At 39.6% G+C, this 144179-nt stretch overlaps 3 protein-coding genes across 5 annotated transcripts; all 3 read right to left on the minus strand.

Moving 5' to 3' along the window:
* Positions 1 to 374: 374 nt before the first annotated feature.
* LOC130558365 (F-actin-uncapping protein LRRC16A-like) lies at positions 375 to 66786 on the minus strand. Its single transcript, XM_057340735.1, has 22 exons — positions 66330 to 66786; positions 63271 to 63368; positions 34692 to 34742; positions 26651 to 26710; positions 25947 to 26068; positions 25602 to 25699; positions 25432 to 25502; positions 24801 to 24874; positions 24354 to 24429; positions 15591 to 15679; positions 15386 to 15480; positions 14306 to 14392; positions 10428 to 10531; positions 9165 to 9242; positions 7925 to 8001; positions 5721 to 5825; positions 5546 to 5615; positions 3702 to 3713; positions 3330 to 3411; positions 2425 to 2524; positions 2270 to 2324; positions 375 to 386 (listed from the first exon to the last, which is right to left on the minus strand). Exons 1-22 carry the CDS (start codon positions 66367 to 66369, stop codon positions 375 to 377), a joined length of 1656 nt encoding a protein of 551 aa, XP_057196718.1. The 5' UTR covers positions 66370 to 66786.
* A 26280-nt stretch (positions 66787 to 93066) lies between these two features.
* On the minus strand, positions 93067 to 96868 carry LOC130557681 (tumor necrosis factor receptor superfamily member 6B-like). Of its 3 annotated transcripts, none has more exons than XM_057339668.1 (4): positions 96065 to 96867; positions 95569 to 95950; positions 95301 to 95483; positions 93067 to 94760 (listed from the first exon to the last, which is right to left on the minus strand). In XM_057339668.1, exons 1-4 carry the CDS (start codon positions 96065 to 96067, stop codon positions 94459 to 94461), a joined length of 870 nt encoding a protein of 289 aa, XP_057195651.1. In that variant the 5' UTR covers positions 96068 to 96867; the 3' UTR covers positions 93067 to 94458. The 3 variants fall into 3 exon arrangements, with proteins under 3 accessions (XP_057195651.1, XP_057195652.1, XP_057195649.1); XM_057339669.1 differs by having other exon boundaries at positions 93068 to 94428; positions 94590 to 94760; positions 95569 to 96868; XM_057339666.1 differs by having other exon boundaries at positions 93068 to 94760; positions 95569 to 96866.
* A 5-nt stretch (positions 96869 to 96873) lies between these two features.
* LOC130557680 (tumor necrosis factor receptor superfamily member 11B-like) lies at positions 96874 to 117703 on the minus strand. Its single transcript, XM_057339665.1, has 5 exons — positions 117304 to 117703; positions 112768 to 113131; positions 107304 to 107513; positions 101568 to 101792; positions 96874 to 100112 (listed from the first exon to the last, which is right to left on the minus strand). Exons 1-5 carry the CDS (start codon positions 117370 to 117372, stop codon positions 99721 to 99723), a joined length of 1260 nt encoding a protein of 419 aa, XP_057195648.1. The 5' UTR covers positions 117373 to 117703; the 3' UTR covers positions 96874 to 99720.
* Between the last annotated feature and the right edge of the window lie 26476 nt (positions 117704 to 144179).

Consider the following 144179-nt stretch of genomic DNA (forward strand, 5'->3'; position numbering starts at 1 on the left):
TCTGTTTAATTTTGGAGAACGTCTCTGTGCAAATTTTTGAGCATGCAGGACTGCCTTTAAAGTCCAACAGGTGTGAACCCAGCATAAGTCATTCCGTTTAAATGCTATTGAAACGTGTATATTAATGTATAGCCTATGTAACTTTGGAGACGGTCCCTAAATTCACGACTATCCAACGTCAAACCAACATTATGCCAGTGGATAAATACTGAATTTGTACATCTGTGCAATGGACAGCAAATGTTTCAGATTCTCCACATCCCCAAAAAACTGCTCTCATAACCATGAATTACAAACAACATCACTGCTAAATTTCCAAGGGCGAGGTCTATGGGAGAGTTTAATCTACTTGCCTCACTGCTGTGGTCAGGCGCTCAGGGCTGTGACTGACACAAACACAGAGATAAGGGCAGATATGGCACGACTTTGTTAGTAATATTAGCATGCATTGATTGCTATGTCACACTGTTGGGTCACGCACAGCAGAGAGAACACAAATCACACATCATATCTGCAGACTACCTGCTAAGAGTCTGAACCACATTCATCCATTAACCTCTTGCAGACAAGTGCACTAATCTGGAGTCCAAGACTATCATGCACGCACACACTTTTATTCCCCCTGCAGACCCTGATAAACAGCTGCTCCTATAAAAGCAGCAACTCAATAAAGCCATTAATCTTTTCTGCACAAAACAGTCTCAACTACAGATACCGTTGATACATTTACTGACAAGACAGACCCCGTGGCCCCACTTGCTGAAAACATTCACCCACCCTTACCCAAGATATCAAATCATTGCAAACCCACGACAAACGCTAATGCTATAGTGTTCTATCTTATTTTATACTACATAATAAGTGTTTGGGAAAATGAACGACAATAAATTGTGCTTTCTAACAAACCATCTTTAGTTGCGATTCTTCTAAGAAAAATGTACTTCATTGTATTATGTTATGTTGATGTATTACATCATAATCAGGGTGGGGAAGGTTACTTTAAAAATGTATTCCGGTACAGTTATAAATTACTTCATCAAAAAGGTAATCAGTAATGTAATCCAAGTATCACAATATAAAAGTAATGTATTCCACTTTAGGATTACTTTAGGGTCACATATGTAAATAACATGATTTTAAGAAAGTATTTTCATTTACACAGAAGCAAGGCAGCATCAGAATTGTCTTGAGGTGGCTCAAAGCAGCATATCAGATGAAATAAATATAAAAACAGGAACTGAAATGAAATCATTATCGTTGATTTATTGACTTTGATATCGATTATTAATCAACGTCTTATTTTTATAGGCTATTGTAAATTGTATATAGAAATTGGTTGCACAGCTCAAAAACACCTTACCATTCCACATTTTAAAACAATTACTTTAGTTTTGAGTAATCTAAGTTTAGTTTTTAGTAATCTAATTTTTACTAATTGTAACTGTAATCTGATTAGTTTTATTTTTCATGTAACTGTAATGGATTACAGTTACCAAATTTTTGCATCCTGATTACTGTAATCCCATGTAAACAGTTAAGGGCCGTTCACATTATAACGATAACTATAAAGATAACTGTAACTATAACTATATTTGCGTCCACACCAGCGGACGTTAACAATAATGTTATGTTTATTTTAAACCTGCGTGCTGCAGTGTTCTCAGTCACTAAAATGAATGTAGATGACCTGCTGATGCTTTCGTTTTCATTCCCGAACGTCTTTTCTCCAAAATATGACAGCAAAGGCTGGATGCTCTGACTGAAGGCTGTGCACTCATGTCTGGGACGTAAAGCATATATTTTGCCAGCTTGCTGACTCATAAGCATTACATATATAACATCCCGCCGTAAACACACCGCTTTCCGACCACTAGTCTTTAATTCTGACATAAAAGCCACATTGCGATCACCAATAGTCAAACATTATCTGCCAGAAACTGTCTGACACTAAGTTTGATCATTCATCAGCTGGAAAAAAATTGTTCTGAAAGTGATCCCAACGATATCGTTCTCTGTATCTTTATTGTTATAGTTATGGTGTGAACCCCGCTATTCTCCTGAATTACGAACGATTTTTAAAAAACGTTATTTTTTATATTTATAGTTATCGTTATAATGTGAACGGCCCTTTACTTCCCAACCCTGATCATAATACCATGGTATTTACAAGCTACTCCAAACGTACTTCAAAAAAATACTGTATGACACTTTCATGGTACCAGGATGTATGGTAAGCTACTAGAGCAGTAAACAAATCAAATTTCGTTACCGATTCTTCATCTTGTATCATGTGCACCAGGTTATCCAGAACAGGAGCCAGATTTCTGAACATCAAGAGAACACAAATATCAAATGAATAAAAAAAGACTTTTGACCATAATCGTAGATGTTGACTGTTGGTCAGTAGTGTTCTCTGGCTCTTACTTTGATTTGATGTTGTTGAAGTTCTTCCCCAGGGACAGATGCCTTATGGAGCGGTTCTTGGCCAGCCATACTAACAGAGTGGCCATGTCAGAGTCCAGACCTGAGACCACAGAAATGGTTAGATTTCAAATCTATCTAAACTGAACCAAAGTCTTTCTAAAAAAGGCTGATCAGCTCTATTCCATGCAGACATACAGTAGATATGCATTAAACTGACACGCTCAGAAATGTAAAAATAATCTGAATTTGCCCTTTCACTCTCAAAGATTTAAGGTCAAAAAGTAAATTAACACTTTAATGAGGAGTAGATGAACCAGATCCAGTGTCGAAATAGGTTGACGCCTTTTGAAAAAGCCATTTTATATTTCCGCTCTTGCTTCCAGTCAAAACAGAGACAGTAATTATGTTTAGCCCTCAGGTTTTATTTCATTGCTAATTACAGATATGAAATGATATAGCGGCAAGACTGTTGTCAAGCTATTAACAAATTCCTAAAATGTGCTCATCAAAAGGTTATTTTAGAGTTCACCCAAATCATTTACTCACCCTCATGTCATTCCAAACCTTTATGACTTTCTTCTGCCAAGCACAAAAGAAGATATTTTGAAGAATGCCAAGCACAAAAGAAGATATTTTGAAGAATGTTGGTAACCAACCAACATTAGCTCCATTTACTTTCATTGTGTGAACATAAAATCATTTTTCAAAATATCTTCTTTTGTGTTCTATTTAAGAAAGAGTCATATACAGGTTTTAAACAACATGATAATGAATAAATTATTTTTGGTTGAAACCCTTAAGTAATGTATGTTGGTTTATAAAAGACTTTTGTGGAGAGCTGCAAATAGATTGGAGACGAATGCTTGTTGTGTCACACGATTCGGCATTCCTACTGGTTCACTGACCATTATCAGAAATGTCCAGGCAAGAGATGTTGGGAATTTCAGCAATGCAGCCCTCCAGGATCTGAGAGCCACCGGACCGCAGCTGAAAACCAGAGTGAAAACAAAACTGAACCATCAGAGATGCATCTTAAACAGATCAGATTCTACACAGCTTTGATATGTCAAATCTTTTTGGAGTCATACATTCTTTTTCACTAACACAAAAACACAGCATGTCACGAATGTGTACATGAAATACAATACATGAAACACAATACAGTATCTCTACTGAAAGTTGAGACATTAATATATAGGAAGATGTTGGAGTTATGGAAGAAGCTGTATGAAGACAGACAACTAATGATGAGAACCGTCAGCTACAGAGATACTTACACAGTGACCGAGCTTTAGAGAGCAGAAAGAAAAAGTGATGGGCATATGTTAGAACAGCCAACATTTACTAAAACACACGCACGCGCGCGCACGCACACACACACACACACGCACACACACCATTTGATATGAATATATCCAAATGCTTAGGATTACTTTTCCCAGAGGGGGTTTATGTTGTTTATTTGCAAACACTTCAGCACCGATTCATTAAATGAGTAATGTAAATAACAGCACAAACATGCCTAAAATGAACGCACTGAAGGCAATTATCATCTTGCCACTCCTTATCTTGTCTCTATCCCATGTCTAAATATAAATTAAATATTTAAATATTCTGGGACATATGCCGTCAGATAAAGAAAACATTTCAGTCAAATGACCCTATACATTTCAAACATCAATGTGCGCTATACACACGCATACACACACGGAGGTGATAAAGATGTTTAAAAATATCTCTATTCCGTCTAACACCTGCTTCCTCTGAGCAGTAACACCTAATTTGCAAAAGTGCCACAACAGTTTAGTGAATTCCGCCCCCAGTGTGATCTTTCAGCAACAATTAGGTATGGATAATATCGCTGGGATTTATCTAATCACTTTTCCACACATTAGCGTGTATTCATTATCTTAAGCACTTTGCAATAGAAAATCTCAGCATGTGTGTGTCTGTGTGCAGGCAGACACATTAAGCCACAGGCGACAAACGTGAAACTATGAATTTTAACACGCACACGCACGCACGCACACACACAGGGTTTCCATGTTTAATGGGGACTTTCCATAGATGTGTTTTTTTTATACTGAACAAACTGTATATTCTATGCCCTAATCCTCACACTACCACTATAACTGAACCTTTCTGCATTTTTACAGTTTCAAATAAACATCATTTAGTTTCATTTATAATCTGTTTTTCTCACAGGGACCAAAAATGTTCCCATAAGGTAAAAAAAATACATTTGGTCCCCACACTGTAGGGTTTACATGATCATACACACACACACACACGTCTGGATCATTATCTCCGTGGGGACAGTCCATAGGCGTAATTATTTGTTAGCATTATACGTTTCTGAGCTTGGTAAGCAGCACAATAATTTAAGAGGAAAGCTACAGATTTAGTCATCTAAACAGTTTTGGGTGATGCAGAATCACTGGAGATTTAATTGATCTAGCATAAAAAATAGTCGCAGTGATAAGCAAAAATGATACATTTATCAAACATCATCCAGCAAAAGATTATTTTAAATATTTTTTTTATCGGACCTTTCAAATGATTATATCCATTGATGCTTTACAGAGCACTGTCTTCCACAGGGTGTTCAGTAATTTAACCATTAGACTGAGACTTGCTTAGATCTACACAGTAAAAACCTGTCACGACGTTGCCTATGGGAAATCTCCACAGGGCTCTTTACATGCTCTTTAAAACACTCTGTTGTCATGGAAGTAAGATCTTGAATCTTGTCTTGAGGGTAAAATATCAGATCAGTAAACACCAATCCTGCATTTTGCATCAACACGCTTTCCATACCCTTTATACTTCATGTAACTGGGGACTGAACATCATCAGAAGCAGCTCTCTGCGTGAAAAAGAATAATATCTTAATATCTTTTCTAAACCGCAGGGGTTGAATTGGGAGACTCTTTCTTACAAGACTTTCAGACAAATATAAATGAATTAATTCCCATAAAGTGAGCTGAAAGGGTTCAATTTAATGAACATCTTAATTAAAATGAATGAATTGGCAAAATGCAAAGTATCCAAATATTATTGTGCTTTTTTTTGCACATTCTTAAACCGGCAAACTGGGTGTAGGCAAAATACTGTATGTTACCTCACAGCAGCTGAGATCCAGCGAGACATCTTTAACATTAGGATTACTGGCCAGACCCAGCAGAAGAGCTCTGTGAGAAGAGATGTCACCGTTATCGTCTTTATAGTGTACTTATTGGTATTGCACACGCACAGGTGAAAGGGACAGTAGGTGGTTTTCACGGTGTGTTTCTTACTTCAAGGCCTCTGGGGGTAATTTGGTTCCTGATATGTTGATGGTGTTGAGAACCATTGCACTGCTGAAGAAGTGTTTAAATGCAGGAGGTGCGTCTTTGCCTTTCCTGTTGACACATAACAACACTCACTCAGTTGGTAAAGCGACAGTGACATGTTTTTAGGATTTAATATCACTTATTACAATTGCAATAAACTGTAACTTCAGCTAGGCATACAATGGGCCTCTTCACAAGAGTCGTCAAGCAACATCCCTAGATTAAATCCCATTGTAATATAATGCGCTTGTGTCATTTGAAGCTACTTACATTTATCTGTACTGTCTTTTTTTGCAACATTAATATATATTAAACATAAAAAAATAATATCTGTTTATCTGTTTTTTTGCACTCAGACTGCTAATATTCATTTAAGTGTTTTGAGTTTATACACCCCAGCTCGTGTGTTATTTAAATGCGTCACTGTATTATAAGAAATTACTTTAAAATACTGGTAAACCGCTAAGGTAAGGTTTATTTTTTATTGTAATTAAAATACGATTCTTAGTTCATTCATAATACCAAATGTAAAATGTTAAAACTTGAATTGTGAAAACGTAATAAATGTAGAACTTTAAAATTAACCATATTATATCGCGCTGTAACCAATATTAATAAATTAGACCTTATTATAAAAGGCTTTCCATAAACAGCTGTATTGTCCTTCTCCAATCTTTTAATGGGTTGCTTTCAATACTGCACATAAGATTCTAATGTTCCTGAATAATCATGGTCTTCCGTTTATTTTAATATACTATATACATAAACAATTATTCACTCCACTATCACAGTAACACAGAGCAGACATAATAAATCACACAAACATAATGCGTGGCAATGATCCAATGCACCCGCGAGTAAAATGTCTGTAAAAATATTATATATTTTACATTATTAAAATATTTTTGATAATGCCAGAAGCACTTGCCAGAACAGACAACAGAAGGCATTTTTTTGTAATTTTCTGAAACAGAAAGTATGATGTCTGACGGAAGGGATTGGGTAATGTCTTTCCAGCACAATGCGCTGCCTTTACTGTAACGTAATCGATACAATACAGGACCAAACCAGACAGACATAAAGAATAAAATGAGACAAAGAACATCATCACTGGCTTTATTATATGCAGTTCAGTAGTTAAAATCAGTAAGTATCCTGCCTCAGGTTAATGTCCCATAAACAGTACACACCTTAGATTAAGATCAAAACAGCAGTACTTAGCTTAGCAGTGTTTTTAAATTAAGATCTTAACTTTAAACAGGCAGTAATAAGGTAGTAAGCTCATTTACATTATTTATACCAAGACATTTAATCCAGACACTCTTGACAGACTTGGATACTACTGTAACCGGAACATCGTTTACCCTGCGTCGAACAATGCGGAAGTCAAAAACCCGGAAGCGTGAAAAAGGCCTATTGTTATATTAATAACCACATTTGCAATTCAAATTCCGGCAAATGTTTCTGACTGATTAATAAAGGAATTGACTCATAAGAGTCAATGATTTGAGAATTGAATACATTGGCAGAGATTCGAGCCGTCTGTGAATGTTGATCTGAGATAATGTGCATGGTGTTGAGGGGGTCAGTGATAAATAGAGGGAGGATACTGAAAGCAGGTTGGAGCATTCTGACCCTTCACAGATGGCCTGCCCCTTGGGGAAAGAAGGCTAACATTACACCATAAACCTACAGAGAATTCCTCATGCTTCTCACTCTCTCTCTCCTACTTAACCTCCTTACTCACACAAACACATAGAAAGGCTGATAGAGATAGAGAGAACTAGACACCAATTCAATACATTGATGGAGACCCTTCAGGCAAGCTTAGTCTGGTGGTACCATGAGAGATGTGCGCCTAAAGTTGTGTGCTATATTAAATATCTTGCTCTTTCTACTCCGAAAGAGTAGCATATACACGTTCAAGGTCTGTATGTGACAAAATCCTCACAGCCAATAAAACGTTACTTTCTAACAAGCACTTGTATGTACTTGTAATGTATGTCTGTAAAAATATGTAGTAAATATATCATAATTTTCCGACGTTGAGTTCTGTCATGTAGTATATGTGCTGCTATGTCAACAACAGCAATGTTATTTAATGTGAGTAGAACAGTGCAACAGAATAGTTTTCATTGCTCTGGATGAAAATACAAATAGGTTTTTACCTGAGAGCAAAGATGCTTTTTGACACATTAAGGACGGTGAGGTGCTGGACGGACCCTCTGAGTAGTGCAGCACAAACCTAACACACACACACACACACACATGGACATACAGTCAATATCTCATATAGCCTGTGTTGAGTTTAACCCAATTGCTTTATACATATTAACAAAACCAAAACTCCAAATTCACAAACATATAACTTAGGAAAATAAATGATAAAACGCTGTTTAGTACTAATTTTGCAATTAAATAAATAAATAAACAAACAAATAAATAAATAAACAAACTAACAAATAAAATAAAATAAAATATTAGGGGCTGTCAACGTTACCGCGTTAATGCATGAGATTATTTTTTTTTAGATTAACGCGTTAAAAATATTTAATGCCATTAACGCAACATCAGTTTTTTCTGTCATTATTGTCTAGCATTACATTATATAATCACGCTCTTATTCATATAAAGGCCTTTAAACTATTTAGGTGCAATTTGAAATGGTTGTATTGACACGTCCAGTATAGATTGACAGCTTCTGGCTGTGGAACACGGCTCAACGCAACGCGACAGCGGTCCCGTCTGGTGTACACATGGGCTAAAGGCTGCGTCAGAATCTGTCAGACAGTGCACCAGTATTAACTTCTGTTTCGAGCTTGAATGAACAAAAACACACAAGATTATGCCAAAAAACACAATTCGTCTAGTATTTTCGCAAGCACAGTCTTCAACAAGTTAAATTAAGTCTTAAATGAATGCAAAGATTAGTGAAAATAGGAAGCGTGTTAGACCTGCTTAGAGCGGCAGCTCATAAAGGGGCTGCGTTCTTTAACGTGCTGCTGTGACTCCTGTCACTAATGTTAATCAAAGAACAAAAGAAATAAAGAAATCAATGTGATTTTATATTTAAAATCATAAAAGCTGTGTGTGATGAGGTAGTAAATCGTTTTAATCGATTGACAGCACTAAAATAAACATGTTAAGCAAAATAAATAATGTATGTTTAATTTCACTATACATGCGATTAATCGCAATTAAAAATTGTAATCCACTGACAGCCCTATTAAATATACATAAGTACCGAAAGCACAAAGTAATTACAAATATATAAAAGTGTGATATGTTAAAAATATGTTATTTAAATATGTTCTTTACAATTGAATGACCAAAATGCCACTACTTTCATTAATAATTTATCAAATGTAATCAATAGAATCAATGGAAAACTTTCCCCAAGCGACTCACCAGGTCAAGTGAGCAGTCTGTGTTGGACAGGTCCAGAGTATGCAGGCTGTTTGGTTGGCCAAGGAAATTGTAGAAACTCTAAGAAAGTGTTTGAAAGTAAGTTTAAAGAGTAATTGATAAAGGTTAAATGTTTGCAGAATGTGTTGTAAATACAAATATGGCCTAAATAAAATGGCTATGAAAATCAATCTGCAATAAAGATTGTCAGCTTAGTACTCCAGCTTTGTACTTTGTACTCCAGTGAAATCGCATGTAAAGTTGAACCAAAATCAGCTTCACACAGCTGTTTACAATTAAATATGACGAGATTGAAACAAGTTTTTCCTCTACATCACAAGGTTACGTTTCAAATCATAAGCAGATGTCATTGACACCTTAGGAGCTTTTTACTTATGACATACATTTTAGTCTGTGGCTTTGAGGTCACGGTTACATGCATGCAGATAAACGCCTGATCGACAACACACAACCCCACAAAGACACACACATCAATACTGTCCTTAGAACAGCCAATCAATAATGCATGAGAAGTTTAAGAAAGGAGAGATTGTCCAGAGACTCTGCAGACTGAAAGCAGATCAATCTCTGTGAGCGAAACACTTGTGCTGAACATTAAACAAGGCTGGTATAAGATACAGTATCAGACGTCAACACCTATCTGAGCTACCAAAAATTTTGGCTTCGGTAAATATCGACTGCTGTATTAATACCAAATCAATACCTTGCACTGTGTCTACACTGGACGCGACAGGCGGTTCGTCACGTCTCATCCAGTTTGGACAAAATGTAAAATTATAATGGGTTCTAATGCGTTTCTAATGTATTTTGTCGTGTAGCGCCAGTCGTGTCCAGTGTAGACATGGTGTTAGGCTACACATAAACATCTTTGGGTAACTGATGAAATGTCAGATTTAATATGACAATGTCACCACATGCATATTTCTCTCATACTTTATCCTATAAAAGTAGGATAATATGTGGAGAAGTGGTGGCTTCTAGAAAGTATTTGGATGACACAGACGGTTAAACAATCAAATCACGCATTTGTTTCAACAGTGTCAAATTGAGATGGGTTTGGTCTTTTGAAAATGTGTTATCAGAGAGTGTGGAGAAAGCTAACATCGCTGTTCAACAGGTTTCCTAAAAGGTTACAAAGAGCTGTCCATTCAGCTGTGAGGTCAAGAGCCGTTTTTTTTGCCTCAGGCTCAGGTGTGTCTGCACAGGAATGTGAAGTGTATTTCAAAAAGTGAATAGAAAACTCACCGTCAGGTCGTCCCCCCGCAGAACGTTTCCTGAGAGGTCGAGGTGGGTGAGGGTGTTGGGAATGGACTGGTTGGCACTCAGTGACTGAGCAAGGCTGTTCACCCCTACAAATCAACACGAACACAGCAATCACGTCACAGACTTATAAAATTACTGATTTTTTTTGACTGACCTGAAAACTAAAAGGACGTCATTAGAAATGTTTAGGGTTGAGCATTATGGTTATTTTACATAACTTGGTGCTTAAAAAAGTGTCTCCGTCCAACTGTCTGAATGAAAACAAAACATGTCCTGTGTAACTTGCCTCTAATCCTCTTTATAGTATTAAGTGCTCTTCTGGACTGAAAGTGACCAACAGTGTTTAATGAATTCATGTCTGATGAAACAAAATCAGGGTCAGATTTAAACCCATGTTGTCCATGTGAGCGCCACATCTATAAAGTTTAAAGACTGCTTGCAACCAACTTGCCTTGGCTTGGCGATCACTTTTTTCAAGTCTGCATGAATCAGCAGTGATCTAAAAAGCTGGGTTTACACAACACACAATGACTTTTCGGACTTTTAGCAAGTGGCATTTCCAATGATAAAAGACATCCTGCTGTTATTGACATTTCTGCTTAGTGGCTACCTATGGGCCTCTAATTGGGTTTTGAAAGATAGAGCAAACTAATAACGTGTCTTATGAACCATTTCTGAAAAAAAACAAGTCTCAAATATCTCCACACACATTACGCAGCAGCAATAACCAGTGAGACGACTGAAGCCTCCCTTCTGCTCCGACACGCTGATCATTTTGAGGCAATTAGCAGCTGTAAATGGCAGAAGTCTTGTTAAACGGCGGCTTTATTAACCGTGAAGCCCAGTGGAGAGGTGCAAATGAAAACAGCCAGCTGACTCAACTCTAAACCAATGGCTCAAGATATTCTACTGCAGAGAAAGCTTATAAAATATTTATTTGTGGTAACGAATGCGAACAAAAAACATAGTGACATTTGCATTCTTTATAGCAATCATGCTTCACAAACAAAGCATAAACACATCCAAGGCACCTGCTTCTGAAGCTCATGGATGGGTGGATGTATTGACAGAAATACAATATAATATACATAACTATGTCTTCAGGGGTGTATATAGATTATTTTAGAATGAGCTATTTATATCTAGATACACCGCGGGTCTCCTTGCATGGAATTCGCCATGTTGTCTACAGTAGATCTAAATGGACAAACTGCTCTACACAGTGCATTTCAAAAATATTGACTGATCTGACTCAAAGACAGGAAGCACTTCAGCCTGTAAAACGACAACGAGAAACTTTTTGACCTTAAAACAATGTCTCTAAAATTATTTTAGTGGTAGGTCAACTTTGGTGTTCGGGCCAGTACAAGCCCCGCCTATCCCCTGCTTTACGGCATACGTCACGTTTTACTCGTAGCCTGGGAGAAGTTAGCCAACAGCAGAGCTAACAGTAAGACGAAACGAACCAAAACATCACCATGGCAGAGCCAGCCAAAAAACCAAAGAGGGTTTTGTCGGAGGAAGCAAAGAAAAGAAAGCGAGAGAGTGATCTGACATGAGGCCGGTCACGAATTAATATCGGACAGCTTACACTCGGTGGCGCAAGGAGCAAGAGGCAACGGGTTGCAAAACGGATGGAGACCGGCTCCTGGATTTGTAAGTGTTATTTGTAAATTTTTTGTTATTGTCCTGTACTTTTGAACGTATTTGTTATTAGTCTGTGTCATTGGCGCACCACCGGTTCACACTTTATAACCGTAAGGTAGCTGAGAGATAATATTGTTATATGGTTGCCGGTGTCGATAGCTAGCATGTTGTCGTGTCATGAATGTGTGTAGTGCTTGTAAATGAAGACTAAAAACCCACAATAAACGTGTTGTGGTAAAAAGTAGCAGATTCTTTAGTTCAGACCAGTAAACCACGTAAATGTTGAACAGTTCAGTCATTGAGTAGGCTAATGTTGTCGTTTTATATATATATATATATACACATGCTATGCGCTGTTTTCATAGCGTATCTGGGTCCGTCGGCTTTGTAAACAAACTCACGTGTATTGAGCTGCCAGCGGGAAATCTTTGTGACAGTTTTTACGACACTGTAAACAGACAATTCCGCTTATCAACCACATGGGGCAACAGTGAGCAAAAGTTGCTCGTTGTCGCTTTAAACGTATTGTTCACCAAAAAAGGTGGCTGCTTTAACACAATGTCAGGTGACTAAATGAAGACAGATTTTCCATTTTTGAGTCAACTATTCCTTAAATGTTGTCCAATGCTTTTATCATAAATGTCAATCAATCTAAGGAAAACGCTCTGCTACAGTAAGTGCAGTAGGTCTACTAAATTCAGTTAGTATGTATGGCTACACCTCACAGTCTCCTGTGTAATATCATCACTTCCTGTGAGTTACTTCTCAAGAACAGACCATCAATCAATCTAACATGTACTGTGACCATTAAAATCACTGCCAATAATCCTCACATAAATTCTAGATATAATCCACCTTTTGCCCTGTGCTCATTAATCTACTGGCAGGTTTAAGAGTTGCAGTCTAGGAAATGACCGTGTAAATCTTTCAGTACTGATCTTACCTTGAATGGAAAACATCAATAAGACAAATACATTTTCAGCTAATAGATGTACATCCAGAAATGAAACATCCAATGAAAAGAAATGCCAATTTATGTGACAACCATCGTAACCACAAAGGCAAGTATACAGTATAGCCAACATAATAATCAATAAAACAGAATGAAAGTACGTTAATAATAATAATGACTGTTGCCAAGGGCAACACTAAAACATGTAATCCGGGAAACCCTTGTGTTATAGCTGTGCTCGAGTTTCATTATTCCTACAGGCAAATGAAATCATTTTAACTCATATGGATATTTATTTTATGTCCATGCCATGTGATAGGTTGGATAATGTACAGTCAATATTATCTCTTACATGGCAAATGAGCTTCTATTTGCACAGAACAAACGATACTTCAGAACAACTGTAATTACACAGAGCTAAATGTGTTGCCCAACCTGTTAATATAGAGAGCATTTAATGAGTGTGATGGACTAAAATAAATGACGCACAACTCAGTGTGCCTATATTACAACATGCTGTGAGTCATTTCAATCTCCCAGTTTGTAAAGAAACAAAAATAATGTTTGCAATAATGCGCTTCCAATTAAAGTCTACTGGGACAAGACATTTTAGAGCGGTTTAAAGCAGAAATCTATTATGTCTATATTATTACTCCAGATGTGTTATTGCAGTTGTACAGTTATTTAAATTGTCCTTTAGGAAGTGAGATTACTATTGTGGATAGATAAACTTCCAATTATTTGCTAGCAACATGTCTTTGAGGGCAGCTTAAAGAAATGTTTCACAAACAGGTTTAGCAAGCAATTCTAATCTTGTGTTACACATACAATGTTTAAGTCTTGCATCTATACTTATAACGAGGGCTGTGTGCTCTGTTACTTGCTGCCTGACCTGTACATAATTTATATTTAAGTTATATAAGTTATTTTTTTAAAGTATCCACATTGTTTTTGTGAGTTCACAGATAATTAACTAATGTACATTTTACTATAATGTGTCCAGTACAACAATATGTCTTTAAACCTCTATTTGGAGGCTTTTTTTGGCACATTTCAATCAAGTAATGAATATCAAGTAATGAACATATCAATACTTGGAGATACTGTAAAAATAATTTTTGCTTGCTGATTTTTACACTAGGGAACGACAAATAATTTTCTGTAGCAGTGGAAAGCAGTCACATTGACAGAGATTGACTTGCAATAAACCGAGACATTTTGTTAAAGCCTGTCATGTAGTGAAGGTGGTTCCTTGATGTACCTTTGGGTGACAATGAGGTTTTGGAGAAGTTCAGATGCTTGAGGCCCTTACGGAGTTTGGCAAACTGTGCACCCAAAGAGGCAATCCCTGAAAAACAAATCAAGAGGTTATCAACAAAAAAAGGCCATTGACAGACAGTTGCTAGTGAGTGTTGGGTGTTAGATAAGGTGTTGCTACCGCAGGATGCTCTGATGATAGCTGGGGTTATGCAGTCTGGTTGCTAGGGTGCCCTAGGTTTTAATTCATTACAAAGCAGACACTCTTTGTCCCAAGTAAAAAAAAAACTATTCTGGGGCCTATGACTTGAGTTCTAATACGGATTTTAAATCCTTAAAATGGTCCTATTAAAAGGAATGTCCAGCAGACAAACACTAAATGCTGTTAATGCTTGACATTAAGATGACTGTTAAAAAGTGTCCCAAGCTTCCTGAAATCAGCCTGTATTATTATATCACGAGTCCAGCTTGCCATCTTTTTGCTTATGCATTTTCTCTCCAGCATCACTCTTAGTAGTAATGTAAAGAGCTCAATGTCTGTATTAGACCCATCCTAAAAGAAAGACAAGTAAAACTGCACGCATAATATTTTCTCCTTCGTGGGAGAGACAGCTTCCCCTCCTGTTACATCTTACATGAGGTCAAGCACATCCACACACAGAGCTAAAGATCCACATCCATGTTTTATTCATAGTTTGAGAAAAAAGTGGTTTTAGTGGATGGTCTAAAATGTGACCATTACTACACAGACAGGGTTATTCTGGGTCACATCTGAAAGGCTTGAAAGACTATGAGCGCTTTTCCAGCATTGCGCCAAACCATTTTAAGCACGGTCTGGAACGGTTCCAGTTGTGTTTGCACGTGAGCCTGGTTCGACACGGCACAATTACAACAAACTATTCTCGGCTCGATTAAGCAACGAGAATATATATATACTGTATATATTGGCTGATCTGTTGGCAGATCTGCATAGATGACAGAATAAGCTTTAAAATGTTTGATCATGAGTGATAAAATTAAGGGTAGAGTAGAAAAGAAATGTGGGTAATAATGAGGCGATATTAATGCCTGGACAATAACTCACCCCTGTCCTCGAGAGGATTGTTGGCAAGGTTTATGGTGTGCAGTCCTGAGCTGGCATTGTGAGCGAGGGCATTTGCTAATTTCTGTGCGAAGTCCCTGCGAAATACAGAGAAAAAGCACTCTGCAGAAAACTAAATGGGTTTCATAAACAGTGAGCAGAATATGAGCTTTAAAAAAACAACGTGTCATGTTTCAGATGTCCTTACGTTTTCAATCCAGCATTGTCCAGAATTAATTCTTCCAGTCGGCTGGATCGGGCGACCACTCTCAGAATCTGCTCACACACGTCTGCAGACTAAACACACACAAACACACCAAACATGACTCATACACTGTGATAAAGACAAAACCTCTCAAGACAAATATCTTATACATGTCATGAATTTTTTGGTTTATAAGATTAGCGCACCCTAGAGAATAAAATTTATGATGTCAATGGGTAGTCTGACTAACTACATTTCTGGACAAATTTGTGCACTGTGTAAATAACACTTGGGTCTTTTCAACAAGTGATGGCAAATATACAGTATATAAAAAGAGTGGTATATTACTAAAAGTAATACACTACATGAGGCCATGCGTAAAATAAAATAGCAGCGTCTTCTTTATAAAACCTTTTATCTCTCAAGAAAAAAATCTCTTCGTAACCCACTAGAGTATAAAAACATGACTTCCCAATATTACATCTACTATAATATGCATTAAAATCAGCAAGTGACTGACTGACCAAAATGTAATCTTGGTGCACACACACACGCCCATTTACCTAGCTATGTAAACTGAGGCATTCCATAGACTACTATTGTTTTTATACACAGCTACAGTAGTTAAAGCCTAACAGGACCTAGAAGGAACTGCGTTTTACTTACTTGGATACAAATTTGTCATCAAAATATAGTTTAGTATAGGTTCATACATACACATTTTTACCCTTTCAATCTCCCTTTCTCTAGTTCGCTCAAACAGCCACTGGCAGTTTACTGAATCTGACATGAATATTTAGCATTTTTAACAGCTCATCATTTACTCACAGAAGAGTGGAATTTTTACCCAGTAAACGCTGTTATTAATGACCCACTCAAACCCAATCAAGCATCAGCAGATTAACGGACATGAGCCCTCTCAGAAACATTACATTACTGCAGCTTAAAAACACTGACAGATTCTGTTATGTACCTTACAAATAACGTGAATTTGCTTGAGGACTATGGTTTTCTTTTGCATGTTTTTTACTGAAAAAACAATTTGTGGATATTTAATGGCTTGTCCATCTATTAAAACGATTTAATTATTTGAAGGTATAGTTCACCCAAAAAAGAAAATTCTGTTCAACATTAAAAAATATACAATATTTTTTTCTACTCTGGTAGTGGATGATGTTCCAGAACTGAAAATTGCTAACATTCTTACAAATATCTTTCTTTGTGTTCATCAGAACAAAGAAATTATGCAGATTTGAAACAACCTGAGGGTGACAGAATTTTCATTTTTGGGTGAACTATCCCTTTAATACAGACCTATACAGCCTAGTAAAACCCCAACTGTCACTTGTACAGAGGATAAAATGTTTAATTGTAATTGCAAATTAAATACAGGTGGCACTTTTAATTTGAGAGTATATTTGACAGCATTTTATTATACAAAACAAAAAAATAAGTCATCAATATTGTTGGACCCCATTAGGCATATTAGCTTTTTGGACACATGTTCTGGAGCACACTAGCATATACATGGAATCAAAATAATGACAAACACTGATTAATAAAAACAAAGCATACATTTTGATAAACTATAAATTATGGGAAATTTCCAAAAGATAATGTATTTCTGTCTGAGATCTCCGAGTCCATCTTTGCATTGACTGGTGTTAGGGTTGCGCGGTAAACCGGTTCTGGAAATTTACGGTACATGTTAGATTTAAATCGGTTCATTACCAGAATTTTGCTTGTTTCGGTACTTGAAACACTGCTGTTCCAAAGTTCACCACTATGCGGCAGTATGCCACAGAACTGATGCAGAACCGGCAACATATAAGAACAAGATGAATCGCTCTACAAGCATTTTTGCGACCATTTAAACTGAGACTACAGCTGCGTCCCAAATCGCACACTTATGCACTATTCTACGCCATTTTGTAGTATAAATAGTGTGAGTAGTGCGTTCACATTGAAATCCTCAAAAAAGAAGTGCACTGTAAGTACCCGGATGATGCACTTTTTCGACCGAAAATATGAAGTGTGGAACTGTGGACACTTCACGCACTCAACGGTCGCAGTTTCGCTTACTATCAGACGCTGCTCAAGCAAAACTCCCCTGCAGAGTGATAACGCTTCAATCTGATGATGACTAAAGTAGTGCTGGGCAAAACAGAGGAAAACTACATTAAATGAACAATGCACAAGTATATTTTTATTCACACGCATTGTGGCTTGCGATTGACGTCATTGGCGCTTGTCTGGGAAACCGATATACTTCTAGTTAGTAAAAAAACATTTAGTATTCCATTCGGGACGATACTACTCTTCTGAAATTCATACTAGATGGTTGAGTGCATGTGCATAGTTTAAGTGCATAGTGTATAGTATGTCACTTGGGGGACAGCTACTGTGAGTGATCTTTAGATTGTTTTACAGTGTAACGTATACTCTACATGCTGCGATGCGTCTGTACATCCCCATTCAACGGCATACATAGCATATATAACGTTATCTCTGATCCAGACATCTCAGTTAGCCTACTAATCATCATGAACTTCTCTTTCGCATCTTGTATATGTTCTTATACTGTCAAATACACACGCTGTTATGTCAAAAACATAAATGGTTCACTTAAGCACAGTCCGTTGTGTTTTAAATGTATATCTGCATCAAAAAAATAATTAGCCTTAAAGTGACAGTAAGCTAATACATCTGTGTCACATATTAAAGAGAAAATGAAACTTGTAGCTTTATTTAGAGTCATTGCATATTTATTTTATACAGTGAAGACTGTGCAGTGTTTTATTTTTTATTGATCATTCAGTTTTCATCTTGAATGCTACTGTTAAATAGACCTACTTGAAACATTTAATTGTTGTTCAAAATTGAATTGTTCATATTTGTGGGATTATGACGATAAGTCTATATAACCAAAGCATTTTTCACTAATACAGTGTAAAAGTGTAAAAATAAAATGGTGTTATATAAAATATAAAAATAATATATAAAATATGCATTAAAGCAGTTACAGCAGTTTCATGCAGTCTTCTTAATATTTTTTCAAATAATTTATTTTGGGGGCTGGTTATTGATCACCTATGGTACCGATGTGATACCGATATTACCGGTATTAGATTCTGGTACCGTACTGAAGCCAAACTTTTGGTATTAAGCCAACACTAACTGGTGTGGTCACTGCTGAGTTTACTCAATTATGTACTCACTCCCTAAACCAAAACATTTATCTTGGACCATACTTAAATAAATATAAAAATATTTGTCTTAAATCTTATCTTCTAAACATCTACTCATACAAGAATGAAAACTGTGATGATTCAATGCAATTGTTATTTTCAACAATCTGCCCAAGTAAAAGCATAGGAGAGCCCTCCAAACAGTTAGGGAGTTATGACTGCCAAGAGACCATACTAAATTTGGACTAGATTAAAAATGTAAAGTCTCTGAGCTCTGACCCAGTTCTGACATCTAGTATCCAGTCTGCTGCAGTCTTGGGAGAGGAGTAAATCTGCTGAGGTAAATTATTCCTCAAATGTCTGTCAGCCAAATACCATGAACCCACAAGTTGTAAATAATTCTTATTTTATAATTTTGATCAAATAGTATTACTGACTGATGCTGAGGATCACATGCTGAGGCCGGTATATGAGAGAGGTCTTTCAGGGTTGTGAGATTTATGCATTGGTTGAATGATGTGAGAATCTAAGAGTACAGCGGCCACCAGCTGCTGTGAAAGCCATGAAACAGAGGACGGTCCTTCAGAGGGTCTAAGAACAAGACAGATGTGTCGTACAAAGCAAAAACAGCCACAGATGAGTGTATTCACTGTTTTTAATAATCATATTTTTAAATGAGGTACTATATATCTGTAGCTAAATAAGATCAACATATTTGAAATATTATATTAAATGTTATTTATTAATTATATTATTAAAAAGTATTTTATGTTATTTTTTCTCACACAAACGTATCATTTCATGTCAGAAGACATTCCCACATAACACACTGGAGTTATTGGGATTACTTTAAAGGCCCAGTGAAATAAAAAATTGCAAAACCCTTTTTTTTCATTAAATATTGTAGCGTTCATTTTAAATAACTTTCCAATGTAGGTCATTCTCTTTTTAAAATTCATGTGCAATCATAATCTTTAGTTAACATCTGAAAATGCCCTTCCATCTCAAATGACGGAAGTTAGACGGCTTGGGCGAAGCATCCGTTAACTCCTCCCCTTCAGCAGTCAGTCTGCTCCCTGTTCCATTTCAAAATGCGATGGCTGTTTTTATACATCTAACCAAATCGCAGTGAAAAAACAAGCCACGCACACAATTTTTTCTCATTTGAAATTCCATTTCACTCGGAAATGCATCAGAATACGGAAGAAAAACGATCCCTACTTCCGGTTCACAGGGACTTTAATAATGGATGCATGTGCTCTTTGATGCTTCATCATTTAAAAAGATACACATATATTATAAACGGTCACAGTATCTTTTTATAGGTCAAATGCATTTGGGACGGCATGAAATTGAGTAAATTAAGGGAGAATTTCAATGTGTGGGTGAACTATTTGTCACGGCAGAGCGTGGAAGAACCCAAGCGCAGGCAGAGATGAAGGGGTAACACTGAAGACTTTAATAAAACAAACTAAAAACCCACGAGGGGGTGTAACACACAAACACTATAACAAAAGACATTTCAAAGGTCAAAGAAAAACTTCCCGATATGGGGCAAAACAGAAATTAAGGCAAAACTAACATAACTCACTTTAAGATACAAACATAACGTAGAGACAAGGCAAAGACACGAGAACAAAAGGCAACACGAGCACAGGACCATGAGCACGAACATACACATGCAATCCACGAACACAAGACAAAGAAACAAGAGGGTATTTAAAGGGAAGACAAACGAAGGATAATTAACACAGGGCAGGTGTGGGTAATAAAACACTCAGGGAAAGATAACAAGGAAATGAGAGGGGCGGCCAATGACGAGACACTGGAGAGAACGTATATTATTGTCAAAAGGACAATAATATGTTTCTCTCCACACATAACCAAAGGCTCTGCCATGGCTCTGCTACAGGACCAAGAAAAACATGACTAAATGAAGCAGAGCCATGACACTATTGCTTTAACTTTTCTTTAAACTACACAAATACACAAGCGTTTCTGGCATGCTTGATAAAACCCTTTTTGTGTGTCTTCCTTTTATGTATTAGATATCAAAGTGGCTAAAAGCATGACATTTGTACAACCAAGACATTTAACCAAGAAGCCCAAGGTTATATTCGAAGTTGCTTTGCCCAACCATGTTCTGAAAGACCCCCACAGCCACAGAAATGAAAAACAAACACGTTCTCCTGTGTTCTCCGCACTGAATCATTTACTTCCCTTCCTGTTTATAAACTGTATTTTTATTCTCATCTCTGTTGTTCAGTACTCTTGCATGCTGACTGTACAGCGCATCGCTCAATCCCGGAAGCTCTCAGTCATATCTCTGAATGGCTCTTGTGGGGGAGCTTTTGAATTATGATGGCTCTTTTCACGCAGATTCATCAGCTGCACGAAACAATTCATACAGACCCAAGTGACAGCTCCTTATCTACAGAAACCCTGTCTAGCACTGCACTCATAACCCTGTCTGTACGCAGCTTTGCATTATGGATAAAAGCCATTGATTGTTGCCATGGACACCGTGTGTATAGACAAAAGAAACCCATCATTGCGCTTATGCTGTACATGCACCACGAAACAACTTTGGTCATACATGTCTAACCTCAAAGAATTGGGATTCAGAGAAACCAGCGGTTTATTTCATCTCTATATAACCTTTAATAAAAGTAATATGCAGTACTCGAGTTAAGGGGGGATGGCATCCCCCTTTGAATTAAAGATGATCAAAATCATCCCCCTTCTAAAACGGCCATCCCCCTTCCCATCCCCTGTTATTTTATCAATGAATGTGTAAATATTACCAGTGGTAATTTACTACTATTATTTTTGCGAATATTGAATAGGCTAAAATACTGCGGATGAGGGGAACGTGCACATAATAGGCTTGTTCGACTTCATGTGGCGCTGCAAGATCCGACAGGCGGATGACATCAAAGTACCGCGAGAGCCATTCGAAAAACCATAAAATGTTTGGTTTCGAATCGCTCTCGCGGTACTTTGATGTCATCCGCCTGTCGGATCTTGCGGCGCCGCATCAAGTCGAATAAGCCTAATGACACGATGATTTGTTTTAAATCGACGTCACATCAGTCAGCGACATAGCAGCGCAGGTGCTGGTGATTTCTGCATCATGGCCAAGCCCAGAGTCGGCGCCAGAGCAGATCTACTGGAGGGGCATTGGGTCATCGGCGGGGGGCACTGCCGTTTGAGAAATATTTTGATGCAGTGGCGACATCATAGTCAAGTCCAACACAGCAGAAATGCTATAAAAAACGAAACACGTTTTTTTATTATTAATTATTATTTGCTAATTTCGTTTATTCTTGTTGTTGTTCATTTCCATATCATGTCACTTAGTCGAGGCTATGTGGTAGCCCTATGCACACAGTTTACTCAGTCACACACACGAAGATGATAATAAAAGGCAGAAAGGGGTGGGGTAAAGTTATGCCCTCTCTCTACTCCAGCACAGTCACACACAGCGGAGGGCTGTAGTGGAGGCTAAACGCAAATAAATGCAGTTTACCCATCTCTGACATGTGTTACCTTTTTGTTAATCTGCCTCTCCGATCGCGGATAATGTTAGCTGTAACAGTTTGCTCTGGTCCATTTCTCACAATGATGAGCCGACAAAGTTATTACGAAGCATGTTGTTTAATCTCATCAGCGAAAGCTCCATCCATCACTATACCATTTGACAATCACTTGAACTCCCGGGTGGTTTCACGAACTTATAAAGAAAACAACAAAACCTCTAAAGCAGCTTACTCTCCTTTTCTCCGTCTGCTACTTTTCTCTCACATACGTGAATACCCCGCACCCGCACTACTTTTCCCATCATTCAGTACGGCCAGGACTACAAACCCCGGCCGGAGTGTCAGAGTCTGCTGATGGATGAGGCTGAGAAGGTCTAAACCATTTTCGTAAATCCATTTTTTGTCGATAATTAGGCTAACAGTTAGCCGCTAACTGTCGATGATATAGATGGACAAACTGTTCTTTTCGATTCAAACAACAACTTGAAATGGATTCTGCACGCTGCAAATCAAATGTAACAAGTTTACTCAGCGACCAATAAGCATTGACCAATGATGACCAAGCCTAGTAACGTCACGAACAACCAAAATTATGTTTTTTCCCCGTTCATTTCATTTTATTTCATTTAAGTTACAGTTTGCACATTTAATATTAAAAGAATAACTAAAAGGGATATTTTTTGGGCCACGCCATGGCCTGTGGAAGGAGGGGCATCAATGACCGCTGGGGGGGGGGCACGGCCCTCGAATGCCCCACCATAGCGCCGGCGCTGGCCAAGCCTAAGCGACATGGACAGCTTGACCTGAGGGACTTCGGCTTTAAGAGGGCAAGTAGTAGCACTGAAGGTAAATCAAGAGTCAGGAATACTTTTGATATGTCACCAAAGGTGGAATTTCTGGACAGAGGCGATAACAACACAGTTAACGATGTTAGTTAGTTTGGAGATTTTTTTCTTGTTAGCTAACGCCAGCTAGCTAGCTAATGTCAGGTTAGACTTTACATTCACAAACTTAATGTTAGATTTGGTTTCTGTTTCACCTGGAATATCTTACTGCAGGGTTTCCCACAGCACTTTACAGTGGCCGCCTAAGCAACACACGCCTGCCTCATTAACTAACCTAAGTAGAAAAAAAAAATCTTTTTTATCAGCGTTATCCGCAGTTACTCTGTCCTGTCCGATCAGCGGCATCTGGTGGAATGTCATCGCTCTATCTATCATCGTTCACCAAACATTCTACAACATATAAATGGCAAGTGCAAGGAAAGCCATTACTAGCCATTACTTTTCCTTACATGATTATGAAACTCTTTGGAAGCTTCTATGAGATACTTTAGGGGAGAATGGTGTAGGCAGCATTGCAGCATTGAACTGATCAGTTATTAATTTTGCTTCCCCTTTTTTGTCTTTTGTTTGGCCACCTCAAGTTTAAGAAATGTCAGGTGATGCTATGTATTTGTATTATATGTATTATTTTCAAGATTTTGTAAATTGCACATTTGTTTAATCCATTTGTTCTTGCACTTCAATTCAAATGGACTTGACTTGAGAGGATTCATGTTCATTTACAATGTTTTGTGAGGTTTTGTTTCAACATTTAATAGATGAATTCCCAGTAGATTTATAGGTATCATGAGTATGAAGTTGCACCTGCACCCAGTGGGAAAATTGGTCCTCTGTATTTACCCTAACTATGTAGGAGCAGTGGTAGCCATGCCAGCCTGGGGACCAACTCCAATTCTGAGGTGCCTTGGTCAAGATCAATGACAGGAGTATCTGATACGTAATATATCAATAGCATGCATGTTGTTTTAGAGTAATATAATATAATAATTATCTTTGTGCTTAAACAATAATCAAAAGGGTACACCGTTGGTCTCCCACCATATGCGCTGTCATCAGCACAAATGATCTGTCCCTAAACGTTAAATGCAATCCACCACCCCCCCTGATTTCTTTTTACAACTCGACTACTGGTAATATGACTGCAGATATGTTTAATGTGTCTTGTGTGTCCGTTGGGTAGAGAGTTTGACTCACCAGTTTATAATCCTTGGTGGAGAGTTTAGTGAACCACTGGTTGTATTCCAGCACTGCGATTATCGCCACCAAATCCCTGCACACATCCAGGCGCAAGATAAATCATTCACTTCCACTCTGAAGTAACTTAAATCTTGGGTTTACCCTCTTTAATTCAGATTAAGTCATTTCACAAACGTTGACATAATCCTTATCCAGATTTACATAATAATGTTGTACTCACACAAATCAGGGATTAAACAATCAGGATCTTTTAGATATTTTAAATGTTTAAATGAAAAATGTATATTTTGTCATTTATAAAGCACATAAATAAATAGCAAATAGTATAAAATAAATAGTAACTGCAAAGCCTAAATAGTTTTTGCAAGGCTTAACCTTGCTGCCGATAAGATTGTTTCAAAATGGTTTATTTATACATCTACAGATACTGTACATGTATGTTACCTGTTCTCCAGGTGACTGAAGTCCTGTAGGTTCAGCTCTCGTGTGTCCTGTGTCAGATAGATCGTGTCCACATCCTGATTGGTGAGAGGCAAACAATTTTAAATTGTTACTAAAGTACTAAGAAAGACACATTTTCAGGCTAAAACGAAATATACCAAAACTGAAAACAAATCCTGGGTCCAAATGAAGACTTTATTTGGAAAAACAGATGAACACCATTTTTTAAAGTGTTTGTTTATTATTTTATCATATTTTTTGTATATATAGTTCTTATTACTTAATCAAAATAAGCCAACTTCCAGTTAGATTGATATTAATTGGAATGCACAATAAAAACGGATTTTTGATTTCTTTTTAAGTTATCTGTTTTTGCAAATGAACTCTTCAAAGATTGATTTATTGTTTTAAAAAGATTTAGCTCAATTGAAGGATGGAAGGGCTTTTTACGACAATGTATTTTTGGCATAAATGCCAATTCAGATGATTCATGGGTAATGCTGAAAGCAGAAGGTGCGTTTATCTCTAAAAGTGGTCTCTCGAGGAATTCAAGCTGGCCAGAGGGAATCCTGAGTCAAATGCATTAGAGAACAGATCAATAGTGTTTGAATAAGAAATGTGTGTGTGTACTGACCCACTGAACCTCTTCTCGGTACGGAAGGCTTAACCAGTCACACACGCACCTGTACTGCTGTGAGAACCCCCCTGGAGAAACCAAGATCCGTATGAAACTCATGTCAATCTTATTCAGAAGCAGATACACAAAGAGATGTTCCACGACACAATGCATGATGGGAATTTTACCACAGGGTCCAGGTTCAGATCCACTCTGACTCTCCCAGAGTGCCTGCAAAGTGCTGATCCTCTCAGGAGGCTCCATGGACAACCTCTTCATCACCTTCCTGCAGAGATTAGAGAAGAAGAGCACAAAAAAGAGATTCAACAGGGCACTCCAACATATCAGAAGCAATGTCAATCTTCATGTATTCATTCATTCGAACTTTGATGTTCAGTATGCTATGGTGCCATTGCATTTACATGGTTTTCTAAGATAATTAATCACCATAATTCACGTCCTATACTGCACGTTTGCATGTTTCAGTTGTGTGTTCATTCAGTGTTGTTTGTAAAGCTGTCAAAAATACTCACAGAGGAGGCAGACCAGGCCAGATTCTCTGTAGGCAGCTGCCAATGTGAGCCACCACCTCATTCACCTCATCTGTAGATGCCATCTTAAGAGATATCTGACCCCGCTCATACTCCACTGCAAACTGACACACAACATCAACACCGCATGCTATAAATACTGGAATAATACAGCTCAACAGTCAATGTCTACAGGTATTACATGTATGCATTTGGCAAATAAATACGAATTTGGCATTATCCTGTATTCTTATCGCTATGTGCTCTTGTTATTTACAGTTTCTGACATGTATATTTTATGATTTAATTTACTTAATTGAAAAAAAAAGTATTGTTTCATGTTAATTTTAGCATTTATACTAATACATTTTTACATTCAAAAGTTGTATCTGTTCACATTAGTTAATGCACAGTGAATAGCTTTAACAATTGTATTGACACTTACAATGCTTATTTTAGTTAATGCATTTACTTACTTACTTAACTATTCTTTTTAATTAACCTTTTTGTACAGTGTTACCAAATTTTCTTATATTTATTATTTTTTTATTTTAATTGTATGAACAGTATATTTATTTATTATTTAATTAAATAGTTTTGCATTTCTGATTTTATTTTGCAAGTATGAGCTTATTTATTAATTCATTGCACTGGGTCAGGGCGTTTTGACACATCTTTAAGTTCCACGAACTATGATTTATTATTACCTGTGTGGGTTTGCTACAAGTGATGCCTTGAATCTCCAAATAATTGAAAGTCTGCTCCACCTAAAACAGAGAAACACTATGAATAAATCATGACCTCACACATTAAATGCATTCAATTTTTGTCCAAGCTCAAAATTTGAGCCCAAAATAGCAGCATTACAACCCAGAGGGTAAAATATGACTCAGTTCTACCACCGCTCTCTACGCGAGCACATATTTTCCAAATATAAACAAATAAACTGATTTTACAAATATAAACTAAAGACTTTATTGATCATTAATAATGAACTTTTACACAGTTAATATTCACACACACGTCCTAAGAGGAAACATGTACTGCGGGAACATACAACAGCACCCACACAAACCACAGTCACACACACCTTTTGCACACAAACACACATCATAAAGATTCTGAAGGGCTTGTCAGAGTGTGTGTTTCCCTATATTGCCACATACACTGCATGACTGGCTCCCTTGAGCTACGGTTCAACAGATTCAGCATCAAGATAAAGGTCTTTCTTTCCACACTGCACTAGCACACACAACACACACTCGCTCAAGGGCTGAACGCTTACATGACAAAGAGTGACAGGCCTTTCCAACATGACCACTGAACACACACACCAACACACATAAACTCCAACTATAGTATTTTGGTTGAGACTACTGATACGTAAGGGATAATGTACAGGCCGCCGGTTGTTATCGCAGAAATAAGCCGCGAAGTGGAGGGTCTTGTATCACACTGAAGGGGCTTATTTCGTGATAACAGCCGGCTGCATGTTCATTATCCCGCTTATTACATGGCTACTTGCCACATGAGAAAAAACAGACATGAAATGTGAATTTGAAATATTTTATTAGCTCATTTTTACCGAATGCAGACCTTCCGTGTGGAAAAGCTGTTTACTTTCGGTTTTAAGGTAAGAAACGACGTTAAATGGCACGAACAGGCAATTTGGTTTAATCATTTGTAAATATAATGTCATAAATGTTATCAAAAGACATATTTATATTTAATTTGTCAAAAAAACCTGTCAAAATGATTTGCTGCATCCGGGTTACCATGTGTTATTCGTTTTGAGAGGTTTTTATCTGGGAATAACGAACCTGCATTGATTCACTGGCCAATCAGAATCAAGCATTCCAACGAGCAGTGTAATAAAATCTACCAACAGTGCTGAAATATATATTTTAAAAACAAAACCTTCAGTTGGGGGTGTGTGCAACTCGGAGCCAGTTAAACCAGAACATACAAAATATATGTACTTCAGCAATATCAACCTTCATTGAAGAAGAGAGACCATCCCACTGAGTGTGATTACATGCACTTTAAAATAACATAAAAATAATTTTGATTTGATTTAAATTTCAAACCCTTTTGCTGCGACCCAATTCGCATACTATCCGTCCTAAATAGTGTTCGAAAATAGAATTAGTATGTCCCAAATCGTAGTATGTTGAAAAGAGTATTCCAAAGATTCCCGGATGGTCTACTACTTCCGGTAGAAATTCGAAGGGCAGAATGATGCACACTCTAATGGCTGATATTACCCACAACTCACCGCGAGTAGGCGGAGTTTAGTGACGCTACACTGCATTAATAAAATTAAATAACTGATGCGTCACTAAATTAATAATTATAACTTTTAACATTAGTTAAACATTACATATGAAACAATTAATAAAAAAATACTTAAATGGAAAGAAGAGTTCTGTTTTGATGTGATAGACAGTTAATGGGCACAATGTTGTCCAGGCAGGCAACAACGGCCACTTCTGTTTCCTGTTAGTATGTCCCAGTGCGTACATATTGTTTTGCAAAAATGTGTATTTTACATAACAAAAACAGTACATACTTTTAGTGCATAGTATAAGTAGGCAAACTGGGACGGAGCATTTGTCTGACTGAAACAATAGCAAGTTTTTTTTTTGCTAAGATTAACAGACTTAGATAACACAATTCCATGCAAAAGTCAACTTACCACTATAAAAATAAAGTTTTTACCCACGGTTTTCAAGTGACAGCTCAGATGTCAATATTTGGTGGTTTAAATACCCATGTTAAGTCTCAAGTTTTCAAAGCATGATTTTCCATAGTCAGATCCGCGTTCAGAAATGTCACATTCATAAAGTTCCATAGCAGTCATAAATGGGCACATAAAAATGATGTTCCATGAAGAGCCACCCCTTCTTCATCTGTTGGATATTATTGTTTTTGGTTTGTGCATCTCAATTCACAGAAATACAAAATCCTCATGGACTTAAAATAGAAAACATGTCCTTACACTGATATTTTTCTGATGCCTACTCTTTCAACAAGGGTTTAGCAAAATATAAACAGATGGTTCAACATTCTTCTACATTATGAGAATTTATATGTATTTCACGTTTTGACTGAAAATGACACATCCATATAGCTGGAATTGTCCATTTATAGCTCAGAGTCGTTTAATTACCTACAATTGGACGGCAAATTGTGCTCATGCTGTGAGAGACAGATGCCTGCTCTGAAACTCACAGGTAAGGTGAGATGTAAGTGTGTGTGTACATGTTCGATTACCCACCGTCTCATTTATACTTGGAAAAAGAGATTAGGCTCATACCCTGACTGAGCAAAAACCCACAGCCCCATATACAGTATAGCCCAATAAACTAACACACCCATTTAGACACTTCCCTGTGGGTACAAAACATATCCGCAAGAGATCTAGAAGGTAAATTAGTTGTAAATAATTACACAAGTGACAGCTAGGTGTGAGAATTGAGGAAGTAAAATGATTTTAAAAATCCCATGTTTTCTCTTTTACTGTCACTGAACTATCAGTCAGTTTCATACACTGATAAATGTTCAGTAACCTTCCCCCTAATAAACACTTTACCATGATTCTGGCATTCATATATAAACCATAATCATTAAACAACTGAAGCCATTGTGAAGATAAAGGAAGTAAAATACTGTAAGAGGAACTTCTGTCTTCTGTTCATATAATCATAGCAACCAACTTAAACCCCTAGCAACAGCATTTCCTTAAGAAAATTAACTATTGTTCGATTAATGTGTTGTTGTGAATTGAATACTATATACATTACCATTGTTTTACTAGAAATGTCATAATTAGACTATAGTCATTATAGTGAGACCATAGTAAATATGGTTACTATAATTTTACTACAAATAAAACAAAAAAACTATGGATAAAATAGTTAAACCATTGTTAATTGAGGAAAGCAATGTGCCGAAAACAATTTATCCAGTTTAAATCTCTCAAGATTCATATGTGCAAAATACATGAAAAGATGAGGGCAATTAATTCAGTTAATTTAGCAACTTTAATTAGCTCTGTGATACAGGTTTTATCACAATGATCTCAATAAGCCCCCCGCGCTGACACTAAATGAAGCTCAAGAGCTAATCTCAACTCATTCAGAATAGGGTGAAGTGTCAAGAGTTTCTTTAGGGCCAGTTTATGTGACAACCTTATCAACTTAAAACAGAATTTTTAAAATGCATTTTTGGCAGTTTGTTCACAAAACAACAACATTTTGGGGGACTGAAAACCCAAAGTTTTGAAAACAAACAAGTTTTTAACGTGCAAGACGCCTTTGTCGTCTCTGTGTAGACTGTGAAAATGCAAAATTGGGATGTCAAGCGTATGCAGATTGCGTGTTCAGTCTTTAGGCATGAACAAGAACACTCAAAACAACAATGGAGGCCTACAGGACTGTGTGTTTGTGCAACTTAATAACGTTTCTAAAGCAAAAAGTAGATAACATTATTTACGTTTGCCAAATTCTAAACACACAAAGGGTATTAAAAAGCACTTTTGGGTTAAACCTGGATATGCGTATGTGCGCTGGCTCATAGTGTTTCTTTACAAAGTGACATCACCAACTGGTCTGTCATGCATAATACACTGTTTTTACTCATTTTCGCAGATCCATTTAAATGCCGATTGTTTTGACAACGTTGTCGTGTGTATGTTAAACTTTTAAAAAATGCAAATGACAAACGTTTCCGTTATCTACTCCACCTTTCTCGTGTAAACATACTCTTGTTCTACATATCAAGAGGAACTAGGGATGGGCATTTTTGTCCGTATTTCATTTCAATTACTGGAAATGTTTGAAAAACGAGTACTCGATTAATAGGGGGCAGGGCTTGAGCGGGGTGCGAGACGTGTGCCTCGTGTCAATAATGTAAAGATTTTAATTACAACACTGATACAAAAATGTATGTTGATAAAACTATGACAAGATCGAGTAAATAATTAAATTAAAACAATGTTTTTGAAAATACAGTAAACATTTAGCAGAAATATCAGCATTAGCGTCATCGTCTCTGCAGTCACATTTCTATCTGTTGGTGTCTGACAGTAAAATGCTTATACGACTTCTGTCTTATACATCTGTCTGGTAGTGGTATCACCTAACATTTTGTGTTTAAATATAACGGTGCGTTTCTACTGGGGCGAGCGTTTGGCGCACGCTCCGTCTTCAATTCATTCCTAGGGAAGCTGAGTTTCAGGCTCGCGAGTGTGCACTTCCATTGGAATGGACTGAAAACAAAAGAACTAGAAACCAACATAAACAGAAATTCTGTCTCCACTGGATGCGGCGCGATGACACACAACAAATGCCTTTGGTTTCTATTGTGTTTTGCCGCATTGCATCGCACCGCTCGTGTGCGTCATAGAGGGTGTAAGATGATAACAAATCTAACTTGTTATAGACTGGTATGCCTGCTTGGCGCTGCACATCTTGGATTTGACTGTATTTTCGTCAAGTTCATCAAAGTGAAGCCAGGCATCACTGCATGCTTTTAAGGCCATATTCCCCTCTGTGTTCAGGTCTTGACTCTGGGCCGCAACCATCTCTCAATGATAACCAATCAAATCTCAGGGTACCTCCCGAATTGCCAGCATAACCAACCAGAAAGAAAAAAATTGATATAAAAATGTATTTTATTTTAAGACCTCTTTAAGCAGTCTGCAGATGTCAGGCTAATTGACCTTTAATTGCAAGTGCCACCTTATGAATTTGTTTGGCTGTAGAAATATTTCATATATATACATTTACTTCAATGGATTAGTACTTTAAAGGAAGTTTAACTTTTTGTATTTGAAGTAAAACTTAAAAAAAATTACCACTATAGTTCACCTATGGGATTTGTTGTAAAAATTCCCTCACTATAATAGTAGCTATAGGTAGGGCTGTGACGGTGGCAGTTTTTTACCACCGCGGTGGTAATAGACAAATCGACCGCGGTGGTGCGGTGGTTGAGAAATATATAATATTTATATAAATAATATTTATATTATTATATTTGCGTGTAGCAACCACATAACGAGTGGAAGAGAAATATAGACCTTATTTAAATACTTGAAATTGTTAAATACTTGAAATTGAAATATGATATCTGAAATAAATGAGGATGAAACATCCGTCAATGTTTAACGCGCAAATCCATCAGTGAAACGGCACACTACAGCATATAAAACATTTAAATAAACATCAGTAAATAATGAAAACTTAAACGATATAAGAAAGTTAAATACTAAATAAAAAAGCTCTTGTTGCAGTAACTTCAGTCAGTGGCGTATTAACCCTTACAGTCCTTAACAATTCCATTTGAAACAAACTGTTTAAACCTACATTGGCTTTCCTATTCAGATTGCCATAAAAACTTTACTTTTTCCGACTCGTTGATGTGAAACTTACTTGTTGACATTGTCCAGATTAAAATGTGTACAGCTGCACTAAATGCGCGTTCAGAAGATGTGCACAGGAGCGCAAATGAAGAGATGTCTCTCCGCAACCGCGGCAAAACCTGCGCGCGCTCCGACACTAAGCAAGCAGGTCATAGCCAGTTTTGATTTTACATATCTGTTCATTTCACAACAAGATCCATTGCAAAACCCGCAGAATAACCTGGGTTTTGCCGTGCAGGCCCGCGCTCGAACGCACCAACGGAAACGTATGCCAATAATTTCTGTTAATGTAAAATCTTTTAAATAAAACCATCCACAACTGAAAGGTTACAACTAGCAATCGTTATCGCAACTCTCATATTTATTACACCTATATTTGTCAGAGTGACGTGCACTACCACCGGTGGCAGTTCGCCACCGTCATGGCACTTTACCACCGCGGTGGTGCGGTTGTCACGGCCACCGTCACAGCCCTAGCTATAGGTTAACAATGAAATATGTAATCATTTTGAAGCAAAGTCCCAAATATTACCTTACCTAAATAAACCTTTTATATGCCTATTTTTTGTCAGAACCTCTAGTAAATGATGTATTACTTTTAGCCGTCATTCAGAAGCGTAAGAGAACCGCGATCTCTATTTGAAACAAAAAAAATTGTGATTCTCAATTTATCCAGAATCGTGCAGCTCTAACAGTAAGTTACTAACAGATAGTAGGTTAAAAATAGATATTTCCAAAGTAAAAAAAGAGTTTTTCCAAACTACTTTTATGCATACATGACAATATTCTTGGCAAATCATTAATCATAAGCCATATTCAAGACATTCACAGCTGCAGTACATTCTACAGACACACCCCACAAACAAGTGCCACACTGCTGGCACTGCTGTAGTGAGCAGATTTATTTCATGCTAGTGAACACATACCATGTTTTACTACTGTACTTACCAGTACAAAGTTTTCCTAATAGACATCTAACTTTTTTGTTTATGACTTAAATTTTGTATGCCTTGTATTATGAATGACTTAGATTGGAAATGTCAATTATGTATGTCTAAATTCTGAAATGTTTTCTCTATGTTCTTCTATGAACAAAATGAGTTGCAGTAGCAGCCAATAGAAAGCGTGTTCACAGTTATAATAAGTAACTATAAAAGAGCACCAAACATGAACCCAGGTGTCTTTGCATATCCATTGTACCAGGACTTCTTCACTCGGGTGTTTACATTAAACACAAAGTAACCAGAGTACTAGGTGTTCATAGTGATGTGATGTGATGTGAGGCCAAGTATGGTGTTCCATACTCGGAATTTGTGCTCTGCATTTAACCCATCCAAGTGAACACACACCCAGAGCAGTGAGCCCGGGGAGCAGTTGGGGGGGATCGGTGCCTTGCTCAAGGGTCTCACCTCACCTTGTGGTATTGAAGGTGGAGGAGAGCACTGATCATTCACGCCCCCCACCTACAATCCCTGCTGGTACTGAGGCTCGAACCGGCAACATTTGGGTTACAAGTCCGAGTCTCTAACCATCAGGCCACGACTGCCCACACAGTGCCATAGGGCACACTGTGATCACAAAAAACCAACCAAATGGGAGCATCATGAGTCCCTTGTGTGCTTAAAGTGTGTGTAGTACTGTAGATTTCATATGAAACACAGCGCCGCCGCTCCATCTCTTCAAAACATGACCTGCATTGTTTTCCTTCTTAACATAAATGCTTTGAAAGTGAATCTGAAGGCATCAGTCGGCCATACTGATAGACCGACCGAACCTACAATTTGAGTTCAATAAACATAAAAACAAAGCCTTTCACTTTTGTATGTGTGTAAGTGTAAGAAAATATAATTAGCTCAGAATAGAAACCATTTTATTTGTGTAAGATTGTGTGCGTGTGTGTATGGTACATGTCATGTTTATGCACAATGCAGTGCCTTTGGTAGCTGCGTGAACCCAGTCAATGCCCAAGTTGATTTACTTAAGCTGTTCAGTAATCAATCCGATCCATTTACCACTAATAGGAAGCCTTAGTCTGTGGCATTATGGGATGTCATAACATGATTAACTGATCCTCTTCACTTTCAGCTCTGGCTACAGTGAGAGTCAGTGGAGAGAAGGCCACCGGCGAAAATAACTCCTCTTAATCCTCTGAAGCCCAGAGCAGAAAGAGATGGCAACTATTTCTTTAAAGGTGGGATAGAGGTGTGTGATGCGTTTTAGTATTTCAGTCCTAACACAACTCAACCCAGATCAAATTCTACAGAGAGAATACGATTTTGACAAAGACACATTGGGAAAAAACTGAACCACATCCTAAATCTTCTTACCTTGGTGGGGATTCGTGCACTGAGGAGATAAGCCCGATGAGATGCCAACGCCTGCAGATGAGACAGAGAAAGATCAATTTCAAGTTTTCGCACATGGACCTCATTTATCTTTCATAAGCGGGGCAAATCCAGGGGTCAGGGCGGTCAGCACCGATCCACAAAATCAAAGCTTTCAAATGGAGACCTCTAGTTGAATTGACACAGAAGGGCACTTCTGTTTCAAGACTCAAGTATACTTTAGGGTTAATTTTGAAAACACATCGATACACCCTCAGGAAAGCCAAAGCCCCTTTAAAACAACAGCCTTGTGTGGATGGCTGCTCTCCAGGGAAACCGTAGGTTCAGGTATGTTAAGCTATTGTGGTTTTGGGTGGAGGGAAACACAGTGGATGCCTGTGTGTATGAATGAGAGAAAGTATTAGGAATGCTTTGATTTTGAGAAAGAAGCACAGTCTACCTTCAAGCGGACACCATCGCATTAAACACAAATCAATTTCAGGTGACATTGGCGTGTAATAATGATTACATCCTTAAAAAAAAGTGCATCAAAGGTGACTGGATTGAAATGGTTTTCCCCGGAAATCAGATGTTCCTTTGACAGCTGATTTCTACATTGGCCATCAATTGGCTCAATCATTTATCTTCTCCACTCACTACTGAGCAATCCATGCTTCAGGTGAAACTGACAAGTGGGAAAAACTCTCCTGGTCAAAACAGGACTAATTGAATGTATACAGGTCCAGAATTTAAAACTGATGACTGAAAACTGCTAGAGCAGTGATTTCATCACAATCAATGTCATCTTATCAAACTCTTTTCAATGTATTATGAAGCGAATTGATCGGTCTCTAAAATAATGATTAATATCATCTGTAAACTACAGCTTCTACTACTGAAACTTCGGATGAATATCAATCGCACCCATGTGCCTTATTCGCTTAGAAGGGCAGAGCTCTAGAAGTGGAAATTCTAAAGGGAGACTGGCACCTGTCACTCATAACATTGCCGCTTCGATCACACTGGCGAACTGAATAATAAATATTAGGGCTGGGTTTTGCGACCAAATTGGCGATTCGATTCGATTCTTATTTATATGGTTTATCATATATTCAATATCGATTAGTTATCAGTACTTTTTATTAAGATTAAAATGCTAGTTTTGCAGGCATGGAATCCACATTTAAGTATATATGCTGGTAACTGAAACTCTCCTTGCGTGTCACCATTGCGTATCTCGGCTCCAAAACATTGATAAGATTGTGAAAGCCCTCTGTCAGGGCTTTTCAAAGGGGAAGAACCCAATTGCAGGCAGCGGGGATGAAGGGGTTAAACAAAAGACTTTTATTTAAATAAACAAAACAAAAGCCCACGAGGGGGTGTAAACAAGAACAAGATAATAATAAGTAAAGAGTAAAGAGAGTAAACTAACTAAACACTAAACTAAACAACACTTGACATAGACTAAACTAAACACTTACTGTGACAAGGGGAAACGGCAACAAGAGGCACAGGCAACACGGAGGACATCTGAACACTGAATGCAAACATACTGAACGCAAGTACATACACACAATCCACGAGCACAGGACAAAGAAACATGAGGGCATTTTAAAGGCAAGACAAACGAGGGATAATGACACAAGGCAGGTGGGAAACATTAGACACGGCGGAGCCAGTAGCGGGCGGGAGAGGGGGGATCCGCGGATGACGTCGGCGGACTCCTCCGCTGCGGAACTCCCTCAGGTCCCCACGGATTCGCCAAGGTCGGCTATGGATCCGGTGGTGCGGAGAAGGAGGGAGGAGAGGCGCAGCGGAGGAGCGTCCACGCCGGTGCAGCCGGCATCCAGTCCGGTGCGGCCGGGCCCAGTCCGGTGCAGCAGCCGGCGTCCAGTCCGGTGCGGCCGGAATCCAGTCCGGTGCGGCCGGCATCCAGTCCGGTGCGGCTGGCATCGAGTCCGGTGCGACCGGCACCCAGTCCGGTGCGGCCGGAATCCAGGCCGGTGATCCAGCCGGCATCCCGGCCGGTGATCCACCCGGCGTCCCAGCCGGTAATCCACCCGGCGTCCCAGCCGGTGTCCAGCCCGGTGCAGCCGGGATCCAGCCCGGTGCAGCAGCCAGCCTTCCAGCCGGCCTTCCAACCGGTCTTCCAGCCGGTCCCCAGCCTTGTCCCGCCGACATTCCAGTCGGCGGTTCCCCCCAGGACTTCCTCCCCTAAGTCCCCCAGAACTCCGCGCCCTCAAGCGCAATCGGGGACTAGGACCATTCCCCCAGCCCCTTTGGACTGCCCCCTTTGAACCCTTGTTTTGCCCCACCCCCCCTCCCATGTTTGTTTAATGCCTTCTTGGTTCTGTATTTCTAGTCGTGTGGCAGGATCAGGACGGAGCCCTTAGGTTTTATGTGAGAAAGCCATGAGTTGTTTACGCTTTTACTTCTCATGTGCTTTCTCGTGTCTTGTCATTGGCCGCGCCCCTCTCGTTTCCTGTATTGCTTCCCTGCCGTGTCTAATGTTCCTCACCTGCCCTGTGTAATTATCCCTCCTTTGTCTTGCCTTTATAATACCCTCATGTTTCATTGTCTTGTTGCTCGGTCATTGTATCCAGTTTGTCTTGTTGCTTGTCCAGCGTCAGCCGTCATTGCCTGTTCTTGTTCCCGTTGTTGCTGTTTTCGTCATCCTAGTAAGTGTTTAGTTTAGTTTGTCAAGTGTTTATTCAGTCTAGTGTCAGTTAGTCTTCGTCTTGTTTATCCTGTTTTCCTGTTTATCTGTTATCCCCATCGTGGGTCTTTGTTTTGTTTCTTTGTTTAATAAAATCTGTTTGTTAACCCCTTCATCCCTGCTGCCTGCGCTTGGGTTCTTCCTTCACACTTCGTGACACCCTCGTTCTCAACTATCGCGTATGGGCGTAAATCCTTGCAAATCAGCATTACTATAGTGTCAGTTATTTTCTTAGTGCGAGGAGAATCTGACTGTAATTTGCAGGCAAAAGCAACGTCTAACCGTTGCTGTCCAGAATCGCATGAACCAGATATCACGTCAGTGTGACATCTCAACAGGTGGTTTCGTAGGTTTGTTGTGTTGTTGAAAAATCATAGCTCTTGCGGGCACAACTTTCAAACGACAGTTGTTTTGTCGACCTCACCTTTGCCGTCATTGCCTTTAAACATAAAGTGCTTCCACACATCAGACTTTAATTTAGCCGGCGCTGGGGTCCATTGGCTACCGTGAGCTTCCGCCATGATCCGCCCCCCTCTCCCACTTTTTATTTGAATTTGTTTTGTTTTAAATGTATCAGCATGAGTGATTGCGGCATCTTCAGGAAGATAGGTGAAATACAGATATCCTTGAACTAAAGCACACGCATTAAGAATTAGATATTGTTTAATTAAATTGAAGATCGATTAAAATCATTACATTTTTTACCCAGCCCTAATAAATATCAACGCCATTTTCTCTTTATCCGAGACGACACTTTGCGTTCGTCCCTCACTTGGCCTTTCAGCAATGCTTTTCATGGGCGCAAACATGACGTTTAGAACACGTGATTCTGGTTGGCCCAAGGACCAAAAAAGACGACGCTGTTAGCTGTTATCTTGATTCTGGGTGGCCAAACGAATCCAGGTGCTGGACCAAAGACATTTCAGACGCTCGAGAGTAGACGCCTAGAATTAACCTAGAAAATGTTTATATTTGACCCAACAATGGGTTAAAACAACCCAGCATTCCAGATTAAATAACCCATAATTTTGGGCTGGAACAACCCAGTAATTTATAACCCAACGGTTGAGGTTGACCCAAAACTAAGTTGAAGAAACGCAGCATTTTTTAGAACACAAAGAAAGATATTTGGAAGAATGTCAGTAACCAAACAGATCTCATATTGACTCCCATGGTATTTATTTTCCCTACTATGGCAGTAAATTGGGGATGAGATCTGTTTGATTACTAACATTCTTCCAAATATCTTCCTTTGTGTTCAGCAGAACAACGATATTTATACAGGTTTGGAACAACCTGAGGGTGAGTAAATGATGAGAGAATTTTAATTTTTGGGTGAACTATCCCTTTAAAGTAAAAAAATGCAGAAAGATCTGTGCTCAAAACTCCCAACACATTTCTAACCCTATGGGAAGGTATGAGGCTATGAGCTTCAGAAATAATAATGCTTACCATAAAGACGTGTGTGTGAAAAAAATAAATACATAAAAACTCTATTATAGACCACTGTGAACATCAAAAACTAAGTGTTGACACAATCTTGATCCAGTAGAACACTGAATAAGAAACTACAGCCTGACTCCAGAGGGATGCTCAGGATTTGGAAAAGAAGCAAAAGAGATACTGAAAATAGAGCAACATGAAATGAAAGCACAGAAAGAAAGAGACGTATTAAGACTGGCACGCAGTTATGCGTTTACCTCTGGAGACACATAGCCGAGAGGCAATGAGCTCAGCTTCATTTCACAGACAGAACAGGATATTACACATGCAGAACTCACGCCTCTATTACATCACAGACACATCAAACTAAAACTGATCACTCTTTACAGGAAATATATCACCATTGTAACAATCTGAAAACGTGTTTAATTTGTGTGTGTGTGTGCGCGTGTGTGTTTCTTTCCATCGCTGTGGCAAATCATCTCTCAGCATCTCCAGATGGCAGCACCAAAGCATGCAGTAATGATGGATACACCCTTACTAACAACACACACACACACACGCACACGCACACACGCACACGCACACGCACACACACACACGCACACGACGCACACACACACACACACTCCGATAATCTATGTTAATTTTTATTCACTCACACAATACAAAAGTGATATGTGGCTTCCTTGTTTTCTGTTTATAGAGACCATAATTTAAATAAAGGTCAATAAAATGGGAAATGTTATCATGCATCATTTGACTTTTGAAACTGGCAAAATACATCTTCCACATATATGAACTTTGTGGTTCCTAAAAATCTTTAAACACTGTTTTATTGGACGTAAAGTGTCTAGACCTAACACAGCTGTGGACAAGACAACACTAAGAAAAATAAAACCCAAACCGTTAAAAAACATTATTGACTGTTTTGTGATTATGAAGTAAACTAAATTGGTAGAACATCTGTGACTATGACACATACAGCATGCTGTTTACTGCCGCTAGCACAGAAACTTTACATTTAACAAACAAACAAACAATAAATAAAAAGTACAACAATGGTACCAGTAAATACATTTTTAGGGAGGTTCAGGTTAATTTACCACTTATTTATCCTAATTTACTCCCTTAAGAACAAGGATTAGGTTTTGTTCTTCTTGACTGCATGCATACATGGCCTCTGATTATCCTCGCCGTCAAACCTGCGTTCTCATCACCACTTTCCTCCCCCCTCCTCATCCTGTCGCCATGGAGACATTCACCCCATCTCATCCCGGACAAAAAACTTTTAGCTGGTGGCATTAAAACCCTGCCAAAAACTCAGCCAAGCAGCAGGGTGCTCGTGTAGCCTCACAAAATGACTCCAGGCAAGATGAAGAAAAATAGAGACTAAAAGATGGACACAACCCCCTCTGAAAAGATTTCTAACCCCCATTTCAGGTTTCTTAAATCAATTCAGTACATGTAACATATATTTTTTATAACCAAACCGAACTTTTAGACTGAAAACACTTTTTACTTCATGCTGAAAGACAATATGAGTGCTATATTCAAGTTTTAAAAGGCAGAATTGATCAAAAATTGATGGTGAGTGTTAAACATTTGTATACTGTCCCTCCAGTGAATCTGTGGTCATTTCCAGCACTGGATGTATGTCACAATTCAAAAGAAAACACCATCGCAACTTATTTTTCGTACGAACTATGAGTTTAGAAATCAACCCGTGATGTTTTCAGCCTCCTTTGGTCAAACACGACAGGACAGTTCACCAAACCTGAACTTTAAAACACAACAAAATAATTCTACTCGTATGCCTACGCAATCATTCTCCCACATTCAACATGCACATGAGAGGAAGTGAACAGAAGACAAAATCTAGTGTGACCGCCCCTTCAGACCTCTATTTAGCTCGAAGCACTTACGCTTATCCTTCAAAGGGGCAATGAATTAAGACCTCAATTTTAACCCGAGCTTTTGTTGTATAAGAGGGAATCGTATTCAAGCGAACATCCTGTAAGTGTCAGAACTGAAAACGCCCTTGTTACTGAAATTACAATTGTTATTGACACCAGGCTCAGCGAACGCCAGGTCCTGGAATGCACATATCTATCATAGATACGTTGAACACCGCCTCCACAGAAAAATATCAACGACTACTTCTCTAGCCCCGCCCACTGGTTCGCGAATGACTTTAGCCACATATAGTACACACTCCCACATTTGTGATGATTGACAAACTGGTAACCATAGCGACATATATTTCGGCTAAAGATTCGTTTTGTCCGTCAGTTTAAACTGCTGATATGCGCTGTGTTGTGTTTATGCTTGCAAGGCTACATCACACAGCGCTCTTTTGCTGTGTTGCCATGTTTGTTATTAATAAGCGCTTTAATGCTTGTTGTTTGGTCTTAGATCAAAAAGCCTCGGCACTTAGGTCTTAATAAATGGTCTGTTGCAGATTTTACGAATTTTTTGTCTTGTAAAATATATAAACAATCTGCATCTGGTTTGTTTTTGTCTTGTCTTTATTTGCTTATTTTTTCTGTGAAGATCTGGCAACGCTGTCACTTTAGCGAAGGGCTCTCGAAAGTGGCTAGACCCGTGTCATATGTGCAAAAGTGAGGACTTCTTTCACTGTTATTTTTATTTAGAGCGACCAAGCAACAAACGTGTAACATTGTGCAGCGCCTGGTTGTGGAAGAACACAGTCGCTTCCTACGGATTCTGATATTAGGAATGCGTGGTTGAAGTTTATTTTTAAGTACGTTCCTGCTCACGTGGGTGAAACATTGAGCATTTGTTCGCGTCATTTCACCATGGATACATTGTGAACAAGGCGCTGGATTTGCGGAGAGACTAAAATTAAAAAGCAGTGCTGTGCAGTCAATATTGGATCCGACAGGAATTGCGCAGCAATCTTATGTGAGTAAAACATATTTGTACCATATGTCACTATTGCTTTGTTACGAGGTCGCTTGATATGTCCTGATAATGTGTGACCTAACGTTACGTGTCTAACCAAATTCACAGAATGCTCCAACTAAGTTTACTACACAAACTGCTATCCAATCATAGCAGTGGGCGTTTACTTCCAAGTCTTCAATGCGGCACGCCCATTAAAACAGAGCGTTTGACCAGACGGCCTCAAAACCAGGGTAGAAAATAGCCTATTACTTATTGATTCTGATGTTATCGAATGTAAAAACCATGCGGACGTCATAAGTAAACCTCAGACAACAGTATAAAATAATAAAAACGGCCAGTTCAGCACACCTTTAAAATGACTGCCTCACAATGAGAGCAGGAAATCACCTGAAATCTTAGCCAAGAGCTTTTCTAAAATCACGCTGGAAAGCACAATTTGAAACCTGCTGTTCTTGCGATCTGTGTGCGAGTCTACTAGAGCAGGATCTGTCCTTCTGACCTGCAGTTACTGTGGTCATTCACACACACAGATCTCAGACCTGCAGAGAGGTTATGATCACCTACAGGCCTCAATAAATTTTTCAGCATATCCATGCTGTGTGTTACAGTCAGTTTTGTGCACGTTTTCTCTATACAAGTCTGCATTGTAATGTAGGACTACTGCTTGTCATTGTGTGCGTGTGTGTGTAGGATTCCCTCTGGCTCTTCACATTAACCTACTTACACAGCCGTACTGTGGGGGGGGGGGAGGGGGGGGGAGCAGACAGCGAGACATGACTAATCCTACACATGACGGGAGCCTGGCAGGGTCCTAAAAACCTCCACATCTCACAACAACAATGCTCACTGTCTGAGAAGCTAGCAAGTAGTAGGCTACCATAATGTTCATTTATGATTCCTCCTAGACCTTTCTGTCTATTCCACCAAAGAAAGGTTCACTACATGTTTGTTACCATCCGATCAATGTAGCGTTGAGATAATGTGTCATATATTTGCATTGTCACTCCTTGCCTCAGGATACATAATATTCATGGGTTTAAAGAACAGAAAACCTGAAGCATTGCATCATATCCTCTTGCCTATATTCGTTGTAGAAAATTTTCATTTTTCTACCACAACTAGCTTTTAAGCAGGTCCCACTGACAGGGGTAAAATAATTTATACAACATCTGTTCCTATTGCTCCATATGTGCACTGCATTGGCGATTGAGTGTGAATCTCACTTTTCAGTCTCAATGGGCTCTTTCCTGTCGCAGCACTAATAATTCTCATTCATGCTTTCTAGACATTCAAGCAATACACTGCAATCAGATCAAACCTGTAATAAAAGCCTGACATTTCTTATCACATGATGTAATGAAGTGCAACAGTGCCAAGAAGGCTTGAGGCGCAAGTCAGCACATCACGCACAAAGAGATGTATGTGCACAATTATGAAGCAGGTATTAAAAAGGACAACATTACATCTCTCTAGAGGTCTGAGTTTAAGATTAAACCAACATGGTGTAACTACATAAAAGCCCAATCACAGCCTTTATTGAATGTGTCTGCATAAATGAAACTTGGTGGTTATTAAATGACATTGGCAATAACATTTAATCTGATACAAATAAAACAAAGGATGTGAAGAGCAGAATAACAGTCATCTTATATGTACAGTGCTGTCTTACAATTCTAGGTCACATTTACTAAAACATTTGAACCCATGAAATGTCGCACTGTGAACAAATGAATTGCTGACTCTGAGTTAATGGTTTGAATAGATTTAACCAGATGGAAATGATTGAATGCCGAAAATAATAGTCCTATCATTTAGCCATAATTTCACATCAATAAATATGCTGTCTATGCTGATTAAGCTCAACACAATGCAAAAATCATTAAAACCACTGTGGTATTCTAACAACACATTTAAATTGTGATGTTTTGTCATTTGTCAGCTCCAAGAGGTTAATATTCCAATATAACAGTTTAATAGAAAAAGATACACTCCCACTAATTACTTGTCATTCCAGTCATATTCCGGGAAAAAAACAGGTTATGTACTATAAGCCCCATGTCTGTGGAGAAAATTGGCCTGTCCCAATCAATTCACCCGGAGCGAAGGCGGGAAACCTGCTGACTGAGCAGCTGATGTACGAGACGCTGCGGCAGACCTCTGCGGCCGTTTATCAGTGCAGAGAATCATGGGAGGAACCGCTATCTACATGTGTATGTCTCTGTTATCTTTTCTCATTCCCACTTGAGCTGATAAGGTCTGTTGATGGAATGTCGCAAGCATTTAGCTTACAAAACCACCTAAACAATGTTTCACATAAAGAATGTCTATTATATTATGCAGCAAGAATATGGACCTTCTAGAGTCCCAGAGGGTATAGGTAAAAAAATATTAAGCATTATTTAACATGAATAAATATCTTCACAGTCATGGCTAAAAGTGAATGAATTGAACATCCTAGCTTTTTTATTAATAATGCATTAAAAATGCTATATTTAGGTTGCACACATTGCATTTTAAGAAGGGAAGAATTTAAAAAGGCTTGGCAAAAACAAAACACAAGTCTCAGAAGAACGGCTGCAAAGTATTACATAATAAATTGTAGTCAGTATTTGCTTTATTTTGCTATATTTATATTCCCTATGGTTTTAATTCCAAAAAAAACCTTTAAAGTTTAGTGTTTTGTCCATTTTGTACCATACACCTCATATTTTCATGGTTAATCAAACCTGGGGGGGCGGGGGGCGTTAAAAGCAAACATTGCCATCTCTGTCCTTCAGCTAAACAGTGACTGCTTTGTTGATCAGCAAACTAGAAGTGCACATAAGGGCGGCCAATCCCTACTGTACTGAGACCAGACCCATGCTTCCTTTTGAAATGGCTATGGCTGGGAGATGAGATAGTAACATTGGCCTTAAGACTAATAAAGGGCTATTTCTGCCAGGGATGTGCATGACAACATTATGTCACGTGATGTAGATGTTTTTAACTAAAGCACAGCAAGCTAACTATACATAGATTCTAAGAAAACTTACAATAGACATAACATGGATAAATTGTTTACTGTACAATTAGTCGACCACCACGTCCCCTCCCTATTCTATCATCTTTTTCTCTATCTTTAAACTAGATTTTGAAGATATGGATTACATGTTTGGCATTAAGATAATGCCATCGACTCTTTATCTGTTTTTAGACGTGGCAAGAACGTATCTGATACGAAGGCAGGCTGCTGGGCGGTGCCGTTTCCTGAACAGCTAGAGTTGTTGGTTGCAGGCCCAATTAGGTCAGTGACAGTTCTTTGAAAGCAAACGCTCAGTCTAATCTGATCGCTGGAGATCTTTACATAAATCACACAAACCTCCCAGAACATTCACCACTGATAAAACAGCAAAGCGACTCTAGCTGTCGTGAAGCAGATTATAATTTAGTTTAACATGATTTCCTGCCCATTTCCTGACCTCTAGTCCCAATGAGGGTTAAAGAATAACAACATGGGGACAATAAAATAAACAGAGGAGAAATATAAACACAGAACACTTTTCAATGTAAAGCTTTTGCAACGTCTCCAAGCAGCTATTTTATGCATAGCAAGCTCATTTTTCAAAATCCTTACATGATCATTTTACTCAAAATCCTTACATGATATTTAACTAAATTTGCCTTAAATACACATAAAAACTTCATCCTAGACTGCAAGATACATTTAAATGTTTGACATTAATGTAAAAAACCAATGCATTAATACAAAGAAAGTCTTCATAAAGTAGGTTACCCGATTCTACCACATAAATAAACTGGTACAAGAAAACAACAACAGATATACCAGCGCGATATGGTGCCGATATATTGATTAATGTCTAAAGACCACCAATTATTTAATATAAATAGCATAAGAAATAAGTTAATACTGGCCCATCTTGTATCAGGAATAGACTTTGAACTTGAGCTTTTGGGTACAGAATGTGCACGTCTGGTGTGCAATAGCCGATTTGTCTTTTACACAGCGCTTATTACGCGCCTTTTTGACATTACAAATATTCTCTTGGTGCTTTTTAGTATATTGATACACGAATGCTAGAGTATTGTGAGTGAGAGTTGCTATGAGGTTTCTATGCCGCACAAACGAAAAGTAGGACTGCAGTTCAATACTTTAATAAGCATGACATGGAATGAAATACTGCAGGGGTACAGTACACAAAAAGATACCAAAAGGCATGTGACAACATGTGTTAGTCCCCGCAAAATGGCGATTGGAGTGAAAGTCATAATTATCATTCGGCGAGCCCATAACAGTTCAGCTTTGTACGCCAGCACAGACTGCGCATTATAACTGGAAATGTGTGTAGGACTGCCAACGACTGTGATGATATCATTCTTCACTGTAAACAAGCAGGATTCCCAGGTCCAAAACCATCAGCGAGCTTTGCGTAAAGCTTTTCATCAGCAGACGTGCCCTCCGGACCTCACCCATAACAGTTTCCATTGCACTGCAAACTTCAAACAGGCTACAGTCCACTGAAGTAAAGCAGGCTATGTGATGTGGGGCCCTTTACATAACAGGGTCTGACCCGCCGATACAAACACACGCTTACACTGCCGCACATTACATGCAAGAGAAACAAAAGCACTAAGAGGAGTTGCCAGCACTGGCTGGTCTTTATGGCAGCTGTTACTCTAAAACATCTGTATTGCCTGTATTAGATGGACTAATGTGAAAAATACAATGTTATAGTCTGATGTGAACTGAAGGACATAATACACACATTCACTGCTGTCAAGTTCAACTGGAAATTCGACATTTGATTGGACTTCATAGTCTGGCCTGGCACGTCCACAGGGTCGTGCTCAGCACAGCACAGCTGAAAAAGAGCGTCAATTTCCTGCAAGCAGTCGTGCTGGCAGCTCTCTCTGGCCGTGAGAGACACAGAGCAGGTGTCCGCTTGTGGGCAAAGGCAACCATTCATGAGCAATCTGGGGTTTATCTGGCATTAATAATTCTGTCTTACATGGCCTGATCTGTGTCTAGCTTCTCCTGAGTGAGGTCATTATAAGAAATAATCTTCTGACAGGAACAGAGGGGCCCTTTGCGTAATGGTTGCGACTGACAAGTAATTGAGATTTTATTTAGGTACAGTAAAGTCTAGGAGACATCCCCAAAGTCACTTTACCTAAATAAAAATTTGAGGCATGCATGTGAGCCCCAAAAAACTTGTCCAAGTAATGCATTTTTAATGAAACCCTATTGGGCAACTGTATGGGGATGTGAGAGCATGAATTAAAAACTCTCTATCCATATGGTGGCGTTGTACTTGGAGTATAAACTGTTCACCTTTGGGAAAACATTTAAGGAGGTTTGGCAGAACTGTTTATAATTAGGGATGTAACAATATTATCGATATCGTGTTATCGCAATAGCAAAATTGTCTCAGTATTATGCAACGATTATAGATTTTGTTGGTACGATTATATAGTCTGAGGAATAATCACGGTTGCACGATTACGGTTATTTTGCATTCATTAATTTCCACATTTTTACTGGCACTGACAAAATTTGTACTTGCCCACCACAAAAAGTTATAAATAAATAATGTCTAGTTATTAGTTTGCTTTTTTAACCTATGCCATCTTAATAAATAAGCTCATAATGCCATAAAACTATTAGCCTAACTCTAATAGTAATAGTCAATCAGTTAGTAATAAAATTAGAACAAATTATCAAATTATGAGCAATAGCACAAATAAATGTAATAAAGCAAACACACACATAAAATGAACAGTGCTTTTTAGGTGTTTCAGGTTGGTCTAACTGTGGTTAATAGGTACAGAAACTGAACAAAGGAGTCAAATGTAAAATAACACTTCATAGTCTTCACAGTATAATGATATATAGATCAAACCATATTTAAGTTATTAAAGTTGATCATTCAGGAGCAGTGAGTGTTTTGTCTTTGTATTTTGTTGTTTGGTGAGCATTAAAATAGATATATTTATTATGCTGCTGTACCTTTAAGAGCTAGCGCCACTGAACACATGCTTTTTTCCCACCACTATTTTCGTTTACAGCAAACAATAATGGATTTATCAACATGATATGGAGCCTATTCGCTAAATAATAACATCAAAATAAGTTAAATTGGTTCAACTTGCAACAGAAGTAGACTTTGAATTTGAGCTTGCGCATACAGAATGTACGTGTCCTGTGAGCTGTTCTCGATGCGACGCTTCTTGTCCGGTGTGCGACTCCGTTAACTTACATGGCGCTTTGTTTGTTTACGTAGCACTGAAAGCCCAACTGTCACCTCTACAGCCTTGATTGTGAATGTACATGTAAGATTCGCTGTTTGGTCTCTCTGTCATAGTTAATCTAGAGCCTTTACGATTAATTAACCGTGATGTTTTTAAGCGCGGTTAATAGTGAAATTCAGTAATCGCTGCATTCCTACATGACTGTGTGAAACGATTGGTCTTCTGGGCCTAACATAGAGAATGTTAGAAAAATAATAGATGTTACCTTTCTGCTGGAATCATTTTATTTTATAAAAGGGATTTTTAAGTCATCTGACCCATCTCATACTATAAGTCACACCTCTAAGCAAAAGCTACGATTAGAGGATAAACAAAAGAGGATGCTTATGGCACGTTTCCAAGTCATCATTTGGCATGTTAAATATTGCAATATATATTGCACTGTGGACTTTATACCAAGGTATTATCTTACAGTAAAATCCCTATTTATAATATATTATTTTATATTATTAATATTTATAGTATAAAATAGCATAAGATAAATATATCTTCATTGTTAGTTTTTTGGTTGCTGTCACATCATGACACATTTACGCTTTATTTATCAACTACCCATATACGTATATATGTGCTAAATTATAGGCAGGAGAGAAATCTGTGATACAGACTGAGACCTTGACATTAGTCATAACCCCATGACAGAACAAGCAGAAAAAGGCTACAGTGGTTACCATGGTGCTGTTTCTTAAAATACCTCTAACCCACAAATCTGCTGCTACAGTCACATCAAGAAAAGGCCAAGACTTGGACATTACTCCTTAATAATCATCTCGCGTTCCATGTAAAGGTCAGGTTTCTGTAAAGAGTCTTGTGTACATAGCAGACAGAACATATGACTCATTGTGTGCGTTAAACATCAGTTTCAGTGCAGCAGGGCACCATGAGACGCATTCCCTTCAGCATAAACCAACATGCTCTGTACACTTAGAGCTGACTTTACTTTTCTTTTGGCGGTGATGTGGCCAAGATTTTAAAGCTCTAGTATGGTAAACAAGAGGTTGCAGGTGCCTGGAACACTGTAACGGCATGGAGTGAGGGGGACATAGTTGTCTCATGACATGTAACAAGGGTCCCAATTTATTGTGAAAGAATTGAATTGTGAATTGCGAAAGTGACCTATTAGTCAGATATGGTGACCCATACCCGAAATGTGACCTCTGCATTTAACCCATCCAGAGAGTAGTGAACACACACACAGCAAGTGGTGAACACACGTACACCCAGAGCAGTGGGCAGCTATCACTGCAGCACCCGGGGAGCAAGTAGGGGTAAAGTGCCTTGCTCAAGGGCACCTCAGTCGTTACCCGCCAGCCCTGAGAATCGAAAAAGGACCAGGATCAGAAAGAGGCAGAGACGAGGCAAGCTGAGAGGTAAGATGAAACATCTCGATCTTCAAAAGAAACTCACAGCGGGCCTGCCTCACGTTACAGGTTTTTTTTATCTGTTAGTAAGTCGTAGAGAAAGAGAAAACAACATCCAATCCAGATGATCCAACCCAGAGGAGACAGGTTGAAAAAAATACAAGGTAAAAGACAGATACAATTTTATATATATTTTAAGCACAATGTTTTGTGACTAATTATTTTTGTGGTTGTGCTGATGAAATGAAGCAATTTTATGTTAGGTGATCCCTTGTTTGTTCGAGTCTAGTCCCTCTGTGTCTCCTTAAATCTGTGTGACCCATCTGACCTAACATTCATATTGAAGAAGGCTGAGAGGAAATGACAAAATGAAATTATATTTTGTTGAGGCACAACGATATTAACTTCCTGTTAGAAGTTAGAAGAAAAGTGAACTCAGGCTCAGGTGAAGCAGGATGTGAGTGGTGTTAGTGATGTGAAATGATCAACATCTTCACAGCAGACGGGTGAATGTTATAGTCAAGGTCTCTCCCCTGTGGACTCATTACACTTAGTGTGTGAGTGTGTGCGTGCATGCGTGTGTGATGGGTAAAGTAAAGTGCATGTGAAACGTGAATCACACCAGATAGACTTTGTGTTAACCATACAGCAAACAGCTCCAAAAGCTTGTGAATTATATATGAGCCAGACGGCAGTGAAAAATACTGTGTGAAATTAATTACGTGCACAGAATCTGGTTCATAACACATATTTCACTTCCTCACCAACACACACATACCCATTAAAGAATGTAAAGTTACACTTTAGTTCAACACAGGGTCTGTTATCATTGCACAATTCCCGGTAGGGTCAAAACGCTGTATGGTGTGCTTCAGCGGCAGTGTACCCTCTTAAAAATAAAGATGCTTTCTTAAAATAACCATCTCTTTCTTACCTTTTGAAGAACCTTTTTTTCGCCACAAAGAAACTTTTGTGAAACAGAAAGGTTTTTTGGATGTTAAAGGTTCTTCATGGAACAAATTAAGGCTGGAATACAATCTGAACAGATTATTAAAAAACTAGACATCATACACTTGCAGATTTTTTGAACGTTTGCATAGAAAACAATACATGATAAAATCTGCAGACTGGCGCAGACTTTCTGCAACAACTCCAGACTGAAAATCTGAGCAAAAGTCTTGCAGTGTATTCCAGCCATTAGACAAAAAACGTTTTTCTAAGGCATTGTAAAGCACCTTTATTTTTAAGAGTGTATGTGCTCTTCACATAGGTCATGGAAGCTCGGGTTTGCATGCTGTGGACTCTCTCTACAGCTCAGAATAATACTGAAACATGTTGAGATCAAATGTTTTCATTATGTTTGCGTAGAATACTGACAGTGTAGTTATACTAACAGCTATATCACTGCAGCTGATATATTGGGTCAATATTTGTCATTTTTTAATTATCTGTGCTTACATTTTTACAATCGGGTAATATTTTTTTCTGTTCGGCAGCTATATAGCACGTAAAATGACCACAGTATAATGGGTCATGTGAGGTGGATGATACAAATATTTTCTGGTATGTACTAATAATAACACATTTAAATTCCTATATATTTTATTCATATTTGGCCCATTTAACTGTACGAGATTTACGTAATATTGTGTGAGCACGGTGCACCAAGGGGTTTCAAGTCTGTTTTAATGCTAAGCTACATGCTACTAATTAGCCACATAATACAAAATAGTTGTTCATTTAGTTTGACCAATTTTCTGTATGTCTCTCATTTACTGCAATGCATTTGTGTTATATCAGCCCATTATTGCCCAACGTGCTTTTTAATATCGGTGTCAGTCATTAAAAAACTCATATTGGTCGACCACTAACTGACAGCTTTAAAGGAATAGTTATCTTTATAAAATATCCAAAATTACTCAAATTGTGTCCAGCTAAAGACAGCAAGTTATTATATACACCTACTGGATGACATCTAACATTTTAAAAAATGGCCCAAACCTGCCCCTGACATGACAAACTTCTGGTTGGGTCATGTAGCCTAACTGGGCCATCTAACCCATCTGTGAAACTGTGATAGTGATTTCATCAGAGATTTCATCAAATTTCCATTGAAAATTCCAAAACACATCTTCTGCTAAAGTTCTTCCAATTTCTCCTCAATACCCAGGCTCACGCCACAGTGGTTTGATAGCATTATCGAGCAACAAGCTGAACGTGATGAGCATTAGGACCCTGTGTGTTGTATGAGGTTCTTTGTCGCAGTGCCCTGTAATCTCTGTCATGTTAAGGCAAGCCATGAGGAAGCGCTCAGACTCCCACAGTCACAGTGATGTGGAATTTAACAGTAATGTAACACACACATGGTTTAATCCTCCACAAGGCTCCTGTTCAAAAGTCAGAACATTGTTGAAGACCTGTGTGAAGGTCTGTAGTCCATATGCAGCAAGTGAGATTCATTTACATTACATTTACATTTTTGCACTTGGCAGATACTTTTATCCAAAGCGACTTACATCGCATGATATTATTTGTATCGGAGTATGTGCAATCCTTGGGATCGAACCCATGCTAATGCCATGCTCTAACCACTGACCAAAATATATGACAGCCAACAATCAATGTGAAATCATGAATAAAACTTTGAACTGTAGGCTGTATCAGATGTAAACGGTGAGGGGTTTAAAGGGCCAGGTCGGTCACTGTGAACATCACCCTGGCAGTGGATAACTCCACACAGATGGTCTCTTTCCCTCATCCACACCCATTATTCAGACAGTGGACACCCAGAACTGAACAAAAGGTATCCGATTTCTCATTGAGAACTGCAAAACTCTACACCATTCCATTATAGATGACTGTGCATTATTCGTTTGCTATTCAACACCAATGAACAGCCATCAATTCAGCAAATGAGGTGAATTTGACAAAGCTAAAGTGCATTTACACATTACATTGAAATGTCATGTTAAGTAAGAATAAGACTATATACTATACCGTTTACAATTAAAGAGTAACCACTACAATGTCCTTAAAATTAATTTAGTTAAGATTTATTTAGTTGCTGTGTGTGAATGTAAGGAGTCTGCCAAGTTGTAAAGCCGAAAGTGAACGAATAACAAAGTTATTGGATTGAGAAAAAAGGAGTCGACTCTGAATCACGCGAATGAGTCGTCTGTCGTTCTAATTTCAGTTCCGGGTCACATTTGCGTCACTCCGTGTAATGCCCGCCTACGTTCCATTTGCGACACTGCATGCGGTAGAGTAGACCAATCACAGCAGACTAGACCATCTGACCAATCAGATCATTTACATTTATGCATTTGACAGACGCTTTTATCCAAAGCGACTTACATTGCATTATCCTATAATGCAATGTTACATAGGTATGTGCAATCCCCTGGGATCAAACCCACAACCTTGCGTTGTTAACGCAATGCTCTTACCACTGAGCTACAGGAAAGCTATAGATCAAGCTATAGATCAAATTAGGCTGACAGAAAGGAGGGGATTAGACGGATGAGTCAGTCAAGAAGTGAGGTAATAATAACTGCCTATTATTAGAAAATGAAAGTGTTTTTACACCGTGCATGTACGTAAACCAAAGTAGGACTTAAAAAAAATCACAAAATATTTACTCTTTAAAAATATGCTTTAAATTATGCAAAATGTATCCAAGTATAGTATGCTCCATTACTGCCATGTGACCTCATTATTGAAGTTATCACTTTTGGTCTGCATACAGAAAATGCATAAGACTAATACCAAGAAAACTTATGCAGTATGTGATAGTAGCGCATGTCATAATCAGACCACAACCTGAAAGTAATACTGGAGATGGATTTGAATTAAAAACTAATGCGAAGAGTAAGGAGCGATGGATTTATCTCTCTCCTGGAGATGGGTTTGTTGGCTGCTAGCCCTGCTCGAGGTCCAAGCACCTCAGGTGAGCATTTGCCAACTAGACCAAGAGGAATTAAAAGTGCTGGCTCACGAACTCACGGACACAACCTGTTCTAACAAATACAGTTTCTATTTCCTGCTGCTTTAAGAATTATATATTTTTGTCTACTAGACAAGTCAGGGCTTGAACTATGGCCTGAGGGTTTACTGTATGAGTGACTGACTATTTGAAGTGCTCTCGTCTCCTCTCTCTCACCCTCTCTTTACAGAAAAATAGTAGAGAAACATAGTCCATTTTATCTCAATCTGTGTGTTTTATATCCTCTGCTAGCAATCTGTCCTTTTATGTGACTGACAATTAGCTATTTTTTTCCTTCCTCAGGTGCCTGAGGACTTACAACGCCTATAGTGCGTTTTTATTTGTTGCCGTATTGGGTATTTCCTGTGCTTTCGTGGTTGATTATGGACATCCAAAAATGTTTGCCTCAGAAAAAGATGCTTGACAAGTACTTGAATGCTTAGAGTACATAACTATGGATTTTTAAGGTCCTACTTTGGTTTATGTAGTGTCCAACAACAAGTTTATATACATAGAAGGTGTAAAAACGCAAATGATTTGTTCCGCAATTCATCTGTCTAATCCCCTCCTTTCCACTATCCTAGTCTGATGTGATTGGTCAGATGGTCTAGTCTGCTGTGATTGGTCTACCGCGAATGAGGCTCAGGAGCTACAGTGTTTGGGGGAGAAGAGTGAAGTTTTCGCGGGCAGTCCGAGCAAAACGTAGGCAGGGACTATATGTAGTGACGTAAATCCACGGCGGTTCACGAATCGGACTAGGGACGACTCGTTTGCGTGATTTAGAGTCGACTCCCTTTTTTCCAAGCCAATAACTTCGTTATTCATTCACCTTCGGATTTACAACTTGGCAGACTGCTTACTTTCAAACACGGCAACCATTACACACTGCATGAAATGTCAATTTCAAGATCTCGTTATGTACTCTTTAAATGTTTGACAGAAAACAGTCAGCTTTGTGTTTATGTTTTGTCACTTCCCGCAAAACACTTCTCTTTCTCCTGAGAGACAAATCCTCTAAACAGCCATTTACTTCCCAGTCATTTATTTAGAGTAGCTAAGGTGCCAGTCTTTGATTCTCACAGTTCAGTTATCATGACAGAATTCCCAGCAAACTCCAGGGAAATTCCAGCACTGTTTTCCCCTCATGACTCTCTAGTGTTCTGTCTCGCTCGCTCTTTCAGTGTTGTCCAACAACACTCCTACACATTGTTTGTTGTGCTCAGAGAGCGCAAGAATTAATGTCAAATATTATGTGTGTGTCTGGCTGTCTGCCTGTGCAAGTCTGTGAATCACTATGAAGCATAATAGTCAGAGCTAAGACATCTGTGGTTTTAAAGTTACAGATAGAGATGCACAGATTGCAATTTTCTTTGCCGATTCAGATTTCCGATTTTATTACAAGTGAAACCTGCCGATTCCGATTTTTGCAGATTCCGATTTTCTATCCACAAACTATAATTGACAGTATACTGTATATAAAACCATATTAACTTTTCTTCAATACACATTCTTTTTATTTTCATTACATAAATGTTTGAACATTCCAATTTCCCCAAATTTCCCTAAATGCAGTTCTCCAAGCTGCATTAAATTACAGAATCTTCTCTTTCCCAAACAACTCTTAAATTGAAGAACTCTGTGACTGAAAAGAAGTACAAATAATAAAATATAACTAAACATGTCACTTAATTTACCTTTTTCATTTTTGTACTCATCTCACAAAAGTCTAAGATAACAATAAAATACTTCAACTTTATTCTTGTCTGTTTCTGTTTATGATACTAACATTGCTTTATTTCATTTTTTTCTGAAATGTAAAATAAATTGTCTTTATCTTGGGTCTGTAGTATTAAAAGGGTTGATTTTTGCTGCAACTTCAATAAAAAAGTTAAAAATCTTATGAGTGAATTCTACTCTAAAGATGTATATGTATTTGCAGTTTTTTTGTGTTAGTGAAGAACTCAATCAGATATATATCACATATATTGGTTGATTTATTCATTTTTTATATTTTGGATCTTTAAAAACAAGTAGAAGTCGTGTTGAATGTCATTTTACCTAGGTGAAATGACCACAGTTTTAACGTAAGACAAGCAATCAGGTCGAATGGAATTTGCGTTTGTTTTACACAGAGTGAACGACTTCAACATGAGTTTAGCATGTGTCAGAGTTTAGCATCACTGTTAGCATACACACCCCATGTAGACAGAGAAGCTAGACATCAACTACAGTCTGTACAGTAGGCCTACATGATAGACATGAGACATGAGAGATGCGCGTCAGTCAGCAGAGACTCGCGGTACGGTGGACCCACATGCGAGTATAAACGAGCCGTGAAAGACAGGCTCTGCGCGCGCACGTTTACATGTTTACTTGCGGCTTTGAGTGTACTGACGGCTGTGACGTTCTTGCCCGCATCACGGGCAACAGAAGATCGGCTTGGAATCGGAAACCAGTCCCCGGGACGAACTTGCGCCAGGATCTGTTTTAGCGTAGTCATTCTGAACGCCCTCTTGTGAAGCGCTCGGTTGATGGGTCTCAAATCCAAAATAGGACGGAGTCCGCCATCTCTCTTGGGCACCACAAAATACCGGCTGTAGAAACCGCACTCTACCTCGCTTGGAGGAACCCGCTTTTTCTTTTCCCGAGCAGGCTGTGAATCTCCTGTCTCAGCACCGGAGCGTTGCACGGCAATGTGAGTGACGGGACAACTCCGCTGAAGCGGGGGGCCTGCGTCTGAACTGAAGGGAATACCCGTGTTCTATCACATTTAGCAGCCACAGAGAGATACCCGGAATGGCTTTCCACGCACTCAGAAACATGCATAGCGGCCGAATGACCTCGGGCGATACAGCTTGCTGATATTCCGGAGACGCGCTCTGCCCTCGCGAGGCTAATTGCACTGGCGGGGGAATGTGAAGCGCGTGAGGCTCCGGCCGCCGCTCCCGTGGGCGAGGGGATGCCGGTTATAACATATTCTAACTGTGGCTTCGCGCTGCACCGTGGCAGGGCAGGGGACACAGTGTGGTGTGAGTGAAGGGGAGAGAGCTCCTTTTGTGAGGAGGTAAGTGCTTTTAATACATGTACACACACAACATTTTGAGCATTGCAACAATCGCCCGCAACAGCGGGGGAAACAAGATGCAAACGGCGCCGCTTGAGCACCGGTCCGCTCACGAACTCTCCCCTTCTCTCTGCAGACCCGTCAGGTAGGTGGCTTGGCAGCCGAAGACGATCCGCTATCGCCTCGATGACCTTTCTTCTGCCCGTACTTCTTCCTAGCTGGGGCAGACCACTGCTTAGGCCGGACGTCCGGCCCAGGATCTCGGGGAGCCGAAGCCGCGGCAGCGGGCTGCTTAGCCGGCCTGTGGGAAGAGCGCGAAGCAGACGAGGATCTCGCTCTCGGCGCCGGCTGCAACGAACGGCGAGGAAGCACGTGGCTCATGGCTTTTGCGCGCTTCTGCGCCTCCGCGAAGCGTTCCGACACCGACTCCACGACATCCCCGAAGAGACCAGAGGGAGTAATGGGAGCGTTGAGCAGCGACGTCCGGTCAGCGTCCTTGAGGTCCGCCAGCGTCAGCCACAAATGGCGGTGAAGGACGACCATGAAGCCCATCGACCTGCCGATAGCCTGTGCAGTGCGCTTCGTCGCCATCAGCGCAAAGTCCGTCGCCGCCCTCAGGTCCTTCACAGCGTCCGCATCCAAGGCGCCCCCATCCAGCGCCTGCAGAATCTTCGCCTGAAAGACCTGTAGAACCGCCATCGAGTGCAGCGCGGAGGCTGCCTCCCCGGCGGAGGTGTACGCCTTGTTGGCGAGGTGGGCGGTAAACCTGCACGGCTTCGACAGCAGACCTTGTCCCGCGCTCAGCGAAGAGGAGGAGGGGCACAGATGTACAGCGAGGGTCTCCTCCACGGGCGGCATGCGGGTATAACAGTGGGCCTCCGCCCCGTCCACGTGGGCGAACATAGCCTGTGTGGCAGCGTGGACTCGCGCCGATTGAGGGGCCGTCCACGACTTAACCACGTGCTTGTGCACATCAGGGAAAAAAGGAGTACTCCTCTTCGGTGCAGCCTGGCGGCGGCCGGCTCTCCTCAGTGAAAATGACCGGGGAATGAGACGACGGCAGAGGACGGCGGCCCTGAGCCGGGTCGTCGCCGCCACCACGTGGCATGGGTGGGCCCACCAGCGGCCCTTTGGCGGCAGTGGGCCTCGACCCGAATAATCCTCGAGCAACATTCCTGCGAGTCCTCAAGACACGCGCCAGCAGGTCAGCACAGTGCGCGCAATCAGACTCTCCGAACGCCGCCTCAGCGTGGGCTAGGCCCAGGCAGGCGATGCAATGCTCGTGCGTATCCTGCGGGTCCATGGGACCCGCGCAAAGACAACAGAAGGCGGCCATCGGATGAAGAAGCTTCTGACGATATCAACGATGGCAGCGTGAAAGAGAAGATTCTGAGGTATTGTCGCTGTGCACTGTATTTATACTGTCTGGTCGCCAGTAAATACATTCGCGAGCACGACAACTGGCCAGTTTCACTGGCGTTATCCAATAAGACTTCAGGAGAGGTGAGAAGGGAGGAGTTCCGCAATGTCGAGAGACCGCTCTCGATGGGGAACCGGCAGATTCCGGTTTCTGGCCGGTGTTCTGCCAATTTATGCTACCCATAAATTTGTGCTACCCTCGTGTTGTGATTGGGTTGGGGGAGGGGTTAGTCCTGTTTTGTATGGAAAATTTGATAGGGATGCATAAATTGGCAGAACACCGGTCAATCGGTGCACCTCTAGTTACAGACCTCATTTAACACTGACTGTTTGACCATGATCTCAGTGCAACTAAACCAAATTTATCATTGCATATGACCGTAATATGTTTCAACGGATCTGTTTGCAACAAATATCAAAAAAGTTTTACTGCATCAGAAACCGATTAATTTAGGGCGTTTTCATACTGGGCACGTTTGCTGGGGTCCGAACCCGATCGCCTCCTGCAGTGTTAGTTTGGTTTCACACTCAGCTTGATACTATCGAACCCAGGTGCGTTTGTGTTCATCTCATGTCATCACAAACGTGCAGGGCACATGATAGAAAACAGAACACAGGTCAATATTTTGTGTTTTTTATTCATTTGATGCTATTATGCGCAGAAGAGTAAACAAACAGCACCTCATTTGCAGCTCTGACCGCACTCGCTACACGTGAATATAATGCAGGCTCACTCTCGCTCGAATTCAAGATAAATCATCAACGCTATCATCCCTTACAAGTGTTTCGTGAATACATCATAATTGGCTAAAACGCATGTGCAGGTTACTTTATTTCCTGAACAAAGTGTGCACTCGGGTCTCAATGACTTACGGTTAAATGCCGCCACATCCGAAAGCCAGAGGGCGCTCTTGCGCAGAAACTCCCAATATGGGGCGAAGAATAACAATTAGTTCCAGGAAATGCCTGTGGTCATATTCTATCGCTCTTCTTCAAACCTTTTCAGGTATTTTCATGATAATAATGTTGATTTATAGTAATGATGATATACGAGTGTTGCTTTTTCAAATACACATTATAAACGACTCGATCTCGTAGTGATTTTAGATCGATACTACTGATACTACTGATCAAACCGCCGTAGTTCACTATGGAATGATACCTAATGTGTTTAGCTGTATCACATGTATGTTGTATGTATCTACTTAAGTTCCAGTCGACGGTGAATGACGTCACTTCCCGATACAAACACGCCCCATTGAATAAGCCCGCCCCCGCCATTGATTGACAGGTTTCTGTACAAGTCAGAGGAAACGCAAATGCAAAGGAATTTGCGATTTCATTTGAGTTTTGGCAGGCTTAATACGCGACACCAGAGGAAGTGAAATGGCATATGGGGAATTGCTATTGTGATTTAAATATGGCAGGGTCGTAACTCGTAAGACACAGGTAATTCATTTGCAAATAGACTTGGCTTTTCCTTTTGAAATTTGGCAGACATTGTACGTTCGCGTAAATGCAAATGAAAACAGTTTGCAATTGCGTTTGAATTATGTCACAATTTTGACACGAACAAATAGAAAACGTATTTGCAAATGCAGTTTGCAATTCCTTTTTAATATAGTCCGCAGAATAACTCCATAGTTCACGGAAGAGCTGTGCATAAAACATCGAATCGATTTCAGAATCGATTTAGACATGTATAATTAGCGTGAATCGCGATATACATCGCCCAGCCCTCAGACCACCTCCTTCAGGTAGTCTCAGGGTTGGGACCTCGGTGCGCACCAGAGATCGCTTAACAGCGATCACATTAGCGATTTTTCATGCAAACCGTGCCCCTTTCCGAACCAAACTTCAGGTGTGAAAGCCACCTTAGTGTTCCTGTAGCTCAACTGGCACAAAATGCTGTGGGTTCAATCCCAGGGAATAAACATAGTACGGATTAAAAATGCAGCCTACAGCTTGAAAGCTCTGTAAGTAGTTTTGGATAAATGTATCTGCGAAATGTGTAAATGTAAATTCAATTTGTAGTATCGAACTGTGAATCACCATATTCCATATAAAGAAAAAATGTCCCTCACGTTTTATTAATAAAACATTCAAATATTACTGAGGGACAACATACTTTTGTTTAATAATTTCAGGGCTGCACGATAATTTATCGCGATACCACTAAATCCTATTGTAATCGAGCTGGCTGCAATATGCAATGTGTCGATATTTTTTTAATGCGTAGCTTGTCCGTGAAGCACGTCTCTGGGATCAGTAGGAAATGCTGCTCGATCTAAAAGCAGTGCGAGTTTGAGTCGCTTATAATGTGCATTTGAAAAAGCAACACCCGTCAAACATGATCATTATAAATATACTTTTTTATCATAAAAATACCTGATGAGGCTTGAGTAACAGTGATAAAAACATGTCCATAGGGATTTCCTAGATTCTAGAACATGTTATGGTCTTCTTCTGCAGTTCGTATTTGGAGTTTCCGCACGAGAGCACCCTCTGGCTTTCGGATGCAGCAGCACTTTCCCGTTCTTCACTCAAAAGCTGTGCATAAATCACGTGATATTTATCGTCGGTTTATCGTGACAGCCCCAAATAATTTAATGATATTTCTTTTCTGAAAGACTTATGTTTTATGGTGAAATCATATAAAAAAAACGTATATTAAAGGCCTGAGACATTTCTAAGAACAGAATATAGAAGTGGGCTCCTTTAGATTTTAGATAGTTAACAACAACCTAGCAACCCCGTGGCAACCAATCAGAACATCATGGTTGCTAATTTCCCTCCTAAAAAACAACAGAAACCATCACAGAAATTCTAATGGATTTAATACAAATTCTAATGGTTTCCATTACAATATCGTTTTGAACCATTCACTGTTTATCATTAAAAATTATTACAAAATGAATTTGCGCAGTGCGTTTTGGGCCGTATTTCTATGTGTTCTATTGGTTCCCATCGGCCAGATAACATTCCACTAACACATTAGAGACCTTCCGACACCATTATGGTTTCCATTAAAACAAAATACAATTGCCATCATAACCATTAAATCAATTTGGGGAATTTTGGTGATGGTTTCTATTTATTTTAGCACGGTTTGCACTGTCATGCACCACTTAGTTGTTTTATTCAGACATCATAAGAATCTAGTTTTTCTTTTGTAATGCTGCTGTACAGCTTCATACCGCAGTGCCTTTGGAGTCTTCCTAGAGTAAGTCTAGAACTGTCCAAGTGCTATTAAAAACTGTTTTAAGAAACATCCCCCACACCACAGTCCTGTCAAACTAATACAGATATTAACTTTAAGAGGCTGTGGCATCTCTCTGGAACACTCTCTAGATTAATCAAAACTGAGCACTAAAACAATCCTCCCTAGACCTCAGCACACAACTACTACACCAATAATAAAATTCCTTTACTACGAGACTCACATTAGCACTGATAACCCGAAGCTGTGTCACACCAGCACTTTAACACAGACCTCACACTGAACGACACTTCAACTCCTGTCAGTACTGTTGTGTCTCATCATCTAGCTTCATCATTCAGGTGTAAACGGGTTTGGGGGAGAGATGCTTTTCTCTCATATGCAGCTACATGAAATGATCCATCCTTAATCGGAAAGCAGTCAAGACGACAGTAAAGGGTAAGGTGGTAATACCCACATTAGAGCTGAAGATCTTTGCCCGAACCCGACGGACCCGACGGGTTCGGTTGGGTTCGGGCTTAATTTCTATCATTTTACACAGGCTCGGGCTTGCGCGGTAAATGAGCGGTCATGTGACGCGTTCCGATTAGCGCGACAAAGATGCAAAAATGGATGCTGAGGGTTGCAACACATTCTCACTCCTGACTCGGTCAGCGCCCTTCGGCGTCACTTTTGAACGCGCAGGGTACCCCTTTGGCGTCGTTTTCCGACGTGAAGGGCACGCAAATTTCACCGTCATTATGAAAATGTATATTAGATATAATTTGCAATGATGATGTTTCGGGGTTTAATTTAAGTTTAATGGCCAGGATAATTGCATTTACATGACACTATTCAGACAGTTTGAGCAAGTAATGTTTATTGAATGTTTAAAACAGTTTATTTATCGTAATATAAAACACATAATACAAGCAGTCACAATGTCGTTCAAAAATACAGATATTTCAAGGTTACCAACGCGAAACGATCGATTTGTATGAGGAACAGATGCGAAAGCGATCACCATCCGCCGTAAATCTCAAATCCAGTGAAGAACGACGTTCAAAATTTGCCGCCAGAGGAAGTTACGTCAGCTTCAATGCCATTGGCTTTCCTGTGTCTCGTGTCCGATCGCGTCATTTCGTTGGCTTTGAACGTGAAACGGTATTGGCTCCCGCAACCGACTGCATCTAGCTGTTCCGGTTTATCTTTTGAATGGGAGCCTCAGCCGAGTTCATGTATTCACGGACACGCACGGCATCTCCATTGTAATGTTATCGTGAGGTTTTGGTGCAAAAAGGTATGTGAATCAAGTTGTTTGTTTTATTTTGTAATGCTTTTGGTCAGTTTGTGTAATAAATACCTGTGACTGTACTTTTATTCGCGTGTTGTGTTTTATATGGCTGAGAGGTGGTTAGGGTTAGGTTTAGGGTGAGGTTGGGGTTAGGTGCTACAAAATATTAAAACCATAAATAATTATGAAATGCTAAGAATTGCACGCATCTCGGTCTGGAGCATTTAGAAAACAGCAACGCAGTTCCCTGTTCGTCGAAAAACAACGCCAAAGGGGTACTCTGCGGGTTCAAATGTGACGCCGTGGGGCGCTGACCAAGCGTAAATATGTGACGAGTCGGGAGTGAGAACAGGTTGGCTGAGGAGGTGAAATGGAGGCTTGCCTCTGGCGATTACGTTTGGGTTGCACCAGCAACTAAAGCAAAGTCTGAGGTGTGGAAAAGTTTTGACCATGTGCATAATGAGAATAATGAGCCAGTGGGATAATATGAGATGTTACGATGTTACAGAGGACTTATTTATTTCTTTGTTCCAACATCCAAGTGGCCTATAGCCTACGTTAGTCATTAATAAATTATGTTAAAACATGTATAAATTACTCATTCTTGACAAAAAGCTGTGCGCGTGCGCACATTTGAATAGCCTAATGTCGGGCTGTAAACGGGTTCGGGCTTTTAAAAAGCTGTCAATCAAAATGTACTTGTCGGGCTCGGGCCGAATTCTGTCGGGCTCGGGCACTGTCGGGCCAAACTTTTAAGGCCCGATTACAGCTCTAACCCACATTCCCTACATGGCAAACCAAAAATACTAGTGCTGAACTACTTTGTAGACATGCAGAAAGGATGGGATGGATGGAAAAGGAGTGACTCACCAGGACTCGGTTCTCCACTTTATCTCCTTTGATCTCCAGTTTAACTTTCTTCTTAACCACCAGCTTGATCTTCCTTCCCACTGCATCGTTTACGCTCTCTAAGAGGAGAGACCAGGAGAAGTACAGATTAGGACATTTTTTCAGAGCTATTAACCAAAAGCAAAAATTATGATGTCAAACAAGTTTTAAGAATTATTTGCTGGTTCTCTCCAACATTTTAGATCGCTGATAACAAGGGACAATCTTTGAGTCAGCATGGTTTCACATTAAAGGGATAGTTCACCCAAAAATCAAAATTCTGTCATCATTTTCTCACCCTCATGTAATTTGATACCTGTATAAATTACTTTGTTCCGATGAACACAGAGAAAATATTTGGAAGAATGTTAGTAATTTTCCGTTTAGGGACATCATTGACTACCATAGTAGGAAGAATTAAATGGTATCAAAGGTGCCTGAGAACTCTGTTTTCCTATATCTCATTATGTGTTCAACAGAACAAAACAAAAAAAATGTTTTCCTACTGTGGTAGTGGATGATGTCCAAGAACTGAAAATTGCCAACATTCTTCCAAATATCTTTCTCTGTGTTCATTAGAACAAAGACATTTACAGGGTTGAAACAAATCAAATTTTGTGTTATTGTACAATTAAATGATGCAGATTTTTACTATCCCTACTATCACTTTAGCATATCCACAGAGAGAGAGAGAGATGGCTGGATAGATGTGTGTGTGTGTGGGGGGGCTAAATCACATTAATTTCACATCAAGCACAAGTTCACATGTCTGGCACGGTGCAGATAGTCACCAGCAGTCATATTTATACCAAAGTTCCACATTTAATCGATTCTTCACACCCTCGCTGACTCTCTCTGTCATCTTGCTCTGGATTCTTGCAAAAAGTGGGTCATGCCTGCTGCTGGGGTGCAGTTGTAATATCGGCAGCTCTTTGAAACACTGTCCAAAAAACCCATCGCTTGCTCTGTTAAAGGAGCAGTTCACTTTAAAATTATTCATCGGCTGCTGTCGTTTAGAGCCTTTAGAAGCTGCAATGAAACTGAAATTTGGACCTTAACCAACAGCCCCTGTTGAAGTTCATTACATGGAGAAGAACACTGGAAAGCTTTCCTCATAAGCCTCAATTTGTTTTGGACAGAAGAAATAAACACACGGACATCTTATATGACATGTGAGTGAGTGAATTATCATGAAATTTTAATTTAAGTGTTTAAGTGTTGATCTTTGAGTGGAATAAAATAATAACCAATATTGTCTAATAAACTATAAAGACTTCCATTATTTTTACTCCCATGTCATTTTCCAAACCCAAGTTTTATTGTGTGCCACTCAAAACAATATATTTTAAGAATATTTACACAAATAGGTCTAGAGTGATTTTATGGCAAGAACGTATAGAATCATGGTCACCATAATCTCACACACACACACACAGTGTGACGTGAACTCAAATTCCAACTCATGTTTTCTCGCTCTGACACAAACATAAAGTGAATTCAGGTGACAACCATCGCTGCGTCCCGTTCCGAAAGAGAACAATGCCTCACTCTCTTCAGTAAGATGTCCTTGTGCTGTGGTCAGTAAAACACAAAGGCCACTAAAACACAAAGGCCACTATCTCTTTCTCATTTCACACGGGGACGCTCTGCTGCTAATTACCCCATTGTCAAACACAAGAGTTGGAATAGGTAATGAGGTCTCTTTCTGCTTTAAATCCGCCACATTTGTCTCTCTTCCCTCTGAGGGCCGGCAGTAGCTGTGCTGAGAAGGTCACGGCCGGCCTGTGGGAACGGGATAGGGGAACATTCATAAGGGGTTTTCTCTAAAAGTGTCTATAAACTAAAAACATGCAGACTAAAACATGTTCATACACCCTGAAACAAAGTACGACCAGGTAGCTCACTGATACTAATGCACTTGAAGAAAATGTACATTGTGGGGGAATTACAAATGAATTCCACTTATGTGTTGACGTGTTGTGGAAATGAATAGCTACAGTATGTTGACAGATACAGATAAAAACGACTAGTTATGACTATGTGAGAAGGATTTGCTTCTAAATAACAGCAGAAGCCTCTTATTTGTTGAACTATACTAGCAAGTACATTTCAGTTGTACAGTTTTTTGTTATTAATATACTGTACACTTGTGTATGTTTCGATTGGGAAAAGCATAACTGTTATGAATAACCGGGTGTATGGGGACATTCTAACACTGCTTGAGTAACATTTGACATCTATCTCCTGTGCAATCTGGAGTTCAGAATTATGTTTTCATACATAAGTTTTGCTTGAGCAGTACATATCCAAGTAAACTTATCCAAGTCAGTGTAACTTCACAGACAGGACAGGAACCTAAATGTATAACAAAAATCTCTCTGGTCACCTGATGTATACTAGCTTTATAATAAACTGACTAGAATGCAAAGATGCCTCAGATTGGGGTTGACATTGATAGTTTAAGATCACCCAAATATCAGACTGATTTTTCCCATTATACAACAGCATACAATAAAATCATGAATCCAATACAGTGATTGTATACGTTGTTACTGTTAGTTTTGTTAGGAACTGTTGTTATGACTACAATTCCTTACAATTATTTGTATTTAGTGCAGCTGTGTACACATTTAACACAAACAATAAAAAATATAACATAACAATGTAACATAAACAACAAAATAACACACATCATGACGTTCAATAACACAGAAATACTGTGCAATATAATGCACAACATTATGTCAAATACAACCACAAAACAAACACTAACTGAATATCAACAACAACAATAATAACTTTGAATTCGAACATGCGGGATTTAACTCGATTCATTCTTTCCAATTAAACGCCGTTTATTTTTATGGTAAACCTGCAATGTATTAATAAACAAAGCAACGCTCGTTAATTCTATAATATACTTAATGGGCTATAATAAACAGCATGTTTAAAATATCTGAATTTAAACTATTCGATTATTTTGACTACTCTGCGTTTATTTTATGTGAAGCGATAATATACACAGGGGTAGAAATCCTTACCAAGCAGTTCTTTCGGGACATCTGATATTTCCTCACTCATTTTGCGGTTTGACGTCCAAAATGTGTGCACGGAGCAAAATCCAGACAGACGAGGCAAGAGACATAAAACATGAATAATAAAGTCGATCGGGATAATAAAGGCAGGTCTTCTCCCCTGTTTGTTAGGACTTGATATCAGGTGCAGCCTCGGACACTTTGGTTACAATGTTTCCTCTGTAATCTACTGTTAGCGTCTCCGCGCATCTCCCTATGCACATCGGCTGGGTAATGGTGGTGAAAAATCATGCATGGAGAGACATCGAGGTGTACGAAGAGTAAAATCCGCGTATTGGAGGCAATTGCATGACTTGTCCGCTCACCTCGCGAGAATCTCAAACCCCTTATCACGGACGGGGTGTGATTCAGTCCGCCTGGATTTGCCCCTCCTATAGCGGTCGCTCCTTCTACATCCGCCCGAGAGCAAATCACGGAGCTCCCGCTCCAGGATGAGCGGTGAATGGGGCGCGGAGGACATCTGGTGGTTTATCATGGAATTAAAGGGAATATATAATAATGGAATATAATAATCGGGAATTACAAAGGAAAAGAGATGCGTGTATTAAAATATACTTGAGAGAGAGACCCCTTGTCCCCTTCCTTGTGCAAAAAAAATACGTTAACTCTTCTCTAATATAGAAATAAATCTAAAAAAACAAGATTTGCGCTTATACATTTTTATATTATTTTTTTCATGTCTACTACATGGACACCACGACTGAAGCATGAGAAATTGCATGTTTTAACCCTGTGAAGTATTATTTAAAACTAATCAAAGTCAAAGATTTTGCAAAGAAAACGGTCCGTGTACCTTCGGATAATTCATTTATTCGTTTTTGTTTTCAAAACAGAAAAACGAATAAACCGTTCATTTTTTACATATTCCACCGTATACGAGACTAATTTTTGGGTTGTTTTCCTCAATATTTCTTTAAGTGCATCAAATTAATATACAACAAATCAAAACGAAACATCAAGTATTTTTCTCAACATAGCGCATTTTAGTCCACCGGAAGTTCAGCTGCACTGCAGCCTCTGGCGACGAGAGGTGGTAGCACAAGACCACTCTCTGAATTATACATATGTTTTCAGTGGTGTGTGCCACTAAATCCGTAAACAACCATACAGACGTAGACATTTCTGTGCAATGTAGAAGTATACACGCAGTTAATGAAACGGTGTTTTACGTGCAATTAATAATTATATCCTCCAGATAATACACTATCTATTTTTATACAACTTTTCATGTAAATTATATTTCATTCATTCTGCTGTATATAGCACATACCTTGTACTATAATAGTCTATTTTTATTTTTTACTTGTACATATTTACATACACGCATAGCTTTACTCTCTATAGCTTTATCTTATGTTTATTGAATTGTATTTCTTAAATTTTTTATACCCATAGGCCCTTATTTAAATCATCTGTGTACTGTATATTGTGTTATGGTCTCTGTGTTCTGGATGCTCCTGTCACCAAAACAAATTCCTTGTATGTGCAAACATACTTGGCAATAAAGCTCTTTCTGATTCTGATAACAGAATGTTGCCAGTTTCCGCATAAGCATGAAATTGACAAGTTAAAGCGTGAACTGGAAGTGAACAGTTAAAACACTTAAAACTGCGACTGATTCTGATAAAATAAAGAATGTGTGTGTGCGTGCGCGGGCGGGCGCATACATGCTTGCAAAGCTGACAGCAAGGGAGGTTTAACCATAGCCCCCATTTAAATTCATAGTGAGAGCAGCTCGTTTTGCACGTCTGAAACAATTTTGCACCTTTGTTTGCACTAAAAATGTGAAAGTTGTCAAATGTTAAGTTCATGAAAATGTTAAACATAAAAGACTAAACATTTCTATACAACTCTACATGTATGATAGCTGTTTACAAAAATAAGCTGAGTTAATCAAAACCTGTCCTTATCATTGCATATTACATTATAGGCTAGCTGAGTTTGGTAAAAAGTTATAACTACTAAGAGATTGAACAAATAAGCAAAGTGAGTGTCTAAAATAAAGGTTTGTTAGGAATGAGAATCACCAGAGACTGCTCTCACTCTGGTCACGGTCTGTTTGAACTGTTGCCATCTGGCAGGCGTTACAGATCAGCCAAAACACACACTAGCTGATTTAGAGACAGTTTCTATCCCAGGACAATACATATCCTAAACAGTTATCTACAGTAAATGTTCAAATGTGACTCTGCTATCTCACTGCACTTTAAGATCTCCCTTATCTGGTCTATTACCTTGTTGCTCATTTTACAGTGATTAGTCAAAATGCTGTTTTTCCAATTTTTTGCACTTTTTTCAGAATCAGAATCAGAAGAGATTTATTGCCAAGTGTGCTTTCACACACAGGGAATTTTCTTTGATGTTGGAAGCTACAGACATTCAACACAATGACAATACAAATATAATAAGATTTACAGTGTAAAAGATTCTAAAATATGCATATATAAAATAAAGACTATTGTACAGAAAATGTGGGATAATAACATATAAGAGACATTGTACAGGGTAGTATATAGTAGAATATACATATTAACAGATTGTATGTACACTTGTGCAAATGGATCATGTAGTAAGTAGAGGTAGTGTTATATACATGTATAAATGAAATGTACATATAATAAGGCACAATAGTGCACACTATAGGAGTAGTGGAAGTGGAATATTGCTCTTAAGGAGCAGTTATCTGTAGAAGCTGCTTCTGTGTCTGGAAGTCCTGGTGTTTGGTGCTCTGAAGCGCCGGCCAGAGGGCATTTTTGTCGTATTATATTACAAATATTTATTTATGTTTTGTGTTACCGGTGCTCTAAGAATTTCGTTGTTTGCTTTGCCTGCAATGACAATAAAAGCTATTCATTCATTCATATTCAGGTATGCGAATGTAAAGGTTAACCGGTCATAGTGACCCATGATAAAAGAAGAAGTAGTGAAGAAATAGTTTTTTATAATATACAGTCTGCTTGATCAACATGTAATGTCTCATACACACCACTCACTACATTTTATTAAGAATAAAAAAACAATAGAACCCTACCCAAAACACAATAGAAAATATAATGGATTTATTAGTTATAATAGAAATTTAGTTTTGGTTTTAATGCATAAAAACCCAAAGGTTCATAATGGTACTTACAAGGAAACCCATTACATTTTCTATTGTGTTTTGGGCGGAGTTTTTGTAATAGAATGTAACGTGCAACGAAAAGTACAGGTTTTTTATTAACTCATCTTATTTTTATAAACATAGCATCATGTATGTCGATCTACATACAGTATAACATATAAAAGACAAAACAGTTCTACATACAACAATTGTATGTAGAAGTGTTCAAAAATTGCACTTTGTTTGCACTGTTCGTAAAAATGTTAACATAAAAGACAAAACACTTCTACATACAAAGTGCAAACTAAGTGCAATTTTTGAACACATTAAAGTGCAAGACGCGCCTCTCTCACTATCCATTTTAAAGGTGGCTATGGTAACCTCCCCCGCTGTCAGATACATCGCTGCCACGATCATTGACGCATGCGCGTGCGCGTCGATATAGGTCCATTCTTTATTTCATTAACTGCGTGTATACTTCTACATTGCACAGAAATGTCTACCTATGTGTCTGTATGGTTGTTTACGGATTTAGTGGCACACACCAACATATGTATAATTCAGAGAGTGGTCTTGTGCTACCACCTCTCGTCGCCAGAGGCGGCAGTGCAGCTGAACTTCCGGTGGACTAAAATTCGCTTTGTTAAGAAAAATACTTGATGTTTCGTTTTGGTTTTGTTGTATATTAATTTGATGCACTTAAAGAAATATTGAGGAAAACAACCCAAAAATTAGTCTCGTATACGGTGGAATAAAAAATGAACGGTTTATTCGTTTTTCTGTTTTGAAAACAAAAACGAATAAATGAATTATCCGAAGGTACACGGACCGAAAACGGTCCGTCCGTGTACTTTAGAATAATTCGTTTATTCGTTTCTGTTTTCATAAAACGGAATAACGAATAAGCCGATAATTTTCTACATTCCACCATGTTCATGAGCATAAAAAACAAATCTGAGGTTTGTTTTCCTCATTATTTCTTTAAATGAATCAAACAAATATAAAATCAAACCAAAGCGAAAAATAAAGTATTTTTAAGAAAAGCGCGTTTTAGTCCACCGGAAGTTCAGCCGCAGCCTCTGGCGACCAGTGGTATTGCACAAAAGGGCATCTTAAGCACAAGACCGCTATCTTTAATGACACATCACTTTTCAGTGGCGTGTGCCAAGTTGCCAACCATACGTAAATATGTAGGCAGTAATTTCTGTGCGATGTAGCAGTGTGTACAGTTACTGAAAGAATGCACCTATGTACAGTCGCGCGTGCGTCAGTGCTCGTGTCAGAGCGATGCATCTGACAGCAGGGGAGGTTTAACAATACCCGTTTTTAACAATAGCTCGTTTTTCACTTTAATGTGATAAAAAAATGTGCACTTTTGTTTGCACTGTTCGTAGAAATGTTAAACACAGAAGACAAAACACTTCTACATACATGACATTACTTGTTTATATAAATAAGCATTTGAGTTAATCAGAAACCTGTACTTTTCATTGAACATTAAATTATATTACATAGCAATAGAACTCTGCGCAAAACACGATAGAAAATATAATGGTTTCCATACCATTATAAACCTTTAGTATATTTGCATTAAAACCATTACAAAATTCCCATTATAACTCATAAATCCATTAAATGTTCTATTGTGTTTTAGGCAGGGTTCTATTGTTTTTTTTTTTAAATACAATTTACTTGTGAGTTGTCTTGTGAAGTAATATGAGACATTATATGTTGGTCGCGCAGACTGTCTATTATAAAAACTATTTCTTGGAAGAACCCAGACAGCAAGCAACCATTGCATCGATGTTAAAAAAATAGTTGATTTGTCAATGTTAATTGCATTGAATCAACATCACTTTTGCACCCGCAATTACTGTTGAAAAGATGTTGAAATTTCAACAAATCACCATTATTGTGATCAGTGTTTGATTTAGTTGGGCTCTAGACTCTTGAGTTCATTAAAGATAGCGGTCTTGTGCAGGCGCGTCGCACCCGTGGGGGATACACCCACACTTTTCCCGGTGAGAGGGTTCAACACCCACACTTTTTCTGCAGTTTTTCCGCAGTTTTGCACAAACGCCTTACAGCCGTCGCTCCTCCGTTTCTCTGGCCGCTCTGTGTCTGAGCTCGCTGCGACTGCCTGCTCTCCCCTCCCTCTCAAACATGACACTGGCTTTGAATGTGACCGGCTGATGATTGGCTGTTCTGCCTTAAGTTCCCGCCTCTCTTGGTGTGTTAGATTTATCGGTCAGCTCGTGCTGAGGAGGCGGGAACTTATGGTTATCGTTATTTACATCTCCCTTTTCCAGGTACTTTGAATGAGTGTTTATGCTTTTGAGGTTTTTAAATAAGCTTGATATGTGTTTGGGAAGATGTTCTGTTTATGTTTTGTTGACATGTCGAGTGTTTTCTGTATTATATTTCGTTTTTTAGACTAATGCTAATTGCTAATTGGGATATTGTTCAGCAGCTAGCTAAATTCGGTTATGTATGTGGCATGCAATGTATAAAGTAACTGTGATGAAGAAGGCAGGGAATTGACGAGGAGGAGGGACACATTGTCATTGTTAAGCAGTGTATTTATGGGTTTATTGCCAGTGCAATTGATTTTGATATTTTGAGCATTGTTTGTTGATTAGCTGAATACTTTTGTGGATACTTACCTGTTGTGTTTGATTGTACCTGTTGAGGAGAAAAAAGTGAGAAATGATGTCATTGTTTGCATACCTGTTGAAGAACTATGAAAGAAAAGTGTATATTATTTTAATGTTTAAAAACAGTAAATTGTTACATTATTTATACCACCAGAGAAAAAGCTTTGTGTGGGCGTTTTTTTTCTTTTTGTTTTTTTTAGTGCTGTCAATCGATTAAAAAATTAATCGGATTAATCACACATTTTTTCTGTGATTAATCACGATTAATCGCACATAACTATTATATTTTAAAATATACTTTTACATTTTAATAATTTCACATTTAATCTTCAAATTGATGTAGAAACAACATATTTCTTTAACAGCATCATTTTATGAAAGCTAACATTTTGATATTAGTACTGTAACTGATGTCTCTATTAAATTGATTATTTTAACATGAATTATAGCCATTCAACAGCATAATTGAGAGCTCAAGTAGGAAACATACAGGAATTGAAGGACACTTTACAGTCTTTATTAATGCTAAATTATAAATTAAATGCAGAAGAATTCTCATTAAAGCTACAAAATCACATTGATTTCTTCTTTTATTTTGTTCTTTGATTAACATTAGTGACAGGAGTCACAGCAGCACGTTTAAGAGCGCGGCCCCTTTAAGAGCTGTCTCAGTACGCAGATCTGACCGTCACCGCACTCCCATTTTCACAACTCTTTGCATTCATTTAAGATTTTATTTTACACTTTGAAGTCTGTGCTTAAGAAAATGCTAGACAAAACGGGCTTTCTGACATAATCTTGTGTGGTTTTATCCATTCAAGCACGAAAGAGAACTGAACACGGATGCGCTGTCTGACAGAGATTCACCGACGCAGCCTTCAGCCCGTGACTGTTTACACCAGACTGGACCTCGCGTTGCGTTTTGCCGCGTCCCACAGTTTAGAAGCTGTCTATCTCCATTGAACGCGTCAAAGCAACTGTTTCAAATCGCGCTTAAGTGGTTTAAAAGCCTGTACACGAATAAGAGCGTGATTACATAATGTAACGCTAGACAAAGGATGACACAACAAACGGATGCTGCGTTAATTGCGATAAATATTTTCTCACGCGTTAATTTGAAAAAGTTAATCGCATGCGTTAACGCGTTAACGTTGACAGCCCTAGTTTTTTTATGTCTCCCCTTTTCAAGGTGCAAGTAAGCCAAATTTAGCAGTCTCAGTCACTGTCCTCAGACCCATGTCACTATCAAGCCTACCACCGAGTGTGTTTTTATACTTTTCTAGTATCACTCATTTAAATGGGAAGCTTTTTATATCTTGTATGTTATACCTTTTGTACCCTTCTGTCATTGTAGTCATCGTTTTTTATTGTTAACAAACAAACCACATCCATCCCCCGCACTTTTGAAAAGCTTGCTACGCCCCTGGTCTTGTGCTTAAAGATATAGTTCACTCAAAACTCAACTTTGTGTGAAAGTTGATTTTTGGGTGAACTCTCCCTTTAAGATGCTCTCATGTGCAATATCACCACTGGTCGCCAGAGGCTGCGGCTGAACTTCCGATCGATCGACTAAAACTCGCTTCATTCAAAATACTTTATTTTTCGTTTTGGTTTGATTGTATGTTTATTGGATTCCTTTAAAGAAATAATGAGGAAAACAAACCAAAAATGTCTCATATTTGTTTTTTAGGCTCATGAATACAATGAAATATGTAAAAAAAAGGATAGATTTATTCGTTTTTCTGTTTTTAAAACAAAAACCAATAAATGATTATCCGAAGGTACACGGACCATAACGTTACACGGACCAAAAACATAAGACTGAATCATGCTGAAAAAATATGATTAGATTTGATAAGATAAATGTTCAGAAAATATCTTTTTATAATTATGTCAGTCTCAGTATGTTTAGAAATGTCTGATCATGTTTGATTGTGTCTGCCATTTGATGTATGTGTGTTTTATTAATACTAGATGGCGTATCTGATCAATTCAAGCTTGTATGCTTGATTGCATCAATGGATCCGTGTTTGTGAAATCAAATGCCATGCTTAAAAATTGGTTTTGATGAGCTGAAGTTCAAAAAAGTCTGCCATTTCATGAGGTTACCAAAAACATAAATGTGTATTTAAGATCAAAAGGTGCTTACTCCTGTCATAAAAATGTTTAGGGAAATACTGTTATTCTCAACTGACAGAGCTAAAATTTCCTCTGAACAAGTCGAAACAGTTACACAGACAGATGGATACATGTTCATCTCAGAAATGTGTTTTATTATTGTTTGAAATGGATGATTGTTTCTGGTGTGTGATGAGAAGCCAGGACTGACAGAACCCGTACACATATTAACTTTTATTTGTCACATGCTGTGTAGTTATTGTCATGACAGAACCACAGAGAACCCAAGTGCGGGAGAAAGCAGTCTTTATTAAACTCAAACAGAACACAGAGAAATGTATAAACAGGTCGCGAGCAGTCCACTCCTGAGATGGTAGACGTCAGCACGGTGAGTCGAGGATAGATTGCCGGTGCTGAGAGTTGGGCGGAAGCGCCTGGCGACCTCACTCGACTCGAGTCTGCGCTGGCAGGTTGGGGGAATGCTGCGCCTGGAGAGGTTGCAAGAGAATCCTTCCCAGAGAAGACGTCCGACTATGGTGATCACTGACCGGAGCGCCAAAGCAAGCTGCTGAAAAAGGCAGCCCAAAAGAAGGAGCGAGGAGAACAAGGAAGGTAAGCGAACTAGACTGGATACAAGACACAACTAGACTAGACTAAGGCTGAGAAACTTCAGACAAGAAAAACTAAACAGAAAACTTAACTTCAACAGGCGAGCCGCAGCTACGCCTGGGGCAGTCTGGGGCAGAATAATCCACAACGAACAGACACTGGACAAGAACACTGAGGGAGTTATAAAGAGAACGTAATGAGGACATCATAACCAGGTGTGGAGTAATTAAGGAAACGATAATGTCTAATGAGTGAAGTGCCAACAGGCGTGTGAACACAGAGTGGAAAAACACCAGTGCAGGGGAAGTCATACGGAAACACGAGGGTGGGGCAAATGACGCAGACACATGCACGAAGCCAGCCGAAAGCTCGGTGACAGCCATGTGCTCGACAAAAACAAAACAATCCCTGTGCCAGATGATGACCCGACCAGACTGTAACAGTACCCCCCCCACCAGTGCCCCTAGGCGCTTAAGGGGAGGGCTCACCTCGTCTCCGGTGGAAGTCCACGATCAGCGACCGGTCCAACACGTCCCGCGAGGGAATCCACGAACTTTCTTCTGCGCCATAGCCCTCCCAGTCCACCAAATACTGAACGCCCCGGCCGCGGTGGCGGATGTCCAGGAGTCTTCTTACAGTATAGACTGGGACACCATCCACCAGCCGCGGGGGAGGGCGGGTGGGCTGAGAACTGGCTGGGTTGAGAGGAGAGGTGACTGCCGGTTTGACCCTGGATACATAGAATACAGGGTGGACTCGACCAAGGTTGGGGGGAAGCTTGAGACGTATGGCCACTGGATTAACCACCTTGGTGATCCGGAAAGGCCCAATGAACCTGGGTGCCAGCTTACGAGAAGGCACCCGGAGAGGCAGGTCCTTGGTGGAGAGCCATACCCGTTGACCACACACCTAGGCGGGGGGAGAGATCCGGTGGCGGTCCGCCGCTGCCTTGGTTCTCAGCGTGGTTCGGGCCAAAACCTCTCTGGCCTTCGTCCAGATACGGTGGCATCGCCGGACAAAGGCCAGAGCTGAGGGAACCGCAGCGTCGAGTTCCTGGGAAGGAAACAGAGGAGGCTGGTATCCGAGAGAACACTCAAACGGGGACATACCTGTGGCTGAGACGGGGAGGGAGTTGTGAGTGTATTCCACCCAAGAGAGCTGTTGGCTCCAGGAACCGGGATTACTAGATGTCAGACAGCGGAGCCTACGTCCCAGCTCCTGGTTGGCTCGCTCGCATTGCCCATTAGTCTGAGGGTGATAACCTGACGACAGACTCGCTGAGGCCCCGATCTGACGACAGAATTCTTTCCAAAACCGGGAGATGAACTGAGGACCCCTATCGGACACTACGTCCACTGGAAGGCCATGTAGGCGGAAGACGTGGTCCACCATCAGTTGAGACATCTCTCGGGCAGATGGGAGTTTGGGAAGAGGGATGAAATGGTCCGCCTTGGAGAAGCGGTCCACCACTGTGAGAATTACAGTGTGTCCACTCGACAGGGGAAGGCCAGTCACAAAATCCAGGGCGATGTGGGACCATGGCTGGGAGGGGGTGGGAAGGGGACGAAGCAGACCTGCGGGAGGACGGCGGGCAGTCTTGCTTTGCGCACAGACAGGGCAAGCCAACACAAACTGTCTGACATCGTTGGAGGCCGACGGCAACCAAAACCGCTGACCCACGGAAGCCAGGGTTCCCTTGATTCCTGGATGGCCGACCAGCCTGGACGAATGACACCACTGGAGGACCTCTGGATGCAGCGAAACGGGAACAAAAAGACGACCCGCCGGACACTTCCCTAGAATTTGCACCCTGCGACCAGCCTCCTGTACCCACCTCTCGATTTCCCAGGCCAGGGACCCGACGACCCTCCCCTCGGGGAGGATAGGGTCGACGGAAGTCACCCGATCTGAGTCCTCGAACAGGCGAGAGAGGGCGTCTGGCTTGATGTTCTTAGACCCGGGCCGGTACGACAGGGTGAAATTAAACCGGCCAAAGAACAGTGCCCAGCGGGACTGCCGTGCGTTCAACCGCTTGGCTGAACGGACATACTCAAGGTTCTTATGGTCCGTCCAGACCAAGAAGGGCTGCGTCGTTCCTTCCAGCCAATGGCGCCATTCCCCCAAGGCCAGACGTACCGCCAGCAGCTCTCTGTTACCGATATCATAGTTCCGTTCTGTAGGGCTGAGGCGATGGGAGAAGGCGGCGCAGGGATGCACCTTCCCATCATGCTCGGCATGCTGGGACAAGGCTGCTCCTACTCCGACATCAGACGCATCGACCTCAACAATAAACTGCTGATCGGGATCTCGAAGACAGAGCACAGGTGCAGAGACAAATCGGGACTTGAGTTTATCAAAGGCTACCTGTGCAAGGGAGTTCCAGGAGAACGGGATCTTGGTGGAGGTCAACGCGGTGAGCGGTGCGGCCACTTGGCCAAAGCCCCGGATGAATCGCTTGTAAAAGTTGGCGAACCCCAGGAACCGCTGCAGTGCTTTACGAGAGTCGGGAGCTGCCCACATGGCGACAGCCTTGATCTTAGCGTCGTCCAGTTCTATGCCCCGGGGTGAGACCACGTGACCAAGGAACGAAACCGTATCGAAGTGAAATTCGCACTTCTCCGCCTTGACGAACAGTTGATTCTACAATAGACGTTGGAGGACCCTCTTGACATGTCGGGTGTGTTCCTGGAGAGACTGGGAAAAAATCAGAATGTCATCCAGGTACACAAAGACAAAGCGATTGATCATGTCACCCAGCACGTTGTTAACGAGGCCCTGGAAGACGGCGGGAGCATTGGTCAGCCCAAAGGGAAGAACCAAGTACTCGTAATGTCCCGATGGTGTATTAAAGGCCATCTTCCACTCATCCCCTTCGCAAATGCGCACTAGGTGGTAGGCGTTGCGGAGGTCTAGCTTAGTAAAGACCCGAGCTCCCTGTAATAATTCAAAGGCAGACGACATTAAAGGTAAGGGGTATTTATTCTTTACCGTAATTTCGTTCAAACCTCGATAGTCAATACAGGGAAGCAGGGAGCCGTCCTTCTTCTGTACGAAGAAGAAACCCGCGCCGGCCGGCAATGAGGAAGGGCGGATGAGTCCGGAGTTCAATGACTCACGAATGTACTTTTCCATGGCCTCTCTTTCAGGACCTGAAAGGGAAAATAACAGACCCCTAGGCGGAGAAGTGCCCGGGAGGAGATCTATGGCGCAATCGTAGGGTCGATGCGGAGGTAGAGACGTGGCGCGGGACCTGCTGAACACGGCACGCAGATCGTGGTATTCCCCGGGGACTCCGGTCAGGTCGGTGACATCCACCTGAAACACAGGAGACAAAGACACAGGCGAAGAAGCAGGACCAAGACAAGACACATGACAAGCAGGGCTCCAGGACAAAATAGATGTGTTAACCCAATCGATGTGAGGATTATGTTGTGACAACCACGGATGCCCTAAAACCAGAGGGGAGGTGGGGGAATCGAGGATGTACAACCTAATCTTCTCACAATGATTACCTGATAGAAATAGGCTTACGTGAGGAGTGGTGTGAGTGACAGTAGAAAGCGGCAGCCCCGTTAGCGTCACAGCGGAGAGGTGTGGATGCAAGGGGATGATAGGAACTCCCCACGCTCGGGCTGTGGATCTATCCAGAAAGTCCCCCTCTGCTCCGGAATCGATGAGGGCTTTAACCGGACACAGAGCCACCTGATGGCCCGCCTTTCCACAATAAAAACAGAGTCCTTCGGAGAGACGTTGCTGCTTCTGCGCGGAAGTCAGATGTGAGCATCCGATCTGCATTGGCTCGGGTTCCGGTGGTGATTGGAGTGCAGCAGCGGCGCTCCGGTCAGATTCACGTCCGTTCTCCCGATTAGGATCCCGACGACGCCAGGCAGGCGGGGAGGTGTTGCGTCAGCGACGGGCATTGATGCAACTCTCAATCCACAAGCACAGGTTAATGAGTTCCTCCAGATCCCGGGGTGGATCGAGTGCCGCGATCTCATCAGCAATAGCCGGACTAAGACCGTCAAGGAACCGTGCGCGCAGCGCCCCAGCGTTCTAGTCACACGCGGCGGCAAGGGTTTTGAACCGGATGGCGAAGTCAGTGATGGAGCCGCGACCTTGAGTAATCCGAGAGAGCTGAGCGGCTGCCTCGTTGCCCCGTGCTCGACAAAGCCATGTGCTCGACAAAAACAAAACAATCCCTGTGCCAGATGATGACCCGACCAGACCGTAACAGTTATAGTGTACACAGGACACAATTTTCAATGCAATATAGATCTGATCAGATTTTCTGACTGTGCAAGTAATAAACATAATAGAAAAAGAGGTAATAATTATAACAGACTAAAATAATAATAAAAATGATAGGATAAAATAGAATCTAGAATAAAAACTAGGGATGTAACGATTCACCGTGAGCCGGTTGAAAATCGGTTGTAATGAGCAACGATTCAAATCGGTTGAGGCTTGAACTGAATTGCGATACATTTTTTGAACAGCAGGGGCCGCTATTTTCACTGCAAATCTAAACGTGGATGCTGATATTTCTTAAATGCAAAAAAATCCAAGAAAAGCACATACAGTATTAGTTTGTTTATATTAAAGAGACTTTTTCTATTATTAATTTGTTATAAAATTGCAGTTTAGTTTTGTTATTTGAAATAAAACATTATTTTATCATACAAAGAAACGTGAAGCATTTAAGAAATAATGCAAGGGAAGTTGTTCATTTCTAATTTGTTTCAACTCATTTTTTCAAAATAAATCGTGACTAAATCGTGACTAAATCGCATCGTGAGATCAGAATCGTGACTCGCATCGCATCGTGAGCTGAGTGAATCGTTACATCCCTAATAAAAACAGAAATATAGAAATAGAAATCTAAACAAAATGTTCACCTGAGGTAATGCAGGGACTGTAAACATTAAAACTGTATTAAGTCTACACAAACAAACAAACAGGGCTGACTTAAATGGCACCTATACAGCACACAACAAAACAAAGGATGAGACAAGAGCATGCCTTTAGATTCTAACAGCACAGACAAACCCCAACTGAAAAAGTACAGTAAAAGTCCAGATCAAAGTGAGGATTCTTTTTGGACTTGTTAATAATGTTAAAAACAACAGAGCAAAACATTGTTGGATAGGTGCTTTATTGTTAAAAAACGAAAACAAATTTCAAGATCTTTGCCCTTGCAGCCTCTGACCCAGATGTTTCACAAATCTCTTCAGTTTAGAGAGAAATATGTTTTGATGAGCAAAAAATCTTTCAGTATAATATTTCAGTATTCTTCACGAACTGTGAAATATACCAATAAAACAAACAAAAAGACACGATACAGTCATGTTTTGATGTTTACTGTTTGGAATCACAGATATTCCTGTGCTGTATATTCATTTACATTTACACATTTGGCAGAGCTTTTATCCAAAGCGACTTACATTGCATTGTACTATACATTTTGTTTCTGACTATGTGCAATCCCCTGGGATGGAAGCCATGACCTTGGCGTTGCTAGCACCATGCTCTCACCACTGAGCCACAGGAAAGCTATTTATCTTCATATATTCAAAATAATAAAAGTAACACTGTAAAGTACAGCAGTGGAGAGCAGGGAACAAAGTATCACATTGTAACGTGGATGATTTTCATAGTTAAACAGGGTCGAGCAATTTGTGCTGCTGTCGGTCTTTTTCTCTCATTGCCAGATGACGATCATCTGTGAATTTTTTAATAGTTTTCATGTGCTTTCATGGAGATCTTGGACAAACAAAGAAAATGTTTTTCAATTTCTCATTTGGGTGTTTAAGTCACCAAAACCACCCTTATATTATCTTAATCACTGTCTTGTTGCCTAAAACATAACACCATATTGAAACATGTCAGTCAGTCCTAGCAACTGTTAATAGGCTTCGAAAAAATGTTTACACATACAATTACAAATTACAATATTAGCGAGAGGGATTGACAATCATGACAATTTTTAGTTATAATTGTGCAGCATTTTCTCATAAATTCATATTATTGTATGTTGGTTCTGATAAATCAAGCTCAAATATTTTTGGAGTGATTGCCAAAACCAAAAAGCGTTACGTTGTGCCCCGCTCTCCCCTAACGCTGTTTGCTTTTGAATATTGTTTCACCCTACAGCAAAACACACTTTTGAAAAAAAAGAACAATGAAAAGTCTAAACAAACAACTAAAGTGAGTTGTGCTACAGTGTGCAGACCAAATCTTTCTGTCAAAATATAAGATACTATAAAAAACATGTAACCAAACTTGATCCTCTCTGGTGGAATGAGCTCCATCACACCTGTTCCACATTCTGTCAGCTTTTCCACAATCTAACTCTGTTTGTATATATTAATAAAATGACTTTTAGCTATATTAATATTCTATGTTGTTGATCTTTCCCTAGCTTCTGATCCTACTTGTAAATATGGCTTTGTAGACTGCACTTACAGTTAACTCATTGGCAAAATGTTAAATGCCACTTTGAATAAAAGCATCTACTAATTGAATACATGTAAAAAGACAGAATAATGTAAAGTGTGACCGAGCTGCTTACCATTTTGTTGTTTTTCCTGTAACGATTAAGGGGAAAAAATGCGTAGGATTGAAATTATGGCACCATGTCTTAGAGCAGAGGTTGTCAACCCTGCTACTGGGGATCCACGACGTCATGTGAGATAAAAATCACATTTCGATAAATTAAAGGTAATTTAAATTCCCAATGGTCAATGTTAGTGAAAATGAAATTATTGCTATTTATAAAATGAGATCTAAATTATGAGTTTCAGTAAATTCATTCAATAAAAAATAAAACATTATTTTGCCTCTTCAACTGTAACAAAAGTTGCATGGGTGTGTTTGTACACCAAAACGTGTCGAAAATACGTACAGTAAAGTCATTTTCCTTTCCTCTTTTGTGTCATACCACTCTCAACCTGCTAAATCTTTTCCTATAACAGTGCATCACACAAATTTTTACAAAGTTCCTCAGCGTCAGGCCAGAGTGCCACATTCCGACACAACAAAGCTACTGATCTCTTAAACACTTTTACAACTACTTCTACAATGTACTGCATCCTCAGTTAACAAACTACAGCTACAAATTCAGAATGCAGCTGGTAGAGGTCATACCAGCTCCAGAAAATACTGTATGATCAACTCAACTCAACTTTATTTATATAGCGCTTTTACAATTTTCATTGTTACAAAGCAGCTGTACATGAGACATATTGACTATAAGCAAAATAATTAAAGTTGTACCTGCAAAGACAAGAAAAGGTTGAAAACACAGAAGACAGACATACCCACATACAAAACACTCCACACACACAATATGCACACGTACTAACACACATAGACATAGAGACACACACACACACGGATGCGCACGCACACACACACAACACACACACACGTACGTACACAGACAAGTACGCACGCACGCGCGCGCACACACACACACACACACACACACACACACACACACACACACGCTCAGTGAGAGCACACATTTAGGATAAAGGAGAGAGAAGCACAGGTCAAATATAACAGACTATAAATTCCTATATGCAATATTAATTAAGTAAAACTTTAAAATTCTAAAGCAGCCCCCCCGGTCAGGCAGATAGTGCAAAAACAGTATGCAAACGGTGGCGAGGAACCCAAAACTCTAATCGAGAAAAAAAACCTCAGGAGAACCCAGGCCCAACCAGGGGATTCCAGTTCCCCTCTGGCAAAAGCTGCTGCCTCTGCACAAGCTCCAGAGAACTTGCACAACAAGGCTAAATAAAATAAATAAACTTAATAATAAAATAAATTATAGTTTAAGATTATCATTAATAATCTAATAGCATTTGAAGTTTTGTGGTGAAGACATGTCAAGAGACCGCGTCCTTCTTTATCCAGCTCTATCATCTCAGCTCTTGTCAGGTCCCCACTTCCCATTCTCCGCTCTACCATCAGGTCAGGCCATGAACTGCATCCTGCTCGCTGTGGTAACCTTGGAACAATGAGACAAGACTGGCTGAGAGTAGAGTACTGTTCTGTACTCTTTGATGCAACAAGTACATCAGTTGTGTTTTTGGTTCCGGTTGATCTAACTAATGCAGCCTAAACCCTCTGAAGATTTATATTATGGAAGAGTAGTGTATGCAAGATTAAAAAGATGCGTCTTTAGTCTAGATTTAAACTGACAGAGTGTGTCTGCCTCCCGGACAGTGCAGGGAAGACTATTCCAAAGTTTAGGCGCTAGATAGGAAAAGGATCTACCACCTGCACTTGATTTTGAAATTCTAGGTATTACCAACTGACAGGACGCCTGAGAGCGTAATGCACGTGAAGGACTGTAATACAAAAGGAGTTCATTCAAGTACTGAGGAGCTAAACCATGTAAGGCTTTATAGGTAATAAGCAAGATTTTAAAGTTAACGCGATGCTTTATAGGTAACCAGTGCAAGGTTGACAGAACCGGGCTAATATGTTCATACTTTTTTGTACGTGTAAGAACTCGAGCTGCCGCGTTTTGGACCAATTGGAGTTTTTGTAATAAGCCTGCAGGGCAACCACCTAACAGTGCATTACAGTAATCTAGTCTTGATGTCATGAATGCATGAATTAACTTCTCTGCATCTGAGATTGACAGCATATGACGTAGTTTAGATATATTCTTAAGATGGAAAAACGCAATTTTACAGGTGTTGGCGACGTGGCTCTCAAATGACAGATTACTATCGAATAGAACGCCAAGATTCTTTGCTGACGACGAGGGTTTTATGGAACATCCGTCAATAGTTAAACAGTATTCTTGGTTGTTACTTATAGCAGTTTTCGGTCCAATAAGTAACACTTCCGTTTTGTCCGAGTTCAGTAATAAAAAGTTGTTACTCATCCAGTTTTTTATATCGACTATGCATTCCATTATTCGATGGAACTGCTGTGTTTCATGAGGCTTCGAGGAAATATAAAGTTGAGTATCATCAGCATAACAGTGAAAGCTAACTCCGTGTCGCTTTATTATATCTCCTAGAGGTAGCATGTATAATGCGAAGAGCAGAGGCCCTAAGACTGAGCCCTGTGGTACACCGTACTGGACTTGCGATTTGCGTGACACCTCATTGTTTATTGCTACAAATTGAAAACGGTCGGATAAATAAGATTTAAACCATTTCAAAGCTATTCCCTTAATGCCGACATAATTTTCGAGTCTATGTAGGAGTGTGCTGTGGTCAATGGTATCGAATGCAGCACTAAGGTCTAGCAGCACCAATAACGAGATACAACCTCGGTCAGACGCCAATAGCAGATCATTTGTAACTCTGATCAAAGCAGTCTCTGTACTGTGACATGCTCTAAATCCAGACTGGAATTCTTCATTGATGTCATTCCTTTGGAGGAAGGAGCATAATTGAGTTGAAACTACTTTTTCCAGAACTTTAGATATGAAAGGTAGATTCGATATAGGCCTGTAGTTCCTTAGTTCTCTAGGGTCGAGTTGGGGTTTTTTGACAAGGGGCCTTATAACAGCCACCTTATATGCTTTAGGCACATGTCCTAATGTCAGAGATGAGTTAATAATACCAAGAAGAGGATCTATAATTTCTGGGAGCATCTCTTTCAGTAGATTTGTAGGTATAGGGTCTAGTATGCATGTTGTTGATTTAGATGATCTAATAATTTTAGACAGCTCATCTTGATCTACGGTATAAAATAATTGCATTTTCTCCTTAAGGGCGCTGTAGTTAGTTTGTTCAGCGGGTTTCACTTCTGATTGCATTGTTATAATTTTTTCTCTAATATCTTGGATTTTATATGTGAAGTAGTTCATAAATTCATCACTGCTATGCTGATATACAGGATCAGAAGTCACTGACGATTTATTTTTTGTTAATTTAGCCACCGTGTTAAATAAAAACCTAGGGTTGTGCTGGTTTTCTTCTATTAGTGATGAAAAGTAGGCGGATCTAGAAGTTATTAGGGCTTTCCTGTATTTTCGAATACTATCCTTCCATGCTGTACGAAATACCTCTAATTTAGTTTTCTTAAAGTTGCGCTCCATTTTTCGGGCCGCTTTCTTTAGAGCCTGAGTGTGTTCATTATACCACGGTGTGGGGCTGCCATTTTTAATCTTCTTTAAACGTAGTGGAGCAACTTTGTCTAGCGTTACCGAGAAGGTGGAATTAAAATTTTCAGTGGTAATGTCAAGATCTTCAACGTTATTTCTCATGATTTGAGACAATTCGGGCAGATTATCGAGAAACGCATCTTTGGTAGTTGAAGTTATTGTTCTACCATATTTGTAACAATGAGTTTTATTTGCAGCCGTAGGCCAGTGAAGCAAACATAATACCAGATAATGATCCGAAATGTCTTCACTCTGCTGAAGGATTTTAACGTCGTCCACATTTATACCGTAAGACAGTATTAAATCTAAAGTATGATTACGAAGGTGAGTGGGTCCTGACACATGTTGACTAATGCCCATGGAGTTAAGAGTGTCTTTGAAAGCCATTCCTAAGGCATCTGTAACGTTATCTACGTGGATGTTAAAGTCACCAACGACAAGGAGTCTATCTGCGGCCAGTACTAGTTCTGATAAGAACCCACCAAATTCTTTAATAAAATCTGTGTGGTGCCCTGGAGGCCTATATACAATAGCTAGAATCAATTTAAAAAGTGTTTTATCTTTAGTATTAGGTGTTGAAACATGAAGAACCATGACTTCAAAAGAATTATATTTAGAGTTCGACTTCTGGGAAATGCTAAGAGAGTTATTGTAAAGTGCTGCGACACCTCCCCCTCTGCCTTTTAGACGAGGCTCGTGTTTATAATAATAATCTTGGGGGACAGATTCATTTAAAGCAATATAATCATCTGGTTTTAGCCATGTTTCTGTCAAACAGAGCATGTCTATTTTATGATCTGTTATCATATCGTTAACAAAAAGTGCTTTATTAGAGAGAGATCTAATATTTAGCAATCCGAGTCGTAACAGTTGATTATCTGTATTTTGTTCATGTTTAGTTTGTTTAACGTTTATTAAATTACTTTCAAGAGGTTTACGCATTATTTTATGTTTGCTAATCCGGGGGACAGACACAGTCTCTATTTTGTGATGTTTGGGAGAACGGATTACTACATGTTGTACATTTTGTGTATTCTGCGACGTGAGACGGCAAGCAGACAGTTGGTTAAGCCATACTGTCTGCTCCCTGACCTGGGCCCCAGCGAGTCAAGTTTTAGCATTAGCATTAAGACTTTTTGCCATATTTCTAGACAGGATGGAAGTCCCAGCCCAGGAGGGATGGAGACCATCTCGTTTCAACAGGTCAGGTCTGCCCTCAAAACTCTTCCAGTTATTTATAAAAACTATATCATTCTGCAGGCACCACTCAGACAACCAGCCATTTAGTGATGATAATCTGCTATAAATCTCATCACCACGATAAGCATTGAGGGGGCCAGAGAATATTACAGTGTCTGACATCATGCTTGCGAGCTCACACACCTCTTTAATGTTATCTTTTGTGATCTCCGATTGACGGAGTCGAACATCATTTGTGCCGACGTGAATGACAATCTTACTGAATTTACGATTAGCCTTAGCCAGCACATTTAAATTTGACTTGATGTCAGGCGCTCTGGCTCCCGGTAAACATTGGACTATGGTGGCTGGTGCCTCTATGTTAACGTTCCGAACAATAGAATCACCGATAACTAGGGCACTTTCAGCAGGTTTCTCAGTCGGTGCGTCACTGAGCGGGGCAAACCTGTTCGAGACTGTAATCGGAACGGTCGAGTGATGTTTTGTCCTGCGACTACGCCGTCTCACAGTCACGAAGTTTCCCAGCTGCGGGGGATTTTCAACCGGAACCGAGCTGTGTGCGCTAATGTTGCTCGCATCCAAAGTGTTTTCTATCGTCGTTAAACTCTTACTATCCTCAGATAAAGATTGGATGCGAGACTCTAATTCTAAGATCTTCTCTGTCAGCCTAACTATTTCCCTGCATTTATCGCATATAAAGCCCTCGCAGCTGACAGAGAAGGCTAAGCTAAACATATGACATGAGGTGCAAGTAACAATAATAGGAATAGAAGCCATAACTCACCGGATTTGAAGTGCAATTCCAACTTACCAAGGTTGCTCGATGGATCGTAGTATACTCGCTTAAAAAGAGAAACAGTTAGCACACAAGACAAACCAGAGGCAAGATGATATTCCACAGTGTGAACAGAAAGCAAGCTAACACGCTATTGCTATGCTAACGGCGTTAAGTTAACTATCACTTTTGGTTTAGACTCTTCCAAGTAAATAACAGGAACAGGGTTATTGAGATATCAGGATAAGTTAGCAACGACAATAATAATTAACGATAATAAAATACACTAATATTAGAGCGAAGTGATAAGCGCACTGATACAAACAAGCCGCCAGCAGCGATGCAGGAAACAGGAAGCGCTGATGTGTTCGGCACGACATAAGAGAGAGATCACATAACCCCAATCTTATCCTCTCTATACTGAAGTTCTGTATCGATTACAACGTACTTATTACGTCTTGAATGGTCTAGCTCCTGTGTATTTAACCAATCTTCCAATGTGCTGTTTAAAAGCATAAATGATCATTCAAAACAAACACCTATAATTCTCCCCTTACCGCTACAAAACCACTAGAGGGCAGTACATATATATACTGTAAATACATATCAGAATCAGAATCAGAAGAGCTTTATTGCCAAGTGTGCTTGCACACACAAGGAATTTTCTTTGGTGTTGGAAGCTTCTAGTACAGACATTCAACACAATGACAATACAATATAATACGATTTACAGTCTAAAAGATTCTATATGAAGAGTTTGGTTCCAAAATGAGATAACTCCGTTTTTAAAAATGTTCAAAAATCAGGTTTTTTATTATCTTATCATATTTTTATTGTGTTAGTTAGCTGTATTTTTGTTATTATTGCTGAAATCAAAACAAACCAATTGCAGTTTGATTGACATTAATTCGAATGCACAGTAAAACAACATGATTTAAAAAAAATAAAAAAATGGAATTTTGGAAGCAATCGGAAATAACTCATTTTGGAACCAAACACTTCATATATAGACACAACATTTCTGTAAGATAACTTTATTGGTTATCATCGATCTAGATACACTGAAAAAGTGAAACGTTGGACCAATTTAAAATAAAAGACTTTAACTTTGGACAACTTAAAACAATTACGTCAATTTTTTACAAGCAATTTTATTACTTTTTCTCAAATTATATTTATGGCTTGGTTCAAATCAAAATTTATACATTTCAACAAACCACCATTATTGTGATCAGTGTATGCTTTAGTTGGGCTCTTGGCTCTTATATTTTAATGATAAGTTTTCATTGTCTGTTGTGACAGTGTGTTAAAATACATTTGTTGAGGCATTGAAAACTAAGATCCATTGGGATCAAGTGATTGGTGACTGTAATCATTGTGTGGTTATCATAATTGCTCAGGAGTGTGTTATTAATGTGTGAATATTGTGTGATCCTACAGTGCGAGATTTAAACAGTGGTGCTAATACCAACACGTTCTCACTCCCGACTCGTCACATATTTACGCTCGGTGAGCGCTCTTCGGCGTCACTTTTGAACGCGCAGGGTACTCCTTTGGTGTCGTTTTTCGACGTGAAGGGCACGCGAATTTCACCGTCATTATGAAAATGTATATTCGATATAATTTGCAATGATGATGTTTCGGGGTTTAATTTAAGTTTAATGGCCAGGATAATTGTGTTTACATGACACTATTCAGACAGTTTGAGCAAGTAATGTAACAGTTTATTTATCGGAATATAAAACACATAATACAAGCAGTCACAATGTCGTTCAAAAATACAGATATTCCAAGGGTACCAACGCGAAACGATCGATTTGTATGAGGAACAGATGCGAAAGCGATCACCGTCCGCCGTAAATCTCAAATCCAGTGAATAAGAACGACGTTCAAAATTTGCCGCCAGAGGAAGTTACGTCAGCTTCGATGCCATTGGCTCTCCCGTATCTCGTGACCAATCGCGTCATTTCGTTTATCTTCCGGTTTATCTTTAAACGGGTGCCGACCTCGTTCATTCACGGACACGTACGGCTTTGGTGCAAAAAGGTCTGCAAAACGAGTTGTTTGTTATATTTTGTAATGCTTTTGCTAAGTTTGTGCAATAAATACCAGTGACTGTACTTTTATTCGCGTGCTGTGTTTTATATGGCTGAGAAGTTCTTAGGGTTAGGTTTAGGGTGAGGTTGGGGTTAGGTGCTACAAAATATTAAAACCATAAATAATTATGAAATGCTAAGAATTGCAGGAATCTCGTCTGGAGCATTTAGAAAACAGCAACGCAGTTCCCTGTTCGTCGAAAAACGACGCCGAAGGAGTACCCTGCGCGTTCAAAAGTGACGCCGTGGGGCACTGACCGAGCGTAAATATGTGATGGGAGTGAGAACGGGTTGCTAAAACACAATATGAACTAATAGAAAAAACAAAACTGTTCAATTGATGACTCAATTAGACATCAAGAATCAGTGTATGAATCTCAACAATGGTGACAATCAACAAAAGAAAGCTTCATGCGTCAATGCATGCTGGGTATCATAGTACAAAACTCATTCATGACTCCCAGCATGCATTGCAGTTGATCTGTTTAAAAGAGAAAAGAGATTTAATTTAACCAAAGTCAGGGATCAAAAGCCCAACTAAAGAAAACACTGATCACAATAATGGTGATTTGATGAAATGTATACATTTTGATTTGAACCAAGCCATAAATATAATTTAAGAAAAACAAATAAAATTGCTTGTATTTTTTTTAAGTTGGTCCAATGTTTCACTTTTTTCAGTGTATTTTAGTTCAAATTAACATTTGAACCTTAATGGCACACTTCTCAAATCTGTCAGGGTCAAGGGTACAAAAACTTCAAACAGACCTGTACGGTAAGCACAGATCTGCACGGTGAACTTGGCATAATCTTAGCATTTAAAGAAAATCAGGCACATTTTAAAAGTGCTAACACACCCACTGTTTTGTTGGTTTTACTTTGTATCAATGGTAAAGAGCTCATCCAAAAATAAAATGTTGTCATCATTTTATCACATTTTGAGAAATGTCTCAGTGATTCTGACAGTCAAGCCTGATGCACACTTTCCTGCAGTGTTTCCACAAAGGGTTTGTTCCTTATTCAGATTTTTTTAATCAGATTTCAGAAGTTTTACTGTTTTATTGTGACTAGGTCATGTTTTTTCTGTTCATGCAGCATTCGCACAGCCACGTGCTTGTCAAAGTAGTACTGATGCAAACTTAAGCATATGCTCTGGCCTAGTAAACTTTAGCAATACATGTTTCGTAATTGATGATGTTTTTTATGATCTAAAAATAAACTCATTTGTTGCAAACAACAGCATATAAACGTCAATTGGTGCCATTTGCATGTTTGTTGCCTGCTGCTGTCATTGAGAGTTTTATATATATATATATATATATATATACAGTATATATGTATATCGCTACTATATAACTCAATCACATTGATTTTAATGTATGTTAAAAATAATTTATAAATTCGAAGTAGATATTAGGCTGCCTGTAAGGCTTTTCAGTAAACCTGTTTTGGCACCATACAATCTCAATTTAAATTTCAAGTGGTTTTGTTTATTTTGTAATCTGTCAGGGGTTGGGGGAAGAACCCAAGTGCAGACAGCAGTGAAGGGGTTAACACAGATTTTTATTATAATATAAAAACAAAAACCCACGATAGGGCAACAAACACTATAACAAAAAGACTTTTCAAAAAGGCAAACAAAAACTTCCTGCTAGGGGGCAAAACAAGAACTAAAGCAGAAAACAAACAAAACTCACTACACAGGACAAGGCAGGGACAAGGCAGGGACGAAGCAAGGCAGGGCGAGGCAGGGCGAGGCAGGGCGAGGCGGGGCGGGGCAGGGCAGGGCGAGGCGGGGCAGGGCAGGGTGAGGCAGGGCCAACGGGACAGAGATTAACATGAATACAGTACAATGAACGAATCGACAAGGAGAAACTAGGGCTCTAAATAGGGAACATTAACAAGGGATGATTACACAGGGAGGGTGTCAGGCAGGTGACTGAGATCAAACACTAAGGGGAGGTTAACGAGGGAACGAGGGGGTGGGACTTAGAGACGAGACACTGGAGAGAGCGCATATTATGTCGTGACAGACAATAATATGCTTCTCTCCACACAAAACATGTGGGTCTGTCATGATTGGGTCTGTCAGGCTCAAAATGCATGACAAGAGAGGGCAGAATCATGACAGTAAACTACATCAGTGCACAACCATCAGTGATGAACCAGTTAAAAGTAGTTCTTTGCGGGTAAACTCAAAGTCTCTCAACACAAAACTCTTGGGTGATTGCAAAAGCGTTGTTTGTTTTCCCATCTCAAATTTTTTTTGTCACCATGTCCCTCGGAAGAGCACTGAATCCAGAATGGTTTTCTGAAAAGTGTATTTGGATTAGGCTGATCCAACCCACTTTCGCTTTGAAAAACTGGCACAAAAGTCAGACGCATTACCTAATACTATGCAAAAATAGGATTTCCAAAGATTTCCAGATTAAACTTTTTGAACAACTGAGTTTCAACATGATTACCCTGGAAAGAACCTTAGCTACAGGACTGGTCCACATCTAACTGTGCCCTGTTTCCAGGGGAAAGTCCTGCTGTGAAAATATGGCTTTCACTTATTCCCAAACTTTTAATTTTAGTATAGACCACAGTCCAAGAGAAGGCAGACAATAAATGCAACGAATGGAGTTCCCCGTGGTGGTTTTAAAGAAGCTGAGAGAGAGAGAATGAGAGAGAGAGAATACAAAACAGGGAAGAAAAACACCAGGTCTGTTGTCACTGAAAAAACGGCACATTTTAATAACTTAGCCACCACAGTATCATAATTTCTACCAGTCATCCATGTGACTCTCAGTTAAAATACCCAGAAACAGTCTTGACTTCATGGTGTGCTAATGCTTGAACTCCCTCTAATGGTTTCTTCGCTTGTTTAGCATGGCGAAAGATGAGTGAAATGCGGTACCCTGATGCCACTAGAAATAATTTAGAGCTCATGCCTCTGTAACGTAGAGCCAGACACTGACAGAAGCCTGAGAATGAACCGTGCCATTTATATTGACTGTTTTGCTCAGTCACATCTGCTGCAGAACATGTTTATGAGGAGATGGAGTCTTGTGGGCTGTGAATAGATAAACTTCACTTTTACATTTCAAACTGAGCTATCCACTAGCTGCTTTTTAAGCCAAATTAAACACACAAATGACAGTCTGTTTATATCAGTGCGGTTTCTTTCTAGTGGCCCGGATTGACCTGTGATGGTATGATTTCATGAAACATGTTGCCCTGTCTGACTTGTGGGAAGTATTGTCACATAATTTTCTTCACAAATCATCTTGTGACAAGGCCTTAGGTATATTAAAAGGCTTATTATTGTTCTTCAACTTATAAATGTTTGAGGGGAAATACCGCTATCTCATTCAGTCAAATTAACAGAGCTTTTATTTCCTCCGAACAAGTCGAAACAGTTACACAAACAGGTGCTTTGTTGTTGGCCAAAGACGAAAGCAGAGAGACGGTTTAATAACTGTTTTTGTAAGAAATAAATGATCTCACCACTTCAAGAGTAACAAAAAAGAATTAACCAAATAAGTAAAAAACGTGTTGTCATACAGTACAGTATATACCTTCTTAAAGCTTAACCAAATAACACTTTCAAATATATGTTTTACTTTAATTAGTGTGTAGCTGTTTAAGCATAAACATCTGCAAAGTTACAGCACTCAAAGTTCACTGTAACGGGAGATATTTTCTTTAACAGAATTGTTTTATAAAGACTACAACAAGCATCTCATTGAGACTACAACAATCTACTTCCTGGAGTAGTGACATCACAAAGCCCAAAATTAACATGAACCCCAGAGGAGTTAGTGAGCAATGCAAGTTTCTTTAAAAGAAAACTACTGGAAATACTCATCTAGATTCTTTAAATACAAATAAACATTTTACTCTGATTTGTTTTGTTGTGACTCTGATTTCAGTTGTTAAGTAAAAGAGTGCAGAAGACCAGTTTATTCGTTACTTCATATGTAGAACATCTGCGTTTGTACATCACTGAAATGTGCACAGAAATCTGGTGTAGGCTACTCATATCAGCGTGTCATGTCGGCAAATGAAACGTCTCAAACACAATGAAAGGCAAAAATTAGCAATATGCATTCACACAAATAACTTTATTCAAACATCTCAATGAAATTACATGACACTGAATACTTAAGAGAGGAAACGCTAAATGAAATTATTGCGTGATTATACAAACAATGAATCGGACTTTGCATCGCTAAGTCAGAACTGACACAGCTGTTAATTACTGTTCATGTAACAGGTCTGACGTGAAACCGCTCTGCTACTATTTATAATGCACGGCAGTGTTATTTGTTTAACCATATCACACAAATGTTTTACAGCTTTAACAGCTTTTATCTTTAAAAATGATTGATGATTCGAAGATTGTTCTGTTCTATCTCAACATGTCTGTGCTTTATTCTAGACTGATATTGCAACATGTGGTTATTTTTAGGCTGTTGCTTCTCTTGCATATCCACAACATTTCATTAAACATGAATAACAGGCGCAATTAATGCATATTTCACAATTCTTTCTGACAGCGAAAAATTTTCTAACAAACTATCGAGGTATTAAAGCAACACTATGGAACATTTTCTCATGGGTTCCCCATGTGGTTACTAGTTACTAGTGTCGAAAATACTGTCGCTGTATAAGCTTCCCTGTGGGCAGCGCAATATATGTGAATTTGTTGACTAAGCTGATGGAACTGGCGAATGCAGAAATGTCGTTTGGAAAGCCTTTCTGCAGGCAGGGGATGGGTGGGGTTGTGTGTACCAACCGAACACAGAACTTACAGAGTGTGGTTGTAGCCGCTATGAGGCTGCTCATGTAGCAGCGAAAGTAGAATTTGTCCAGTTAAGAGTTGTTCTACCACTGAAATAATTTTAGAGACATTATTTTAAGGAAAAACTACAAAGAGTTGCTTTAAGTAACTAGAACATGATGTTTTTGTACTCCACATAGATCGTAAATCATTTAAATGTATTGAGAAAAGTAAACGTTATTGTGCTTTCAATGCCAAAAAAGCGCAACTCTCTCGTGACTTGTATGTCTTTGTAGGGGAGGTTTACCTAAGACTAATATGGCAGTGACATTTACATATCGCAGCACCAGAACGAGGCAGCCGACGCGGGGTGTAGGTATTTCTTATGTCTATCTTATCTTGTGTATTTCCTATGAGTCTGTTATGTTAGCAATTATAATGTTACACTAAGTCACGCACTGAAAGTAACATGGCGATAAGCCTGTAGTTTCTCATGCAAAAAACCACCGCCACTTGCCATTCAGGTCCCGGGTCATACACTGTTAGTTAAAATTTACGGCAATGAAGTGAGGTTTTACTGGCCTTCAGGAGTCCTAAAAAGTGAATGAAAAAACTCAATACAATTATACATGATTTATGTCACAATTTAAGACATCTAACTTGTTAAAGATTGTGAACAGTTTTTCTGCGGTTTTGTGCATGTTAATTGATTGAAGTGTCTTAGGTAAGTCTTTAAGCTGGTCTATGTTAGCACCTTTAATCCATTCAGAAAAGAAGTTGCGTAAAAAGTCTCTTCTGGAGAATTTTTGTTTTCGTTCTTGCTGCCTCTGGCCCAGATATCTCACAACTCTCTTCAGTTTGGAGAGCCGTATTTTCTGATGAGCAAAGAAGCGAGGCAGGAAATCCCTCAGTATGCTTAAACCACCTGTAAGAAATGTAAGATATCATGAATAAACATTCAAAAACATTTTACCACAACCCTCCTAAACACAGCCTAAGCTGGTTGACTGGTTTTATTTGGTCTCTCACTCATGGTCATAGCTGGTTTAGCAGGCAAGGGGTTTGTCCCTAGCAAGCCGAGCAGGTCTTAGTGGGTCAGGCTGGAATACCAGCATGACCAGTTTCTTAAGAGGCTTAAACCAGCTTCTTTCCATCTTAAACCAGCCAGTCGCCAGGTTTTAGCCGATAAAGTAGACACATAATCTTTAAAATGTGTTTTATTTTTCAAGCACAGCAATACTTTTTTCTATTCTGGGCTCTGTAATAAGCCTGTTGGAAAACGCAGTGAAAGAAAATCATAAAATCTTTTATATTCAGAGTCATGAAGGATTGGTTAAAAACATTTGTCAAGTTTTAGGAAAAATTAGAATTTGGTCAATAAAATATCCGTTTTATTAGTTACTCTGTTGTGCGTTTGCTCTAACTAAAGTAACTAAATACACCACAGAAAGTTTAGTAAACGTACCGTCATTATGAAGATTCTGGCACGTCAGGCATACGTTGTCATGCCAACGGCTACCATTCAGCATCACAACAAGACCCATGGACTCGCAATCAGTGTGTTTTACGCACTTTGCGCTCGACGACGCGACTGCTGAAAACGTGCCTCGCGGACACCTTTCGCATTCCGTATCACTGTAAACGGTGCCTGTGGACAAAGGTTTCACAAAGTTAATCTATGAACTACAAGCACAGGGGAAACAAAGCACCCATTAGCAGTTTACATACTGTACCTTTCTTCTGAACGCCGTCTCCAGACGGACACTCGGTGTGCTTAATGCAGAAGTCAGCGTGCCAAAAATAGCCATCGTTACACTCGCAGACTCTGTTGTTTTTTGGTGAGCATTCTTCTTTCACGTGCTGGTTTTCCACGCAGAAGGTACCGCAGTACAGGCAATTCGGTAAGTAGTTCCAGTACTGGGTGAAATGGTTCGCTGGACAGGGCGAGCACACGGTGTCTCGGGTTGGAGTGCAGTACGCGCGCATGTAGGTCCCGGCGGGACATTGCGTGCATTTGAGGATCTGCCCTGTCTGTCGGTCCATGTGCTGGTATGTGGGGACTTCAACTGTCGATGCATCAGTGCACGACACGAACAGCATTAACGCTAGAGGCAACTGAAAACAATTTAAAGGCATTTGAATAAATGTGTTACATCAAAGTTACATGTATTGCTGTAAGTAATTAGGCGGCATAGTGTACATGCAGATGTAAAGCATGGCTTTGCTTACCATTTTTCTGTCTCGTCCTGAAAAGATGAGAAGCACGAAGTGCTTTTAAATGTCAATTTCCACCCACACAGAGGGAGGACCCTGTCAAGTTTAGACTTGAGCTACTTTATTATTTTCAACTATAATCTTAAAATCTCAGTAGTTTAACTCATTATAACGTTTAATCTACAGTAAATGTTTCAGTAGGTGTGTTTGTACCCTGTGTGGTATCATTGTTTCAAGCTCCAAATTCAAATACAAATAATTAAGATACATTATCATCTTTTTTTAAATGTGTGCTAACCATATTAAATTATGAGCATAGGATGACTTTAAAAGGTTTTATTTTGAGCAACTAAGAAATGCACAATATGCAGCAAGTCAGAAAAAATGGTACTGTATGGACACAATTTTGTTCCTGGGAGAACATTACACTGTACCGTTAAAGGTACACAATGAGTGCTTATGATTATGTGCATAATTATATGTTTTGAACCTGTATGGTACAAAAGGACCACCCCAGGAACAGCTGTCGTATTATTCAGGTGACATGTACTGAACATCAGTGCAACATGTGGTTTTCCAAAATTATTTGTCAAAAATGTTTGTTACTAAAGCTATAGGTTTCAAACCATTTAGCAATTGTAATGTTCTGATTACACGTAATGTATTAGTTTGACCACATATTTTGAACAAATTGATAAAAAGCAAGTTACGAAAATATTTACAGCTGGAAACCTTAAAAAGAGAAACTGTATGTGTTCTATGTGGTCCATTTGGTGTGTTTTATAACTTTTTCTAGGACTGTCAAACAATTAATCGTGATTAATCACATCCATAATAAAAGTTTGTGTTTACATATATGTGTACTGATCATATTAATTTTGAATTTTAAAACATACACATACCTGCATCTATTTCAGAAAATATAATAAACATTTATTTATCATTTAAATTATTGATCAATATAAACAAATACAATGTAAATATTTCCTAAATGTGTATACATGTACAGTATGTGTTTATAAATACAAAATTAATATGCACAGTACACAGACATATATGATGTAAACACAAACATTTATTCTTGATGCGATTAATCGTGATTAATGGTTTGACAGCTCTCATTTTTTTCTTTTAGGGACAAATGTGTCTATGCTCTTTTGGGTTAATGACATTTTGACACAACGCTGTTTTAATACAAAAAATTCAGTTTCTCATACTCCACTATAAATTGACTATGGCGTAAAGATGTTATCATGTAAGATAAACAGAAATACATGTACCCAACCCTATGTTGATAAATTAAAGGTCATTTAACTTCCCAGTTGTAAATGTTACTGAAACTGGAACTAATGGTAATCGTAATGTGAGAGAGCTCAACTTCTCTGAAGTAGTCATCATTTACTAAAACATCCACAATAAGCATTCAGCCATCATCTCTTGAAATGTCTGACTGAATTGTTGTAATAAGTTTGGTCATGGAAAGATCCAGCCCTTTAGGGACATGATATCTATGGAAATTTAGACAGGTTTCACATGAGCGTGTTCCAAAACCACATTTCACATGAGATCACATGAAAAACATGTGAAATTCACATGGCATTTCTGTAAAAAATATGGTTTTGCTTTAGATGACATTTATTAACCCACTGGAGTCATTTTGATTACTTTGTTGATGGATATATGTGATATTTGGAAATATCAAGATGATTTTTATTAGGCCTATTCACTGTAAGAGAAACAAAAGGTAAAAATGTTTTCCTGGGGTACAAAACATTTAACCGTACTATTAAAGGTACATAATAGGTCCACAAGATACAACATTTTATGTTTTGTACCTATAGAGGTACAAAGAGAAACCCCTAAGGGTACATTTTTTACTTTTTTTTCTTAGTGTTTGAATGAACTATTATTGTCACTTGGCAGCCTTAAAGAAATGGAAAACCAAAATAGAAATTAAATGTAACTGACAAACTGAAACTGAAACTAAAACACTAAAAAACTAAATAAAAACTGAAAGTAAAAACTCTATATTAATAATAATGGTTTCTATTTATTATTATTATTATTGAGATCCCAAGATAATCTTAAAATATTTGATGTATTTTCATAATTTCTAAAACACACTCATCAGTCAACCAAACAAGGAAACTTTGGGATCCCCACCTACCCCTACACATTTCCCATTACATCTTTGCTTTACAAAGAGCAACAGATGACATAAGTGTAAACACCAAAACCTGTCAAACAGAAACAAGCTGTCTTCTGTCGTCACGTTATTTCCTCCTGTACGTCATGCCACTCTTATTCTGCTAAATAATTACCTCCAGTAATGCATGGGGTGTTTACATAGTACAAATGCTCAAGGAATCGCTTTTATCTTTAGTCATCACATTTCCAGCCATATTTGGTGAAGCTGTCACACTCTCGTGTATGTCTACTCATGCTGCATGAATGCCGTGTGATCATAACCAGACAAATAATACGTCTAACCAACAGGATTTAGTGATTAATACAAAAGTTTCATTAAAAAAACAAATCAGCAAATTTACACTGGCAGCACAAAGATATGTATAAATATCATACATGTATTAGAGGAAGAAACAGGAGTATCAAACGATAAGTACATCTTGGGGTGTTAAAGAGCTTCAAGATTACAATACTAACTTGCTTGACTACAGGGGCCTCCTTTATAAAACAAAAATCCACGGCAACGTTCATATTTATAAAAAAAGGTCTTTGACGTGGAAAAGTGCATAGCGCCATGTCAGGGTCTGAGCAGACGTAATTTAATAAATTTAGGACGGTTTCTACGCAACATTCTATAAATGAGGCCCCAGGATTCAGCACAAAATTTATTTAAATAAAAAAAATATAATGTGTAAGTTCTCAGGGATGGATCATGGACGGGGGCCACTTAACCTATATCCTAGTTTTGGCAGTTTTATTATTTTTGTAGGCTAAAACTAGTTGACTAAAATAGTCTAGTGATCAGGTCTTACTGTACGATAAGGGTCAGGCAGTTTGAAGAACTGACACAGTCCATAATCCAGCCCTGCAACGTCTAAACAACAGCCTTTAAAATAAATCCATATGTGAGACTTCATTACATCCTGACCGTGTCATGCTTCAATTACAATGGCACGTGTGAAAAGATGTCTTTTTCTTAAAATATATCTGTAAATATGTTGTAGCGTAGTACAAATCAATATAGATTTAAACAGTCACAAATATATTTAAAATAAAGACAAATGATTTACTGCAGTTCTAGAGTCCAGTTTCTTGACAAATTGATAAATAATGTTTTTTCATTTTCAAATTTTGATTAAAACCACCCCTGACAATATATAATTACAGTTAAATAAAACATAAATGCTCTTCATTGTATTATACATTCAGAACCAACATCCTTTATTTACAGCTTCAATGGAGCATAGATTCCGCTTCAAAGAAAAGACAAGTCAAGCCAAGTCCTGCATTAATAGAGATTTTCATCTGACATCCCAGGACTTGTCTCTGACTCTTAGTGTTTCAGTCCAATACAAAAACGAAACGAGCATCTTTACAACAAAACCAGTCACCCCAACTCTCCCCTCTCAGCCCATAATGGAAATTATATACAACTTTTCCCATTTAAATAACTCCTCTTTCAGTCGTCTTTCAATATGGCATCATTAGTCATTGTAGGGTTTGGTTTTGAAGCACGTACCATCCTGGATCATGCTCACGATCATCTTCTCATACATGCGGTGCATGGATGACGCGCTGATGATGCGACTCATCCTCTTCAGAGTTTTGAGGAGTGGTCGACGGGCGCCTTTCGAGCGGAGTTTGCGCAGGCTCTGAGCTAGAGCCTTGGCCAGGTCCTGACCTCTGTTCTGAACCTTCCACAAGTGGAGGAGCTGTAGGATGTAGCGTTGAGAGGGACAGGAACGGACCACGGCCCGTACGTCCTCCTCGCTCACTTTTTCTCCAGCTAAACTATCCATCAACATCAACAGGTCTTCCAGAGTGAGGTTTTTGATGCTGGCACAGCGAGATACTTTCCTCTCGCAGTGGTTCACACCTATGAGAAGGAGGAGTTTGTCAGTCCTATAAACCTGCATTGTATTGTCTTAGATTCATAGTTATTGAAGATAGTTCAGACAAGAGTGTTGCACTGAAAGGATGCACCGAATGATTGTCCGAACACCCAAAATGCTTTTCTTGTTTTTGGTTTTTGCGCTACCATAAGTGAAATGACAGAATAATTTTGACAGTACAATGACTCTTTTGATGATGCGATCAAGTAGCAACCAGCGTAAAGTGAGAGGCGTGCAAGCAGCAAACATTTCGGCAGTGTGGAAGAATTTTAAAGGGTCAGAGAAAGACAGCGCAGGAGTAAATTTCCAAATTAAAGACGGTAGCGGGCGGTCTGACAATAGCCCCTCCACACCCAACATCCTTTGACATCACACAGTGGTGGCGTTCACACAGTTCCCAGGCCAGTTCCCTGCCCTAAACAACCTGTCAAGGTGTGTCTTTTGTCTTCTGAGAGAACAGTCAGCCTTAGTGGTTGGAGTTCTTTCATGAATGTTTTTTTTCTTTAAATAATTTTACAGTAATCCAATAGTTTTTGTATACTCTAATTTTAGTCTTAGAATTATGAGTGACAAATGTCATATTTCATTTAGAATATTTTTTTCTCTGTGACATCTCGGACATTTTATACATCAAGTTATAGTAACTTACAATATTCACCATGCAGTGTTTAAGGTGGATCAATTGTTTAAAGAATTGTAATTCTTCAAAACATTTAATACTGTAGTTATGTAACAATTGCGATGAAAATCTTAATTTCATTTTTGATCTTTTTATAGCTTGATAGATTTCACAGGGATATGAAAATATCCTTTATGGCCACTAATGGTTGCACTTCCTTGCTCGTATTCATGCTAACCATACTGGTCACTACTTATGGTCTATCACTTGCTTTGGGACTTTCTTTTGGTATTTCTTTGGACGTTTTCTATAAAGAACCTTGCTAACAAATCGCCTATTGAAATGGCAGTTCACCCAAAAATGAAACTTTTTCCTCACCCTCATGTCATCCCAAATCCTGTATGACTTTTTTCTGCAGAACACAGAGAAATTATTTTGTAGAATGATGAAACAACCCATTGCATAGACACAACAGTTCTTCTTTCGTGTTCCACAGAAGAAAGAGTCACATACAGGTTTTAAACAGCATGAGGGTGAATTAATGATGTCAGAATGTTGGTGAACGGGTCTCTTTAAGGGGTCACATTTACAATTACACACCAACATTTTGTGGGCTATAAAGACAGGGCATTTTGAAACTTAAGAATAGCTGGAAAATGTAGACAAGTTCACCACCACCATGAGACGCAATTCCTCGAGAGTCCCAAATGAGGTGAGTGGACTTGTAAAGCGCATGTTTCTCAAATGCAGATTTTCAATACAAATGTTTGTTAACAACAATGGGACTGAGACATTTAGATTCAGCTCTGCCTTCACGAACCTTGAATGATGCTATTGAGCTTGTCCTGGTCCTTATTTTGTTCTCTCCAGAGGCGGAGCAGGTGCAGTGTCTGCTGCTGAGGACTACAGCTTTTCTTCAGCCTCTCAACGTTCTTCCAGTCCACCTTACGTCCTGGAAGACTCTCGGACAGACGCTCCACTGAAATGGAGGCCAGCGGAGGTGACGCAACAAACTGAAATATGGCCTCTTCACACAGTGTGATGTCTGGAACGAGATGTAAGAAAGCCGCATGGGACTGTTATGCAAACAGTAGCACAATAAACATGTCCAAAACGAATCGCATGGTTGCGCACAGGCCAAACGAAACGTTACACGGCATTGAAACACCATCACTATATTTGGCAGCTTTAAGCCATCAGGTTCTCATGTTTTCATACAGAAAGTAACATGTTACCACATGTTTAAAACTGATTCCACGTCTCCACCCTAACTTTGGAAATTCAGGATTGTAAAACTTGTTTCTGGTATCTAGCTTAAAGCTTTAGGGTAAGGTGTATGAAGGTGATTAGAATTAAATTGCATTAAATATATATATAATTGTATATAATGTAATATTGCATAATGTCTGACAACTAATTTCTTTGCCTGTCAACACATACACCCAGGGGCGTAATGTCCACTGGGGACATGTCCCCGCCAATTTCAAATTTGTTTGTTATGATTTTTAACGCACGCCGTCATCACAACGGAGAAGTAGGACAGAGCAGTCTGCCTGTGTCGACTCTAAAAATAGCTCACTGAAAGGTTGTTTTCAATCACGTGGATGGCAGCAAGTGATTTTCTCCATAGGAATTCACTATGACAAACTCAAAGTACTAATGTTTGACCACCTGAACAACGACCAGGTAAGCCCAAATGTCTGTCAAACCTTACTTGTAATAAACACTAGCTTCTGTTAAAAGAACGAGCCCTTATTAAACAGATAAAGTAAAAAATCTTGCGCTAAGCGTTTCTTTCCCAAAATCCATTATAAGGAAACAGCTTAACGTACCAAAACAACAACCATGGAAAACCAAATTAAATACATCTTGTTTATCACTGATATCAAACATAAACATGAAAAAGGTTTTTTTTAACAAATTGTGTTCTCAGTTTGTCGCTGCCTTGAGCCACGTTATGTGGTTTCTTTAAAATAAACAAGCTTAATGTGAGACTATTGTTATCCCCGGAATAAGTGCTTGTTCTTTTAACAGTAGCTAGTGTTTATTGTTAAGGTTTAATAGAAATTTGGTTTTGCGTAGTCGTTGTGTCAGTAGGCTATGTTATGCTGTTTTCTTTTAATGGACGATCGGACTCGTTCTTTTAACAGCAGCTAGTGTTTATACCAAGGCTTGACAGAAATGTGGGCTTCCCTTGCTGAAAGCAAGACTATAAAAACTGTAATCTGGGTGTAATTCCTTTTACATTATTTAATGTGTAAACAAGAAATACAAGAAACCTGATCTGTGAATCAAAGAACAAAAATGTAATTTCAATGAAGCGCTTTGGCGCATTTCCTTCAAGACGTGTGTGTTATATCCCTCTATGAATAATATCCAGAGGAATGTCAGAATCACTTTGACTCAGCTCTATTGAAACTGAAGATTATTTTTTTGATCCCCTTCTGAGTCATAATGGGATAACAAGAAGTGGTGGCCTGAATTGTTTGCCAAATCATGGGGTGATGACCTTTTACAAGTGCTACATTTGAAAAATGTTTTGTCCAAAACAGGTCACATGCTGTACTGTAAGCTATTGACTGTATACGCCAAAACCAGAGACTCCCAGTATAAATATTTTTAGTCTACGTAATATTTAGCTTTCGACTATTTAAACAGAAATAACTCTCCTTCAGATGATTACCCGATTGTTATGTTCTTTCAAATGGGTTAAAATGTTATTTATGTTATGCCCTGGTTAAAATGCTGGGTATACAGTAATTAGATCTTGTATAACCTGTACAATCCGAAATGTGATTTATATGTCAAGATGTCCTTGCCAAAAAATGTACATTGGTAAATCATTATGTCCATTGAAATTGAGAATTAGTGAACATAAATCCAACATCAGACGCCATGATATAACTTCTCCAGTGGCTAGACATTTCAACGAGATGGGACATAGTATCAAACAATTGGAATGTATAGAAGAAGTCATAATATCACGTAGAGGTGGTAATACGAATAAAGAATTATTGAAACGAGAAGCATTTTGGATTCATAAACTAAATTCTTTAACTCCTATGGTATGAATCAAGAACTAGATCTTACGGTCTTCCTTTAACGGTTCCTCTTTAATGATGAGTGTCATGGCTCTGCTTCATTTAGTCATGTTTTTCTTGGTCCTGTAGCAGAATCATGACAAAGTCTTTGGTTATGTGTGGAGAGAAACATATTACTGTCCTTTTGACAATAATATACGTTCTCTCCAGTGTCTCGTCTCTGTTCCCGCCATCTCGTTTCCTCGTTATCTTTCCCTGAGTGTTTAATTACCCACACCTGCCCTGTGTCGTTATCCTTTGTCTGTCTTCCCTATATAATACCCTCATGTTTCATTGTCCTGTGTCGGTCATTGCGTGTGTATGTGCTGTGTCTAGTGTCCTGATGGTCCCTGTGTTGCCAGAGTCTATTGTCCCTGTTTCAGTAAGTGTTTAGTTTAGTCTGTCAAGTGTTGTTTAGTTTGGTGTTTAGTTAGTTTACGTCCCTTTTACTTATTATTGTCCTGTTCTTGGTTTGACACCCCCTCGTGGGTTTTTCCTTTGTTTAGTTCATTTAATAAAAGTCTTTGTTAACCCCGTCATTGCCGCTGCCTGCATTTGGGTTCTCTCCTGCCACACACCCCCTGACAGATGAGGTAATTTTGATAAAGATTTTGATGTATAATGTGAAATGTATCGATTATTTATGACGATGTAATTCCGATGTTCTAAATCGATGACCCTTTCCTATACTATATTTAACTGTAAATTTTCTGTAACACATAATTAGGAATTATTTGTTTGTTTTTCCTTACTGCTTTATACTAATGTTGTGGAAGAGTTTATATATTTATATTTTGTAATAACTTTTTTCTTTGTCATTATTATTTTTGAGTTTTGGTTTTTTTTCTGTTGGTTTGAATTTGGATGTGAGATGGTGTTGATTGTGTTGGTGATATGTAGTGATTAACGAAGATCCAAATTTAAGTCGTTATCGAATTATATTAAGTGTTAAACAATTGGGATACACAGGTGTGGACAATGATGATAATGATGACATAATTTGAAATGTAGATTTGGTAACTAAATGGCTAAACACACTGAAGAAGGCATTAGCTGAAACGTTTGTTATCTTGCCTCCCATCATGGAATAAAAGTAATTAATATAATACTACTTTCTGAGTGTGAATCACTGTGTATAAGGAATATGTTTTGAAGATTAACGCACCACTATTACCAAGGAAATACAAGAGCGCAGTGCAAGTTACTGGGTATACAGTAGTGCCATTTGCCATAATCTTCTGTAGTGTCAAAGTTTATTTTATTTTTTGGAAAAAATGTTGGTAGTCGTTTGTAGATTGCGGAGAAATTTGAGCTTTGCCATGGTAAGAGCTCTGTTCCTTAGAAGTTTAACACCCTGTTTACACTGCGACTAAAGGCAACATAACCTATAGACGGTTCCATCGGACACACGCGCATGGCCCGAAGTTAACTTCCAGTCTGTGTTTGTTGATCGGTCTGGCTAGTTGCTAATATTATAACTATTTATACTGTATTTTTAAATTTATATTTTCTTTAATTTATATTAATATTGAATTGTGTAACAATTGTTTTAAACAAACTATATTTGTTGAATCTTTTTGTACTGTATTAAATAAATTTGTTGAATGGTTTTGTGAAACTTTGTCGTATTTAAGTTTAGACAAGTAACATTTTTTTTCTACTGCAATCCAAAATAATACTGATTAGACCTACTTTTAACTTGCTAGCTAATGTCATTTACTTATTTCTTTTGCTTGTTTTCAGAAATAATCTGCAGGGAATCTGTTCTTTGCGGATGTGTACCGGAAGTTACGTTTAGGCCACAAAAGCGTGCACGCGCAGTAATGTTTGTTTATGTTGCTGCTTTGAAACCGTCTATAATAATTAGAAATTCTGTCCACACTGGAAGCGGTGGGATGCAACGCGACAAATGCCTTGTTCGTAATGGGGTTGTGTAGACAGGGTGTAAAGCTCTTGAGGATTTTTCTGTCCTCTGTGTTTTACTTGGTAACCAATAGATTCAAAATAAACATTCATCACTATGGGTATTTCTTGGGAATTGAACTCAACAATGACTATACACGTTTATGTGCGCATAAACAGCTTACAACTGTCATTGCTGCACTAGACATATCATCAGTCTTTCGGAGAGATGTCATTACTGGGGATGAGTGTAAACTGAGTGACGCATTGCTCTGGCCTTAATCGTGTAAGACCATAGACTGGATGGGAGTTATTTAAGTTAAACGCTAATTAGATCAGGTCAAATGAAAACGACTGGAAAACTGATGATCAATGATTATTTTGGTCATCAGTGAACTTTGGCTTGGTCAACTTTTAAACATTTTGCCAGCTGTAAAAGCATTACACTTGTTAAAATGTTTTATCTAGTTCATATTGGAATATAGGAAAAGCCTTTTCCAATTAAACGTACCGTTGATGGATTTAGCTGAGCTCTATTGATATTACAAAATGAGACATCTAAAGTATGAGACATCTGAATGTACAATATTTCGTATCACTAACCAAAAACAAAATCGATTCCAAGGATTTCACAGGAAAGTTGGAACACCTTTTAAGGTGTTGCATATACAGGTATGTGTGTGTTTTCCAAACTTACTCGTATTATATCAGAGGTTAATCCGGGACAAACACTCAAAACGGCTTTTCACATTTAACCCGGGGTTAACCTTTTTATTCTAAACCCCAAGCAAACAAAATCCCGTTTTATCTGTTTCACTGCATATAATTTACCAGGGGTTAACATATAACCCTGGGTATTCATCACCTGATGTTTCACACTGTACATCACTAAACTCTGGGTTCATGTTCTTGTTTGCATATTTGCAGTGTCAAACTGACTAAATAAAAACGTGCGTGGTCGCTTTGAATGACTGCCTCGTGGTTCGCATCAGAGAAAAAATAGCCACAAATCTTTTTCATGTTTTTTTGCTTCATCATTATTAATTATGGCATTATTATCTACTTTTCAGTCAAAAGCTGAAAAGACTGTTTACGAGTTTTTGTGACTGTACACATCGCCGTGATATGAGGTAATCGCTTTTTGGGGGGGGGGTTGATTGACTGTCTGTTGCTATGCCTTTGCTTGTGATGTTTCACAAAGCAGGGTTTAGAACGGAGATACAGTAAGCACAGTGCGAAAAGCCCTAAAGTGAATAGCTTCCAAGGTATTTGTATTGTTTTTGTTATTAGTTGCCATCTGACTAAGAGTCTACAGCAGCCCATGGAGCTGTTTTTGTAAGAAAATCCACATCTTTATCAGGCCACCTCTTTGACCTCTGTGATGTGTCTAATGTGGTTTATTGTTTTTTTACAGAGTGTTCTCATGGGAATGTTGAAATGCACGCACATTTTTATCACACCGTATTTTAAAATAACTTTTGGCAAAGGAACAAAATGAGCAAATGGTTAGCTTCAAACCAAGCCCTTTTGACCAGATATAAGAGTTTTGAGTGGTGAAGCTTGTTGAAGTTTACCTGTGTTACACTCTATGTGTTGATGTGAGCAGTCAAACTCTTTACTGTCCGTCTCACACAGAGTGTCCTGAGTGGCCGTTCCTGATCTGAAGGTTTTCAGTCCCAGTTGACTGCAGTCCCTGTGTGGCACGCAGGGTTCTGTAGATGAGGATGTGCTGGAGAAATAACCTGGTGGGCACCTCTCACACACAGTGTCTCCGTCTGGGGTGCCTGTATGAAACATATACAAACCCATTTAATGCACATCAATATATTTGATATCCGAAAAACAAAACACAGCAATACCCCAAAATTCATTAGTCTAGGTTCAAGAGTTCGTCACAATATACCGGTAAAGATATTAAAAACCACAATTATCCATATTGTGTTAATTCTACACATAGGATGATATTGTAAATAATTCAGCACCCATTTAAAGTTTTGCCTTAAAGGGATAGTTCACCCAAAAATGAAAATTCGGTCATCATTTACTCACCCTCAAGTTGTACAAAATCTGTATAAATTATTTTGTTTGGTTGAACACAGAGGAAGATATTTGGAAGAATGTTAGCAACTGAGATTTCTGGGGCACCATTGACTACCATAGTAGAAATATATATTTTTGTTGTTGTTCTGTTAAACACAAAAGAAAATATGTTGAAGAATTTAGGAAAGCCAACAGTTCTGGGGAACCATTGACAACCATTTTAATCAATGGTGCCCCAGAATTCTCAGTTGCCAACCTTTTTCCAAATATCTTTCTTTGTGTTCAATAGTGCATAGAAATGTATACAGGTTTGGAACAAGTCGAGGTTAAGTAATTCATGACAGAATTAATTTTTTTGGGAGAACTGTCCCTTCACAGATTCACAATGGTTACAAACTCTCTCTCTCTGCATCCCTGCACTTCTGACTGTTATTCACTGGCCAAAAAAAGAGAAAACACAAAATAAACTGAATCAAAGATGAATTTTATTGACAGCATTATTTGATATTGTTATCGTAAATTCTTTGAGTCATGAGGATTGTGTAGCGATAATCTGACATTGTGACAGCCAATGGTGGAACTTGTAAATGTTAGCATTATTAAATGTGATTAAGTGGAACGAAACTCCTGCTCACCACAGCAAACTAGGTACAAACATTTCCCTTTTTTAAAACAAAGAGAACTCTGTATGGGCCTCCGCACTGTCACAACTGAATGGCATGAACACCTACATGAAGTGATATATAAAACATAGTGGAAGTGGAACTTTTATCAAGGATTCAAGACTTTTACGATGAGTCACTTTAGAGATAAATGTCATTTACAAGGATGACAATAACAGAAATCAGTCACATGTGCAGGTCAAAAATGAGTCAGATCTAAAAATGACAAAGCAGATTTGACTTATAAATCAGCAGGTAGGAGTTTAAATACAGTGCATTGGACAATTAGGTTGTGTACGTTTTCTGAAGAAAATGTAGGAAGTGAGACAAAAGTGTAACGGGCGGATGCTCGTGCAAAAAACTGCTGTCACGTTTTTAGGAATGCTGTGGGTTTGTGGGTATTACTGCACCGGATCTAAGTAGATTTTTCCACCCATTTGATAACCCACCAGATGGAAATAGTTAAATGAAAAGTAGATTTAAAGTATCTTTCAAGTGGCACAATTGGTGTGGGATTATTTATGTGCAAAATGTATTTATTTTGGTTTGGGCTTTGTTCATATCCTCTACTGTAAGTATGAGCGACATTAACAGGAATGCTTGAGCCTGGACGCACCACTATATGGTCAAAATGCTCATGATTGCATTAGTGCTTTAAGAAGTGAAAAATGTCTTGTTCATCCTAGTATCAGTCCAGTGCATCTTATCTAGACATCTTTATAGTCAACATGATTGAAACATGGAATTCTGTGCACAAATCAATTTATTAATAATGAGGCTTATGAGGAATAATATGGTAAGAGGACTTCACAAGGCTAACAAAGGTTGTGTTTAAAGAATCTCTGTCGCCATCTTATGGTGAAAAGACAGTTTTTGTCCTTAACAGAAAGGCAGCAAGAAAAGCGAAATATTAAAAACAAAAATATGTGAATTTATGACTATACCCGACAATGCATTTGTGAAAATATCAGATATTAACAAATCTCCTTTCTTTATTTTAATTTGATTATTTGTACAACCCCAAAATTCCTGAACATCACCCAAAATGCTTGAAGATAAATCAAACCCACATCCCTACCATCTCAGATGGTTGTGAAAACCCTTTCCCAGATATCTTAATATCGTGAGGTTTTGGCCAGTGAATTTCCTCTTAGGATGTGGTATTTCTGGGCTGGGAAGCCAGCAATTCACAGAGAAACAGAGGATAATGTTGGACCTAATTAAAAAGAGACCCATTTGGGATCGTGCACAAATTTTAAAAACGTGACGGATCATCAAGTTAGCTTCATGCTGGAGTCTGAGTGGGGAGGCCAATGTGATAACAACCACTTCTTTTATGTATAATGAATACCAGTGTCACTCAGATCTCCATTGCGAACAGAGGAAAGTGATACTTCCGCTCGCTCTGCTGGAACCAAGCCACCGCCGGGCTTTCACACTGACACAACGTCCAGCGTGATAAACACACGCCCTGACAACACACACACACACACACACAAACACACTCCAGCGACGGCCTGCAGTGAAAGTTTAGGGGAAGTATCAGCCCACTGCTCATTTACGTTCCTTCCTTACGTATGTGTTATTTTAACCATGAAACAGGTTATATGAAAATACAAACTGGATTAAAAAATGGTGCAAAGCAGGAATATGAGAGAATTGTGGTTATAATTCAGGGTCAGCTGACTGATTGAGAAAACCATCTTGAGTTTCAAACCTCTGTGGCTCCCTTTTAACGGTAATTGAAACTGACTGAGGTGGCCACAGGAAGTGAGTTATTCTCACGATGTGTGAAACTGGTGAATCAGATGGTTGAAATGAGTACAATTTGTACCTAAGAACAAATTTGCCACTCTGAGATCTGTAAGTGGCGTGTTACATTTACATTTAGCAGACGCTTTTATCCAAAGCGATTTACAGAGAGTTCAGGGAGCAGTAAGCGATATGTCTTACAGGAGCAATAATACAATAGGTGCTAATACAAAGGTACTAGTTTCAGCAAAAGCCAGACCATACCTGTTGAGAGAAAGAGAGAGGTTTTTTTCTCATTTGTCTGTCAAGTATTCACAGAAGAGATGGGTTTTAAATAGTTTTTTACTAGTGTGTTATAAGGTTACACGGTGTACCGGTGCTACGGTAGCATCGCGATGCTAAAGCTTCAAAATACCCGAGATGCCTCTCTATTTTTGAAACGGTAGTATCGTAGTACCGTGGGTAATGTTGCATATGTACATTAATATTCATTTGAACACTTACATCTGCCTTTTTGCGGTGTTTATCTCCTAAATGAATGTGTGTTTTTAATGACTCGGACAAATGATTCTAATTAGCGTTTTGAACCAGTTGGTTAAATGATTCACTAACACAGTGGAAAATTGATGCCACCTACTGGCCATCTTAGTTCTGCATTTAAAGTAAGCTTAATATTTCCCTTTGTAAAGACTGCTGTATCAATGAAATTTGTCCCACATTTGAATTAGTTCCCACGTGAAAAATGATCTAGTGTTCTTTAGTATTTACTACAGTAAACTACTAAAACTCATAGACACTAGTTGTCATGATTCTGCCGCATCATGTCATGTTTCTCGTGGTCTAGTGGCAGGATCATGACAGAACCCCATGTTTCATGTGGAGAGGGGTAATTTTGGCCCTTATGGCCTTCCATACACCCTCTCCAGTCTCGTCTCTGTTCCCGCCCTCTCGTCTCCTCATTATTGCTTGTTTATTGTTTCATGCCCTTCACATGTTCCCCTCTTGATTTATCCCCTTTATAATGCCTTTGTGTTTTCTGTCCTGTGCTGGTTCATTTTGATTCGTGTGGTGTAAGTCCCTGTGTCTTGTCAAGTTTAGTGTAGTGTAGTCATTTTGTAAATTAAGTGTTAACCGTAGTTCTTGTGTAAGTTTAGTTAGTCTTAGTCCTGTCTTGTCATGTTATTATATTCCCTTGTTTTGTTATGTTACCCCCTCATGGGTTTTTTTGGTTTTGTCTTGATTATTTATTAAACGTCTTGTTAACCCCTTACCCGCTGTCTGCACCTGGGTCCTCTGTCCTTGTGTCTCACCACGTTTCATGACACTAGTGTTTTTGAGTCTTACCATAGTAAACGTATACGTATACTACAGTATTTGCTACAATTTATCCAATTAATACAACAAAATATTCTAGTGCAAAGTATACAGTTTACTATAGTAAATACAAAATGTTTCATCTAAATCTGTGTTTTTTGTATAGATTTGAATTATGATACTACTTGGTATCGAGATACTTCAGCTGGTATAGTATCGTAAGACATGTTTATGGTACCGTGACAACCCTAGTGTGTTACAACACATACATTACCACAGTGGTTCGTGATTGGTGAGTCACTACAGGTCTGTTCTCACAGAGTCAGGGTCAACTGGTGAGACAATGCTAAATGCTAATAACGAAAAGCAACTATGTTTGTGTGTAGCTACATTGTCAAATATTTTGCATAGCTAAACAAACAGGCCAATGACATTTTAAATGCGATGAGAAAGGACTTCCCATATCTTGCGCTGTTGACATCAAAGGCTATACTCCAACCTTATAGCTATACTCCAACCTTATGGCCAGCATGGAAGTTTGCTGGTCTTAGCTGGTTTAAGTTGGAAGTAGCTGGTTTATGCTGGTCTTCAAGCCTGGTCAAGCTGGTGTTTAACTGGTGGGTCTAGCTAAAACCAGCTAGACCAGCTAAAAAAGTGGCCAAAACCTCTCTAAAACCAACCTGCTTCACCATCTTAACCAGCCAACCAGGTTAGGCTGGTTTTAGCTGTTTATTTAAGTAGTGTAAGCTATATTATGTAGTGTTATTATGAGTATACTATAGTAGTAGTATACTTATAATTATGTAGTACTATATTATAAGTAGTATGCCTATATTTTATATATAAAATAATTATAAAACAACTGGTATTAAGATACGTGGTATTTTGCAAATGTTTCCATAAGATGTACATTAACACTACAAACTGTAAAAATGATAGTCTTTCGTATTACATTGTTATTATAAAATGCGTAATTATAAAATTGTATATTGTTCCAAAGCAGATGTAAAAACAGGTATATCCATAAATGCCAAGAGACAAAAAAAATTAAGAAATGGATATACTGAGCATATACAGTATATACAGAGTCAATGCAGTTCATGATAACCTTTCAACGTTTAATTCCATGGATATTGCTGTTTACTTTTGTACAACACACATATCAGCATTGTCCTGGATCAATGGTGAAGTACAATGGAAATGTCCTAAATCATCCCTAGCAGAACCACTGTTCTAGCACATAGTGGTCACAGAACACATGTATACTTACCCTGCACGGCGACCCCAAATCCAGGCCGACAGGCAGTGTGTCGGACACAAAACTCCACCACCAGGTGGTACCCGGGTTTACACTCACAGACCCGGTTGTGAGTGCTATTACACTCTCTTCTCACGATTTGTCTTTCCTTGCAGACAGATGTGCAGTGTTGACAGCTGTCTCCCCAGTGCCACTGTTCCGCAAACCGTTTCTCGGGGCAGGGGACGCAGACGGTGGGCTCCATTGCGGTGCAGTGGCGCTCCACGGCCGTGCCGGGTGGGCATTGATCACAAAGCAGAATCTCAGAGGTCAGAGGGTCCTGGTGCTGGTATTTGGGTATTTCATGGTAGGCCCAGGCAAAAGACACGGCAAAGAGCTGAGAACACAAAGAGAACAAGCAGATAAAATAGACTCACAGTTTGCATGTGAAATATGCTGAAAAAAAAGCTGTTCAATGCCACCATATATGTTTATTATGTTATGCTTAGTGTTGACAAACAGTGTTGGAGAACGTTTAAAAAAAGTTACACATTACAGAGTTAGCAAGTTATTCAATATAGAGTAACTATTCACATTACACAGTCTATTTTCATAAAAAGAGAAACGTTCAATTTGTTTTGTGTTACTTTTTCTTATTGCTTACTGCTGTCTGAAACTCCTCCTCCTTTAGAGTACACAATGTGCTTAATAGAAATGCAATTTTTAGCATGCGATTCCTAACCTTCTTTGATGGTAAGCATTTATAGTGTAAAAGAATCACAATCACACATCCGAATGTTACATTTTTTACAACACTTTTTTATTCTCATACACAACCAAGAAAAAAACAAGACACTTGTCATGACAACAGAAATGTTTAAACCAGCTGTTTATGCCACTTTTTAATTTTGTCAGGGCATGTGTTATTCATGCTGTACGTTGTGTGAAAGCCAGACGGTGGCTCGTGAGTCCGGTTTACAATTCAGAATACACAACTGAAAAAAGTTGCACTCTACATTTTTGTTCATGTTGCACTGACACCTAGTGGTGTAGATGCATTACCACACAAGATCAAAAGTTACAAGGTTCAGTTGCCACTGTCAAACGGCTTTATTCTCCACTTGTAAGACAAATACATATGGGAATATACAGGAAAATACAACGCAATATATTAAATAATACATTTCCATATATTAGAACCAAGTGCTTATATTTTTCAATATGTGAAAAGCGGCAATTCCATATTTACAATAATATATTGTACTATATTAACAATGCATTATTCTATAAATTTTCAAAAATATATAAAATGATTTAATAATTCACAGTTAATATATAGTGTCCAATAACAGTACTGTTTATATATTCAGCTGGTTATATGATTGTACCTTTATTATTACATTCTAAAAGTAATCCAATTACATTGCGTGCGCTGCTTGAAACGTGTTACCCCTAAAACTGTTGACGGAGATCCAGCAGAAGGCGAAAGTCACATGTAGCTCAGATCTCCTCCACAAAGCATCAGCTAAGAGTAATTTTTCTCTGGGGACTTCCCTCTCACACTGCTGCCATGACAAACAATACGCTCCGGATATCTCTCAGGCCATAGAGTGACTGCACTTGGCTCTTGTCAAATGAGCAAGATTCAGGAGCACTAAAAGAGACGGAGTGAGAGAGGATGCCAAGTTGCTCATAAATCCCTCTCGGCTGAGTCTCCAGACCAAACATTGTTTTCTCCACAGCAGGTGTTGGGACTCTGTGAGGAAATCATTAAGTCCCTTAACCATTTTTTAGCACATGGGTGCCGCAGTTATAGAGTGGAAAACTGGAAAAGCCGGTGAACTTTTAGCCTTTTGGCTCTCCGGCCAAGGTTGCCATTTGACGAAGAAGTGTTTGCAGTGCTCTAACCCGAAATTACATACTAATATAGAGTCTCTGACAGTTGTAATTACACCATTCAAAGGATCTGAAGGCAACTCACAAAGACGAATCCATTGACCTTGAATTCAAACGCCTGATCTTAAGGTACGCTACATTTATCTCAGGCCTACGTACCATAGGGTGCTTTTCAACAAGACTCTCAAAGAAACTCCCGTGTTTCGAGACCGCAGTTGCAAAACATTCGCAATTGCAAAACATGATACTGAAATTAATATGCCAAATCCCAGTGGGTCCAAGAATGATGGAAGACCACTCAACAAGCATCTACAGTACATACCTAATAAATGAGAAAGTGTGCGTACACCACAGAATGACTAATTCTGTATTTCTGCAGAAAACAAGCTTGTAAAAAGCTATTTAGTAAAATTGGAGCGGCGCGTCGGAATCACGTTGCGCTTCTGAGCGCAGGTGGTCTCCAAGGACACTCAAAGGCCTTCCTAATGAAATTATGGGGTTACATCATTCAGACCTACATCACTGTCGAACCCTGACTAAAATGCTGCCTAGCTGGCTGTCTCCGGCCCTGTGGGCTATCCGGTCACCGTCTGGGAGGCCTGGCATAAAACACGTCTGTGGTTCTTCTTACGTCCTCATCATAAAGCCTCACACACAACTCCGGGACGAGAGCGATACCGGGTTTAATGAGAATCAGCTACAGCGCTGCATACAGGATAGCACGAGTATGTCTGCTGGTTAATTTGCCATAGTACATGAAGAAAACGTACCAGACAAAACAAGCACAGACCACATATCAACGCTATATCAGTTTCTTCAATAAAATTATTTCTCTTGCTTGCCATGAATATAAATCTAGACAAGATTTCCAGAACGAATGAGAAAAATGAGCAGCGGGTCTCGACTGCTGGGTGGCAGCCCCAAAATGGGTCAGGAGTCTGTTCTGGTAGCATAATGCTAAATGTAAATCAAAAATGCAACGAACTGTACAAACATGCAGAGTCGGAGCAAAATAAATAGACTCATCAGTGCGTCAAAGGGAGGACACAACGCTCATCCTTATATGTTAAAAACAAAGACTAAACTCCACTCATACCCTGCAAAATTTGACAGGTGTCAGCAGGTAGGCCTACAAATTCAGCAAATTCAAATTCAGCACTATTAAATGAAATAATTTTCAGTTTAGAGCACATGAGTTTCTGTATTTTCTGTGCTGACTTGGAATTAAAACGAACCAAATAAATCAATGCTCATTCATTTACACATAATAAAATCCGCAAAGATTGTATATTTTCAGGTGTAGTTCGAACGATATATAAAACCAGCACCTCTTCCGTCATTCAACACCTTGAAAGGGATAGTTAGCAAAGAAAACAACGGCTTTCAGCTGCTGACATTACTAGCGTTGGTATAAAAGAGGAAGTTGACTCTTTGTACTTCCTTTCACAATTATTTGTTCCTGACTGAATAAACGCTGCAGTTATCTCGTTTAATGTGTCTAGGGCGTTTGTAATCTCACAAATCGTGCTGGTGTGAAGGACTACCTTCTTTGTATCCCCCTCCAGGGGATATTAGCAGCCAAACAGAGAGACTCTTTTAGGGAAGTACTTATAGTTTCACTCTGTCCAGATATCAGCTAGATAACAGCTCCAGTGTTTCCATATCAAACTCCAGCTTAACCAGCATTACTCTAAAGAGCATGTTCCACGGGAACAAAGGTCTTTCCAAAAAAAGGACAGACCATATGTAAAGTCTATTGGCAGCATGTTTGGTACTTACAATAAATATCTGCCAAACATGTATCCATGCAAAGTTAAAGAACCACGAGTGGTTGTTTGCTCATCTATACATCTCTGAGAAGTCTGATCTATCAGATGTGGTATAGACATACAGGCTGCAAGATGTCTGTAAGAGGTTTATGATTTAGAATGTATGTAAAACGTACAGATGTACCTGTGCTATTTGGGTTATAAATAGGTCACATAATTTGTACCAAGCACAGGAACCTCACATTTTCTCATCAACATTTTCCTAACTTAAATCTTTAAACTCAGGCCTTTATTACAAATAAGCATTGTAATAAGTATATTATGGCATTATCTGTAAAACACACTTAAATTATTTATAAGCTGTTACTGCTATTCATATAAACCATGTCACAGCATTTCCTACTAATAGGCTATGGCATTTTCACAGAAACCATCTCTATGCAAATGCTTCTCGGAAGCTAAACAATAAAGAACATAGTCACAGCCTAGAATCAATCAAAATACGGCTCCTTAAAATATACGTCTCAAAACCAAACGAGCTGACGAACTAGAAATGTGAGCATCCAAAAAGTAACGTTTGATTTTTGGCGCGTTTTCACCGCGAACGCGCATGTGATGCAGTCCAGTTACGCAGCTCTTGAAGATTTTATGTTTGAAATGGTTATATAAGTTAAAACGCGAACGCATGTAGAGATCAGCCGCTTCATTCACCTGCGCTTCACAACAAATAAATGCGTCTGCTAGGTAAAAGCACAAACGCAAAGTGTTGTCATCCTCTGTTTATACTGGTTCCCATAAAGAAATAAGCATCATAAAATTACAAAAGAGGCAAAACGGATCAAATGGTCTCATGCGAGATAGCGCACTTCTGACAGCGGACAGACAGACAGATCATCATACTCACCATCTGTAATTTCATTGCTGTCGGTGGAGGCATATTCAGCACACGCATAAGTCTCGCGAAAGTCCGCATGGACAAGATCGTTTCCACACTTATAGTTTTAGGGATAAAGTCAGAATGTGCCCACCCACTTTATGGCAATGCCTTCCATCCTCTGGTTGTCTGAGGGAAAAAAATCATTACCTGCGGCAAGTGTTCTTTCGATGAAATACGGATGAAATAAGGTTGTATTTTTAGATTATTCGGGAAATGTGGTGACGGGATTCCTTCATGAATCAAACAATGACGTGGATATTTCAAGATATTTATATTAGTGGCATGTCATTTCCTAACTGCAAGGTTAATTTAATATTATTAATAAATGCTGTTAAATAACTTTCATCACATACTGTTGATGATTGATTTTCACTACAGAAACCAAAAAAGTATTTAGTTTTATGAAGCTTGGACAAAAAGAAAATGTTTGTGGGTGAAGCCCCCAAATATTATTCATTAATATCACTGATTTTGAAATCTGTAGACCCCTTTAAAGACAGTAGACTGCTTTGGTGGCTTGACTGAGTAAAATAAGCAAACCAGTTGTAAATTCACTTTGACAAGCGCTTCACAATTATATGCTTTCCTGCTCTATATTGTACTGTTGCCAGGATCCTCTTTCTCTGTGGTCTTTGGCTGAAATGCGACCAACTGCACCCTCGATACACGTCAATACGCGATATTTGATTTGAATGTATCCAAACCAGATCGGGAATTAAAGAACCTTGTCAAGTGACATGCTGCAGGTCACGGGGGACAGCAGGGACACCAGCTGCATGTAAAGTACTTCAACAGTCCTGGTTTTATGACAGAGCCACAAAGTATGTTTGCGATTTTGTGTGGTCGCACCATCGTTCCAGATTGTGTCCTGAGAGATTCTACCCAAGATAGTACGCCCATCACGTCTTCACTGCGACATCCCCGCTTCCAGTTTACAAGCCTTCATCTGACTGGCTCACTAGGCTTTTGAATTTTACATTCATAATTTATGAGTGCCTACACATTTTTAAATATTTGGGCTTTTTGTAATAACTGAGGTTAAACTTTTCTAAGTGAAAACTCAAACATTCCCCTTTTGTTCGCTTTCCAAATAATATTTGAAATCCATTTGGATTCTCTTGAACCACAATGTTTGCTCCAAGATGAAAGCGATGAGAAAACCATACTTCATTTCATATTGCATATCATCATAACCATCTCAACATTTCCAGAAAACGTTTATCAATGCGTTCTATCTGTCGACAGATGCTGTGTTACGCATCAGACCTTGATTCACCCCGAAGACCCTAACAAGCCTCGGCGGTCTCCTTGCGTATTTTCCTGACGTACTGGCCCCTTCATTATTTCAACAGTGGGAGCAACGCAGGCCATACCTCGGTAGGTTGTGGGGGAAGACACATGGCCTGCATTTGTCCTGTCTTAAACAGACGTAACGCTCAACGTCATCGGTGACGCGTGGATCGGCTGGCTGACCTGTGGTGAGGCATTGTGGATTCCTTCACCGATGTATGCGCAGACATGATGTGGGTGTTAAGAGGTCAACCATGAGTTCTGCCATGTGGCCAGTCTACAAACCAACTCAAAGCCATTACCCACACACTCATCATAAAATGACAATACTTTGCAATCTTTGGAGGCTACTGTATTTTCTTTAAAATGCTATTCTCCACACAAAGTACAGAAAGAGGTCAGTAAAACAAACAAGTGCCCAGAAGATTACAACTAGATTATTTGTTTAAGGCACATTCCACAAATAGGGTACAACAGGCTGAAATTTTTCTTTAACTTATTGACAGTTGTTGATTGTCAGGACGTCGGTAAATATTATGATATTATATTTGTATTCTCTTTATTTGTAACCCAAGTTTTTAGACGTGTCTAAATAGTGCAAGAGTTAAATTGTTTGGATGTTATTTTGAATGTAAAGCATGACAAACATTACAGAAGTATGAGGATTGCTTGGTTTTGGGTTGATTTGATGTTTTTCTTACTGGATACATTTTTCTTCTTTCATTTATATTTACTACATATGAAAGAAAACTATTAATAATTTGGGTAACAGGCAGAGCTCGATGATTGATGGATCCCGTAGATGGGACAGCCCAGAATCCTTTTCACCCTCAGTTAATGTCATGTTAGATAATAGTTTGATGGAGGCACTTTGTTCCTCTACTTTAAAAACATAAAAAGACCAGAGTGTACCCAATTTGTGGAAAGTGACATACATAATAGCACAATTACCACATAAACTGAGTGTTGAGGTGTTGTGTGGGCACTTCTCTGAATGGCAGTTTAGTTCCTGAACTCCTACAGCAAACAAGGGGTTTCTTCCAAAAATGCCTCGGGATGACCTATTCCTCATTTAGGAGAAGATCATCTACTGTATGACTAATATATGTGTGTTCATTGTGGTGAAGGTATTAAAAAAAGCTCCAAATGTGTTCTGTTATTCACATGCAAAGTGATGCAAACACTCCAGTCTGACCTTACAGCTGTTACCTGTCTCGTTCACATATAGGATCTCCATTTCTGTGTGACATAAGTAAACAGATTTAGCAGGGGCAGCTGCATGTCCATAAAGCAGGCTCATTTACATAAACTATACATTCAAAATTGTGATCAAGCCTCGGTTGAATGAATCCACTGATAACAGTGGCCCTCAAAACAAATGATTTCCATAACTGATGTGACCATAAGTGAAAAGAACAGGAACTTAAACTGACAGGTGGCTGGCAGCAGCACAACTGTAAGCAAAATATCATCAATCTGATGGTCATATCAACCTTTCATGTGCATGCTGTTATATCTCTGTAATGAACTCCTTCAAAAATTACTCAAGAAAGTTCAGTAGTTCATGTTCTTATTGCTGAACTGATATAGCATGGTGTTAACAATGTCAAGTCATGGGGTTAATATGGACCCTATGCACTATAAGTAGCTTTGAGAAAAAGTTGTATAAATGTAAATAGTAAAATGTGTTTTCTCGAGTTGCATCGGATCTATGCCAAACATAACATCTAATAAGGATCCAGTCACACTTTCATTTGATCTGAAAGGTCCTTTTCAAGGCTATAAGTGACACAGATATAATTTTGGGTAAATTGCAGCTTTAGTGACACTGACAGACAGTGTTGGAGTGATTGTCAAGTGGGTTAGGTGGATGGGTTTGGCCAGAGTGAGGTCAGAGTGGAAATGATAAAAAAGCTCTACCAGATGCTATGGGCTACCAAACGTGAGTTGGCCGGTCCTAAAGAAACCTTTGATGAGGTATTTGACCTTCTCGTGTTTTCTGTCTCAGAAACATGCGGTCTTTCAGACCTCTCATTTAGTCTTTTTATCATTTCCTGGCACATGAGAATATAAATCAACAGGACAACACTTTATTTGTTCTTGACAATGACAGTCAAGTGCAGAACCAAGAGTGTGTAAACAAAGATGGTCTGAGGCCTTCAGAACAAGAAGGTCTGAGGAACCTAGAGAGAAAGAAGGGGTTTACATTCATATGTATTGCTCGTTTCGTGTTTTAACCCTTATGCGGTCTTCGTTTGGGGTGTTGACTCATGGTCTTTGAGGTCTCTCGTGACCTCAAGCAACAAAATGTAATTTTGTAATTAAATATATTTTTTAAACAAATGTAATTTTACTCTGTTTATTAATGTTTTTACTCCACATTTTTTGCAGTTTTTGGAGGATTTATGATATTTTTACAATGTATATAAATAGATAAAAAATATTTGTTAAATAGGTTTTATACAAAAACAGCTTTTTATGTAAAATTCGCCTTATAAAAGACCCACATTTCTAACTTTCATTCATGGGGATAACATGGATAATTTGACATGGTTTAGTGTAAGATTTTTGCCCATCTTTTGGAAAATGCAATTTTAAAAGTAAAAAATGATTACTTTTACCAGTAGATTGATGAAGAGCTCCACTATTTGCTATGTGCTTTTAGACCAACTGAAAGATATCTTTTCACAATTTTTAAGTCAGTTGGATTCATATTATTATTTGATTCATATTATCCATACATATTATGAAATCACAATTATAACATTAAAAATTACTTTTTTTCAAAGTTAAAAAAAAATTTGTACCGAAAAAAATCTGTTTTTCAATAATGTTACATTACAAGTAGAATCAAACCTGAACAAGATGTTACAAAGAGAAAAGTTGCAGTCTTTTGTTTAGAGTTTAGAGTTTGTTTCAATCATTTCTTTTTCATATAATTCTACAAACTTAATCTAAACATCAGTTACTAACTGTAAGAGAATTGCATGTCTGTGCCAAATTGTTTTGTCTCATCCTTTCATCTCTCTCTCTCTCTCTGTGCGCGAGTGAGCATAAGTGTTGACCACTTTACAAAGTATCATGCCATTTGGACAAAGAGAACATTTTTATTTTTGCAAACGTCATTTGCGGGTCAAAAAGACCCCGAACACCACAAAAGGTTAAATCAAAAATAGAAAACGTTTTATGCATGTTGGTCATTCATTTACACGTCAAGTGTGTTTTGGAGGCCTGAAAACAGATTTCAAAGTGAGACGTTTTAAAAACTATAAATAGTGAAATTTGTGAAAAGGTGAAGCTATCTACATGCACATGTTCAGTCTACAGGAATGCTTAAGTATCTGACAATTTAAACAAACATGGCGAACTACAGGACTGTCTTTGTACTGCGTAGGATAGTCTGGTGTTTCCTGACATTTTGTCGCTTTATAGTCCAGGGTCACGTGTAGTAATAATAAACCAACCTCATCATCCGTCCAGACAAATATGCTTGATGCTTTTGCCATCTTTGTATTCACTGCTTGGTGTGTAGTGTTTCTTTACAAAAGTGACATCGAAAACTGTGCTGGCACACAATACAGCATTTTTCGTTGTTTACATGTATATGTGTAAACTGGAATTGTTTTGACAACATTTCCATCTGTATCCAAAACTTTAAGAAATTCAAAGGAAAATCTTTTAGTACATTGTTGTTGTGTAAACTTACCCTAAGAGTTCTTAAAGCGATAGTTCACCCAAAAATTAAAATATCGTCATTATTTACTCACCATTTCAAACCTGTAAGACTTTCTTTATCCCTCAGAACACAAAAAATATATTTTGAAAAATGTCGGTAACCGAACACTCACTTCTATTGTATTACCACAAAACCAATGTAAGTCAATGGGTGCTGTCGCTGTTCGATTACCCACATTCTTCAAAATATCTTCTTTTGTGTTCTGCGGAAGAAAGAAAGTCATACAGGTTTGAAATGACAAGGCGGTGTGTAAATAATGAGAGAAGTTTCATGTTAGGTTGAAATTTCACTTTAATAAGTCATACGCATGTCAAATATTTACAATAATATAATGAACTAGGTAATTTAAAGTTAAAATGTTAAAATGTAATCAAAAATAGGTACATGATAGTCAATATATTGTTTTTTTTTCTATTTACCAAAAAACTGTGCAACCCACAGCAAGCTAATTTACAAATAAGTTGTCATTTTACTTGAGGTAGATGTCAGAATCATTCATGAATGACACATATTCACATTATGTCTGCACTATTTTAAAACGGGGCGTTAATATTTATTCCTTTTTTTATTACTAACCACATTCAAACAAAATACAGGTATGATTTATGTAGTAAATGTAACACAATACATTGAAGGCCCTAAATAACATGTTTGCACTTCACATATTGCTTACAAAGGAACGGTTCACATTTTGAATGACGTTCAGTTCATTTACACTGTAATACGGTAACAGAACCTACAATCCACGGCAGCTACCGAAACACAAAATGGCAACTGGGCGATTCTTGCCCGGAATTCACCAATATGCATTTCAAACACACTTCAAGTCACATCACAGCAGTCATTTTATGTGTTTAACAGTTCACCGCCAAGAGTAAAACTCATGGCTGAAGAAAGTAAACAAATGAAGGGAAGTTCTTGTTTTCTGTTTGTTTTATTCCGTTTATGGGCGTCACCATGAATGTATGTTTTGTGCATGGTGTTTGCTGTCCAAAACGAGAATGTGGTCAAGCGCGCTCTCTGTGTAGAGACCAATCTACATGTAGAGACCTACCAAAATAAGCCTTTCATACTGCCTTCCTCTGTTACATCTAACCCCCTCAATAAGCAACTCTTTCAGAAAAACATTTCTTGTATATTCAGATGTCAGTGAGGCAGTCGGCCCTCATCGACTGAAAGGTCATTATTAGTATACTAACCTCTGACCAGAGGAAACGTTGAATCACTACAATTTGGGTTGGCTGCATCTAAAATTGCTTATTGTTTGTGACATTTCCCATACAAGACAATAGTAACAGCGGAAGAGTATCATCCCACTAAAATAACGTGAACAAAAAAAAGCTGTGAAAAAAAACCAGGAATAGATTACTAAATCAACACTCTTGGTGTTTCCATTTGGAACTAATTCATGTTTTGTTTAATTTTCTTTCCCAAAAGTATCTGCGCCAGCATTTTCCATAGGGTAAAACTCCATCAAACCTCTTTTTGCCTCGGAAAACATGACAAAAAGCTTTTGGCTTTGTGTGCATCGGCATTCCATCTGACACACTGATCTGGCAAACATTCACGAGATTTCTTCTCAGATTCCTTTTCATCCTTGTTCCATTAATCAAGGCAGTGCTGGATTTCTGTCGGATATACACTTCCACCCTGTTGCGCATAATAAAACTGATCAGTCATGTGTCAAAACTGAGATCAACTACTGAAGATTCACATTTACTGACAAGCACAGTGGGAAAGTGAAATTCTTCATCTGAATTATCACTCATTATGCACACTACAGATGTGTTCCTTTGGAACATCAATACGCAATTTTTCCTTGGACTATTTTTGTAGGTCATTCAGAGGAACACTTGAATCTAGACAGTGAATGAAGCTGTCATCATTTCTGGTATTATTTAAGGAAAAGTCCATTACATTCAATTTCTCTAGCCATTCACTGCCGTAAACAATCATCCGATTTTGAGGAATTACAAATCCCACATTTTTTGTGATGTTTTTATTACAAAATACTTGAGATTATTTTGATGTTAAAATACAAAACTGAAATTTTAGTTATTGGTTGGCATTTAAAGATGCTGTGTGTAATTTTTTAGCGGTATCTAGCGGTGAGGTTGCAAATTGCAACCAACCGCTCACTCCACTCCTTCCCTTTCAAAGCACTACGGAGGCCGAGAGAGAATTAAGATATTGTCAAGTTTTCGCTTCTTTCCCAAAAGAGATAACGTATATACGAAACGTGTTCTGTAGACCAGTTCGTCTGTTTAGGGCTACTGTAGAAACAACATGGCGACATGTCAACAACATTCCATGTAGATAGAAATAGCTCATTAAGGTAAGAAAAACATTACGCTTCATTGTGCAAGGTCTTTATTACATTTACATTTATGTATTTGGCAGACGCTTTTATCCAAAGCGATTTACATTGCATTATACTACACATTTGTTTCTAAGTATGTGCAATCCCTGGGATCGTACCCATGACATTGCATGGCGTTGCTAGCGCCATGCTCTAACCACTGATCTAAAGGAAAGCTTTATACACCTCTGAAGATATAGTTATGTGTGAGGGTGATAGACACTCAGGAGTCAGATGCAGAGATCACAAGTAGTAATTTATTCACAGTTCAAAATCAGAAGACACACAAGAGCTCAGACAGCAATTCCAGGCAGGAAGAAAAGAGTTCAAATAGGCTCGAGTGCTTGGCTGGGGAGAGAGGTGCGTGACTTTGGGAATTCGATGCTTAAAGAGCGAGGGGTAGTCCATGAGGCAGACAAATAATTCAACAGAGAGAGTAGTGATAAGGCAACAGATAATCCAACTGAGTAATTGATCCCCAAGGCAAAACAAGGAAAATCCAATTGAAAGTAAGGCAAGCAAGTAATCCAATAATAGCTAGTTCACATTCCTGAACACCAATCTCTCCGGGAGACGTTGCGTCCGCCTGAGGCGAGTGGAGCACACACGCCACGAGAAGGGAGATTACCCAGAAGCTGCTGAGACTGAGTCTTTAGTGACGAGAGATGCAGCAACGCCAGGAGGTCAGTGGCGAGGAGAAGGGCGATCCCAGAACAGGCGAGGACAATCGGGAGCCGTGGCCATCAGGGCAGTGGTCTGAGGGCAGAGGAGAAGGAGAACAACATGCAGACATTAGGCAGCTCTGGAACCTAAACGAGACAAGACATCAGTGACTGGGGAGTAGCAAGACAAGACTAGACTAGGCAAGAATAATCGGGAATGTCACGGAGCTAGGAATGCTAACGGACTGACACAGGACAGAAACAAGTGGAGGTTTAAATAGAATAGAAAGAGATAGCGTAGATAGGAAACAGGTGTGGAAGGATTGGCAAAAGTGAAACCCGGTGTGAGGTAATGAGAGAGTAAAGAGGGGGGCGGGGCACACACACACGGACAAAACCCAAAACACAGACGAAACGGACAAAACAAGCAGGTGATCAGACCCGGGACCTGACAGTACTCCCCCAGCAGCGCCCCCTGGCACCCTAGGAGGGGGTTACCTCATCGCCGATAGAAGTCCGCGATCAGAGACTGGTCCAGGATGTCCCGGGACGGTACCCAACTTCTCTCCTCTGCGCCATAGCCCTCCCAGTCCACTAAAGTACTAAACACCTCTGCCGCGGCAGCGAATGTCTAGTAATCTCCTAACGGAGTAGGTCGGAGAGCCATCCACTAGACGAGGAGGGGGGGGGTCGATTGCTAGCAGGACAGAGAGGTGAAGAAAACACAGGTTTAACCCTGGACACATGAAAGACAGGGTGAACCCGACCAAGGGAAGGAGGGAGTCTGAACCTGACAGCCACCGGATTAACCACCTTGGTGATGCTGTATGGCCCAATGAACCTGGGTGCCAGCTTGCGAGAAGGCACCCGGAGAGGCAGGTCCTTGGTGGAGAGCCAAACCCGCTGACCACACACATAGGCTGGAGGAGAGGACGAGGACAAGACACAGAGACAGGAGAAGAGGCAAGACCCAGACAGGACACATGACAGGACGGGCTCCAGGCTAAAATAGAGTTAGTTTTCCAATCCACGTGAGGATTGTGCTGTACAAGCCATGGATGACCCAGAACTAACGGGTTCATTGGAGACTCGATGATGTACAGCACAATACTTTCACAGTGGTTCCCAGACAGAGAAAGGGTTACACAAGGGGTGACGTGAGTAATGGTCAAGAGGAGGCTGTCCGCGAGTGACCAGGCGGCTATGAGTTCAGCGATGGGTACGACAGGGTTCCCCCATTCTCGGGCTGTGGTGGCATCGAGGAAGTTACCCTCTGCCCCGGAGTTAAGTAGGGCGTGGCCGGTGTGCGTGGTGCCCTGGAACAGTAGCCGGAAAGGCAGCTGGGAACGGCTAGACGGAGAGATTGAGCAAGGAATGACACCCACCAGGACTCTCTGCATCACTGGTGGGCGTTGGCTTTTGACGGGCACCGGAGGGAAAAGTGACCAGCCTTTCCGCAGTATAAGCAATTAGTAATTTATTCACAGTTCAAAATCAGAAGACACACAAGAGCCTAGACAGCAATTCCAGGCAGGAAGAAAAGAGTTCAAATAGGCTCGAGCGCTCGGCCGGGAAGAGAGGTGCGTCACTTCGGGAATTCGATGCTCGAAGAGCGAGGGGAAGACCATGAGGCAGACAAATAATCTAACAGAGAGAGTAGTGATAAGGCAACAGATAATTGATCCCCAAGGCAAAAAATGGAAAATCCAACTGAAAGTAATCCACAAGGCAAGCAAGGAATCCAATAATAGCTAGTTCACATCCCCAAATGCCAATCTCTCCGGGAGATGTTGCGTCCGCCTGAGGTGAGTGGAGCCCACACGCCACGAGAAGGGAGATTACCCAGAAGCTGCTGAGACTGAGTCTTTAGTGACGAGAGACGCAGCAACACCAGGAGGTCAGTGGCGAGGAGAAGGGCGATCCCAGAACAGGCGAGGACAATCGGGAGCCGTGGCCATTGGGGCAGCAGTCTGAGGGCAGAGGAGAAGGAGAACAACAACATGCAGACATCTAGCAGCTCTGGAGCCTAAACGAGACAAAACATCATTGACTGGGGAGTAGCAAGACAAGACTAGACTAGACTAGGCAAGAATAGTCGGGGATGTCACGGAGCTAGGAATGCTAACAGATTGACGTAGGGCAGAAACAAGCGGAGGTTTAAATAGAATATAAAGAGATAGCGTAGATAGGAAACAGGTGTGGAAGGATTGGCAAAAGTGAAACCCGGTGTGAGGTAATGAGAGAATAACAAGGGGGGCGGGGCACACACACGCGGACTCCGAACACATGGGCGGCTGTCACAACAGCACCATGTGTTCGACAAATCCCAAAACACAGACGAAACGGGCAAAACAAGCAGGTGATCAGACCCGGGACCTGACAGTTATGTATATTATATTGCAAAAATTTCAAAAAACTACATACTGGTCCTTTAATCCATAAATTATTATATTTTGTAGACCAACCTTTTACAGCAATTATTTGTTACACAGTAGGTGAATAAATGGGCAAAAGAAGGAACACCCAAAATGAAGACGTGTGAAGAAATACATTATACATAATAAAACACAGTAAAAATAAATGGTTTATATGTGGGATTACATTTTTATCTTCAGTTCAGTGGTGCAAGAAACCAATATTAAGATTAAGTGTTGTTGTGATGTAGTACCCATTTGGATTACTAGACTAATTTATGTAACTACTGGCACTTGAAAGAGATATTTTTGCGTGAGTCTCTATTTTTATTTATTCGTGCTCTAGCTACAATAAAAGAATAATAAAATGAATGTTTTCCTCTCGTAAATTAAATTTAGCTTTTGCTAAGTGGTTCCGAAAAATTCCTTATTTGCTATTTTCATTGATTTAACAATGGTATAAATTCAACTAATTTTACAGCCTTGAGCCACAGGATATAGAAAGCAAAGCTTACACCGGCCCGAAGGTTAGACAGGCAGATGCTTTGACTACACCAACATGCCGAACACGAAAAGCTAAATAAAATGAATTCATTGCCAGTAAAAGGCCATTGAGAACTATATTTGTCCGCCGAGGTTTTGTAACTGGAGGAAGAACAGAGAAAACTGTTTAATCCTTCAGTAGAAATTGATAGGTGCAGAATGGTCTCTCATTCAAAAAGAGATCCAATTTCACGAAGGGAAAAAAATAAATATCAGTGAATGTGCACCATGGTTTTTTTACCCTGCTGTATTTGTTTAAGGGGCTGTCAAAAGCAGTTCCCTAAAACTCCTCTTTCCTGAGCCGCTCGTAGTGAGTTCTCCCCGACCACAGTAGTGGTGCGCTGACGGTCACTCTGTGGCCACATTATGAGCCAGTTCATCTTTCTTGGAAGCTAGAAGCGACCACATGAAGGGCTTTGGGAAGAGTGAAGGTTCTACAACCATCTGAGAAAGCCTATGACGTCTGGAGGAGAACCTGTGCATCTCCAGACACGGCAGTGAGCATGAATGACCTCCTCATTGAAGCAGGTCACATGGAAACAATCAAAGGACACGCTCAGGCTTTCCGAGACCTTTAAAGTTTAGACTGTATTTAACCAGGAGGATTTGTCTTAGACTTGCAGCAGTGTTAGGGATTATTTAATGACTACTTGGATGTTCTGGAATATACATGAACATACATCATCGATGCATCAAAACTGGAAGCTATCTAAAGGCGTGTGGTAAAAACCACTGCCCAATCATATCAAAGGACGCAAAAGGCCTTTGTGTTCGTAGTTCATACTTAAGGATATTACTAAGCAAAATGTAATGTAAATAGACATGTTAAAAATGAACCGATGACCAAGACCTTGTTGGTTTCAGAAGACCCCATTTTACCTGAGCTAAACTAGGAGAGGCAAAAACCTGGCAAATGTCTTACAGAGACCTCCAAGAAAGAAACTTTTATTCTATTTGGACGGGCATTGGTTTGGAACATAGGGCACCCTCTAGGAAACATAATGAATCAGTGTATACCCTAAGAGGGATAAACCTATGGTGGAAGGCCTACGTCATTCACAGAGGTGTTGCTTGTGTGGCACTGCAGTCTCGATGTATCCAAATCCTAATGTGGCTTGGAAAAAGAGCAAGCAGTTCCACCACTGAGTGTGAATGCGGATTGGCACAAGCTTCATCGAGGGCCCCAAAACCACAGCCGGCATCAAATTCACACATTTTTGGTGTCGCGTGTGCGTTTAGGAGAAGACCGTCGGTCGTATGAGTCACGCCTTTACTAGGCTGAATCACATCTTGGGTGTGCTGGATCAGGCCATAGAAGTAGGAGAGGATCTGAGTCACGATGCAAGTGGCTACATGAGCACTGTGTTCCAATCTTAGACATACCTTTTGCAATTATCGTATTTAACCATAATGAAAGTAGTTGTTATGACTAAAAATACGTGTGGAAATGCCACTACATTTTTGGGGATGGAAGTTCGGCCTGGAAATGTGGTTTGCACACGATTTGTCATGAGGAGAAACAGGTGAAGATTTGTGTGGTCCAATTTGTCCTGACAGAGAGGGTGAAATATAGTGTGGTTGAGTGCACGTGTGACAAGCCAAGAGCCTGTTTTTCTTTCTCTGTATCATCCTATATATGAATAAACGGTTAAATTAATAATTCATTCTATTTATCCACCTAATCTTTATTTGTTTATTAAAGAACACTGTTTGCAGAATTTATAAATGATGAAATCATACTGTTGTCAAGAAAGTTATGAAGCATGCACAGATACACTAAACTAACAATGCCAAAAAGGGATAGTTTACCCCAAAATATTTTTGTTATTTTCTCACCCAGGTGTCATTTCAAACCTCTATGACTTTCTTTCTTCTGCAGAACACAAAATATATTTTAAAGTATGTTGGTAACCAAACAACATCGGCAACTATTTACTTTCATCATATAGACACAAAACCACTTAGACATTCCTCAAAATATCTTCTTTTGTGTTCCAGTAGAACACTGGTGACAGTAGACAGCTCGTTTATCTTCCTCACTGACAAATGAAGCTGCCAGCTGAAAGCCTAGAATTTTTAGAATTTGTAGAACAATCCATTGAAAGTTCTACATCTACGGCCTGATGGTATTTTTTCTTAACTAAGCATGATGTAAAAAAATGGAAGTGCATCTGTTAGTCACACATCAATGGAATCACTGGGGTATGACTTGGCCTCAGCCTCCTGGACAAATGTTGGGGATCAACATCTGCTCCTTGATGGTAACTTCAGAGCACAATGTGTGGTTGGCTGTGGCTAACCAGGGCATACATGAAACTTGAAAAGTTATCCAATGTTCTCCGCTGTGTATCAAAGAATGGGGACCGAATTCCCCATTGCCACACCCATTTACCATCATCTGAAAACTGGTATATTATGGTGATGTCATCACTTGCAAGTATTTTTTGCCGTTTAAATATAACGTGTTGTGATCAATTCACCTAATTTTTTACGTAAATGTGCTACCATCTTTGAGCTGTTTGTCTTAAGCTACAAACACCGCTACAGCTGATGGCAGTCGTATTGCGAGTGAGATGAGTGTTCAGTTTTGACTGGCTAGTTAATATTTATTATGGAACCCAAAGGTACAGGGGTTCCTGGGGCTGTTCACAAATGCGTTCCGGTCTCCGTTGCTCCGTTTGCAACCGCGTTCTGGGGGGTCCCCCTCGGTCTTTTCGTACTTTTAGTGCTTTATCGTTGCTCTTGTGATACTTTAATATCATATGCTGATCGATCTGTGCAGTGCCTCATGCAGTTGATCACACCTCATGGCAAAACAGTGAGTCTCATGAAAAAATGTTTAAGTAGAAACTGTAACGGCTAGCTGTGTAAAAATTACATATTGTGCCTGTAATGCATACTGAAACATCCAGTTCTGTAAAGATTTGACCAAGTCAGGCTTTTTTATGTTCTTGTACAAAAACTGTTGAATGGCAACCTTACATATTGCTCAGGAATGAGACAATTTTGTATTAATAGACTGCAAAAAGTGCACTATTTCTCAGGTTGCTAGAATATGTAGGAAGCAGGAGCAGGACAACACTTTCTCATCAGTTTAATGTCTTCAAGCATTCGGAATGCTACGATTTGCCAGCTGGCTTTAAATGTGCACTCTGTTGGCCTGTCTCTCTTTCTCCTAGGACAGATGACCCGCTGTGCAAAATGGAAGATGTTATCTCTGCAAACTCATAGTATCGAAAAACCGGAGGTGTTTTGGTATCAGTTTAATTGGAAATTTGGCCTGAAAGCTATTTCAGGTTCATATCCAAGCATCTCAACCAAAAAGCAAACCAGGAATATGTGCTCCGAGGAATAAGCTTTCACACATCTCACATCAGGCCATAAATGCTAACAGGCATTCTTAGTCACTCAATATCTGCTCCATTTACTCCATACGTGTTATCCTTGCAGACGAAAGTTGTTCTAGTTTCCTTTTCTGTTTATTCACAAAACAAACACACGAAATAGGACTACCTAGTGGTAACAGAGAATTACTCAGGGAGCTATTAATATAGAAATGCAAAGTAATAATAAGGTCAGAATAATAATCCATGGAGTAGAAAATGGCCTGGTTACAGTATCGGCGTGGAAAGCATGTAATGAGAACATAATTTGTTAGTAAAGTACTGACAAAACGAAAATTTACCATGGCTACATTATAGTAAAAATATAGTAACCATGTTTTTTTGTGCATTGATTACATTTGTATTGGTATGCTTAAGCTAAATAATTAGCTAAAATAATAAATAATAAAATAAATGAATAGTAAGGAATAAAAGATATACGTTTTTTATTTATAATATTATAAATAAAATAATAAAACGACAATTAGTATTCCTTATTAATAATATAATACAATTATTAGTTAAAACAATAAATCATTTAGTTATTTATATTGCAGTAAAATAGTATTTTTGTCAAGTAAATTCCTTATGCCTATGGTGGCGAGTGCAAATGAATATGTAAATCACATCCGAAAATCTTTCTAAAGTTCTTGCACACAGTGAAGTTGCAAGTTTTTTCACAGATTTTGGTAGGGGTTACCACACCGGTCATCATTTCTTGTTAAAATGTCGCTTTCTTCTCTCAGAGGTCTGTCATAGTCACCATTTCCTATAAATTACAACCTAATCCTACAGAAATACTGTCAGATTCACTTTTTTGCTTTCTACGGTAAATGTGGCGTGCAATACGTGACAGGGAATGAGAGATAAATGTATGGAGTTTAAATAGACCCAAAACTCACGCGCATGGAATCCGCACGCGCGATGCAAACGCGCATAATGATAACCACGCGCGGAAAGCTGCTCCACGAGGGCGCATTTAAACTCCGCGAGCGAGCAGAACAGTATCCGCAAGCGGAAAAGAATCCTCGCGCGGGCGCATTTCTGCTCCGCGAGCAAAAACTCAGTCCGCGAGCAGAGGCTTTGACGAGCGCACGCGCGATTCTCTCTATGCTCTCGCAACTGCTCAACACTTGCTCGCTCGTTGAGTTGACTTCTGAGACTTTGGAGGGGGGACAATGCATGTTAAAAGTTACCAATCAAATGAGCGGAGACATCTGCATGTCTCCGCTCATTTGATTGGTAACTTTTAACATGCACTCACCTACATGCAGTCACCTACAGATTACATGTCTTACTACCGAATGATTAGTGTATTACCTTGCCTTAGCTATGTGTTAGTATTTTAACAAGTTACATTTTGATTTCTTACATATGTCAACAAAAATTATGCTATATAATATAGCAGTTAAACTTACATGTCATGTATGACCTATTTAAAACATACTATAATAATATAATTAAATGTCTCCTGTAGTCATTAAATTTGAGTTATCTAATATCTGTTTACTGGCATAGCCCATTTTAATATTTTCAAAACAAATAAAGCAAAACAAATAAATGAAATTATTTAAATTAAATTTTAGAGAGTACATCATATTGTAATTTATTGAACAATTTCATGAAAATTATTAACAATACAAAAGCATTTATGAATACACGTACCAAACTATTTATTTCTAACTTCCTATCAAGATGCCAAATATGTAGATCCAAAGCCAAGGGCATATATAACACTGTAACCCAAGTTTAAAAACGGAAAAAAGTATCATGTTATGCCAAATTAAGACGTCTGTACAACGGGTAAGATACATGTCGCAGACTGTAGGTGAGTGCATGTTAAAAGTGACCAATCAAAGGATCGGAGAAGTCTGCCATTGTCCCGCCTCCAAAGTCTCAGAAATCAACTCAACGAGCGAGCAAGTGTTCAGCAGTTGCAAGAGCATAGAGAGAATCGCGCGCGTGCTCGTCAAAGCCTCTGCTCGCAGACTGAGTTTTTGCTCGCGCAGCAGAAATGCGCCCGCGCGAGGATTCTTTTCCGCTTGGGGATACTGTTCTCCTCGCTCGCGGAGTTTAAATGCACCCTCGCGGAGCAGCTTTCCGCGCGTGGTTATCATTATGCGCGTTTGCATCACGCGTGTGCACGCGGATTCGATGCGCGTGAGTTTTGGGTCTATTTAAACTCCATATAAATGTCAGAATCTGTCACCCCTTCTCCATTTCCAGTCACTGCGTGTGACAGACTCACAAGTGAAAGGGTGAGATTCTGTTCCAACAATAACAGTTGGTAGGTGTGACATCCCTCAGCGTTACTTGTTTTGAGTCGAGTAGTGGGACGCCAAGCTTAGGTCATCCTCCAGAGATATAGCGAATTAATTTGCCAGCGATTTATCCAGCTGGCTTAATAACAGAAGACCTGAAGAGCTCTCAATCTGATCTTGGTGGAATGTAACAGGATGTAATGAGCCAACATCTGGTAAAATGAGGTCAAAACCTCGATTTGCCAGTCAAAATCCGACTAGCTGCATCAGTCTTGGCACTTTTATGCTGCGAGAAATCTTCCCAGTTGGCATAAACATCTATATACATGAAAACCTAAGATGAAGGTTTCAGTTGTTTCCAAATTGCTTTGCCATTATGGCTCTTTCACACATTCGCTGGCTGAAAGACAAACACAGAAATGAGTCTTTGCTTTAATGTTGTGCCTTCTCCAAACCCAAAGTACTTGAAGCTGAAGTAGGGTGCAAACAGTACGGATGGCAGCTACTCCATTTTAACAGCATAACGGCACTCTCCAACATACAGTACAAGATCCTTCATGCTGAACTCCAGCTGGGACCCTGTTACCACATGAGAAGCAAGCAAACTATTTTGATCAAGCCAAATGAAAGAGAACAGTTTTCCTGATCTGTCTGATCGATCCAAATATTGTCAACATTTAAAAAGCGCTAAACACCTGCAACAACCATATCAATCTCTGAATGAATCTCAGACGTTCACAGGATCTCAACAGGAAAAATACTGTAAGTCTTGTCACACACTTAGCATGCAGAATAATTACATTTTCTTTGAATTGAAACCTCTTTAGTATAGGGAAGTCATCAACCGACAGGTATTAATGCAGTAAAATTTCGGGCCCTTTACATGCCTCTATCAGATTCTCTTTTGGCAAAGACCGTCACACACAGTTCACACAATCTGGGTTTGCGATCGACAGCTGAACTTACCAACAGGTACACACAACGGTTTACGAGAATGGCACGAGCACAAATAGCTTAGATCGAGTCAGACCCATTTATATTCTCACGACAGCTGAAACCACAGCGAATATCAAATATAGCAATCTCCATCGGATATGGAAACGATCGCAGGGGGCCAGGACTGTAAATGTTGCCAGAGTGACACTTTTAAAAAAATAAAGAAGGTCTGCTTTGTTTCTGTGGACTACTTGGAATACAAGCGAAGCTTCTGCACTTTGTTTGTTTTGACACATTTCTTTAAATGTGCTGAGGGCCACTGAGGGTCATACTCCAGGGTTGGATGTGACCTGGGATTTTCCAGACATCTGCAACAATGCATGAATAGATTCTTTGTGTGCTGCGGCCCTGCTTCAACGTTACTCTACCTTTTATCTCTACAATGCAAAATCCTCTCACACAAGCAGATGTTATCATCCATGTACGAGCCCTGATCCAAAACAACAAGCAATCCCATAGGCTACAGTAAGCCTGAATTTTACTACTGACCGCACAATGTGTTGTTTTCTCTGGATTTTCTGCACAGAAGTACCTTGTTAGCACAGTTGAAATAAACCGTTAGCATTCTGACTGCGCCCCCCCAAAAAAAACATTCTATAACAGTTGACAGATATTGTTGTTTTACTCCTCAAGACATTTTTTACACCATTTGTCATTTCCTGCAGCAATATGACTCAACTCAACCAACTCAAGCATGTTTCAGAGGACAGACCTATAATCCCAGAAGGGGACATATCAAACATGACATATCAAACACGTAACAAAAATGTGGAACGCTACTATTTTGAATCCGGCGTGACCTTTTCTTGCGTGACATAAAAGGGACGTTTTTAAACCTAAAGAAAAGCCGCGGCATCTGGAAGTGAAGGCACAGAGCTGTGGAAAAGGGAGGACTTTTCCTGGTAAGCGCAGAGGAAATAGTCGCAGAGGAGTGCGACATCACCGTCTGCCTGGCAACCAGTATTTTCCAGCGGTGTTATCCAGATGGCAGAGCTGTGTCAATGTCGTGTCTGTTTTTTCATTAAACAAGTCAGACAAAGACTCGCTTCAAGTTCTTATTTATTTGCTCCTTCACTCATTATGCAAAGAGCTGACAAATCTGGCTCTTCCCTTCATTTTAGGTTTGGTAAATTAATCCTAATGCAGACACTTCCAAAGCAATTGTGTCACTTGCATGGCAATGGTCCTAACCGCCCTGTGCCCAGATCTAAACAAACTAACAATATGAATGAGAGTTTTGTTGCGCTATAAGACTAAATGAAGAAAACATGGCGTGCTGGACAGAATACATCACGTAACAACATGGATCCTCTTGTGGCTGGTATTACTGGGATATCAATCAGGGCATTTGATGATAAAAAAATCCCTTGTTGATTTTTTGAGGAGTGCATAACAAAACAATGCGTACCGTTATGAATTCTGGTAAGCAGAACTGCTTTTAATCACAACGTCGCTTAAAAATATTAAGATATTCTCTTTTTTCTCTTGGTGTAACCACAAACATCAGGAGTGTTTTTGCTCATTGAACCGGGAACCGAACCATGAGAAAAATGCATTTATTAGGTTTTCATAAATGTTTTCATTCTTATGATTTTTACTGTTTGCTCCACGGTTCAATTATTGTTTGCATAGCTGGATTGCAGATGTAATCAATTTGAACAAAAGAGAGATTTACAGGATTAATAAATTGGGCCCGTAGGTCCTTGAAATTTATTTACTGTATATAGGTCACAAAATGTGAGGTGGAAGAAGACACCGATCATTTCATCAAGGGCCTCTGATCTTCAAAGGAAGTTTCTACGATGATGCAAGTAATATTCATCAGTATGTTGCAAAGGTTTCAAATAGTGATCTGATTTCAAAAGACCCACCCAGATAAACAGATGATTCATCACCGACTGTATTATTGCATACATCTAGTGAATATAGTATTATTACATGCATCCAACCACTATGTAACAATATAGAAGGGTGTATGTGGACATATGTCTTTGCTTATTAAAGCCAATGTCTGTGATAAAGAAATGTGTGTTGTGAGATTTTATAAAGCACGCAAGAACCCAGGTCAACAGTCTGGTACCTTGTTACACAGGACTCTGAAACCATACATCAGTGTACGATTTTGCAGTCTACTTATTCACCTTAGTTATGCCTGCCTAAAGCAACACAAGCCATTCCAAGTTCAGTCAGAGACCATCAACTCCAAATGTCTTTGGTCAATACATAAATCAAGCACTAGAAATTAAGTTTTCCTTGTGATTTATGTCAGTGAGAAAATACAGAGTACAGGGGTAAGAATTATGATTGCATTCTATGGTCAAGAACAGGACACAAAGACTCTCAGTCAACAAAATATAAGCAACCATTTTCTATTATAAATAACTTTGATTCATACATGAATTATATAATGCATAACAAATTATTCATTATATAATTAAAAGTTTGGTAGAGAAAATTAAGTTATTAACAGTATTTTGGTTTCAAACACAGTTCATAGTTTATTTTGCGGGGAAAATGAACATAAATTTGCCATATTATGCAGGGGTCATCAATATAATTAAGGCTGATGTTAACTAAACCTTGAACTATATCTGACACAGATGTGCCTTTGGGGCAGGTTGACTCTTTCCATGGATTAACTGAAATGAAATTGATATTTACCACAAAAGCTTAAAATAATGTGTTTAATAGCAGGTTTCATTGTAACACAAGTGTAGCTGCAACAATTTGGTTTTAATATATTCATTAACTTGGGCATCAATATTTAACATATGAAAATAAAAAGTTACAAAATCCAATATAAATAAGATGATTTAATGGTATCTCATGTTAGATTTAAGCATGCATTTTTTAGCAGGCAAAATAAAAAGAAGTGGATTTTGACAATATGCCCCGCTATTGGGGTACATCTCATCTCTGTCCCCCCCCAATGTAATGTAATGTAAATTCAACATATAACCATAGTCTACTACGTGTGCTGGTGTACCACAATATCATACAAATATATTTAATTTTTAAATATTCCTGTATTTGATATATTTATTCATTTTTTCCTATGCTTTTCCAGCCGTGACCTTAATTGTTGATGGACTGGCATGTAAAATGGAATGTAACAAAATCTTTCCATGGGACAAGCTGTAAACAGCCCTGGATGGCCAGAAACACTGAAATGAACGGGAACTGGTACTTCACAGTCGTAAGTGGGGAATTTTCTTTCAATTAATTTCACCACAATGACCGATCCTTCACAGAAATACTATTATAGTGCCAGTGTTGGGTGTAACTAGTTACTAAGTAATTAGTTACTGTAATTTAATTACTTCCCCCTTGAAAAGGTAAAGTAAGGGATTACTCAATTTTTATATAATTTAATTACAGTTACTTCTGATGTAATTGAACTAAAAACTGTGTAATATATTCAATAGTGGAAATGACATCAAAATTATGAGTCTAACTTTAAAATGTATGCTTTAATGTATCTTTCTCACATTTGTATACTTTGATCAGTTAATACGAATAATTGATATAGTTATTTATTATTTATTTGAATGAATTAAATAAGCCGTTTCATGTCTATCCTTGAATCAATTCTAATCAAGGTTGATATAAGATGTAGAAAGTAATTAGTAATAAGTAATTAAATACTTTTTGGAGAGAGTAATTTGTACAGTAATCTAATTACACTATTGAATATGTAACTAGTAACTAGTAATTAATTACTTTTTCAGAGTAACTTACCCAACACTGTATAGCGCTTCCTTTAATTTGTCGTTCTCCAACACTCATGCAGACAACTGGAATATCTAAACGTTCATTTGTAGGGCTTACAATCGCTTGAATTGGGCATATGGAGCGATGCCGTAGCAGCTCCCCGAATCATCCCCTAAAAAAGAGATGAGAAAAAACATATCAAACAGGGTGGAACTCAAATATCCAGATGGTGGACTCCACCAAAACTCAAAGCAATTTTAAAGTCATGTGTATTTTTAAAATCCTCTGACTCACATGTCTGTTGCCACTGACTTACATCTGTAAATCCCACATTTGAACAATGGTGAAGAAAATGCCCAGCATAATGGCATTTGATCCTGCAATTTAAATCTCTGTAGTTTATTTCCGAAACACCTTTAAAATGTATCTCCTGTCTGAGGACTACAGCACAATAAACCGTCTGTGATCAGGATGACTCACTCACCCGGTGTGTTTGAGAAACCTCATCTGTTGCTATTTGATGTTGTATTGATACTATGTGTCTGGCGTAAACGTGTGGATTAGGACTTTCCTGTATGAGAGCGATTATCAAGTCATTTAGGCATCAAGGCAATTAGTTAAAACCAGGGTTAGTTTAATGGTGACATTACGTATGAAAGAAAAATTACAAATGAGATATCTTTAATGTCTCTCTATTCAGCTGGCATTAGCTGCATTGGATAAGTGTTAGCCAAATGCATAAATGTAATTGCTTAATGTTAAGTATTTCTCTTATGCTGCACATTTACAGGTCAGACTGCAGGTCTTGATGCTTAGTTCTGATTGTTGACTACGTGTATTCGATTTTTTGTACATTTGTGTTCAATATTTGCATTTACAAACCAAAGTAGACATACTGACCCAGAAAAGCTTAAACCGCCAAGAAAGTAAAAATGGTGCAATATGCAATAGACACACTTTGCTTCTTTCATTGCACAGCAAACGCACAATTGAAAAAAGTAATGAAAACAAAATGCTAAAAACTAAAAAAATCATAAAAAACACATTTAAAAAGCATGTATTCAAATCTTAGTTGTTTACTAAGATCCTTCTATCATCTATTGAAACGCACAATAATATTTATAATATCAGTAAGCTTAATATATATAAAATTATGTCACGACTCTCGACTATGTCACGGCTTTATCTTGTCATGGATTTCTTGGTCTTGTGGCAGAGTCGTGGCAAAGCCTTATGTTAATGTGAGAAGCCATGGGGTGTTTACCTTTTTGACATTCCATGTGCTTTCTCATGTCTTGTCATTGGCCCCGCCCCTCTCGTTTCATGTATTGCTTCCATGCCGTGTCTAATGTTTCCCACCTGCCCTCGTTGATTATCCCTTCGTTTGTCTTCCCTTTAAAATGCCCTCATGTTTCATTGTCTTGTTGCTCGGTCATTGTATATGGTGTTGTTGGTTGCGTTCAGTGTTCTGATGTTCTCCGTATTGCCTGTGCGTCTTGTTGCCGTTTTCTCCTGTCTTAGTAAGTGTTTAGTTTAGTCTATGTCAAGTGTTGTTTAGTTTAATGTCTAGTTAGTTTACGCCCCTTTTTATTTATATTATTATCTTGTTCTTGTTTACACCCCCTCGTGGGTTTTTGTTTTGTGTTTTTTGTTCAAATAAAGTCTGTCTTGTTAACCCCTTAATCCCCGCTGCCTGCAATTGGGTTCTCCCTCACTGTGATTCCGGACAAATTATCATTTATTGGGTACTTTCAATTGGGAGATGGGTGTCCCGAACCCAAACCCCTAAATTTCAACTTATGAAAATTATATTATAAAAATGAATTTTTTTATTTTATATTTTATTTTTAAATAATTCAACTTTATGTAAAAAAATGTGTCCAGGGTTCCCTTTCTGTCGGTCTCTCGACATTGTGTCAAATCGACAGATGGGGTTTGTCTTGAGAACCTATCAACTTCGACTAGACTTAGAAAAGGCCAATGAAATTGGCAAATTAAATTTGCATGCCGGACTCCGCCCCCGGATATCCGGGTATAAAAGGGAGATGGCGTGCTGCATTCATTCACCTTTTGTTCTTCGGAGCCTTCGATTGATGATCGACTTCAGAACTAGCTACTACTCTTCTGCCGGAATCTTGTGACGTGGTGCAGCGGACTGTCCCTTCCTGCAGCGACTTCCCCTTCCCCCGGCGGTTCCAGAGGTGTTGATTCTAAAAGAGCTAAATTTCTCCAGCGTGGCATGTCCCGCTGTTCTCGTGGGTGTGATACTCTCATCGAGGAGGGGGATGGACACGATGTCTGCCTCAAGTGTTTGGGTCTCCAGCACGCTGAGGCAGCCTTTGTGGACACATCCCTGCTCACACTGCGGGCGGATGGCGATCCAGACAATGCGGTCACGGGTGGCTGTGTTCTTTCGAGATCCAGCCACCACCTTGTTTGCTTCCCGGGCCGTGACACCAGTGGCTAAGACCCTGCCGGCGAGTGGCGAGGGTGATATGGGGATTACTGCGAGCGTAAATCCGTCAGCCAAGCGCTCGCGGACCGCTCGCACCCCGTCTCGCTCGTCTGACTGTTCCCCAGAAGTTGGACCCACCCCGTCTTGTTCCTCAGCCACGCATTCGGAAATGGTGCATGATGATGATGAGATGTCCCTCGCAGCATTGGAGGGAAATCTACTGGCATCCGACCCCGACGATTCCTCGGAGCTCCCTCCTTCGGGGGGTCGAGCCCAGGAAGAGGCGGATGTTGAGATGTCAGCCATGCTTTCCGGGGCCGCCGTGAGCATTGGGCTGCAGTGCACCGCACCGCACCACCCCTTCCCCAACGCTCGCGGCTGGACACATGTTACCTCGGGTCGGGGCGCGACTACAAGCCGCGCCCGGCCCCGGTTCCATTCTTCCCGGAGGTGCATGAGGAACTGTGCATGAGTAAGACCTGGAACGCCCTCTTTTCGGCTCATTCACGTCAGACCAGTTCCATCGCCCTTACTTCCCTCGATGGCGGGGCAGCTACGTCGATGTGCCCCAGGTGGAACGTGCGGTCGCGGTGCTCCTGTGCCCGCAGACGGTGGCCACCTGGAGAGGTCGACCTAGACTCTTGTCTGTCCCTGTCTCCATGAGTCTTCACGAAGGCCGTGGAAGCCGCCCTTGCTCCCCCCAGGGAGAAGGGCGTGTGGGTACTAAACTATCTCGTCGACTGGCTTATCCTGGCACACTCGCAAGATCTGTTGTGTATACAAAGGGACCTGGTGCTCCCAGATCGCTTGGGACTAAAGGTCAACCGGGAAAAGAGCAAGCTCTCCCCCATACAGAGCATGTTTTTACTCTGTATGGAACTCGACTCTGTCTCCATGACAGCGCGACTGACTACCTAGCGTGCCCAGTCAGTGTTGAACCGCTTGAACCTTTTCAAGCAGCCAGCGGACCCCCTGAAACAATTTCAGAGGCTCCTGGGACACATGGCATCCTCGGCGGGGGTGATACCCCTCGGGTGGATGCACATGAGACCGCTGCAACACTGGCTACAGAGTCAAGTTCCCTGGAGAGCGTGGCACACGGGCAGCAGGCGTATGTGATCACGCCTCTCTGCTGATGCACCCTAACCCCTGGTCTTCAATGAGGGTCCCTCTCGGTCAGGTTACGAGGCACGTCGTGGTGACGACAGAAGCCTCCCTGCAGGGTTGGGGTGCCGTGTGCAACGGGCACGCAGTGTCGGGGCGATGGACGGGCCCCCGCCTGCGATGGCAGATCAACTGCCTAGAGTTGTTGACTGTGCTACTTGAAGAGGCTACATCCTCTCATGCAGGACAAGCACGTTCTGGTCCGGTTGGACAGCACAACTGCCGTAGCATATATCAACCACCAGGGTGGCATTCGCTCACGGCAGTTAACACGACTCGCCCGACGCCTCCTCCTGTGGAGTCAACAGGTGATCAGCTCCCTGTGAGCCACACACATCCCAGGCGACCTGAACCAGACAGCCGACGTGCTCTCTCGTCAGTCGATGCCTCACGGAGAGTGGCGACCCCACCCCCTCGCAGTCCAGCTCATTTGGGTGCAGTTAGGGCAGGCTCAGGTAGACCTGTTCGCTTCCCTGAATACCACCCATTACTCGCTATGGTACTCCCTGTCCAAGGCCCCCCTCGACACGGACGCTCTAGCGCACAGTTGGCCGCGGGTCAAGCGGAAGTACGCCTTCCCCCAGTGAGCCTCAAGGTCAGGGAAGAGGAACATCAAGTGCTACTAGTTGTGCCGTACTAGCCCAACCGCACTTGGTTCTTGGAGCTAATGCTCTTGATGGCAACTGCTCCCTGACCGATTCCCCTGACGAAGGCCTCAAGAGGCCCCCCTTCGAGCCCTCGCAGATGCCGCTCTTTCTCACCTCACGATGAAGACGGCTCTCCTGATGGCGCTCGCCTCCATCAAGAGGGTAGGGGACCTACAAGCATTCTCAGTGTCCACAGATTGCCTAGAACTCGGGCCCGGTGATTCTCATGTTATCCTGAGACCCCGGCTACGTGCCCGAAGTTCCCACCATTCCCCTCGAGACCAGGTGGTGAACTTGCAGGTGCTGCCTACCAGGGAGGAAGACCCAACCCCATCAGTGTTGTGTCCAGTACGCGCATTGCACCTCTACTTGAACCGCACACAGAGCTCAGGAGCTCTAAGCAGCTCTTTGTCTGTTTTGGAGGTCAGCAGAAGGGGAGAGCTGTCTCAAAACAGAGATTGGTGCACTGGATCATGGACAGGTAAGACCGGCGGCCGGTAGGGCGTACGCCTGCGAAAGCACCTTCCCCCTCCTAGGTGGGTCAGCGTGCTATTTTCACCTCCCTTCTTCCCCCACCGAGTGAAGAACAGGCATTCCATCCATCACTAAGCACCTACTGTGGGTGGGCTGGGCAGAGCAGCCCTGCCCCTTTAGGCCGGGTACCAGCTGAGTTATCTACTACATAGCTCTAACCGGACCTAGTGCTCCAGACGTAGTAACCCCCCAGTAGGGCGGTTCCGTCTGATGTATCCTCATGATTGGTTCCCACCTTGGCAACCCATGACCTTCCCTAGGTTGACCTCCACCTTGCGGTAAACTCCTTCAGTCCGCACATTCCTCCCATGAGTTCTCCCCTACTGGCGAGACCATGTTGGTGTCTCCACTAAACTCCTCCCTACGGTAGGAAGTGGTCTCTGTAGCGCGTCCCCTCATTGAGGAAATAGCACTTACCCAGTGGCCCTTACAGTAGCGGGCGGCTTCTCGCTGTTAGAGAAACAAGGCCGGCACCTGTGACGGCTGAAGGCAGGGGCTTCCCACCTTTTCCAAAAGCTCTGGGACCCCCTACCCATCCACTGGAAGTTTAAAATTTCGCACTAGCGCTCACGTCTGACAAGCCCAGGCCAGTCACCATCGCTTCGCTAGAGATTGTGATGCGGCACAGCGCCATGGCGTTTTCCAAAGGAACCCCATCTGTCGGTTCGACACAACGTTGAGAGACCGA

Source organism: Triplophysa rosa, linkage group LG8 (genome assembly GCF_024868665.1).
Source record: "Triplophysa rosa linkage group LG8, Trosa_1v2, whole genome shotgun sequence".
Classification (NCBI taxonomy): domain Eukaryota; kingdom Metazoa; phylum Chordata; class Actinopteri; order Cypriniformes; family Nemacheilidae; genus Triplophysa; species Triplophysa rosa.

Coding starts and splice junctions, on each gene's coding strand:
- LOC130558365 (XM_057340735.1), bottom strand. CDS start 66,369: ATGAGTGAGGAAATATCAGATGTCCCGAAAGAACTGCTTG. Junction 24,875..25,431: donor ACCGAGAAGAGGTTCAGTGG/GTCAGTACACAC, acceptor CTCACCAATCAG/GATGTGGACACGATCTATCT. Junction 15,680..24,353: donor CCACCAAGGATTATAAACTG/GTGAGTCAAACT, acceptor GTGTGTGTTTAG/TCTGCAGACGTGTGTGAGCA.
- LOC130557681 (XM_057339666.1), bottom strand. CDS start 95,971: ATGCCTTTAAATTGTTTTCAGTTGCCTCTAGCGTTAATGCTGTTCGTG. Junction 95,484..95,568: donor AGACGGCGTTCAGAAGAAAG/GTACAGTATGTA, acceptor CTTTGTCCACAG/GCACCGTTTACAGTGATACG. Junction 94,761..95,300: donor CCAGAATCTTCATAATGACG/GTACGTTTACTA, acceptor CATTTCTTACAG/GTGGTTTAAGCATACTGAGG.
- LOC130557680 (XM_057339665.1), bottom strand. CDS start 117,372: ATGCGGACTTTCGCGAGACTTATGCGTGTGCTGAATATGCCTCCACCG. Junction 107,514..112,767: donor ATTTGGGGTCGCCGTGCAGG/GTAAGTATACAT, acceptor TGTTTCATACAG/GCACCCCAGACGGAGACACT. Junction 100,113..101,567: donor GCTCAATAGCATCATTCAAG/GTTCGTGAAGGC, acceptor TCCTTCTCATAG/GTGTGAACCACTGCGAGAGG.